Raw genomic sequence first — 141,637 nt, 5'->3', positions numbered from 1 at the left:
ACCAGAAACATCAAATGGCAGAAATACATAAATAAAGAAATTGAACCCACCCTTACAGACAACTAACACCCATTGTCTTGATGTGCTTTGGAGGCAGCAGAGCAACACAGAAGATCTGGCCACGGCTTGAGAAATCCAGTGTGAATATGTTATGGCCACAGGGCTGCAAGCTGAGAAACAGAACCTCAAAAATTACCTGACATTAGAATGTAAGCTTATTCTTAGCCATCTTGACAGTAACTTATTGGGATACCAATGAAAACTTTGTTAAGGGATAAACTAATGTGAATCTGACACTTTTCTAAAATTACTCTGTCCCCTAAATGCCACATGAAGAGTGGCATGGTTACAATGTCTGGCTAGGGCTGGGGAGACAGATTCAAATCTCTCAACCATGAAGCCCACATGGTTGACTTTGGACTTGTCCCCAACTCCCTCAAACCAAACAAACTCCCAGAGTTTTTATAAGATTAGAATTGGAGCAGATAGGAGAAGAGCAATTCACAGGATGGGTGGGAAAAACATGTGATAAGGTAACGAATGAGTCTCCTGCCATGCTCCACAATCCAATGGCAGGACAGCTAAGAAGATAGTTAACAGTTTATTTAACATAACACCTTGAAAATGTTGCTTTCAAAAGCTTTACAAATGGAACATACGTAATGGCCCCTTATACAACAAAAATGTTTTAATTATATACACCTTATACCCATTCACCCAACAGCCATCACTCAGTGCAGCTCTGTTTTTAAACAAGGTTCAAAATATCACCGAAGGAACAGTTTCAAATGCTTCCCTCCAACTGTAGGAATGAATTTTTCAGAAACAGGAATATTGAATTTTCATTGAAATAAATACAGGATTTTAACACTAGGTGGACCAACATTTGATAGGTATTTATCACAATGCAAAAAAGGAAGGCAGTCTTTCCCAACCCAACAAATGTAGCTAAAGTTAGTGCAAGGTAGAACAGGAGTTCCTCTCCCCTCTTAGACACATATTTTTTTTGGGGGGGGGGAGGAGGAGAGAAAGATACTAAAAAGGACTAGGCAAATATCATCAACGTAAGTCATCAGGCCATTGACAAAGGCCTCACAGTCCTGGAGATGCAAGTTCCATTCTCCCATGTGTTGGGAAAGCAACTTTGTTCCATACCACCTTCCCCAAAATTGAGTCACTGTCTAGTTACAGATGATCCTGCAGTGTTTTAAGATGCTGTCCAACTAGTGAGTACACAAATTGTAAAATCCACTGTCCGCATAGCTCCATTCAATTTCTCTTAATATTTTGCAATCAGAACTCCTCATACTGCATATTGTAAATGTCAGTTTGTGCCAAATACATTATGTAATTCCAAATAACAGGTATTACTAATGGGTACACTGTGCATCTTCAAGAATGATAGAAGTTTCTATTTTTAACCTACAAGATCTCTAGAAGATACTCAAACCAATGACGACTTCTGCATTTTAGTGAAGACATGGCAGTTATCCTGCCTGGTGGAAATTTTAGACCTTCATGGCATACACAGATAGGACAGCCAAACACCGCTACTGGCTTAAAACTTGGGCCACATATTTAATTCCTATATGCCTCCTCCATTCATTTTCCCTATAAAAAAATCCTAGAGTATTCTCCCTTGCAAGGATCCATTGCACACAGACCTTAGCATATTGATCTACACATGAAAGACAGGCTATCCATCTTGTCAAACATTCCTTCAAAAAGAATGTATGCTTGACCTTCCACCACTGATTTGGCATATGAACCAGTTGCAATACCTCAGAACCCCTGCCTGACTGGATCTTTCAGAATACAAGCTTGCATTTTACTACCCTTTAGTAAATTATATAAATCGAACTGCTGCAAGGAAGGAACCCTCAGATTATTATAGTTTAGAAGCTTTTTCTACATTAAATATACAGACCTGCTCTTGGTGGGTTGCAACTTTTGCCTAGCCAGTTATGTACAAGACCAGGAAGATTGAGGAGATACTCAATGCATCCAGGCTATTCCAATTCTGTCCTGCTAACACAGGAAGCTATTACGAAGAATCCTTCAAGGTCTGAAATGAACCAGAAAGGATTGCGACTATCTCTCCCTCTTCTTCTCTGGCGATGGGGAGAGGGAAGATGCTCACCAAGAGTGTGTTCATACTAAGTCCCTACCAAGTGTTTAAATTGAGATTGCTCATTTTGTGATAGATGTTATTTAAATTGGCCGGTTTTTCCTTATCTGCAAAACTAAGACATTTTGTTCCACCTGGAACCCCAAACTTCTTTCAAATTATATGCTATGTTCTGTGCTATCAAAAAATGGCTGTCTGCTTTCCGTAGATAAACAAGAGTTCTGGCCCCTATCCCTAACAAGCAGGAAAGAGGGGGTGCGATGTTGATACTCCTCACATGCTGCAAGACAATAACAGTTATCTGCAGCTGGGATCTAATTCTGGCACCAAGGTTCTAGGAGACATAGTTGTGATGTACTGTATATTTGCACAGAGCCAAACATGGAAACTAGAAATGGGTGTCTATGTTTCTGATGAGTATGAAAAAGTGTCCTATGAGCCCTACAAGGGCCTGTAATACAAATCTGTGGAATTAAAGCGGAAGAATTCAAAAAGTTGCTTCCTAAGAAAATAAAGGAGAACATCATCTTAATTAACCAGTCAGAGCATCTGAAAGCACAGAGGGCACTATATTCCCATAAATCGCAGGTAGAGCTGGCTTATCCTCTCAGTTCAGTATGGAGGATGCTCTGGGACTCACTCCTCTCCAACAGGAAGATTATCTTCAATCCGTCTGATAAATTTCATCCTTATTTCAGTGACACCATCCCCTTTTAATGTGTCCTGGACAAATTTGACATCCACGGCCATCTGAACCTGTGATATGGGAGAGAAAAATCACATATTTTTGAGATATTTATCTAGGACAGTTCCCCAAATTGCTTGGCCTCTTTGAATCTTGTTGCAAGGACAGAGGTTAAGTAACTCTACACCATTATTCTACCAAAAGGTTATCCACACCCTTTACTAACCTCACCTAAGACTTACAGCAGCAACAAAACACCTCTCTAGCCCAGAAGGCTCTTACATTCCCCAGTTACATTCCTAGCCAATGTTCTGTTAACAAAGATCGCAAAGTACAGGCAAACTCCCACAGCCCATAGAACTGAAGGGCTGTGGGTTGGAGCTCAGTGTCGGGCAAAAAGATGCCTGCATTGTAAGGAGTTGGCCTAGATGACCCTCATGGTTTCTTCCAACAATATAACTCTATGATTCTATATACATCAGTGGGTGCCATCCTGACAACCCTCTCTTCTGCTTCCAGGCAACTGGAATTTAGTACATACAACTCCATTAATTTAACTCTGAAAACTCTGAATTTGCAGACCAATGGCTACATGTATTATACATGTCTACCAGAAAGTATAGAATATCTTGTTTATTTCATTTATATCCCACCTTTCCTCTAAAGAGCTCAAAGTGGCATTCATAATATATTATTTGTATGAATGAATGAATTGATTTATTTCGGTCACTGACCACAGTGACTGTTATTTGTATAATTATATATTATTATACACACACAATTTATATTCCATGCGTTGTCACAGCACCCTGGTGCAGGCTGCAATCAATAAATGTCAGTTTTAAGTTAAAAACACAATACACAATCATTCACTCTCACCCTGACTGTCTTTATATGGCAGTTCAATAGCTTGAGAATCTAAGTTTTTGTTAAAATAAAAGGATAAAGTAGCAAGGATTGCCAGGAAGAACCAAAACATATAATGCTTAATAAAACATTCTGAAACTAAGATAGCACTGGAATGTATTTTGATTTATCAGGCGATGATGGCATGTGAGTGGCCTTGAACAGCCCTCTATTCCTTCTCATTTGATTATCCTCCATGGTCTATGACACAAGTGATTCTCTCCCTCTTATTGTTCCCAAATAGGTGAATAAATATAGCTGTAAATCTAAATCTGGACTGTAATGAGATACAGAAACCAGCCTCCCCCACCAATTTTCTATGCATTCCATCACTGAGAAAGTATGTCTAACCATTGCTACAATTAGTATTCCCCTTTCCTCACCATTTCCAGGGCTCCTCGCAGCACCCCACACAATAGGTTAGAGTAAATGAGAGATGAATGGTTGTCAGGAAGCTCCACAAAGTCCACCAGTGGGTTGTTTTCCAGGATAAGGGAGAATTCATCACCTGCTGGACTCCAGTTTGTGATGCTCGGGGTGATACCCAAGTACATTTTAAATGCCACCTGCCAAACAAGACAAGCACAAAGGACTAGGCTTACACAGCACAATGTTTAGCATGAAACACTAAAGATCTGGCCAAAGAACCAGAAGTAACATACTTAATGCAAACCTCTTTCTACAGATTAGACCAGGCTTCCCCAACCTTGCACCCTCCAGATGTTTGGGACTATCATTCCGTTCAGACCCAGCCAACATGGTTGTGCTAGCTGTGGCTAATGGAAGGTATAGTTCAAAATATCTGAAGGGCACCAGATTGGGGAAGGCTGCATTAGACAGGTAATTAATGAAAATTTGATCAGATGCAGTAGAAAGCACTTGCCCTTGCCAGATCCAATATATCCTCTCCTGGAAAACAGTGTGGTCCAGCAACATTTGATCCTAGATTGTGTTTTTAGACAGATAAAAGAAAGAAGGCATATGTTGCTGCCATTAAAAGGTTCAGCATGGATGCCATTATGAAACGTGTTATGTGGCAGGAAAATTGTGTCCTTAGACATCTATATCCCCACAATGGAAATCTTATAATAGACTAGTATATTGGAAACAGAGGGGAATAATCAAAGACAGGCATCACCTTAGCTATTACATCTGCAGTTTCTCGGAAGTCATGGCATCTCCCGACATTGGATCGGGCCAGGAAATCTTCAACGAGTCGAACGCCTATGTTGTAGCCCCTGTCAAGGCAGCCAAAGAGCAGCATGCTATAAAACTAACAGTGTAAGAGAGTCCAACTTGAGTCTAACATTATAGGGATAGAAAGTAGAAGGGAGGAAGTATGTTCTCTCCCTTTTCTTCAAAAACTCCAATGAAATAAGATTCATTCTGCCTAGAGATGTAAAAATTCTGGAAATTTTGAAACCATGGGGGGAAACCCATGCCCTCCTCCCTGGGCTTTTTTTTGGGGGGGAAACAAATATCCAGGGGGAAACAGGAAAGAATGTATCTCCCCTGCCTCTGAATTTTCCCAGCTTTTTTCTGGGCCTTCACACCTCTAATTCTGCCAAGTGGATGTCCCACAGAAAGAGATCATCCAGTACCCCTAGCTACTGATATTTTGTGAAGATTCCACTCTGCCTCCACTGATTTACTTACATTTTGTCAAGCTGCTTGTTGACATCTTCATCATTCTCGTAGTCCTTGCACAGCTGAGTGACCAAAGCGCCATAAGTCAGAGTGAAGAGCTCCGAACTCTAGACAAATTCAAAATGCACTTAATTTAGGCCAAGATAGGACAATCTACAGATGTTTAGGGACTGCCACAAAGAACAGTTTGGATTGGCATGGAGAAATGAAATGGGCAAGGAAGCTTCAGCCTCATAGGAACACACTAAGCACTGAATTCTGCTGGTGTCTCCAGCTTCAAATTTAAAACACATTTGTCTTGGGGGTGGGGGCTACTAATGTGATTAGAAGTTTGACAATCTTCAGCTGCTCATCAAAAACAGTTCTTCCATCTTCAGCATTTGTAACGCAACATTCTGCTTAAGAGCTCAAAGGAACAACAAAGCCTCCTTGGTGTTAGGATGGATGTGCAGCAGAGATGTGCATAGCATCAACAAAACAAAGGAAAGAACAAACTATAATGTCTCCCTCATATTTCCCCAAGCATGAAGTAAGTAAAATATACAACCAAATTAAATCCTCTGATTATCGGAATTGTAGTTACACAAATACCTTCCTGTTAAAAAACTGAAACCTGTCAGGACTATTAAAAGGTCTGTGAAGTAAGTGTCAGCTATATAAAGATGGTCTGCTTTAGGTTTTATTAAGGTTTCATTTTATACAGCAAAATGTCTAGTCTCAGATTAAGAAACCTATCACCTACCATGAGATGCATAGATGCGGAAGGTGAAATGAATGGCAAATACCAATACTACAGAATGAAAGCAGCAGGCAAGCAGAAAGGGAGAAAAAAAGAGACAATGTCAGAGTTTAGTGAGACAACACAGATCACACCACGTTCTCACAAGCTCAACACAAAGTCAAAGTGCAGAAGAGAGAGTCAAGTCAAATTTGGAATTAAGGTACGTTAGATGTTATTTAGGATTCAAACATGGTATTTCTACCTAGCAGCAACTGATGAAACCAGCCGTCAAGACATCTCTCAGAAGGCTAAGAGATGCTGGTTTTTGCTTGGTTTTAAAAAGGCAGAAAAGGCCAACCGTCTTGCAACCCAAGATTCATCTTTGAAATCAGAAGGGTCTGTTTTAGAGAGTAACAGGAATTGAAAAGTGAAAATCAGAAGACTCAGCCAGTTCATGTATGGGGAAGGAACTTAACAAGCAAAAAAGAGAATTACAGTAACAGGTTAGCAAACGCATTGGCAAGGCAGCCGAACAGAACAGTTTATGAAGAATGCCTGGCTGCTACCAATCCAAGGTATAGTCATTAAATTATTTAAATTATGAGCATTTCCTAGAGTTGTGGAGTTGGAAGGAACTCCAAGGGTCATCTAGTCCAATCTCCTTCAATGCACCTATCACAAGGTAATAAAAAAAAGAAATTTATGTTGGTGCACATATAAGTTCACCATTTTGGATCAATTGTTCAATAATAATCTTACAAAAAACAAGGACATGAAAGTAAAACAACTTGGAAGTTTATGGTCCAAATCAATGATTTTTTAAAAAATTAATTAATTTTTTAAAAATGGATTTTTTTCTTTAAATCGGATTTTTAAAATAAAATGCTTTTGGAGGAAAACTATATCTAAATATATTTTTCTATTTAACTTACATCACAGTCCAAAGGCTATTCATCAGGAAATAAGGATTTGTTTTAAGTTTTTCATGTGTGCTAAAACTCAGTCTAAGTTTTTTTTTAAAAAATGTTTAATCACATCAGTTAACAAACATGGATACATATGCTATAATGTTATTGTTTTACTTAAATAAATTGTTTAAATTGTTATTAAGGAAATGATTATTTTTCTCCTTCCAATAAAGTACAGCAAAAGTTGTCCAATTATAAACAGTTAACTTATTAAACCTCACAATAATTTCATAATTATCTGTTTATGTATTTTAATAGTATAACAAAATCAGTAATTTTTGATATAACTGTAAAAACTACTCTGAAAATTTATTATTCCAAAAATGAAACCTTCATCTGGTTGTTAATATTAAGATTATACCAGCAAGAATGAATCACTCTGTAAAAAAATTGATTTAAATAAAGTCTTACTGACTACTAATTTAAACCGTCTTACTGACTAGTGATTTAAATCGATTTGATATAAATAAAATCCACCCTAGGTCCAAATGAGCAAAAAACCTCTCCCAACAGCATTATGAAAAGACTACCTGATAAAAACAGACTGCCTAAGTTGTGAAGCTGGTTGCCCACTGCAATTAACTGGAAAACATAGTAAAAAGTTGCAGTTTACACATGCTTCAATGACCCATGCTTTAATCCTGTCAGTGTCATAATCCTATTACTGTTGTGGAGAAAAAGCAGCACTTAGGCCCTAAAGTATACCTAAGGCAGTGATGGCCAAACTTGGCGCTTCAGCTGTTTTCGGACTACAATTCCCATCATCCCTGACCACTGGTCCTGTTAGCTAGGGATGATGGGAGTTGTAGTCCCAAAACAGCTGGAGGGCCAAGTTTTGCCATCACTGATCTAAGGTCAAGAGGGGAGTTAATAAAATAAGTATTGCACCTTAAGCACCTAAGGACAGCAATGGCCACAAATGAAATGTATTAGCATTAAGCAAATTAAAATAGCTTCTGTATGTGTTTGCCAACTATTCACAACTCTAGTAGGGCCACAATCCTGCTACAGTTTTAGAATAGTGGATATTCACAGGGTTAGAGCCTGATGAAAAGGGGGGGAAAGACAAAAAAAATCCAGCAGTGATTCCCCACCCCCCAGAACGTTCTTTTGAGATTTGTCAAAATATCATAATTTAAGGTTTTGTAGCAATATCCCCATTTTTGTTGAACTGCTAACACAGAACCAGGTCAGAAACAGAAATAAGAATGAAACGTGAGAAAGGCACCAAGACCAACACATACACACATACACAAAATATAGCCTGAATTAAAACATTTAGCACACGATACAACAGACACCCCCAAACTTCGGCCCTCCAGATGTTTTGGACTACAATTCCCATCATCCCTGACCACTGATCCTCTTACCTAGGGATCATGGGAGTTGTAGGCCAAAACATCTGGAGGGCCACAGTTTGGGGATGCCTGCGATACAACATATTTGTATATAATCTGAAGCAGCATTCACCAACATGGCATGCTCAAAATGTTTTAGAATGCAACTTTCAACAGCCCCAGTCAGCATGGTCTGCTTATTAACATGAAGAAAATTAGTTTGCAGCACTATCTCACTACAGCTTAAAAATCAGGTAACAATCAGCATGATTGCCCATTCACATAATTTTCAGAGATCCTGCATACACATAAGGGCCACTTCACACAATGAGCATCCTTTATTTCCATCAGGGCTGACAGCAAGGGCTTGTCCACATTTCCACTTGCCCCGTGCCTTAGAAAGCACAGATCCGAACATTTTTCCTGCTTGTCCCATACTTTATAGGCATGGGTTTGAGCAGTTTTGCCTTTGCCCTGCCACGTTCCCATGGAAAAAATGTTTAGTGCTAAATCAAAGCAAACGTCAATCCAGAGAAAACTCGATTGATGTTTGCTCTGAATCAGTGGTAAACAGCAGGTTGCGCTGGGGGGAAGCATTGAAGCAAACGGAAGTGTGGGTGTGCCCTAAGTAAGTTTTGAAGAAGACCAAACTTAGCTCTTCAGCAGAGGGATCCTAAAACTGAAGGATAGGAGACTTCACTTTTGGGGATTATGTACCCTCCAGCAACTAGGTAATGCTACCTATTTCAGGTTCTACTGACTCCTTATCTAGTACAACCCCCTAAAATTAATTTAATGGACCTGCACATAAAGCAAATCACAATACAAACACAAACAATTTAATATCCCAAGTGCCTGACAAACCAACAAGATGATGGGATGGATTACTTGGAGATCTACTCTTTCTCCAAGGAATCCATTACATTTTGTTGGCCAAACTGAAGAATAACTTATGCCACATGGATAAGCTCCACTGCACAGCACTATGAAGAAGCAGCATAGTCCCCCTGTTCACTGTGATCACTGCCACATAGTAGGATCCAAAATGAGCTCTAACTTATACTTAACCACTTTCAGTTCAAGCCTTCCTACACCATGTTCTAGAGGCCTATTCAGCTCCCATTTCTTTGCTCCCATCTACCTAGTGAACTAAGGAACCATGGTCTGCAGCAGAGGGCACTTAGGAGCAGTTGTGTCACCTGTCCAAGTAATCTTGAAATTCCAAAGAGCAACCAAGATATTGGCTGGAGCACTAGCCATGTTTGGTGGAACCTGCCCAAGGGCATTTAAGAATATATTACGACCCATCAGCCTCTAGGGATGGTCCATTTAAACAGCCCCTCCAATCTATAGAGAGAAAAAGAACACCATAGTAAGCCTAAAGCTCTAGCCGAAACAGTATAAGACAAGACAGTTAAAGGAACCCCCCCCCAATATCTTCCTGCCCAGATGAAAGCACCAGGTGGATTATACCGTGTTTCCCCTTTTTTAATACGTAGTCAGAAAGTAAGCCATGGCAGCATTTTTTAGCATTAGTGAAACATAAGACACCCCCCGAAAATAAGGCATACCTCCATGCCGTGTAGAACGAGACCGTCGAGCGCCCCAGCCAGCCAGCGGGACCCAGCCAGCCAGAGGGGCCTGGAACCGGCTGCTGCTGCAGCAGCGAGCGCCTGGAGCGCCCTCGCCAGCAGCCTGGCCTCTCTTTTTTTTGCCTGCCCGAGGCAGCCTGCCGCCCCGCCACCGGAACCGGCGGCTGCAGAGCAGAGCGCTCCGCAGCGCCGGGCAGAGCGCAGCGGCTTGGCCTCTTTTTTTTCTTTTTTGCCTGCCGCCCCGCCACCGAAACCGGCAGCTGCAGAGCGGAGCGCTCCGCAGCGCCGAGCGCTCGGAACGCCCTGCCGCGCCAGGCGGAGCGCAGCGGCCTGGCCTCTTTAATTTTTTTTTTTTGCCGGCTGCCCCGCCACCGGAACCGGCGGCTGCAGAGCGGAGCGCTCCGCAGCGCCGAGCGCTCGGAATGCCCTGTCGCGCCAGGCGGAGCGCAGCGGCCTGGCCTCTTTAATTTTTTTTTTTGCTGGCCGCCCCGCCACCGGAAACGGCGGCTGCAGAGCGGAGCGCTCCGCAGCGCCGAGCGCTCGGAACGCCCTGCAGCGCCAGGCGGAGCGCAGCAGCCTGGCCTCTTTAATCTTTTTTTTTTGCCGGCCGCCCCGCCACCGGAACCGGCGGCTGCAGAGCGCTCCGCAGCGCCGGGCAGAGCGCAGCGGCTTGGCCTCTTTTTTTTTCTTTTTTGCCTGCCGCCCCGCCACCGAAACGGGCAGCTGCAGAGCGGAGCGCTCCGCAGCGCCGAGCGCTCGGAACGCCCTGCAGCGCCAGGCGGAGCACAGCAGCATGGCCTCTTTAATTTATTTATTTTTGCCGGCCGCCCCGCCACCGGAACCGGCGGCTGCAGAGCGGAGCGCTCCGCAGCGCCGATCGCTCGGAGCACCCTGCAGCGCTGGAGGGAGCAGAGCGGCCTGGCCTCTTCTTCTTCCTTTTTTTTTGCCTGCCACCTCGCCACCGGAACCGGCAGCTGCAGAGCGGAGCGCCCAGCAGCACCAGGCGGAGCACTGAGCCAGCAGCCTACTGCCTTGGTGCTTGGAACCGGCTGCTGCAGCAGCACCGCACAGAGCGCCCAGCAGCACCCCGAGCCAGCTGCCTGGCCCCTCCGAGGAGGCCTTAAGGTACAAGACATCCCCTGAAAATAAGACACCGTGGGTTTTTTTGAGTAAAAAAAAGAATAAGACGGTGTCTTAAAAAGGGGGAAACACGGTATGCTGGAACAGCTCAAGAACTGTCATGGCAGTCGTGAAGTCCAGTCACCCCTGATAAGACTGCCTCGGCCTGTGCTTCAAGGTCCTCCAGCACCACCATCTAAGGGGACTTCAACATCTAGTCTCAGCCCACTTCTGTCAGCTCAGATACGGTAGGGAGATGGTTAGTCAGCTCAGACACGGTAGGGAGATGGTTTGTCAGCGGGATGGATGGCAAGCACCAACAGAATCTCTGATCTGTCTCATTTGCTCAAACATTCAAATCCACTGCCAGAAGACTGCCTATGAGATGATGCGGCCTTCAGACTGAAAAAGTGCCCATGACCTACCCATCTTCACAGGAAGTCTAGTAGAGGGAGATGGAATTCTTAGAAATCACAGCAACTCTCCTCCATTAACCCTAAATGGTTGCTACATCAAAAATCCAGGTGGACAAAGCTAAGAAAGTTCAGCTCCACCAAGCTCATCTACCCACATCTCATTAATACAGATCAGTAACCCAGGGATTCTTGTCCATAGTTAAATGAAGGATAGTTTATGCTTTCTCTCTGTCTTCATAACCATTATCTCAGTAATTCTTTCTTTTTTTTTAAATAAATTTTTATTCAATTTCCAATTTAACCAATAAAAGAAAAAACATTTCTTTATACAAAACATTATAAATTTTCATCTAACATTTTACTCTGCCGAGCAACGACTTCCCCCCCTCCCTTCATACGGGTTTCTTGTTGACTACATTTTTGCAGTTCCTTTTTGACTATTTGGTCAATTCGTAGGATTTATTTCAATCCTGCAAGTGTTTTTAAAGATCTACAGTTTTTCTCCATATACTCCACATATTTACTCCAGTCTTTTTGAAACTTTGTCTCCCCCTGGTCGCGGATCTTGCAAGTCATCCTTGCGAGTTCAGCGTAGTCCATCATTTTAATCTGCCACTCCTCAATCGTTGGAAGTTCTTGTAATTTCCATTTTGGGGCTAACAAAGTCCTAGCCGCGGTTGTCGCATACATAAACAATATTTGATCTTCTTTTCTAATCTCTCCTGCCATTATTCCTAATAAAAATGCTTCAGGTTTTTTTGGGAAAGTATATTTAAACATCTTTTTCAACTCATTATATAACATCTCCCAAAATCTTTTTACCTTATCGCATGTCCACCACATATGATAAAATTCACCATCTCTCTCTTTACATTTCCAGCAAGTTTTGTTACTCATTCTATACATTTTAGCTAATTTAACTGGTGTTAAATACCATCTATACATCATCTTATACACATTTTCTTTCAGAGCGGTACATGCTGTAAATCTTAAAGTTTGAGTCCATAATTTCAACCACGCATCATAGTCAATATTATGCCCAAAGTCTTTTGCCCACCTAATCATCGCTTCTTTTGTCAACTCATCTTTCGTAAACCATTCTAATAACATATTATACATTTTTGACAGAAGCTTTGTTTTGCCTTCTAGCACTTCTATTTGAAATTTGGACCTTTTATCCTCAAATCCAATTTTCCTATCTTCCCTAAGAACATCATTTATTTGATGGTATTGTATCCATCCTGTTAAAGCTCCTTTAATTTCTTCATAGGGTCTATCTCAGTAATTCTTTCAACAATCCTATAATGTCGGTAGGTCAGTATTATCCACACACTCTCCATATTTTTATTTTGTGAAGTGCCCTGTAAACTCCAGTGAAGGACAGTATACAAATTTAATGAATAATACTACAGTTGGGGAAGTCAAGAAATAGTGCTTGTCAATAGGTTTATAATCAAGATACTGACTTTACAGGATTAAGGCATAGACAGCCGAAATTAGTAAACTCTTCACTCCATTATCATGCAAATCCTTACACCAACCCTATCAGGTAGGTCAGTAGGATCATTAACCCCATAGTACCAGGACCCAGGTGGCGCTGTGGTTAAGCCACTTAGCCTAGGACTTGCTGATCAGAAGGTTGGCGGTTCAAATCCCTGTGACGGGGTGAGCTCCCGTTGCTTGGTCCCAGCTCCTGCCAACCTAGCAGTTCGAAAGCACATCAGAATGCAAGTAGATAAATAGGAACCGCTACAGCAGGAAGGTAAACGGTGTTTCCATGTGCTGCTCTGGTTTGCCAGAAGCGGCTTTGTCATGCTGGCCACATGACCTGGAAGCTATACGCCGGCTCCCTCGGCCAATAATGCGAAATGAGCGCGCAACCCCAGAGTCGGTCACGACTGGACCTAATGGTCAGGGGTCCCTTTACCTTTACCTACTGATGGGAAGATTAAAAAGCACTATTTGTCTATGACCAGCTCAGTACTGTAATCCATGACTGAGGAGAAATTTGAACAGGGGGCTTCTCAGTTCACAGGGTTTGGCACAGCCCCATGGACCTAATATTTTACGGCCCTGGAAGATTAAGGACAGACAAAAAGAACACAGCCCGTAGTTAAACTATAGAATTCACTCCCCCAAGAGCCAGTGATAGCCATCAGTTTGGATGGCTTCAGAAGACAATTATGAAGGATAAAGGCTATCAATAGCTACTAGCCACTTTTGTATGCTGTTTGAGGGTGTAAAAAAAACCAAAAAACAATCTCCAACTAGTGCATATCCCCAGATGCTTGTAAACATATTTATTAAGAAATCACTACACTGCCCTTGACACAAAAATGTCAGAGGCATTTACAACAAAATAAGGCGATATAAAACATAGTATGAAATAATATTTAAAACATTCAAAATGAAAATTACATAGTTATCAACTTAATTTTAAAGCGATTTGATCCGTTAGCTCCGAAAAGCCTGATAAAAAAGGAGGCTTTCTTTTTTTAACCTGGTGTCTGAATGACATCTAAATGACCAAATTTTGCGGAGGTGATGGGAGGCACAATCAGGTTGCTGCCACTGCCAGGAGGCTGAGGGTCACCAAGAGACTGTGTACTCTCTAGTCTCCCAGACAGAAGAACATGATGGGAAGCGGGGAGACCAGCCTGGCTCCATCCAAGGGAGGGCAAAGCTGCAGCTACTCCAACCCTGACTTTCCTCTTCCCTGTTCATACAGGGGTGTCGCTTTTGCATGGTGGTGTTTACATCGTGAGCCTGCAAGCAGGGCCTCCTCCCTCACATTCAATCTATGCCTACAATTGAAATTGCAGGTGTTATTATAAGGGAATGATGATGATGATGATGATGATGATGATGATGATGATGATGATACCGGTAATACCGTAGCAGCTGCCTGTCTTGGGGTAACTGAAGTGAGCAAACCCGCTCTTTAGGGATAGTTTTATTCGGACTTTATCCTCTTTCGTGCCTTTGACAGAGGTAAGCTAATAAAAGTAGGAATGAAGGAACAATCAACACGGCCCTATTCAGGGTGGGAGGAAAATGCATAAGGCAGAAGTTAAGCCTCTCCGCTAAGCCTCCTAGCTGTCCATGGCGGAGGCGTCTCCCTCCCGTCACTCAGGGCTCCCTTCCTCTTCATAAGACCTGCCGCCGCCCCCTCGATTCCCCGCATCGCCATTACCATTTTCTTGCTTTCCGCGCCCCCGCGGCTGCCCTGCCGCGCCATTCTGCCTCCTCCGCTGTCGTCGGTATCCTCAGCCCGGCGGCTTGCGAAAAACGGGCCGCGGCGGTCGGTACGACAATCCTCAGAGGGGGAAGGAAACCGCCCGGCCTTGACTTTTAAGTCGACGCCGCTCCTCCCACCCTGGGAACAGAACTACAACCCCCAAGGTGCACCGCGCGGACGCCCTGTTCCCGTTTCTCTCGCGCGGCATGCCGGGAAGCTGAGAGCAAAACTATACTGTATTAGACGGATGTGTGTGCAAAGGGCGGTTTGATTCCCTACCCAGCATGCTTTGGAGAAGACGCGGCAGATGACGCTGTACTACAGCTCCCAACATGCTCCTGTAGCCGCTTTGCAAAATGCCATAGAGCCGTGTTCGGTTACCAATATGAAGCGGAGCAGTAGAAAAGCGGGACGCCTAGAGTGGCTCCACATTTCGCAGACGTAAGAAAAGAACTAGAGTAAACCACATTATTTTCTCGATGGGTCATTTGCGGGTTAAATCGGAGAATCAGTGTTTTTGTTCCTGGGGCAGAACAAAGGTCATAGTCATAGACATTAATAGAGAAAGACAAGATTTTAGCTTCCCTGTGATCGAACAGCAGAGTATCCACCTCAGAGCTGTCAACCTTCCCTTTTTTGCGTGAAATTCCCTTATTCCAGCGCCGTTTCCTTGCTGCTGTATCCCTTTGCCGGGTCGCTGCGCTGTGGGAACCACCACTTGAGGCTTCGTTTGGCTGCTGGCTGGGCTTTCAATTCTGCCTTTGGGCCTTTGGCTCGGAACGTACCTGTGCTCGGAATTGGATGGATACTAACATCGAAGGCCCACTCACCCTTGCCGAGGATAAGGTCTGTCTGGAGCGGGGCACATGGGGGGAAAAGAGAAGGAGCGGGTGGTTGACTAAAATGGCGGGCGGCGATCTTGTGGCGGGGGGGGGGGAGGCTGCCACCGCCTCCTCTCTGCATAGCTGCCAAGTTATCCCTTTTTTAAAGGGATTTTCCCTTATGCTGAATAAGCTTCCTCGTGAGAAAAGGGAAAACTTGGCAGCTATGTCTCTCTGTGTGTGGCTGGCTAGTTAATGCAAGCTGAGGGGGGTTTTGAACGTTGGACGTTGTTTTGTTGCACGTGCTGCTGCAAAGCCAGACCGGGGAGCCATCTTAAGTTGAGGCTGCATAGGCCTTGTGGTGCATGTGATTCAGATTCTATTGAGTTGAACCTCTGGTTTCAAAGTTGTCATTTTTTCAGCAATGCCCCCCTAGTGAGCCTTCTTTTGTTCACTTATTTTTCTTTCGAGGCAGTGCACACCTATGTTTGTGGAACTAGTGCAAACCTTTCCAGTCATGTGTTACTCCAGTCAGATCCCATGTATGAATGTGGAGGAGGTAGGCTTGCTGCAGGAGAGCAATCTCTTTGCAAGTTGCATGTGTGGCTACTCTGATGTGTTGCTTTTCTTCTTTTTCAAACAAAGAAAGAGATGGATGGAGGTGGAGAAGACATTTCTTCGAAAAAAGCAAAAAAGTTGTGCAAGTATCTTGAGAAATGGGAAAGCGAATTTAGCTTCGTGAAGAAGAGCAGAGTGGGACACGGTCACGCATTCTGCACAATTTGCAGTTGTAATTTTAGTGTCTCCCACGGGGGAAGGAGCGATGTCACTCAGCATAAAAAATCGGCCAAGCACAAGCGCGGGCTTGAGGCACAGAAACATGCCCCGACAACGTCTGCATTTGTGACTAGGAATACCACAGAGGCTGACCAGGTCATAAAAGCAGAGTTCGCAATGGCCATGCTGTGTGCCAAAAACAACATTTCTTTAACCTTCTGCGACAACTTCAAAAAGTGTGTGGCTGACATGTTCCCGGACTCTGCCATTGCACAAAAATATTCTGTGGGGAAAACCAAAACTACGCAAATCATAAAAGGTAAGTTGATTCAAATTAAGAAAACAATGGTACCTCGGGTTAAGAACTGAGGTACCACTGTAATATTGCTGGCTTATTTTTAGCTAACGTTACTGTGCTCTTACTCAACAGGTGCCATAGCAGCAGAGCTAGATGACGAGTTGGCCAATTCCACCTAGAAACTAAAAGAAGAAGGAAAGAGTTTTCTAGGTCAAGCAAAAATGTGATTTTTGAATAGTTGTTGGGGTTTTTTTAGGAATATATTTTTTATATTTTAAATCCTAAAATACTACAGTATTATTATTGATACCACCACCACAACATCGTGATGATTTCGCCACTCTTAGAAATAACTTCACTTATGTAATGTTACTACTAACTTGTGACTTAAATATTAAATAAATATGAGTGGGTGGTGACAAAGCATTGAGAAGGAAGTGTCCTGCTTATGTTGATTCCCATGTCAAATAGAATCCTTAATTCATTCAATACCAACAACAACCATGAAACAAGGACAGTTTGCTGCCCTTTCATAACACCCAACAGCAGGTGATGACCGCATTCTGTCTAATGTGGAGATGGGAAACCTGTAGCCCTCCAGATATGGCTGGACCACAACTCCCATTACGCCTTGCCATAGTGCATTGCCTTACTCCAGTGGAAACAAGAAATGTGGATCCTATTGTCCTTGCTTACTTTTCCTATCTGTATGATGAGTAGATCATATGGCTTCAATTCCCAACATGGCTCACAAAGTTAAATCTCAGTCTGATCTAACTTCAGTCCAGAGGTGGGAGCTGTTTTCTGCAAAACCTGCCTTGGAGGGAACATAGTCCTAAAGAAAGCAGGCCTATATTAAATATACTAAGGACATTGTAACAACATTTTTTATTATAGGATCTTCTGGACCACTAAAAAGCCACAATGCATTTGCTTTTCTAAATGTCGCATTTGTTTGTTATTTTTTCCCTTTTAAATTTAATTCTTTTAAAAATAGTTAAGAAAAATACTGCGATTTTTTTAAGGGCCAAGAAGAAGCAGAATAATGTTTGTAGTGTATGATACAGTATGTGGTGTGACATCAGTGCAGCTCTGCCAACTAATAATGTGAGCTGAGGAGGAGAGGCAAATCACATTGACCGTTGTTTGTTTGTTTAATTTAACCCTAAGTGAAACTGATATAATGGAAACATACTATTTCACAGTACATAACTTACTTTATGAATTTTGCTGCCTCTGAATGTCTTGATGGCCTTAGGTGGTTTTAAAAGTGGATTAGATGAATAAATAGAGAATAGATCTACCAATGGTTACTCGTCATAAGGTCTTTGTCAAATACCAGTTGATGGGGAGCAGGAGTAAGCTATTGCCTTCATGCTCTGCTTCTGGGCTTTGCTGGGGCATATGATTGACTACTGTAAGAAATAGGATGTTATGGTCATGCTTTGCATGCAGTTGATCCCAGGTTCAATCCTTGACATCTGTCCGAAACTCTGGAAACCACTGCCAGTCAGTAGAGATAGTACTGAGCTAGATGCAGGGCCAGCCATACCATTAGACAAACTGAGTTAGGCGCCTTAGACAGCTTCTTTTGGATGTCATAATAGGGGCAGCAAGTGGTCGGTTGTTTAATTTCTTTTATTGCAGTTGTACTCCCAAGGAGGGTGATAGGCACTTGTGGGGGAGCTCTGCCTTCAGGTGCCAAAATTACTTGACTGGCCTCAGATGTTATGCACCAGAAGCTGGAGGAGGAGGCGTGGAGAACCATTTGCCGCTCTGCCTCAGGCAGCAAAATGTCTTGGGTCTGTCCTGACTAGATGAATTTGTGGGTTAGTGTAAGGCAGCTTCCTGTACTCCTGCCTATTAAATAGGAGCAGTGTCTCCTTTCCCATGAAAGGTGTATCTGTGCCAGTGGGACTTATTTGGGAGGAGCAAAGGATTTTGTAGTGACAGATAAAATAACAGAATTCCTAAACCCAAGTGATACCTCTTTTTTTACACTCCCATACTTTCCCAAGTGGTTGATATTCCTGGGCAATATTCAACAGTGTGCTTTTAAGAGGAGAAACTTCTTTCTTAATATTTAGTGCTGAGTCAAAAAAATAAATCCCAGGATTTCCCCCATCCCCAACCATTCTCCATCACAATGGACGTTAGACTAAGTCCAGTCTTTATTGAGCATTTTTTCTGATTTGTTAAGTTATACAACATTCATTCAAAATTCATTCTGATTTGATTGTGTGATGGTTAATCATCCAGGTTAATTGTTTGTTCATCTCACACTTTCAGTTCTTCCACATCACTTTTCTAATTGCAACATTCCTTTAAAAGGGGGGTGGCGGGATTTATTGCACTAGAGCACTGTAATCCACTTTAATTGCACTAACCTACATTTGTAGTTTGTGCCTGAATCCCTCCTGCAAAAGATGGACAGTCTGAAGGCAACCCTAGAGAGGGGCCTGCTTTGCATAATCACGAGCAAATTTATTACACCTCCTTGCTGCTTTCAAGGAAAGCTATCACAAGCATTTGATGGGTGACATTTGCCATAGTCTTCTGTGACAGCTGTTTGGCATGACAGGGGCACAACTGTCTCCTATAGATAGGAAAGGCAGAGCCGCCTCTATTAATAAAGTGTGGTGGTGTGAGGTTGCAAATTCATCCCATGGCTTTGATAACCCTAGAGCAAGGCCTCGCACCCGAGGGCACGTTTCAGAGCAGAGACAGAAGGTGGGTGCCAGAGGGGCAGAAGGCTGTGCGTTTACTTCATACCACAACCGTCCAAAATCTGCACCCAAGCAAGTTTAATTTTGTGAGCCAGTGTGGTATAGTGGTTAGTGAGTTGGATTGGGGCCTAGGGAGAGCAGGGTTCAAATCCCAACTCAGCCATCCAAATGAATCAATCATACTCATCTCCAAATGCAGCTAGGAGAGAACAATGGAGAGCTGCTGCCACCAGATTGGTAGATCTACTGAGCTAGATGGACTAATGCAGAGCTGCCATTCTGTACAAGGCCGCTTCATGGCAAGAGGGAGATTGGCTTGGCTCCTTCCATCACCTGGTGTCAGCTCAGTTGCTCCTATGCCTGTTTTCCCTCTTCCCTTTCCTTCCCTTTCCTTTTTCCTCCTGTATCATGCCTACTAGATCGTGAATCTGCAGACAGGAACCATCCTATCTTTTAAAATTGTAGATGTTGAGGATAATGATTAGAGGAGGAATTGTTCATAAGACCGTAAAGTCCAAAGTTGGATAATTACCCAACTATCCCACTGCCTTTCTGGGTAACAGAAAAGCTGAGTAGAAAAACTACCCCCCTGGATGAGGGGCCCACCCCAAACGGCACTTCATACCTGCGCTTTAAGCTGTAATTGGTGCTTATACTGAACGGATACTCTTGACTCCCAAATGTTTAACTTGGGGGATTTCTGTTTATCACTGGACTTAACCCAGGATACTTTAGGGCTTTGCAAATCAACAATGGCTCACCTTTTTCTCTTGTGCAGCCAAGGAATGTTCCCTGGTCTTTGAAGAGTGGCAGACGGCCCCAATACCACCCTTAATATAGCCAAGGGGCCTTGCTCTTACATGGGGAAAAATGTTTCTCTGTAATTTATGGGGCATTTAAACTAGGTGGGGTCCTTTTTGTGCTTAACGAAAACAGCATAAGGAGGAAGGAATGCCAAATCAATGCATACCCTCCCCTTCCCCTCCAAAATAAATGAGTGGGATTGAAAACATAATGAGAATTTCCAGAGATGGGGTTGATGGGTGAGTTCCTCCTCTCTGTTAGTTTCCTCTAGGGAAGGGAGAGCTGAAGGGGATAATGGCATCAATGGGGGGGGGTGAACACTAGAGAAAACACAGATGCAACTTAGTTTTTGCTGATGCTGAAAAGAGCATTTAAATATATCTATGTATATCAGATTAGCTTGGTTGGGAATGGATTTTGGATTGGTTTTGTTAGTGTAGTTACATTATCCACACATCACAGCAGCAAGCAAGACTTTGAGCCACTCTGGTCTCATTTCTGTGGTATTTTTTAATCGTCAGTCCAATACAGAGAACTGACAAACAGGTAAAGAAGTACAGTGGTACCTTGGTTTAAGAACAGCTTAGTTTATGAACAACTTGGATTAAGAACACTGCAAACCCAGAAGTAGGTGTTTTGGTTTGTGAACTTTGCCTTGGAATAAGAACATGTTTCGCTTCCTGTTGAGTGTGTTCCATTTATAAATTGAGTCCCCCGCTGCTATGGGAAAGTACGCCTTGGTTTAAGAACATTTTGGTTTAAGAATGGACTTCCTGAACGGATTAAGTTCATAAACCAGGGTACCATTGTACTTTCTTTCCTACGCTTACCCTTTGCTGCTATGCTCAGAAGCTGTGAGGTTAGGAGTTTAAAATATAAACTGCTATTCTTCTCAGAAAACTACAAAAGGATACATTTTTAAATGACCATCACCACAGGTGATGGGTGAACTCTCCTTTGCTCAAACAAAGATGGTCTTGGCTTTGTTCTCTCCCATCTTGTAATGATAGTGCACGAGTGCTGATGGTGGTCCACATGAACCTTGTTGCGTTGTTCCCTGGGAATTAATTGATCTGAGCACCAACGATGAAAGAAAAATTCAACTGCCTCCCCCCTCAAAACATATATGGGAGCGGGATGAGTGGCAGCAACTGAGAGAAGTACGGTAATAAAGAGAATTGACTTATTGTAAACATTACAGAATGTGTCCCTTTCGGCCTCTCTTCGTGGCCTTTTTGACCTTCCTCTGGATACACCCATCGCCAGCCCAGCTCCACACCATCCTTTATTGCTTTTACCTGGCTGGAAAGTGTCCTTGAGCTCTGATAAAGACTTGCATGGTGGATGGAGGGCAAAGAGGGGTGTGTATAAAAAGTAGGCTAGTGAAAGGTAACTTCTACATCCATTGCTGGGAATCAGAAGTGGGGGGCTTGTTTGGCCACTATGAGAACAAGATGCTGGACTAGCAGGGCTCTCCTTACATGATTTCTTGAAAAAAGAAAAATGGATAAGCTGATGAACATATCACACACAAATGTTAATGCAGTGCTAATTCATATATGTATGTCAGGCAGCCCACCTTTAAGTGTAGAGGAGGGAGAAGAGTGATGGCCGAGTCAGTAACTGGTTTCCACACCTGCCATTTCTGCACTGCAGCTGGGCTCACCTCACAGCTGAATGGCGTGCCCTGACCTCTCTCTTTTTGCTCCAGCTGCCTCCATTCCTTTTCTTGTTCTCCCCCATGCAGCCATTTGGAACTATCCAGCTGGAATCTATCAGCCTGAGGACGAATGGTTCTTGGGGCTTTTGTTTTCCTTTTTACGCAGGTGGGAGCCTTTCTTTCTCACCTACAGAAAATGCTGACAGTAAAACTGCAGTTTCCATTGTGGGTGAGGAACAGGCCAAAGCACGTTGACTCTGGTTCCTCTTGGCCAAGCTCAGGCTCCAAGGGTCTCATCAAGTTATGGATATGCCAGAAGTCCTGGCTTCTCATCCAAACAGCTGCGGGGGGGGGGGAAGGGGGGAGGCAGCTAGATCCCCCCAGCAGACCTTTGGAGTTTTCCATGTGCTACGTGTTGGCCATCCATTACTTCATAGCCATTCCTGCTGTCTGGCACAGAGAAAAAGCAGATGGCAAGGAACTGTGGCACTGTCAGATCCGATCAGACCCAGCTGGTGTTTTTAGCCAGAGTTTTTTTGGGGGGTGTGTGTGGATGTGATCTGGATTACATCCCAACCTGCACTGCCCATATCTGCTTTGCGTGCAGAAGGTCTCAAGTTCAGACCCTGACATCTCCAGGTAAGGCTGGGAAAGGAGCACTGCCTGAAACCCAGGAGAACCACTGCCAGTCAGTGTAGACAATGCCTGTCTCTTTTTCTGCATCCGTTTTGTGTTATGGCAGCCATTTGGGGGCTGGTGCCAGCCATGGCACTTTCTCAAAATTCTGAATGTGCCCCCTGGCCTAGGAAAGCTGGTGCCCCCTGCTCAACAGTCTAACATACTATTTCCATATCTTCCATATCAGCCAGCTCTGAGCCTGGAACCTGTCTGGATCACTGCAAGATTCGAGGGTCATGACAAAAATAGCCTCCCATTGGCTTCATTGGGAGCAGGGTGAGGAGGTTAGTCCATGGGCCCAGGGGCAGATCCCCGCTAGACCACATCTAGCCCATGGGCTGGAAGTTCCCCATCCCGGCTCTTACCATTATACTCACTCGGACTCCAATGTTTGGCTGGCAGCAGCTTCCTCTAGCTCCATACCCATGTAGAAGTGAAGCCAGAACAACAATTGCTTGAGATTGTGATCACAGCGACTGTTGTAAAAAACCAAGCAGTCATTCCAGAGGTGTATCCAAATTCAATCCTGTATTTCAGCCAAAATCTATTCATCATAACCAGGGTCACTTTCCAAACTGAGAGTGGAAGCCTGAATGTATAGAAATTATATGTTTAATGTACATGACATAATCCCCCAAGTTGGCAATCACAATTTCAGTTTCCAGAGAAGACTTGGATATTATCCTGCTTGAGTATGAAAGATTATCCTCAAGTCAGTGTTCTTCTGGACCGTGGATTGGCATCTGTGGTGTGCTGGAGTCTGTTAGAGATGATAGTACAAAGTCTTCTAGCAGCAGAGTCTAACCTGGTGAGAAAAAATACTTTGTTTACCCCTTGGAGGCAGAGAGATGGGGGAGGGGGCCCCAGAAGCCCCTTTAATTGAGCATTTATCATGATTTGAATTCATGTTGGTATTGGAGCAGCTACACACGAGTCTACTTTCAGGACACTTTGGTGCAATCTACACACGTATAAAAACCATTCTGAAAATGCTTTTTTTTAAAGCATTTTTTTAAAAAAAAATACATTGAATTTTCCATAAGGCATCTAGTGTCACATTGTATATTGCACTTAAAACACACTTAAAATGTTTTATTTGCAGCTGTATAGCTGATTCCTTTGTGCCTGCAAAAGTGTGGTGGACATACTGCTTTGTTTCCAATCAACGCATCACCTGCAAATTCCTGCTGAAATCCTGTACCTTTTTACACAATAAATGTTCTGGCTTATTTCTGAACCTGCTTTTGTTGTGCTACAGGGTAATTCTTGGGCCTGGAGGCAGCTTCTAGACCAAGCATCTGTTCTGTTGTGGATTTTTCTCCAAATGTCCACACACTACGTTCAGCCTGGATAAGGAGCCGTGTACTGTAATTCAAAATGCTTTAGAGCTGGACAGAAATATTACCCCCGATGACCTCTAAATCAGAGTGATTATGCTAGCCAAAATATTTGTGTTTCAGAGATATTAATGAGCATAGCCACACACACAAACATCTCGCAAAATTTAAAATATGCAAGGGGCCAGTGATCCGGATGAACTATTTTTCAAGATATTTCTCAGGAGGAGGGGGAATGAAGGGCAGAATGGGTTGTTTAAAACGAGGACTCTTGACCACTTAAAGTAGTACTAGCTTATTAACTGTATACCCTTGAATTGACTATTTAATCATCTCCATTTTATATAAATTTCATACTCCCAAAGGCTCAGCAAAAATACATTTTTTAATATATTGAAGGAAATGTGAGAACGTACAACATTTTAAAACTCTGCAACTAGAAAGGGGGAAAGGCAAGGAGGGGACATTACAGAGGTATATAAAATTATGCATAGTATGAAGAAAGTAGATACAGAAATGTATTTCTCTCTCATAATACTAGAACTCCAAGATAACTAATAAGGCTAAACGTTGGAAGATTCAGGACAGATAAAGAAAATACTTCACACAGCATATAGTTAAAAAACTATGGAATTTGCTCCCACAATACGTAGTGATAGCCACCACCTTGGATTGCTCTGAAAGATTAAAAAAAATCACAGAGGGTAAAGCTATCAATAGCTGCTGGCCATGATTGCTATGTTGTGCCTCCACTGTTGGAGGCAGTATTCCTCAGACTGCCAGATGCTGGAAATCACAAGAGGGGACAGTGCTTTTGTACTTGTGTCAAGTTTATGGGTTTCCCAAAGGCATCTGGTTGGCAACTGTTTGAACAAGGAGGCCGGACTAGATGGGTGTCTGAGGTTCTTTATATTAAATAGAAGAAAATGCCATTTTAAAGTTTGTTTTCAAAGAAGGACTTCAGTTTCATTTAATATCCCAAACTTTTGGGGGCCTACAACATTTCCCAGACTTTGGCCCAAGATGAAGTGTCATAAAGACAGGATGTCCAAAATTTGGGGGGGGGGGGACAGAAAGAGGCAAATTGAATAGCACTTTGTAAGAAACAAATTCACCTGGGCAGAGATCCAAGTCAGAAAACATTGTTGCACGCCACCCCAGTCTCTGAGTGGTGCAAGATTCCAGGGGTTCCAAGCGCCTACCCAAGGTTCAGTTTCCTTGGAATGAGGGGATACCAGAGACTGTGGTGTCTTTATGCTATACAGTGGTACCTCGGGTTACAGACGCTTCAGGTTACAGACTCTGCTAACCCAGAAAAAGTACCTCGGGTTAAGAACTTTGCTTCAGGATGAGAACAGAAATCGTGCGGCAGCAGGAGGCCCCATTAGCTAAAGTGATACCTCAGGTTAAGAACATTTCAGGTTAAGAATGGACCTCCAGAACGAATTAAGTTCTTAACCCGAGGTCCCACTGTAAGGTTTATTTACACATATATACAACCTGAGCCTACATTGGAGGAGCTCACAGCGTTAACACCCTAAGAGGGTCTTGATCAGGCATCCCCAAACTGCGGCCCTCCAGATGTTTTGGCCTACAACTCCCATGATTCCTAGCTAAGAGGACCAGTGGTCAGGGATGATGGGAATTGTAGTCCAAAACATCTGGAGGGCCGAAGTCTGGGGATGTCTGGTCTTGATTCTCTCATAACTACAGCCTTGGATTCGAACAGAAATCAGACATGTCTCTCCCTCTCAGGCTTCTGCCTGCAGCATGCTTCTAACTTCTAGTCCTCTCACACACCTCAACTCTGGCTTTTGTCCTTCTAACTACTAGCCAGTTGAGGGAGGAGAGCCCACCCATTTTCCTCTGGTACAGAGCTACTTCCTTCATTAATGACCTGTACCTAGGGGCCGTTACCAATAAGATTGCCTGGCTATCCTAACAATTGAATCCTTGTTGGATCCAGGAATTAGAAGGGACTCAGGCATGCAGCCTAACCCCCCCACCCCCACAACTCACAACAACATAGAGGTGGGAATCAAAACAGCCTTCCCCCACTTCGAAATCTCATCATGCCAAATTCCTTCTTATGCCAGGAGGCCCCCCATAGCTGGAACTCTGAAGCAGGAAGTCCTGGGACTTTGTTATTAGATAGAAGATGACTAGATAAAACACTGAACTCCTCTAAGAGGCTCATACAGCCACAGTTAATGACTTATTTTTCCCCCACCCGACTCCACATTTCCCCTGTGAGCAATTCTATGTGAAACTACACCATGTTAGCAATTCTCATATCAAAAAACACTAGGGGTGTGCACAGGCCCCAGGGTTCACCTTAAAAAAAATCCTATATGTTTGTTCTTTGCTTTGTAGTTTGGGATTTGAGCCATTGTGTCAAAATAAAGCCCCGTGTTCCCTCTTCACTCTTTATGTGGTTCTAAAAACTCTTATAACTTTTTCCCCCATTTGGCAGAAATAGATGAAATTTGCCAGCACAAGAACTCCTCCAGAGTGGATTAAGCCTGCCAAATTGCAGACAAATAAGCTCAGAGACTTTTGTGAGGGGAATTAAAGTGATTTACTTTACTCCATGGTCCATATTAGGTCAATGCTTTTATTAGGCCAAGTAAAACACCAAAATCGATGTTAGTTTCACATTTTTGAGGGGAGCAGGGTTTGTTTCTTGCACTTTCTTTTCCTAAAATAATGAAGGGTGGCTGAGTAGCTTGTATATTTAAAATATATATACTGTATTTGCAGCTTCATGCTGGCTGTCTTGACTTTCCACGTACTTTTTTTAGTGTCGAGAGAGGATGCCCTTCAGTAGGCATTACAGGTGAAAATATACTTAGCCTTGGGTGTGATTGGGAGTTCTGGAGTATTTTTTTCCCTCCCATGCAGAACTGCAGATTATTATTTTTTAAGTTAAATCAAATTTTTAACTTAAAAAAGCCACAAACTCCTCTGCTGCTCTGCTTTAACAAATGAAAATAAATAAAATCACAAGAGCTCTTTAGTGCATCAAAGCCTATTGAACTAGAGCACTGGTTTTTCAACTTTGGGAGGGGTTCATGAGCCCCTCCAAGAATCTGATTAAAGCTATGGACCCCCTCCTTAGAAAAATGTAGATACAAAATATTGCATACATTTTATTTTATTACAGGGGTTGCACCCAGTTTATGGGGGCCTAATCATGGATCCCCTAGGGTTAAAAACTCCTGGACCAGAGTAAAGGAACATAGGCACAGAAGAAAAGTGAGGAATACAGAACAACAGCCACATGAGGCTTTGTGTGGGCACATTGTTGACATTGTGCTTTGATTCCGAAAGGGGAAAAATAACTGTGGTTTGCCTTGTTGTCTAGCCACAACACAGAGTGGTTGCAACCCCCACCCCAGCAAACACTGGTATCCACTGTGTGGGCACTACCCAATGGATCACCCTTCACCAGGCCTTCCCTCACATTAAGTGCCGGCAATTGTTGTTGTTGTTGTTGTTGTTGTTGTTGTTGTTGTATGGGGGAGGGTAATAAATAAGTCTGTTAGGTACTTCTGGAGCTCTAACCAGGAATCCCATGGCAAGTAAGTCTACCAGGACCCACTGACAGGAGGGGACCCATCAGAGGTTCATTCACCCCTTCAGACCCACAGAGAAATCAAATACTGTCTGAAATGTGCATCCTCTTGCTCGGAAATTGGCATGTTTTACAGGTCTCATGTGCACTGACACAAACAAATGAACCTCTTCCATTTGGTCTAGCTTTTCCCCATCTCATTTTGGATCCAGGAGGCTGGGATTCCTCAGACCAGACCCATGTAGACAAGTGACTCTCAAACTATTCATTCAAAGTTTCTTTAGTGACATGTAGAAGGGACCAACCCAGCATTTATGCAACTGGGAATGTGCAGGGATATAGAGAAGTTGTTGTGTTTAAAAAAGAATAAGAGAAAAGGGAGATTAATCACAGTCTGTGTGGGATTCCATGGAATGGAGCCATAAACATTTATTGGAACAAATACGCTCCTAATTACCCTTGTAGGATAGAGCAGTAGATCTTCCCAAAACAGTTTTTAAAAAATGTTTGGGATTCTACTCAGAAAGGGCAGTTTTGGAGAATGAGTTTCGAGCAAGAAAAAAGGGTTAGGCTGTTAAAGGGAAGTCCTACGTCTAGACAAAGCAGATGTGATGGGTGTGTTTTGGAGTGTGAGTAGTGTACCATGCAGCTGCTGGGTAAAATCAACTGTGAGGTCTCTAGGAGGTCTCAGCTGACCTGCCAGGGCTGTTTTAAGGATTAAAGGAATATATGTATGTTAGGTGAGCTAGCCTTAAATGGGGTTTAAACTTGGGCTAATTATGGACCCCCTTTAGCTGGGACCTGGCCTGAAACAGGATATCCTTGCTCCATGTGTGATGTAAGTACAGCATCCCTGGGAGATAGCCATCCAGCCTCTGCTTAAATACCTCCAGGGAAGGAGAACCCCCTTTAGCCATTTGTTAACAGCCCCTTACTATCAACATTCCCCTAATGTTTAGCTTCAATCTGCACCCCTGATGTTTAGGGTTAATGCTTTTAGTCATGGTGCCTGCACCTATTATGAAGGCTAAACACTAATACTAAGTTCTCCCATGCCAATTGTCCCTGCTTTGGGGAAATTTCCTTCCTGCTTTATCATTGAAGCAGGATTTCTTGTGCAGTCATATCCCAGGTGCCAATTTTGGAAACAGAAACTCTTGTTTCTTTCTCTTATCCAGCTGGCTGGCAGAGGGGGGTGGTTGTGGACAGGAGTGCGCTGGAGAAAAGCAGAGAGTTCCAAGCGCAATTGACTTTGGAGTGTACATTCTTGCGGTGTAATTATCTCATCAGAAGTGCAGCTTGACTCAGTGAGCAGAGAGACAAAGCATCTTTAAATGAAGCCAGGCTGTGTTCCAAAAACCTGTAGGGGGGCAAGAGAGGAGGGAGATGGTGGGAGGGTTTAAAAAAATCATAATAATAAAACTTCCTGCAGTTGTCAGGAGGACGTGAGCCAGGGATTGGAGAAGCAATTGACGGGGCTTCCCTGCATGCAGACACAGAGTGCTTGAAAGCTGTCTCCTATCACACTTCTTCAGAGGAAGGTGCAATAGGTCACAGCGTGGGACTGAAGGAGCTCAGATACACAGGAAAGCTTTCTGAGGCAGGACTGGAATATGAGGAGCTGGGGAGCACTGGCATATCTCTTCTTCCCTGTTTGGGCAGGGGTGAATCCAGTGGTTCTAGGACTTGGCCCCCATGTGAAGGGGAAGGATGCTCCTGCAAGGCACCTCCAGCACCAGCTGCAGCATGGCTCCTGCACCTACACTTTCCTGCTGCCAGAGCTTGGGGGCTGTGACTCGCCTGCTGCCGAATACCAGGTTTCCAACTCACTCCAGAGGGATGCTCCCTCCCTAGCCGAGGCCAAGTGGCCAGTAAAGAGGCTTCAGCAACTGGAAAACATCATGGAAAATAACACCCAGTGGTTACAGAAGGTAAGACCAGGGGCTTGGATCTGCAAGGGAATGTCATGTCCTCTTAGTCTGTGCATATACACCATACAGTCAAAGCACAAAGCACCACCCTAAGAATCCTGAGAACTGTAGTTTGTTGAGGGTGCTGGGAATTATAGCTCTGCAAGGGGGTAAACTACATTTTCCAGGATCCTTTGTGTGTGCTTTAAATATATGGTGTATATAATAATAATAATAATAATAATAATAATAATAATAATAATAATAATAATTTATTATTTGTACCCCGCCCATCTGGCCGGGTTCCCCCAGCCACTCTGGGCAGCTTCCAACAAAACATTAAAATACAGAAATCAAACATTAAAAGCTTCCCTAAACAGGGCTGCCTTGAGATTCCTTCTAAAGGTCTGGTAATTGTTGTTCTCTTTGACCTCTGGTGGGAGGGCATTCCACAGGGTGGGTGCCACTACCGAGAAGGCCCTCTGCCTGGTTCCCTGTAACTTGGCTTCTCGTAGTGAGGGAACCGCCAGAAGACCCTCGGCGCTGGACCTCAGTGTATATATTTAGATCAGTGGTATATATTTAGATTAGTGGTTCACAAACTTTTTTTGGCCTTGCCCCACCTAAGCATTTCTAAAATCCTGGTCCCCCCCCCCTCCCGGTGACATATAATTCTTATACTGTAATTCAAAAAGTGAACTCCTATTCATGTGGAGGAAGCCTAAAAGGCCATTAACTGTTAATAACTCATTATGGGATTTCTGGAGAGCCTCCCATGCAGGCACTGACTGGACCCAGACTTCAGGAAGGTTGCAGCATCATACCTCCAGCCCCCTTGTGCAGCAGAATCCAGGGAGATCTGTGTAAGTCATCTGCAGGGATCCACAAAGAACACCGTCAGGTGGGGAGATCTCCTGTACAAGCTCCATTAGCATTAATGAGAGCTGCACAAGAGACTGGGTATGGCTGAGTGTGGAGTGAACATGCACTTAGAGTGTCACAATGTGACTAAAAGACTGAGTTGTGAATTGGAAAATCTCTTTGAATCTTGCCTTTGCCTTGAACTAGGAATGGGTGAATCCGTCAATTTCAGTTTCCCTCAGTTTATCATTTTTTTCACTCTTAAGTTCACTTCTCTACAGTTTGTGATTTTTTTTAAAAGGCTGCATGAATATTCACCAGCATTTTAGTATTTCTCCTAATATGCACATCTTTGTGTGCATTTTTGCCAAATGTATACATTTTTTACGAAACAACTTCCCCTAATATAATGCATTCCTATGCACACTTTACTCTTCAATCATGGATCAGGACCCCCAGGCAGGTCACAAAGCCACACCAGGTGGGTCACAGCAAAGCTGTTGATGCCATGTTGGATTCTAGCTTAGCCTGACCAAAGAAACATGACGTGCATGTCTGGGCCAGGAAACATTCTTCTGATCAGATGCTTTTTGTCAATTTCCACAAGTGCTGCAATGTGGCAAGAGAAAGGCAGAATATCTATCAACTATCTATCTACCTAGCATCTATCTGTCTATCTTTCTGGCCACCCACATTCTCATGCCTTTCTCCTGCCACACTGGGGGGCTAGTTTTCATTTAGTAGTGATGCTAAGGTAACAATATGTATATTGCTCTGTGATTTTCCATTTTAGGGTTAAACAGAATGCATTATTAGCACAATTAAGTCTAAATCAAAAGTATAAATGTGAATGCTTCGCCTACAAAGCAACCTGCTGATCAAGGTACTGGAGCATACTAGGTATTCCCCCCCCCCCCGGTCAGTTGGCAACCCTAATCTAAAACAGTGGCGGATGTGACTCAGGAATATGCAGTAAGATGACCACAGTGACTCCTCTGCTTGTAACCTCAGTCAACATTTTAACAATTAATCAAGAGCAGGCAGTTTCCCCACAGTGAATGTGCATGTGTCTCTGTCATTTTCAAATGATTTTATTGCTGCTCTTGTTCTTAAAATAACAGTGCAACTTGCTTTTCAGCTATGCACATGCAGAACACTGGTGGGGAAGAAGAATGACAGATGCAAAAAGGGGGGAGAGGGGGCAATGTACTTTAGGAGTGCATTGCATATACTGCCCTTTTTTCCAGACTAGCATTTTGATATGCATGTGGACATTTTCATGACTCTGTAATTATTAAATTTTAAATGCACTCTCTTGAAAGTTCTTAGTACAGGCCCAGTAACTAGAAAGGGGCTGTCCAGTGGGTATCCTGAGATACCCATGTGGCAATTGCTCTCCTTGCCAGAATATTATTTCCCTTTGCTTCAGCTCTTTGTGGGCAGCAGGCGGAAGATGCTTTTTTCAGGATGAGACACAGGCTTAGGATGGAAGAGCGGTTACACATGAGCATTCCACATGGAGGTATCTATCAGCTATGGAGACCTGATTGCATGCATTGGGTTGACCCTGAGGTCTAAAACCATCATATTTCTTTAAGAAGGGGACAGGGAAGGGTGAAACGATTCTTGTATGATTCTGTCAGGGCTGGCCCACTCACGAGGCAAGGTGAGGCAACTGCCTTGGGCAGCAGGATTCACAGGGGCAACAGATCCAGCCTCCAAGGAACGCATTGCCTGCTGCTGCAATGGTAGAACCCACAGCTGCAGAGTGTAGTCCTTGGAGGCTGGATCGGCTGTGTCATCAGCAGCCCCCACCCCAATGCCACCTCTACAGCAGCCTCTTGGCAAATAGGAGGTGCTGCCAGCCTCCTCCCACCCCTAGGGTAGGGTACCACCCTCTGGGGTATCCTAGGGACTGCATGCACTTCGCGTGATTCAGAGTGCCCCCCATGGATTTTGAGACTCACTTCAACCATCGGTAAGGTTGATTTGAGTCTTCTCATGTTCCCAATGTAGATCGTTATTCCCCCTTTGTTCATTCACCCCATATTCCCTGGTGTGGGGAGCAGTTTGTGGTTTGCCTCAGGTGCCAAAATGTCTTGGGCCAGCCCTGGATTTTGCTCTGGCGAGACCCCATTGACAAGCGAAAGCTAAGATAGTCTGTGGGACCATTAGCAAATATGGTTCCAGACAGCTCCCTAACTGCACCCCCTCCGCAACCTCTGGCGCCAAGCCTGCTCTCTAATTACAAGTTTTTGGTCAGGCAATCTTGTTTCCAAAGGACTCTGCTTCCTGCCCTGTTTTATTTTGTGACACTCAGAACAATCTGTCCACCCTATAATTCCTGCCCATTAGCCAGCACTGCAGTAACCAGGGATGCAGCCTTTAACGATAGAAATGAGAGAGCTTTGGGGGCCTTATTAGACAATTTGAAGGTTCCTGTTCTCTGGGGTTTATTGGAAAAGTTTTCCTCTTCATCAGGAAATCTTCTAGAATCAGCAGGAGGCTAGAGATGAAACAAATGTATTTGGGGGAGATATTTTGGCGTGAATCACGTACCTTGGCCGTGTTTGTTTCTAAGTTGTGTAGGAGGAGCTGCTTTCACTGGAGATTTATTTTATTTGCTACCTGATAAAAGGAACATGTTGTCATTTTAACATTCATTTTGATGGATCATAGGTTGCCTTTCTGTATACAGTACTGCTCACCCCTTCTCAGTTCAGGCAATATTACTTTACACCTAACACAGCAGTGGCTTGACTCTAGCTCCCATTAGCCTCAGCCAGGACAGTCAGGGATGATGGGAGCTGTAGTCTAACAGCATCTGTTGGGCCACAGCTTCTCTTCTGTAAAGAGGTGGGATCTGGATCAGCATTTCCTCAGGCAATATAAAACCGTACCTATGGAAGGCTCTTGGCTTTCATTCCACCAGCACTGAACTGGGTCTGGAAGCTACCGGTAATAGGAAAAAGTGCAGATGAGCCAAAATTGGAAGGTCCATTGGTCTGCAAAGAGCTCCAAAAGGCTCTCCAAACTAAGGGTTTATCCACACATCTGTTCATCCTGTAAGTTATTCTGTTTGTCCCGTGAATTCTGGTCATGGGTCGAAGAGGTTTCAGTTTTGTCCCTCTGTTTTCCCCGGGAAAACCCCCTGTTTACTGCTGGACCAGAACAAATACCAATCCACAGAAAACCCATTGACATCTGTTACAATTCAGCAGTAGACAGCAAGTTTTCCTGGCAAAAAAACCTCACCAAGATTTCTAGTCTTGTGCCTAGAAATCACATGACAAACTAAAGCGTGGATGAGCCCTAATGAGCAACAAAATGGCAAATTATGTTCAGTGTAGGTGTAAAATGATGCTCATATCTCACCCTTTTAGAACATATGGCATACAATTCTAGTTGCCTGATCTCAAAAGGAGGTAAGGAAGTAGAAGATATACCTAAAATATCAGGGAATTAAGAACATATTTTGTATGAGAGAAGGCTAATGTATTTGGGGTTTTTTTTAATTGCGGGGGAAAGCAACTGAGAGGCAACACAATAGAGGTTGACTGAATTATGAAATAGGTTGTGTGAAGAAAGGGAAGAAGAAGAATAAGAAGTTCGCAATAATAGGAAGTCTAGTGGGGGGGGCGCTCTGGTGGGATGATCATGTTTGTACATGTGTTGGCCAAATCATCTGCATAAACAAAGAGGAAAGAAAAAAATATTATGCAAAGAGCTTCTGAAAGCTGAAAGCCAAATATATATTTCACTGTTTGCAAGGAAACATCTTTTAGTTTTTTAAAAAATCAGACAACCATTGTTGAAAACAAGCCATGGGAAACTGTTTTCATGCTGATGATCTGAAACTGCTGTGCACATAAACATGTGCTGCTTTTGTTTTGACAGAGAGGTTTATAGGGTGGTCATGTTGCCGATTATCAGGAACATAGTTTCCAGGTGCCAAAACGTACTTGTAAATATTGGTTAATATTTTACACAATGATTTGAAGAGTGAAGCTGAACTAGACATGATATGACATTAATTCTGCACACTTATGCAAATACAGTCATACCTCAGTTTAAGTACGCTTCGGTTTGAGTACTTTCAGTTTAAGTACTCCGCAGACCGTCTGGAACGGATTCATCCACTTTCCATTACTTTCAATGGGAAAGTTGCTTCAGGTTAAGTACGCTTCAGGTTAAGTACAGACTTCTGGAACCAATTGTGTACTTAAACCAAGGTACCACTGTAGTAGTAAGTCTGAGTTGGTCCCAGGACTGTGGGGCAAATAAGAAGGGGGGAGTTTGACTCCACACTTCCTTTAGTGCCACATTTATAAGCACAGGTCCGGGCTTTCCAGGTCCAGGTCCAAGTGGTTGCTTTTTTGTCTCAGTGAAAACCCACATTTTACTGCTGAATTGGAGCAAACAGCAGTCAGGCTTTCCATGGGACACTTGCCTGCCCTAAGTCATTGCTAGACAAGTTGCTAGACGAAGCTTCAGGTAAATGAAAGAATAGGGGTGAAAATCAAGAAAATCACAAATATAAGCTTAGAAAATTAAGCCCCACATTTTCAGCTATAAACTAAGGTTGGCATAGATCTTCCATTGGTTTTAGGGAAGAAGAAAGCAACCTAGAGGTTGGTCTGCTTCCATTTTTCGGAAGCCATGGTGCATGTGTGGTGGAGTATTAAGTCCTCCTCCTAAGTACAAACTTTTATGATATCTCCCCCCCCCATAAACAGCTGGAGAACTATATCCAGGATAGCGTGAGAATGGAAACATCTGACAATCACCTCAGTGCTGTGCAGAACCACACAGCTGCCATGTTGGAAATTGGAACCAGCCTTCTGAACCAAACGGCTGAGCAGACTCGCAAGCTCACTGATGTAGAGATGCAGGTAGGCTCGGCTGCTATTTAGGGAAGGCAGAGCAGAGAACTCTGAACCCCCTTTTTCTCCACTTCAGATCACATGCGGTTATTTTTTCAGGAACCCTTGTATTTCTTGCCAACGTGGATTCTACAGGTAAGCAGTTGTTACAATTAAATGGGCCATGGAGGTTGGTCCATTAGGGAAAATGAGGCACTTTCCCACCAAGTTCAGTCTGCCTCCAGCCAGCCCCCCACCTCAATGCCCCCTTACTCGCAACCAGTCCGAAAGGTGACACTGGCTGGCTTCTTCCTCCTCAGTGTTGCCATTGTGAAATTCAGCAAGGTGGATGATGTGGACAAAACCAGAATTAATTGGCTCCCCCTATAATTTGCTCTGGCTCCGCCTACTTTTTGCCTCTCTACTTCCCTCCCTCTTGAGCTGCTTGTTTTCCCCTCTATTCTCACCAACCAGGTTTTTACCCAGACCTCAAGGCTGGAAATCCAAGTGCTGGAAAACTCCCTTTCTACCAACAAGCTTGAGAAACAGCTGCTGCTGCAGACTCAGGAGATCAGCAAACTTCAAGAGAGGAACAGGTCAGAGCTGTGCTTGCTTCATCTAGACAAATCAAGGCAAAGTAATAGAATCCATGCAAGTTTGTGTAATTTTATTCTGGTAGCAGAATTTTTGATGTCTAGCTGTCAGGCCTGGCCATGTCATGAGACACACTGAGCCACTTGTCTCAGGTGGCAGACTGGGATGGGAAGCAGCCTCTGCTGGACTGCCAGAATGAGCATGCCCCTTTGCCACTCACTGCTTGCCACTCAAGCTCCCATGATCAGCAGCTGCTTGACAAGGTACTGTTGAAACCTTGCAAGACTTCTTAGCAGTGTCTGCAGTAAGTATAAGCTGATGGCACTGTGAGGTGGGGTAGCAGGAGGGTCCTAGGTCGCCTCAGGTGAGAAAGAGCAGGCAGGTTCATATGGGAACAGGTGGTTCTTCAGCTATCTTGGTACCAAACCACTGATCATGTATTTTGTATCTTTCGTAGATTGCTAACTACCTTGGGTACCCTTTCTAAGACAGAAAGGGGGGGTATGAGTGTTTTAAAGGAAATAATACAATTAACATTCCCATTATCCTTTCCTTTCCCTAGCTTCCTAGAGAAAAAGGTCCTGGCTATGGAGGGGAAACGTGAGGAAGAGCTTCAAGGCTTCAGGTCTGAGAAACAGGAAATGCAGAGGTTGCTGTCCAAGCAGGTGGACCTCGTTGGGCATCTGGAACAGCGTCTGGGCACTGCCATGGTCAACAACACAGTCCTCCAGAGACAGCAGGCCTCCCTGGCAGAGACTGTGAAGCTCTTGATAGACTTGGTGTCCCAGTGCAACCGTAAGTAACTGTTTTCCCTGAAGGGATTTTTTCCAAGGGCAATACTGCTCTACTTATTCACTGCAGTTTGGGGCTGGTGTCAAGGGCTGCCCAGGTCCACATCCCAGTAGAGAGCCTGTTGATGTGAGCTCCTGAGACCTGCTGCAGTGAGGAGGCAGACTACCTGAAGGTGGGTGGGTGTGGGTGTGTTGCCCAAGGGCACAGCTGAATGCTTCTGCCTGCACTCCTAAGATCCCTGGGAATCATCCACTGCAGACAACCATCTACAAGGAGTAGGCTTCCCATAGGCATCTGGTTGGCCACTGTGAGAGCAGGATACTGAATGAAATGGGCCTTTGGCCTGATCCAGCAGGATTTTTCTTATGTTTTTAACCTTCTGAGTCTAGGCCTACAAAAATGCATGCATGGACATTGCACAGATTGAAGATGGCTATACTGAAAGCACCTCTTTGTCTGACCCTTGCAGACATTTCTCACATCCGCCCAGAAGAGCAGAAGACATTCAAGGACTGTGCAGCTGCATACAAATCAGGGTTCACCACTAGTGGCATCTACACACTGCAGTTCCCCAACACTACGGCCACCGCAAAAGTGAGTGCAGGCATCAGGGCCTAGACATGCTAAGGATGGGGGCCCTGTGGCCCATCGGATGTTGCTGGACTCTCAACTCCCATCAGCATCACCAACAGTCAGGGATTATGGAAGTTGTAGTCCAGCAACATCTAGGAACATCTAGGAAGTGGGTGGTGGATGATTTCCCAAGGTATGTGCAGTTGTTAAGGTATGCTCTTCTACTCCTTTGCACCCATAGATTGACAGTTCCAGGCAAAGATGCAGAGTCCCATTTAGTGTGCACACCCCTCTGAATTCCCTAGAATGTAGAAATCCTCCCTCCCTCCTGAAGCTCACTTTCCCAAAGCACTTTTCTCCACATATCCTCCCTCTTAAAAAACAATAACACAACAACAACAACAACCAACCCCCAGGGCTCTAAAACTGGAAGTGAACCAGCACCTGAGAAACCCACAATCTGTGGGTTCTTTGTCCAGCTCTGAATATAAGGTGTTAATGGATGGTGCAGAATTGGAAGAGTTGTTGTCCCTTAGGGCACAGCTGAGGAACCTCAGGCCCAGCTGCAGCTTCTGGACATTTGTGAAGTTTTCCTTCCATTAATGTACTGCAGTCCTTGCAGGTCCTCTGCGACATGGAGACCAGCGGAGGCGGCTGGACTGTAATCCAGCACCGGACAGATGGTTCTGTCGACTTTCAGCGCACCTGGAAGGAGTATAAACAGGTAAGGAAGCTGGTGGGCAGAGTATTTTCTCTTTTAAGGACCAAAGATGTACTTGAATTTATTCATTTTTTAAAAAGAGTTTTAAATCTAGCAGAGGAAGGTTCACTTAATTGCGTATGCCTGTGGCAGTTGCTGATATGACCCTGCACTCTTTGTTATGTCCCTGACAAAACCTATTCCAGCAACTGCTGCACAGAGAACGAGTCAGACTCTGATGCAGTGAAACCACCTGCACAACTTCTGCAACTATTTTTTTATGTCAGCTCCAATTGTGCAATTAATTTGCATGCCAGATCTGTCTTTTCCCCTTTGAAGTGTCTCCTCCTATTTACTATGCTAATGGCAGCCATCAACATTTCTCATTGTCTTTCAAGTTCTGTTCACTTCTAGACAGCCAGGGGTGTGTGTGGGGGGGGTGTCTGTGTGGGTGTGTTCCAGCATAGTGGGGTAGGTGGTCCTACATCTCAGTGGGACTTGCCTAAGACAGCTTTGTATATAAATTGGTGTTCAAATGGGCCTTCTTCCATTCCTCTTTGAAACTGAAGTGTGACTCTACTACTCCCAGTGAGTGGGTGGGGGCAGCGGTGGAGCAAGCTGATAAGGTGCCTGGGGTGGCATACATGCCCTGTGCCCAGGGGTGGGGGCAGCCGCCCACGGGGTGGGGTGAGCCGAGGCAGGACGCTCTGTGGAGCCTCCCAGGAGTCTGCCTACCTCCTCCCACTCAGCTGCCCTACAGCTGAGGGAGAGGTGGCGGGCAGACTGGGGCAGTGCGGAGCCTGCACGCATAAGCCACCGCATCTCTCCCAGGAAAGACTCATGGTTCGGGCGCACTGCAGGCCCCGCAGTGAGTGCCGCCCAGCATTTTTTCACCCCCCTGAGTGGTGACACCCGGGGCGGACCGCCCCTCACTGCACCCCCCTTCCTCTGCCCCTGGGTGGGCAGTTCAGACAACCGTATACACGTAAAGGATCTCTCATATTAAAATGTTGGGGCCAGCAGGCAGGGATCCATAGAGGGGCCTGAAAGCAGAGTTATTTGGATGATGATGAGTAAAATGAAAGTAATATTAAAAATAGGCTAGCCAACACAAAATGACAAATGAAGATAATAGACAGGACACAAGGATAAGAAAAACCCTTTAACGGATAGAAAATCACATTGTCATTCTCAAAATTTGTAAAAAAATAAAAATAATAAAATAAAAATTCAAAATGGAACAAACAACCCACCCACAAACTCCAGGTCTAAACTATTAAAGTCTAAACTATTAAAAAACCAAAAGAATGAGTGGTCCTTTCAAGCTGAGGCAAGTTGTGAAGGTGAAAACAAATTACAGGAAGATATGATTGCATAAGGTGAACTGAAGAAAAACCTTTGTTTGTTGAGAACACTGGTACAGCATACCCTGGTGGGGCACTTAAGTTTTACAATTAGTTCTTGGGACAAAAAAAAATATGAAATGATTTGCAGAAAAGTCACATTTCTTGTTTTACTAGCAAAGGTCATTTGCGAGTAGAATGAGAAATGAGCCGATTTTGCACTAGGAAATTCTGAAAGTGAGTGAAAGAAAACAGTCCTGCAAGTTCAAACCCTAGTAAGGAGTAGACTAGTTTCTCACAGAAAATGAGAAGACTGGAACCTGTTTTGCTTCACATCTCAGGTTCTACAAATGCCAGAAACTATTTAAAAAGAAGCAGAGGCAGATTGCAAGTGGTGGCTTCTATCATTAGAAACTACCAAATGGAAACTTCTTGTTGGTTTGGAGGAACATTCGGTCCTCTGAATCCCTACCTGCAATTTGAAGTGGTACAGTCCTGACACAGGTTCACCACCTTAGTAGAAGCCAACCAGGTTGGTTACCAGCTGGGATTCCCGCCCCCTCCAATCTCTGCCATACCAGACCAGGCGGGCTCTGTAGCCTCAGCTGAGCCTCAGGTTGTATTTATTTATGTGATTCCATTTGTGAATTGCTTTCCCTAAGCAATTTCAAAGTAAAAGGATGAATAAAAACAGTTAGAAACATTATCTAAGAGGTGAGACAGTCTTCTGTAACTTCTGTGATGTTCTGTATCAGGACTACTAATCTGTGCTTCCTCTGACATTTCTGTGTTTCTCTTGCAGGGCTTTGGGTCCCCACCTGGAGAGTATTGGCTGGGCAATGAATTCATCCACTTGCTCACCACACAAACTTCCTACTACCTTCATGTCAAGCTCCAAGACTGGGAAAACAATGAGGCTTATGCCTTGTATGACCACTTCCATGTAGGCCCTGAGGAGCGTAACTACCGGTGAGGAGCCTATTTCCTTGAGGTGCTAAAATAAGCACCTTATTCAGGCAGAGAACATGCTCCATGGCTGCTGACTGGCCCTAGTCCATGAAGGTCAGTTGAAATTTCAGGCTTGGCACCACCACTAGTCCTACTCGGGAAGTGCTCTGGAAAGGTCCAGCCCTGATTCCTACCGAGCCTGCTGGACTCCCATTTTTTAAAATAAAACACAATTTTAGAAACCTTAGTAAAATAAAAAAAATTCCTTCAGTAGCACCTTAAAGACCAACTAAGTTTTTATTTTGGTATGAGCTTTCGTGTGCATGCACACTTCTTCAGATACAAAGAGAAGTTGCTGAATTGCAACTTATCACCAAGCTCAAAACCATGGAGGGACCTGGTTTGAACAGAGATATCGGATTATTATCTCATTATACATGATAAGCGATCTTCAGCCATCTCAACCCTTGCTTTTTCATGCAAAACCATTTGCAGTCGTTTGCGGTCATCAACCCCCTTCATGGATCACTGCCTTGTCGTGGCGAAGGGGCTTAAATAACTTAGAGAAGTTATGTTTTGACCAAACGTGATCCACCTGGAGAAGGAACTGGCAAGCCACTCCAGTATCCCTGCCAAGAAAACTCTATGGACAAAGACAACAGGCATATAAAAGTTATGACGCTGGAAGATGAGCCCCTCAGGTCGGAAGGCGTCCAACATGCTACTGAGGAAGAGCGGAGGACAAGTACAAGTAGATTCAGAGCTGATGAAGCGGTTGGGCCAAAGCCGAAAGGACGCTCAGTTGCGGATATGCCTGGAAGCGAAAGGAAAGTCCGATGCTGTAAAGAAAAATATTGCATAGGAACCTGGAATGTAAGAACCATGGATAGAGGTAAGCTGGATGTGGTCAAAAATGAGATGGCAAGAATAAATATTGACATCCTGGGCATCAGTGAACTAAAATGGAAGGGAATGGGTGAATTCAGTTCGGGTGACTATCATATCTACTACTGTGGGCAAGAATCCTGTAAAAGAAATGGAGTGGCCCTCATAGTCAACAAAAGAGTGGCAAAAGCTGTAATGGGATGCAATCTCAAAAATGACAGAATGATCTCGATACGAATCCAAGGCAGACCTTTTAACATCACAGTAATCCAAGTTTATGCACCAACTACCGGTGCTGAAGAAAGTGAAATTGACCAGTTCTATGAAGACTTACAACACCTTCTAGAAATGACACCAAAGAAGGATGTTCTTCTCATTACAGGGGATTGGAATGCTAAAGTAGGGGACCAAGAGATAAAAGGAACAACTGGCAAGTTTGGCCTTGGAGTTCAAAATGAAGCAGGGCAAAGGCTAATAGAGTTCTGTCAAGAGAACAAGCTGGTCATCACAAACACTCTTTTCCAACAACACAAGAGACGACTCTACACATGGATATCACCAAATGGGCAGCATCGAAATCAGATTGATTATATTCTCTGCAGCCAAAGATGGAGAAGCTCTATACGGTCAGCAAAAACAAGACCTGGAGCTGACTGTAACTCAGATCATCAGCTTCTTATAGCAAAATTCCAGCTTAAACTGAAGAAAGTAGGAAAAACCACTGGGCCAGTAAGATACAATCTAAATCAAATCCCTTATGAATACACAGTGGAAGTGAGGAACAGGTTTAAGGATTTAGATTTGGTGGACAGAATGCCAGAAGAACTATGGATGGAGGCTCGTAACATTATACAGGAGGCAGCAACGAAAACCATCCCAAGGAAAAGGAAATGCAAGAAAGCAAAATGGCTGTCCAACGAGGCCTTACAAATAGTGGAGGAGAGGAGGCAAGCAAAATGCAAGGGAGATAGGGAAAGATACAGGAAACTGAATGCAGATTTCCAAAAAATAGCAAGGAGAGACAAGAGGGTCTTCTTAAATGAGCAATGCAAAGAAATAGAGGGAAACAATAGAATGGGGAAAACCAGAGATCTGTTCAAGAAAATTGGAGATATGAAAGGAACATTTCGTACAAAGATTACCATAATAAAGGACAAAAGTGGTAAGGACCTAACAGAGGCAGAAGACATCAAGAAGAGGTGGCAAGAATACACAGAGGAATTATACCAGAAAGATATGGAGGTCTCGTACACCTCAGGTAGTGTGGTTGCTGACCTTGAGCCAGACATCTTGGAGAGTGAAGTCAAATGGGCCTTAGAAAGCATTGCTAATAACAAGGCCAGTGGAAGTGATGATATTCCAGTTGAACTATTTAAAATTTTAAAAGATGATGCTGTTAAGGTGCTACACCCAATATGCCAGCAAGTTTGGAAAACTCAGCAATGGCCAGAGGATTGGAGAAGATCAGTCTACATCCCAATTCCAAAGAAGGGGAGTGCCAAAGAATGCTCCAACTACCGCACAATTGCGCTCATTTCACACGCTAGCAAGGTTATGCTTAAAATTCTACAAGGCAGGCTTAGGCAGTATGTGGACCGAGAACTCCCAGAAGTGCAAGCTGGATTTCGAAGGGGCAGAGGAACCAGAGACCAAATAGCAAACATGCGCTGGATTATGGAGAAAGCTAGAGAGTTCCAGAAAAACGTCTACTTCTGCTTCATTGACTATGCAAAAGCCTTTGACTGTGTCAACCACAGCAAACTATGGCAAGTTCTTAAAGAAATGGGAGTGCCTGATCACCTCATCTGTCTCCTGAGAAATCTCTATGTGGGACAAGAAGCTACAGTTAGAACTGGATATGGAACAACTGATTGGTTCAAAATTGGGAAAGGAGTACGACAAGGTTGTATATTGTCTCCCTGCTTATTTAACTTATATGCAGAATTCATCATGCGAAAGGCTGGACTAGATGAATCCCAAGCCGGAATTAAGATTGCCGGAAGAAATATCAACAACCTCAGATATGCAGATGACACAACCTTGATGGCAGAAAGTGAGGAGGAATTAAAGAACCTTTTAATGAGGGTGAAAGAGGAGAGCGCAAAATATGGTCTGAAGCTCAACATCAAAAAAACCAAGATCATGGCCACTGGTCCCATCACCTCCTGGCAAATAGAAGGGGAAGAAATGGAGGCAGTGAGAGATTTTACTTTCTTGGGCTCCTTGATCACTGCAGATGGTGACAGCAGTCACGAAATTAAAAGACGCCTGCTTCTTGGGAGAAAAGCAATGACAAACCTAGACAGCATCTTAAAAAGCAGAGACATCACCTTGCCGACAAAGGTCCGTATAGTTAAAGCTATGGTTTTCCCAGTAGTGATGTATGGAAGTGAGAGCTGGACCATCAAGAAGGCTGATCGCCGAAGAATTGATGCTTTTGAATTATGGTGCTGGAGGAGACTCTTGAGAGTCCCATGGACTGCAAGAAGATCAAACCTATCCATTCTTAAGGAAATCAGCCCTGAGTGCTCACTGGAAGGACAGATCGTGAAGCTGAGGCTCCAATACTTTGGCCACCTCATGAGAAGAGAAGAATCCTTGGAAAAGACCTTGATGTTGGGAAAGATGGAGGGCACTAGGAGAAGAGGACGACAGAGGACGAGATGGTTGGACAGTGTTCTCGAAGCTACGAACATGAGTTTGACCAAACTGCGGGAGGCAGTGCAAGACAGGAGTGCCTGGCGTGCTATGGTCCATGGGGTCACGAAGAGTCGGACACGACTAAACGACTAAACAACAACAAGCGGTCATCAACAGCTATCAGTCAGTCAATCACCCATTTCCACCACCCTTCTGAGTGATCCCCCCTCCCCATCCCCACCCCTCCCCACCCCTTCTCTACATAAGTGCCTGGAAACTTCCATTTCACTGTATCTGAAGAAGTGTGCATGCACACGAAAGCTCATACCAAAATAAAAACTTAGTTGGTCTTTAAGGTGCTACTGAAGGAATTTTTTTTTTATTTTACTTCGATCCAGACCAACACGGCTACCTACCTGTAACCAGAAACCTTAGTGTTATTTCTTGGCGCTAGAACACCAGATTTTGTGTTTCAGCCCTCCAACTAAATAATGTATACACAAATGTGCATATTAGGGGCAAGTGTATTTTATTCAAAACTGTATACAAAGAAAAAAGTTTATATTAGGTGAAATTTGCACTTAGATGCTGATGAGTTTTCATGTGGACTAAAATACTAATAATCTCAAACTGTTAAGGAACTGTAGAGAACTGAATTAATATTGGGGGAAATGAGAAACTGAAACTGTCCCAATTCGCCCATCCCTAGTCACATCTAGTTTGGCCCTTAAACCACAGTTTTAAGAAATAGGTTGGGATAAGGTTTTGAGCACACCTTACTAAATGGTCTGCTCTGGACCAAAAGCATTCAGCTCTGTTAACACTGATTTAGAACTACTGAGAGCTACTGGTAGCCATGCAAGTGCATGACATCAGGTAAGAAAGAGATCTTCCTGGATTGCAGGAAAACTGCATAGTACAGAGATAAACAAAACAAGAAAACCACTTGCTTATGACACTGATGGCACACCCCTACCACATTCAAAACAGACTTTTCGAAATAGACATTTCACCCAAGGCCAAGCAAGCATAAAGGTAAAGGTAAAGGGACCCCTGACCATTAGGTCCAGTCATGACCAACTCTGGGGTTGCGGCGCTCATCTCACGTTATTGGCCGAGGGAGCCGGCATACAGCTTCCAGGTCATGTGGCCAGAGAAGCACAAGCAGAACCAGAGCAGCACAAGGAAACACCGTTTACAATACCTATTTATCTACTTGCACTTTGCCGTGCTTTCAAACTGCTAGGTTGGCAGGAGCTGGGACCGAGCAATGGGAGCTCACCCCGTCGTGGGGATTCGAACTGCTGATCTTCTGATCGGCAAGCCCTAGGCTCTGTGGCATACCTTGTTTCAAATTTCAGAGGAGAGGCAACCGACAGAGGATTGCAGCTGACAATGGTACGTTCCCCCTTTTGCCCCTGCAGGCTTTATGTCGGGAGATACAGTGGCACAGCTGGTCGCACGAGCAGCCTTAGTCCCTCAGGGACAGACTTCAGCACCAAGGACATCGACAACGACCACTGTGCATGCAGGTGTGCACAGATGGCAGGTGGAGGTAATGAGCGGATGGGGAGGGGAAGTGTGTGCTACACAACTCCTATATTGTTGCAAATTCATATGCCTCAGAGCAGGGGTCGCCAATCAGCTTAGGAAGAGTGACTTGGAAGGGCTTTGCTTCAGGGTTTATGGGCAGAGTACCCCAAGGTTCCCTGTTCTTTCTCTTTTTCCTCCTCCCTCTGTCTCCAGGCTGGTGGTTTGATGCTTGTGGACCCTCCAACTTAAATGGCATTTATTACCCGCCCAGCCCTGCCATGAACAGGTACAACGGCATGAAGTGGCACTACTGGAAAGGCCCCAGCCACAGTCTGAAGGTGACCACCATGATGATCCGCCCTGTCGATTTCAGAGAGGAATAAGAGGAGCTCGCCATGTGGCTGAGATGGGCAGGCTCCAGCAAGATCAACTGAAAATCAAATGCAGCGTTGTGTCTCTCTCCAAACTTGTGCAATCTCAACGGGGGAACTATGGGTGGGTGTACTTTCTGGGAGTCAAAGAACATCACTGTACTTCATATTGGCGGCCACAGGGGGCACCTACCACAGAAGAAGCACCAGGCATATCCCAGGTGCACCCTTGACTGTCCTGTGTATATACCGGTAAGGAACTCCTATAAAGTCCAGAATCCTGAGGCTGAAAACGGCTTGACTTTTAACAGGAGGCCTGGGGAGGGTGGGGGGGAGGGTGTGTTTGAGGGGGAGGGTGTGTGTGTGTGAGAGAGAGAGAGAGCATTTATGGCTTGAAAACATTCAGGTGCTGCAGGAGGAGCTGAGCTAGGCTTTCTGGAGTCAGGCAGGAACCTCTTCTGCACTCTCTGTGGCTCCTGGTTTACGCCTCCATGAGCAGGGTAAATTCGGAAAATATGTCCATGTGTACTTAATAATTCAGTTTGGAGGACAATGCACTCACTGTTTTGTGTGCCTTTAACGGTAGGTTTTAACCTTTCTCACAAACTTGCCCCATGTATGGCTGGCAGGTTTCTCAACCATCCCTTAGTGTTCTATGCAAAATGTAATTGACTCTCACTGGCAGATGAAGGCCGAAGCTGAAGCGTTTAGTTTTATCTTATTCCACGCTCAACTCGCTGAGTTACATGTGGGCTATACACATGTATGTAATCTAACAAACAGCTAAGGTAAAGGTAAAGGGACCCCTGACCATTAGGTCCAGTCGTGACCGACTCTGGGGTTGCGCGCTCATCTCGCATTATTGGCCGAGGGAGCCGGCGTATAGCTTGCAGGTCATACATTCAAGTGGATTCTGCAGCCTAAGAAGATAAGAACATAAGAAGGGCTTTGCTGCCTGAGACTGAAGGTCCATCAAGTCCACCAACCTGTTTCATACAGTAGTCACCTCGGGAACCTGGCAGGCAGGGCATGACGGCAGAGGCCCCCTCCTTTTGCTGTATTCCAGCATGTGATCCTCTTGGCTATACTACCTCTGGAGTCATATAGCTATGCTGTTTAGCCATTGATAGCCTTCTCCCTTATGAATCTGTCTCGTCTCCTTTGCCATGAATTTAATTCTGTGTTATGTGAAGAAGTTTGGGGTTTTTCTTGCCTCCCCACAATCTATTCTTGCCACATTTTCCTCATGCAGGCCCAGACAGTACCCAGATGGGGAGGATCACTTGAGAGTTCTGAGTAATCTGCCGCTGCTGATTGGTTTCACTGAATAACTACAACTTATAATATGGGGCAGTGAGCCTTTGGACCTCTAGCTATTGTTGAACTACAATTCCCATCACCCCTGGAGGGTCAAAGTTTTCCTACTCCAGTACTATGCCGGGGGAGATATATTCTCTGTTCACTTTCTTCAAAGCATGCCTAATCTTATAAATATTATGTCCTCTTTTAGAACTCTCCCAACAACAACAACAACAACTATAAGCCCCAAATTCTGCAAACTTTCCTTTTTGGGAAAGAGCCCCAGCTTCGATCTTGATAGCTGTCCTTTTCTGCACCAGTTCTACAACATCTCCTCTACAAAGGAGTGATTAGAATTGTGGCCAAACTACCTTATATCAAACGATTGTGATACTCAGCATTTTATTTTTCCTTCAACTGCCAAAATAAAATTAAAATGTAAGTATGTGCCTGAGAACCATCACCTGCAATTCAGATGAAACAAGATATTGGTGCTAAGGTTTCACCATCAAATGCTGAATAGCTTGCTGCAATAAATCTTGAGATATCTACACCAGTTCAGACTTGTAAATGTTTCTGAAAAGAAAGCCATCCAGCTCAGAGACATTAGAAGCTGAAGAGAACTTCTGGGTATACAGAATGGCCTCCGGTTGAAGGATAATACACATTCTTTTGTAAACTGCTTATGAGTTTTCTGTTAAGTAAGTGGTACCGGTATATAAATTTTGTTAAATGAAATAGAAAAAAAATAAAACTTTTACCCCTCAAAAATTCTCTTGGCACTTCTGTAGTAGAGGAAATGTTGCTAAGAAATCTCTGCACCCTCCACATTCTCACAACTACCATCTTTGCTCCCAGGGTATGAATTAAAAGAACAAGTCATTGTTAAAGACAGAAGCTGATATGTCACACTAAATCAGGGGTGGATAATCCCTAGTTTGGAGGACCTGATCGGAACCCAAGCAAATTTTGCTGCCTTGTCCTCCAGACCCAACCAATTTAGCTCACGGATGCAAAACAAATAATGGTTTGAAGTAGGCACAGTAGCACTGGGGTGAAGGAGAGCCCAGCGTCTCGATAGGGATGCAAATCACCTTCTTTCGAGTCAAAGTAGTAAGATGGGGAGAAAATGAGAACCTGAACATACTGCCGTCACCTCGCTGGACATGTCATTTTGACAGCCTAGCACCCCACCAGCTGCCACTGCCAAAGGCCTATCTAGTCCATCGAGGATGGTGCTAAGGATAAGAGCAGACCATTGAGAAAAATCACTATACTTCTACTGTACAGTGATTCCATCCCCAAAGATTTCCCTTTGTCCAAAGACTCATTATCACCTTGCTGTACAAAGGCCAAATGTTTGGGAAGGAACCACATGTCTGGAATCAAGTTTCAGCTTGATTCAAACTTCAATGTATTGTAGAAGTTTGTTCCTATCTTAATTTCAATGCTTAAAAGAAAGAGATTTATTAGAGCCAGTAAAGAGGGTGGAGGAATATAATGGAGGCCAATAAAAATGCTGTCAGGTTAGAGATTTGGAGGTTCCTTTAATCTTCATCTGGCGACTAGCAGGCTTGGAGAAAGTATATACAGTATACAGTAATGGGGTTTGGTGTTTTGTGGTGGGGGAAATTGAGTTTGCAGTGTGATGCTATGGTGTTAGACTGTATACTCTAGCTTAAAAGAAATATCTCCTTCTAGCTAATCAGTATTTGATTACTAACCTGTTTTTATCCGCAGGTAGATGTATTTTGGGTTGCATTTGCCTAGCTTCTACTCCTCTGAGTAGACCTGTTGAAATTAGTGGGCCTAAATTAGCCATGCCCATTATTTTCAATGGGTCTATTCTGAGTAGAACTTAGTTAGATACACCCTTTCGTTTGGTTCCGTGGCTTCTTTATGACTGTTATCATGATTAATTTGGTATGCTGCCTTAATGTCAAATCGAGGGCAGATATAAATAAATAAATAAATAAAGTAGAATAAAATCAAGGTGGTTGTCTTTTCTTTGAAGGTCTATGTGACGGTGTCTTTTCTGAGGCTCTACGTGCAGGGAAGTGTAAGAATCGTGATGCTGAATCAGAGCAAAGTTCCATCTAGGGCTATAGCCCATCTTTGAGAGGAGCCAGCCAGAGGTCCCTGGGAAGATTACAAGCACAGCGTGATTGTGATGGAATCTCCTATTGTTTGTTCCCAACATCTGGTACTCATATGCACACTGCCTCCCAATATCCCTCGCTATCTTGGCTAAGAAGTTATCCATTCCTTCTTAAAAAGCCACTTACCGGTAATAGGCACCGCAGACTCCTGTGGCAATTAATTGCATAGAACAAAGGGGTGTGTGTGTGTGCCTGCAGCCCTCTCAATGCTGTCAGACTCCAACTCCCATCAGCCCCAGCCAGCAAGGTCAAGGATGCTGGAAGTTGTTGTCCAGCCATATCTGGAATAGGTTCCCCACCCTCCATAGAGTAATTATGCACCGTGTAGTTAGTTGTCTTTCCTTAACCTAGCGTGCTTCTGGACCAGCCTTCCTCAACCTTGAATCCCCAGATGATGTTGGACTGCAACTCCCATCATCCCTGACCACTTGCCTTGCTAGACTATAGAGATAATGGAACTTGCAGTCCAACAACATCTCGGGACCCTATGGTTGAGAAAGGCTGTTCTAGACTGTCACTATTTTGGGATGGGATTCAGTGTGGTTGTGCAATAGTAGGTGATTGGGATGCCTTGTGCAACAAGCCCACTCCTCTCAAATATAAGGATTTCTGCAGCAAGGAAAGTGGTAGGAAAATGCACTAGAAAGTGTGGAATCTAACCTCTGTGCAAACAAACCAGGATAAGTGCTTTGGAATGGGTCATATGAAAACTTCCCTAGCATCTAGCATACGTAAAATCACCATGATTCCATTCCACATCTGGTTTTCCTGATTGAAAAACACTGTTATTGAATTATTATTAATAGGAATGTTATAGTTGTTGTTTTAGAATCCAGCTTTAAAACAACAACAGTACATTGCCAGTTTCTAGTTTATCTGATCATGGAAATAAATTGAAAAAGGCATAATATTAAGACTTTGTGGTATGCCTGAGAGTATAGCAGGCCCAAGACATTTTACTGCCTAATACAGAACAGAAGCTGGAACCCCAAGCTCACCCAAGCTAAGGTGCCTAGCACCACAACTGGCCATGTTATTTTGGCACTCGAGGCAGAAAATCCCACAAGCACCTCTTCTTTGGAGTAAAAATAAAACAATAATATATTTTAAAACTATTAGTTGGCCTTTGTGACACCCAAAACCTGCTGCTTGAGGTAGCTGCCTCACTAACCTGCGTAATGCTGGATCGTGCCTCTTGATCTCCATGACTGAAAATAATATGCATGGAAGTCTCAACTCTTCCTTTGAAAAAAGTTCTATGTGACCATTTCACCTGAAAAAGAATCTTGGGTAACACAGAAACTTGCATTCTGTGGCCTCAATTATGTTATATATGTAAAATATATTTTTTAGGGGGGGAGGGAAATACTAATAAGAGCTTGCAGATAGCGGCCCCATGGCTCCAGGCCGGGTCATCTTCTGGGGGGGAGCTGCCCCCCTGCCCCACGGTGGGTACGCCTATGTTGTGAACATCAGTTGATCCTATGAAATGAATTATTTCCTCACACCTGTGAATTTCCCCTCAGGCATTGATTTGCAAATGGATCATTGAGATCAGGTTTCTTGTTTGGTTTTTGAAACTCAGACTTGTGGTTTATTGTGGAACATGTCCTGCACATTAACAGCGCATTAGTGGTGCCTTTATTTTGCTCCAGTTTGGTGATGCTTCCCCAATGCTACGACAATGTTGCTGTCTGGAGATGCTATAGGTGAGCAGGAATTAACTTATAGATTTGTCACATAAAAAGTTACAGCACTTCATCAGGAAGTTATTGTATATGCATTGTATATGGAAATGAAGCAGGAATCACATGTGACCCTACCTGATAGCATCACAAGCCGAAACCGTCACAAATGGGCAATGAAAACAACGTCTGGAGGGACCCTCATTGGATTTCGGCAAACCAGATTTTTAAAAATTGCGGGGGGGGGGTGTACACGGGCGGCATTTTAATGCCAACGATGTCGTGGGACCATCCCACACACACACACACACACCAAAAAACCCCACAGCCTTGCAGGCACAAGAGCACCGATCCGCTTGGAAGCAGTCCGGGCGATTCCCCGCGAAAGCTGGCCAGGGGCTCGCGCGTTTCCAAGAGCCAGTGAATGAGAAACGCGCGCCCTCCGATGGACAGCCGACGGCGGCAGGCTAAAGCAGCAGCCCGCTGCAGGGAGGGAGGCTGCAAAAGGGAAGGGAGAAGTTTTCCCGTTGCAGCTTGCACCGCTTGGGAACAAGTCCTGCAGCCTCCTGAACTACACACCCGGGCCCACAAAGACGCTTCCCGCAGTTCCGCTTGGTCTTTCAGAGACGCTGGAAGGGGAGGCGCGGATTCAGCGGCGCCCTTCCAAAAGCCCTGTGGCAAAAGACCACAGACAGGGCAGAATAGGAGCAGCCTGTGCCCCACCCTCGGGTTGCGTAGGCTGAAGGAAACCGCCTGGGCCTGATAAGCGTTTTGCAATCTGCCTGCTGAGAAAAAAGGCGCGGGACGGAGGATCTGTGCACAGATACGTCTGCACCCCTAGATTTCGGCTTCCAGGGAGAAGGGGCGGAGAGCGGTAGGCGGCGCAGCGGGTGCTCTTACCAGCGCGATCTTGTCCGCCTTTACTTGGAAGAGGGTCCTCCTCGGATTAAGCTGGGTTTACAGGTAAGCGAGTGGGCCAAGGGCTTTTTAAGATACTCCCCAACCCAATAATTATTGCTTTAAATCCTTAACGAGTGTGATGAAATATCGACTCTTACAGTCTTTTCTTTTTGACATACTGTATAATAATGCTGCGATGGTTCGCCACAAGGGGCTTGTACTGTACAGGGAGTTGTTTTGAGCAAAAACAACGTGTGCATTAGAGGCCACGCTTAGAGCAACCTTGTGTTGAGCTGTCACTAGATCTAGGGCCAGGGACACAGGGTGATTTGAAGTTTCCTTAGTCAAGATTTGTCTACTCCTTTTCCGCTGTAGAGTTTAAATGATTCCACTGGAAGTTGCCTTTGTGCAAAAAGAACAACTCCTTGAACTGTCACGTGATAGGACCATCAAATATATATATATATTGGAAATGAGGTCACTCAAATTTTGGCTTTATGCTACCAAAATTTCTCAGTTGCTGCATTGCCACTGAGTAACCTGTGCTTGCCAAGGAAGAAATTTCTGTGCTGCTGCCATTTGGTAGTAGGCATATATCTTTGCAAGACAGGTTTTTCAGAAGATGAAATTATCTGAGACAACCATCAAACCCTGTGTTGATGTACCTATTGGCAAAATGCAAACTCCACCACCCCACTGGTTCTTGCATAAATGAACTTCATTGTGAACAAAACTATTAAAATAGTTTGTTACATCTAACACTGCTTAGTGACAGTGTAACCATGTGTTTTTAGAAATGCAATCAGGTGGTTGGTGTTCTTACAGTCCCATGAACAAAATTGTGTAAATTTGTTAAGTACTATAAATATGTCAACAAATTCCACATGAATTTAAGTGAATTTTTGCATGGATGCCTCAAGTAACAATTATAATATAGGGAAATTTGCAGTTAAAATGCATAAAACCGATGGCTGCTGAAGACCCTTGGTCATGTGACAATAAACAGATAGGTCACTATACCAAAAAGATTGGGAACCACTGGCATATAAGATTGCAGCCTTCATCTCTTGAGTTTGGGCAGAGTAGGGTTACTGCTCCCCAGAGAACAGGCCCGGTTCTAGGTGCAGTCCCGGTGACGCGGGGCGCTGGGCCGGCAGGGGGGGGGCACTGCACGGCGAAGCCGCGCGGAAGCAGTGCTGCGCGCTGCGAGGGCGGGGGCGCCGGAGTGATCTCAGCGCCAGGGCGCCCGACCTGCTCTAGGCGGCCCTGCCAGAGAACTTTTTTTTACTGCTTTTTCTGGGAGAAGTGTGCCACTTTTAGAAACGTCTTGGTTTCAGAGAATGTAATCCGTAAAATAACATAATGAATGAGCACGGAGCAAGTCACATTGTGCAACTGGAATGGCTTCAGTGCTGATGACATCTAAAATCAAGATGGTGTGTGGGCACACTCATCTGAGAAGTTTTTAATTACTGAGTTAATATATCTATTTGACACACATCAGGGGTGCTCCAACATGCTGTTTGGATGCTTTCAGAGCCATACCCAGACCACAAGGAAAGTGCTCTCCTCTGTTGCAGATTGGGGGGATGTGTCCAAGGTGAGTTCCTTGTACCTGGATTCTGCCAGTCTGAGACAGAGGCAAGGGAGCACAGCAAGAATGGGGAATGTGATACCCTCTAGATTTGCCCCATCAAACTCAAGTCTTCCCTTAGCTGTCAGTTTCCTCATCCTTAGTTTCAGTTTGGCCCTTGTAGAATTCAGCAGGGACAAGGATGGAGACAAAACAAGACTTAGTTGGCTGCACCTGCCATTGGCTCTGACGCCACCTACTGTTGGGTTCCCAGCATTCCACCCTACCAGCCCCAGTGGGCACTCACCACCATTTTGTGTTCTCATCCACAATGCCATTCGAGGAAAGAAGGGGTCCTTCTTTGGAGGGTGTGATTGTTGTCCTTGGGTGGTGCTCATATTTGTTTCCTTTCTCCTCTACCGAAAGTGATGGCCTTGCTCCATATCATCGTCCTACTGCTGGTGGCTGGGCTGTGCATGGGCCAGGACTTCCCTTTCAGGGACCCCACATTGCCTTGGGAGGAGCGGCTGGACGACCTGGTTAACAGGCTGACATTGGATGAGATGATACTGCAGGTACAAGAAAGACTTTTTGACCATTTGACAGAGGTGGCAGAGCAGAACAGGTGTGGAGAGGCCTGGCAAAGGGCATCAAACTGCAGGAAGGGAGGAGGGCTGGTTTGGAATTGTAAGGAACATCAGACTCCTGTTGGATGGACCAAAGGACCATTGAGTCCTGCATCTTCTTTCCCATAATGGCCAACAGATGCTTCCGGGAAGTCCATAAGCCGAACATGAAGGTCCTTCTTAGATCTCATGGCCAATTGCAATGAAATAGCCTGGATAGCTCAGTTGGCTAGAGTGTGGTGCTGATAATGCTAATGTTGCAGGTTCAATCCCTGTATGAGACAGTTGCATATACCTGCATTGCAAAGGGTTGGACTACTAGATGATCCTCATGGTACCTTCCAACTCTACAATCCAACATGATAAAAATCTATAAAACTATGCATAGTGTGGAGCAAATGGGTAAATAAAATGTTTTCCTCTCTCTCTCTTAACACAGACAAAAGGAAGTACTTCTTCACACAACACATAACCATGGAACTCACTCCCACAAGGTGTAGTGTTTAATGGCCGACAACTTAGATGACTTTTTAAAAGGGTTACACAAATTCACAGAGAATAGGGCTATCAGTGGCTCCCTAACCATGTTGGAGGCAGTCCTGAATGCTAGTTGCTGGAAACAGCAGAAGGAAAGAGTCCTGTTGCACTCCGGTCCTGCTTGTGGGTTTCCCAGAGGCATCTGGTTGGCGACTGTGGAACTGAACTAGATGGGCCACCGGCCTGATCCAGGAGGCTCTTCTTATCTTATCGGCCACATCCCCTGGCAGACAGACCCATTATGTAACTGGTGGGATGTAGTAAGGCATGTAATCCTTAACCCAATGGAATGGGCCCTTCAGCTCCTTTGGACTCCACATTTTTATGGAATGTCCTGGGGGGGGGGGTGTAGAGAGAGGCCAGGTGGGCCGCATTTGGCCCCAGGACCTGAGGTTTCCTATCCTTGCGATGCATCTTTACTTGAGAGTAAGTCTAATTGGATTCAGTTGTCTTACCTCTGAGTAAACATGCATGGGAGGGGGCTGTAAATGTTGCAAGCCTTGTTAATTAATTTGGAATAACAACCACCTTATGATTGCCTTAGCATGGACAGAATAGATTCCCTGCTTCTCTCACAAGTGTGGGTTGAAAGGTGGGAGGGAAATCTACCACTGGTTACTTGGTGTTTAGAAGCATTTAATAGGCACTCAGTGGTCTAGCAGGAGTTGCCATCCCAGTGCACAAAGGAATCAGCCCTTTGGGATTCCCTGAGCTGTAAGCCGAATGCCACCTCATTGCAAAACAAAGACCAGATAGGGAAGAGTTCTGAGGGGCTGCCTCATCTGCTGACTGCCGTTGTGGCTCATTTACCCACAGATGGCAAGAGGAGGGGCAAAGGGCAATAACCCAGCGCCGCCCATTAAACGACTGGGCATTGGGCCCTACAGCTGGAATACGGAGTGCCTGCGTGGAGACGTTGAGGCCCCAGGATGGGCAACTGCTTTCCCCCAGGCCCTGGGCTTGGCTGCCTCCTTCAGGTATGGCTGCTGTTGAAAGGTGGGTCTTGGCTGTGGCTTCTCCTAGGTTCCCCTTGATTCCCTTTGAACCTACTCTACTAGTGTCCCATTTTGGCCCCAACAGAGTTGCTGGGTGGGGCTCTGTCCCCTGGGAGGGCCCACTGGGGCTTTGCCTTGTTGAGTGGCAGACAGCCATGAGCCGCCATTTTACATTTCCCAGTGTGCTTTGTAGGAACTTACCCCGTTATACCAATGAAATTAGGCAAGCACCTTTCTGGCATTGTTTCTGGCACCTTATTAAAATGCTTTTGTTTTCCAAGCCTACTCAAATATCCAAAGCTAACGTGAATTTTAACCTGTGATTTTCTTTTGTGATCATTTATATTTTTAACTATTGATCTTATTGATATTTGGAATTACTTTTAGATCAGCTTGTTTTTTAACTTTTGACTTTCATAGATCATTTAATGTATTTTAAAATGTTTTCTGTAAACTGCTTAGAGGTTTTGACATCTGAGCAGTAGAGAAATGTTGTTTTTAAAAATAAAATAAAAATCGCTTTCTGAGGGATTTTTTTGAAATTTAAAATGGCAGTTGCCTAGCATGCGGATGGGGTCTCTTGAGTGCATGAAGGGACGCTTAAAAAAGCAATGAACTGAGGGCTCTTTCATTCCTGGAGCCAATCCTGGCCTCGTTCTCCGTTCACACCATCTCAGCTGCTCCTAAAATTGCTGCCTGAAAATTACAGTTCTAATTACTGTATTAGAAATGGTTGCTGATATAAGAGAAGCAATTCTGCTTGGTTGCCAGCTGTCTCCCCCCCCCCCACCTCCTGAAGTAAGGTTCCTGAATGACACAAAGCCCTGTCAGATGGCAACGTGGCCTCCATTTCTGTCAGTTGCAAGAGGCAGCACCATTTTTTCCACAGAACTGAAGTTTATTTGAAAGAGGAATCACTTATTAAGATGTGTGCACACATTCCCTCGTCACCTCTAGTCATAGCTGCCAAGTTTTCCCTTTTCTCGTGAGGAAGCCTATTCAGCATAAGGGAAAATCCCTTTAAAAAGGGGATAACTTGGCAGCTATGCCTCTAGTAAACGGGTTTTGTATAATTTCAAAAGCCATGTGGATCAGATGCTGAAGAAGGAATAAAGAAATATGGGTGCCTCTTGAAAACCAGATTCAGCCCTCTGAAAAAAATATTTTCTAGCCTCACTGAAGTAGTCAATCTATTCCAAGGCCCTTAAAAAAAATGCTGGTAGGAAGCTGACGTGATTTAAATGCCCCTCCATATAGCCAGTGTGGTGTAATTGGACTAGGAAACGGGATCAAATCCTCACATAGTTCTGAAACTCAGTTGTGAGGACATTTTTGCCTCAAGCATTCAGTCAAACAGGGACCTAAAATGTCTCCTGAAGTGCCTCAGCCCAGACATAGGTTTGCCCCACCCCCCACCCCAGCCTCCGCCTTCAGCTTCAATAGCAACTTGCTAGATCAAAATGGCCTTTTTGACTTCCTCTCCACTGCTGCTTCTCTTTGCTGACAGCCCTGAGCTCATCTACCGCGTGGCCAATGCCACGGCCACTGAGGTGCGTGCCAAGCACAACTACTTCATCTCCGTTGGTAACTATGATGACCACACTGGCCTGAGCTGCTTCAGCCCCATGTTAAACATTATGAGGCACCCACTGTGGGGCAGAAACCAGGTATGAATGGTTTAGGAAACGGGGACTCCGCAGCTGGGAGAGCGGGGTCAAGGGAGGATACAGAGGGGTGGGCAGACCTGTCCTTTTCAGTTTCTCATTTTCTACATCAGTTTGTGATTTCCCTTCTAAAAAGTCCTCGCAGTGATTCATCAACATTTTCGTGTGGATTTATCCTAATACGAACATTTTTGTAAAGCAACTTCCCCCAGTACAATGCCTTTTTGTATGCTGTTTTCACCAATACAAGCATTTCTATGCACACTTTACACTAGTTTGTGCATGTTTGTACACATTTCTTGGCTGGAAAACTGCACTTCAAAATTCAGAAAAGAACGAATTTCAAAGGATGGCTGTGTTTTGGTTCTTTTCTTGTTTCAGAAAGTGCAAATTAAGTAGGGCTGCCTTTAAATGAAAACTGAATCTCATTTATTCCCCATCCATAGTGGTGCCTAAAGTGGGCAATAAGAGCCAAATATGGATTATTGGGGAACACATGATCTGTTTCTGGTCAAAGGTGTTACTCCTATTACCAAGCTTGGAGTATTGGGATGGTTGCTATTTTTTCCTATATATTTTCATATTCTATTTATTATTTACTTAATTTTGTAAGAATAAAAATGCAGGAATATGAGAAAACATGATTCTTAACCCTAAAGAAGGAATTTTTAAAAAATGCAAGAAAAAAAATATTTTTGCTTATTATTATTTATCAGAACCTCTGTACTGCTCAGCAAAAAACTTCCCCAAGTGATGTACAGTTTAAGGAAATGCAAGAGACAAGAAATATAGAAAAATGCTGCTTGTTTAAAAATATTTTACCAAAATTCCTGTACAGTGGTACCTCGGGTTACAAACACCTTGGGTTACAAACACTTCAGGTTACAAACTCCGCTAACCCAGAAATAGTACCTCAGGTTAAGAACTTTGCTTCAGGATGAGAACAGAAATCGTGTGGCAGCGGCAGCGGGAGGCCCCATTAGCTAAAGTGGTACCTTAGGTTAAGAACAGTTTCAGGTTAAGAACGGACCTCAGGAACAAATTAAGTTCATAACCAGAGGTACCACTGTACTGCTTAAAGTATAGATACCAAGCTGTGTATCTATATACATCTGTGGCTAAGATGTAATGCTGTTGGCATTTATCTAATTTCAAAAGGGAGGGAATGACTGTGGCTCTTGTCAGAAGTACCAGACAGCAGGTTCCTTTGTGGTGATGAAAGGTGTGGACACCAGGAACTGAGAGGAGGAGGAGGGATGTGTCACAGAGAACGGGCATGACCCAAGTCTGTCTGTCTGTCTATTCTTCAGGAGACTTACGGAGAGGATCCATTCCTGACCAGGGAGCTGGGTGTGGCTTTTGTGACAGGGCTGCAGGGCGACCACCCCCGCTATGTCAAGGCCAGTGCTGGCTGCAAGCACTTTTCCGTCCATGGGGGCCCCGAGAACATCCCTGAGTCCCGTTTCTCCTTTGATGCCAAGGTCAGTGTGACTGGCAGGTAGGGAGGTGGGAGGTGGCAAGGTCTGAATGGAGGAGGCTTCCTTTTCCTGTGTGCTGGCTCCCTCTCTCCCTCTCCCTGCTTCCGTCATCATCATTATCATTTATTTGTATGCCACCTTTCCACAGTAAACTATGCTCAAGGCAGCTCACAACATGAAGTTACATACAGTGGGACTGCCACTTATGCACAGTTTATTTACATGATTGTGGCCTTAGGCTCACAGCTGAAAAATAATTAAATGGAATGAGGAGAAAACCTGCTACAGAAGGAGTTTGTAGAGCTCTACACCTTGTTTTCCAGCCTCTGGGAAGGATGTATGAGGCTCTGGGACTCTCCCAGGACCCTCGTACAACCTTCCCAAAGGCCGGTAAGTAAGGCAGAGGACAAGACCCACTCTGGACAGATAGGGATGGTTAATTTGGTGGGTGGGTGGTTCTGGGGGTTTCCTGCCTTTTGCACATGGACCCCTGGAACAGAACCCTCACATAAGTGGTGGGCTCACTGCAACTCACTAAGTTATAACAAAATTGAGATAATCAATTGGTTAATGAAAGCATCTCATTAAGAAATATTCAATTCAATTAAGCAACCCCCTTTTAATTAATAATAAGAATCATAGAGTTGGAAGGGACCACCACTGAAATTAAATCTTGGCTCCAAAATCTTGAATCCCTTAAACCTCCCTTCCAAACTGTTGCTGTTTTGTGGGTGGGATTCAATCACATACCAGCAAATTTGGGTTATGCAATAAAAGTTGATTTGGTGCTCTTGCACAACAAACAGCAGTGGGGTCCGTTCCCCCACTGCTGCCCCTGAGCCCCATAGCTATTCCCCTCTGCTGGTGGGCAAAGCTATGTGTTACATGCAGATTGCTCTGCACTCCCTAAGTTATCCTGCTTCCCTCTGATACAGTAAAGGGTGTTGTTGTGCTGCCATTGTTCAATTAAGATTCAGCAGCCAGTCTTGTTGACTTCTCTACATAGAATGGGGAGAGTGACGCCATCTTGTTCTTTACTTCAGGCGGCAAAATGTATTGGGCTGACCCTATTTCTAGGTGTCCTGGAATTTTGCCAACAATGCTTGGGGTGGTGGTGGTGGTATGCCAGGAGGGAGTGACATCTGTGCTCTGTACCAGGTGGAGGAGCGTGACTGGCGCATGACCTTCCTGCCTCAGTTTGAGGCCTGCGTACGGGCTGGAACCTTCAGCTTCATGTGCAGCTATAACAGGTATGTCTGGGTTCTCTCCCTAACTTTTGGATGGCAATGGGACATTAAGCTTCAATCCGGATCCCAGTTAACCTGAGAGTGAGCCCCCATTGAATTCAGTAGGATGTACTTCTGAGTAGACGTCGTTAGGCTTGTGGCCCCCAAGGTTTCTCCCAAGTGAATGTGGCTGAAAAAGTTTCCCACCCCTGTGCTAAAATTATGTTGTTTGTCATTAGAGCAGGGGGCATACCAGCAATGTTTGCAATGCTTTTGAGCCTGATAGTTTTCTTTCTGGCCTCTGCCAGGATTAATGGAATCCCCGCCTGCGCTAACAAGAATCTGCTAACAGACATCCTGCGTGGAGAATGGGGCTTCCAGGGATATGTGGTGAGCGATGAGGGAGCTGTGGAGCTGTTATGGCTTGGTCACAACTATACCCACAGCTTGCTGGAGTCTGCCATAGGTGAGCACTGACGCAGCATTGATGTCCAGCTCTCAGCCCAGAGTGGGCAGCTCCCCATAACGAGGACGGGGTGAGAAATTAGATCAGGCTTGCACTTTAATGAGAACACGACCAATTTTGTAGTTCTTGGACCAATAACATGAATCAAAACACAATTATCTTTCAGAACCCACAGTAGTCTTAATTTTGCAACACAGTTCTCCAATCAAACAGTTGGCATCTGTCTGTCTTGGGAGCCAATGGAGGAGTATTGTGTACATAATGGATTATATTAGGGGAATGTGTGATAAAAGTCTATAAGTGAAAATAATGTACACAGAAATGATTTATATCAGGACGTGGCTTGCAAAATGGTGTACGCTACTCAAAGCTGCATACCAGAATGGGTATATCTTACTAGAAATTAGAAACTTTAGTCTTAATGTTAGAAAGGGCACAAAACAATATATTATGTATTACTGTGATTAATATTTTTGTCCCATTCTTATGCTTGTAACGCATCCAGAGGGGCTTATGTTTTAAAAGGATACAATGCAGTTAAGTTCAGCCAAGGAAAAGTTGTGTCTCTGAACTCTTGGACTATAATGATCCCATTCCTCTACCTCTCATGCTGCAGTTTCTGTGAATGCTGGATGCAACCTGGAAGTTTCATACGGGATGGTGAACAATTCTTTCACGTTTATAGGCCAGGCTGTTGCCAAAGGCAACATCTCCTTGGAAGTAAGTGGTTCCACCCAAGAGGAACAAGGAGTGGGAAAGAGTGGGTCATTGGATGTAGTGTAGTTTGGGGGGTTCACTGGATGCAGTTATTAGTGACCATCCTATTGCAGCTCACGCATGCCAAAATGTGAAATCATCCTATTTCCTAAAGAATATCCTGCAGATAGACAATGGCACCTGAGGAGCATATTCCCTGTGTGAACATTTTAGTTATTTAGTTAAGATATTTAAATATTGTGTCTCAAGTAATTTCTATAAAAGTAATACAAAATGCAAAACAGATTAAAACATCGGAAAATAGAAAAATTAGAACAGCATCCATAATGCCTCCTCAAAAGACCCTTACCTCTTGCTCCAGAGAGACCTGGTGCTTGCTGGATGTTTTAGACTAAGCTCCCATCAGCCCCAACCAGCATGGCCAATGGTTAGGGATGATGGGAGTTGTATTCCAAAACACCTGGAGGGCACAAGCTTGGCTGTTCCAGAGAGTAGGATAGACACCAGCAGGTTCAAATTTTGAGAAACGGGTTTCCTGAGAGTACAAGGTGTTCAATAGTGGGACAGTGTATTAGAAGGAAGTAGACTCTCTGTTATTAATAGTTTTTTTTTAAAGCAGACTACCTTTTAGGGATGCTGTAACAAGGGTGTTGTTCTAGATGCCCTTTGAGATCCCTACAACATTTTTAGCAGTCTGTGGTTTGAGGCTTTTCCTCCCCTTATACACATTCTGCTTCTGTTCCACTCCTAACTCTGAGACTGCCAATACATAACAAAGAGGAAATGATAGTAAATAATGACGTTAATACAATACATGATATAGCTACTAATATTTCCTCTGTCCCTGATCTCAGTAGTATCTGAAGCAGAGAATATAGCCACACCAAAAAGATAGCTCAAACGTACTAATTCACCAATCAGTTTCTTTAATGAACTTGTAAAATACAATCCTAGCAACTGTCTTCACAGCAGGATTAATTTGTGTATTTTATTAATAGCCTCAATCAAATGTTCCTTTGCAGTAATCTGAAATAAATCCATCTGGTCCATTTACTTACTACATATTTGATGTTTTCTAATGGCTTGATTTTCCTCAGTATTTTGCTTCTCTCCATGTGTAATTGCAGTAGGCTTAAAACCTTTTGGGATCTTAAGAGCTGTGTACGTTTCTGTAATATTCTACAAGGTCTTCAGTTATATATGACATCGAGGAAGGGGAGGTGAGCGAGGCTTTGCTGACACAGTTTCACAGAACAAGTGGGGCGTTTCCCTACCCTTTCCCTGGAAGTCTGTGGGAGTGAAGATCTTTCACCCATCTCCATTCTTCCATTACACTGCTGCTTCACTAGCCAACTCTGTGCCTTTCCACCCTCCTACTATCTCCTGCAGACAATCAGGGCCAGTGTCCGCCCACTTTTCCGCACCCGCTTGCGCCTGGGTGAGTTTGACCCGCCAACCATGAACCCCTACAATGCCCTGGGACTGGAGGATGTGCAGACGGAGGCCCACCGCCAGCTGGCTCTTGAAGCTGCCATTCAGTCCTTTGTCCTGCTAAAAAACCAGCGTGGGATGCTACCTCTTAAGGCCCCAGATGTGTTAAGGAAGAACTTTGCAGTAAGTATTCACCATGGAGTGGTGTGATGGGGAGGGCATCTCATCCCTTGCTCATTCTCCATAAAGTTGCATTGCCTCTGGCAACACTGGAACAGGGCAGACTGCAATAGAGAAACTAAATGCAGAACCCAGTAGTGAAAGATTGAACTATTGATTTCTGTGCTTTGCGTGCATTAAAGTTTCTGTTTCAAAACCTGCCATCTCCAGCTGAAGGGTGGAGAGAGACCCTTGTCCCAAGTCCTTGAGGAATTGCTGCCAGTCCTGTGCTCAGTGGACCCAAGTGCAACTGCACTGTCCCCACTTGTGATTTCCAGCAATTGGCTGGAATGGCAGTGACCAATTTCTGTTTTCCACATTAGGCCTCAACCCCTACATGTTGATACACAACAAGTGCCCATTATTTGCATGTTCCGGGAGCAATTTTTTGTTCCAACAGACTTTCCCAGCTGGATAAATGGGTGTTTTCCATGAGTGTCTACCTTGTGTGGTTTTAGTTCGGTTTTAAATCCATTTACGCTCTCTCCCGCGCGCTGTCTCTCTCTCTCTCTCTCTCTCTCTCTCTCTCTCTGTGTGTGTGTGTGTGTGTGTGTGTGTGTGTGTTTAATTATCTTCAATGTATGCCTCCTTGAAACTGTTGCTTGGAAGGTGATGAATAACTTAATAATGTTGCATGGCCCCTGGTCCTCCCACTCTCTGGATCGTCTGAATCCCATTGTGGCCCCTAATTTCTTCTTGGCAGGTGGTTGGGCCCTTTGCCGACAACCCTAGGGTTCTCTTTGGGAACTACGCTCCAGTCCCAGAGCCTCAGTACATCTATACACCCAGGTAAGTCCTGAAGAAACATCTTCTCTCCTCCCCCCAATCCATCCTTGGAAGGCATTCCTGGTAGGATGCTGGACTAGCTGTATCTTCATTTAAATCCAATCTGCACCCTAGGGTTGGCCTTACTTTTTGCATGCAGAGTAGGGCTACCTTGCCAGACAGATTCTGCAACAGATGACAATAAATTACGATAGTTTTCAAAAGGGACTGAAGTCCTTCAGGCTGAGGACATGCTGGATGCCAGACCCATAACTGCCCTTTAAGTAGGGCTGTCTCATACACACATCCTTGTTTGATGCAAGATCAAGGAGAGAGTAGTTGCTGTTCCAGAGCTCAGAATGGCTCATTGCATTTCTCATCCCATCCTTGAGGCTCTGACTTGCTTAGTTTTGCCAGTAGAACCACATCATGTGCATTTCAGAGTCAGAACCTCTCTCTGGAAATGAAGCTTTGAGCGCCTTAGTCCCAGGAAATCTGCATTCCTACACCCAGCACTCTGCTTTCCCCCTCCCACACCGGGCATTTATTTTCCATTTCCATTCACTTCCCTCTTCTGCTTTTGCTTCAAAACAAGAACAAAACCCCTAGTGCCAAGGCCAGCTCTTGGAAGCCAAACACTCTATTGAAAAGAAGCAAATACACTCTCATTGATGCAGTGAGTTGTGGCCACAGGATTTGGGTGTGCATGGTCCAAAAATCCAAGAAGCCACTGCCACCCCATGATGCCAGACACAGCCCACCACCCTGTATGGTGCCCTGCTGGGTCTCCATAACCCGTTGGATGGGGCTAAGTTCCAGGCAGATCCCACTACGTGGCTGGTTTGGCTTTGCAGTCCATGCAGGCCAAATCCAGATATTTTTTGGCAGAGAACAAATACATTTCCAGTGTTTGCCCTTAAGAAACTGAGAGCTGTTCTCATCTCTGCCTGGTGCAGGAGAGGCCTGGCAACAATTGCAGCGAATGTCACCTTTGCCGCCGGATGTACCTTTCCTACGTGCAGCTCCTATACGCCAGCCCAAGTGAAGGCTGCGGTAGAAGCAGCAGACATCGTGGTTGTGTGCCTAGGTACAGGTAAGCCCCACATCTGGTGAAGAAAGAGGGTAAGAACAGCACCATGCTTTTCCCTACAGTGCAATGTTCACTTCACATGTTAAGTAGTAAGACCCAGGAGACCATCTGCTTGCTGCATGCTGCAGCACTGCAAGCACTGATTCTTTAGTTTTAATTCTCTCTGTCTATCACAGGGTGAGAAATCCATGTGCATTTTCATATACAGTACATATGAATGCATCCATGCCCACATACCTTGTGGTTATTTTCTTCTGTGCAGTCAAGTACATATAAAGCCCCTTCCATGCCTTAGTCATGTAAAGAGGTCTCCCCAAGTTCAAGGACTGCACAGATCACCCTGCTCCTGACCACACAGCTTCCTTGAACCAACCTCTGTGGGCATCTGCAAAGGGAAACCTTTTTGCAATCAACCTTTTTGCAAGATACCGGTAACAACCTGTGCATTTGGAGTTGAATGGCAGGGAAAGCCGCGTGCACAGATGTCTATGCATGTGCAGGCTTCCCCATCTATGTGTGCACAGTGCACAAACTCAGGTGGGTGGGATTCTGGGGAAACTTCAGCCAGCGGCAGGGCCAGCCTTGTGGGTTCACAATCATTGGTTCTCATGGAGCTCCCTTGAGGCATTAATCATGACAGCAGGGAGCACAGATGTCATGGTCAGTGGTGATGGGAGCTGTGGTCCACCAGCATGCAGAGGACCATAGATTCCTCATCCATAGCAAAGACCTCAAGCCACTCCATCAGTGGAGCCTGGCTTCTCAGTAAGACAGATGGACATCTTCAGTTGCTTTTAGAGAGTGGTACTTTGCCATTTCTCAAAATTTTAGAAAGGAGATTTTCAGAGAGGAGCCTCCTTGGTTTGTTTAGAATGAAGACAAGAGGGAAGGGAGTGGGCGTTTAACATGTTTAACATGCCTTCTAACTCCCTCTGCCCAGGAATTGATCTGGAGGCAGAAAACAAAGACCGGAAGGACTTGGCCTTGCCTGGCCACCAGCTGGAACTCCTTCAGGATGCTATGGCCTGGGGTGAGCTTGATGTTTTGCCCTGGGGGAGACTACATGAAGAAGGGGAATGCCAAGGGCACTTGGTTGCACCAAGCACTGTAGAAAGTGGAGCCTGCAGGTAACCCACAGCAAGCAGCCAATCCAAACTCTTCTGTGGCTCATGGGCAGTTGTGAAATTGAGGTGTTTGGTGGGGGGGGGGGCTCCCTTGGCAATTGTTTTGATTTACCCTTAGGAAGCTTCCAATGTTGAGTCAGGCATTGGTCCATCAAGCTCAGTGTTGTCCACATCAAGGGTTACGTTCCTTCTGGGATAATCAGTTGGGGGCTACATGCTGGCAGTGGGCAGGGTCAAAGGCAGCAGTGGGTGAGGCCCATAGCCAAATGAGGACAGGACACGCGCCATTTCCATCTCCTTACTGCCTTCTTCTCTCCTCCTTCCTTCCCAACCAGCAGGCTCTGGGGCAGGGAGGAATTGCTCTCACAGAGGTCCCAACCGATAACTTGCAGAAGGCTTTTGAAAGTAGGCCGTATGTACCCTGAGGGCTATTGATGCTCCCTGTTGGCTGCTCCCAGAGAGCTTCCTGGCTGAATAAGGATTTGAACCTTAGACTTGAAGTTCTACACTCTCCAGAGTGTTGGGTTATGACTCCTTAAGAAATGTTTGCATGCATGGCATTGATTTGGCCTGTTTATTAATTGCTTGAGGCTTTGATTTCAGCTGCTGGACGTCCAGTGATTCTGCTGCTATTCAACGCAGGCCCACTTGACGTGAGCTGGGCCAAGGCACAGGACAGAGTGGGAGCGATCTTAGCCTGTTTCTACCCAGCTCAGGTCACCGGCCTGGCTCTTGCCAAGGTGTTGGTGGGAGCTAAAGGGGCAAATCCTGCTGGCCGACTCCCTGCTACGTGGCCTGCAGGCATGCACCAGGTAAGACTAGGATGCCCAGAAATTTGTAGGTAAGACAATCCCTGCCCCCACAGACTTGCAGTTTAACAGACATGACATACAAGGAAAAAGGGGTGGGGAGGGAGGAGGGGGAAGCAAGCTCAGGCACCAGTTCTTAAAGCAGGAATGGTTTTTTGGCCCCATGGGCTAGATCCATATCAGTATCAGCCATGCATTATGACATCACATGATAGACAGGTGGGTTGTCCCACTCACCTGTCAAAATCTCTTGTGGGGTTCCCACCCACCCACCAGCCAGCTGGCTTGTGGGTGCTTGGGAACCACAGCACAAGGGGCCTTGCTAGACTTGTGCTCAACACTTTGGGAAGCACAGAGCATTGGGATGGCAAAGCACTTTTTTGTCCTGTCCTCTGGAGAAAGGAAAGAAGGCTGCGTTTTATAGGCTAAATTTGCCATGCACATGTTCCCCGAGCAAAATTGAACCCTCACTTGTCAGCCTACAAGTGGGGTTTACATTCTGCTGTGTTAGCTGCAAGTGTGTATTCCTTCCTGGCATCCAATGAAATATGGGCATGTTTTAAGGGTGTACATGAACCTGAGCCTTGCAAGCAGGAACTGAACAGGAAAAGCAATTAGCATTGTGGATTTTTGAGGACATGTTTGCTAAGACCCTTTACAGGCACCATGGAAATTACTGGCAAGCACACTGGTGTCCACAGGTGCTGCATTGGCGACCCCTGAGCTAAGATATATTCCTTGCTATTGGTTGTACCTTGTGCATTTCCCACCATGTGCCTCCTCATTCAGATTGGCTTGACCCATGGGCTTCTTCCCATCCTGTTCACTCATTTGTGGCTGTTACCACAGGTTCCACCAATGGAGAATTACACGATGGTTGGACGGACGTACCGCTATTATGGGGACGAGGCTCCGCTGTACCCCTTTGGCTATGGGCTCTCGTTTACCACCTTTCAATACAGTGACCTGGTGCTAGATTCCAATGTTGTGTCCATTTGCAGTAACCTCAGCATCTCTGCAGTGGTGAAGAATGTGGGCTCCAGGGATGGTGAAGAGGTGAGGCAGCATGTGTGTATTTGCCCACAAACTGGGATAGCAGGGAGAAGAGGGAAGAATTCAACTATTGTCATAGCGCTATGACAATCATTCCATTAGTACAAGCTTTTTCAGATGGAAAAATCCCCACTCCAGTTAAAAAAGCAAGTTTCTAGCCCTTACGGCTGTGAAGATATGCTTGAAGTGTGTGATCATGGAAGCCAGGGAGATTTCTGAGCGTGAGCCTGAAATTGGTTCCTGTTCCCTGCCCCAAGTGCGCTTGCAGCTCCTTACTGAATCGCAGGAGCCAGGAAGTGCCTTCAGACACTTTGGTTTGATGAGATTGGGATGGATCTCCTGAGCTCAGTGTTGCTCTTCCTTATGATAAGCAGACATAGAATAAACCATGTCAAAATGCATCATTTTATATAGGCCATGTATTTCAGATCTGGAACTAGTGGGTAAGGTTTTGGGAGAAGGTGTTTTGGTGTCCTTGTCTCCGGGTAGATGGGGCATTATTCCCATGCACCTGCCTTTTGTAGTTTGCAGTTCCAAACAATGCTGCTGCCTCCACCACCAACACATGCATGGCTGGAAACTCCTAGAGTGTGGTGTAGTGGTTAAGAGTGGTAGACTCGTAATCTGGGGAGCCGGGTTCGCGTCTCCACTCCTCCACATGCAGCTGCTGGGTGACCTTGGGCTAGTCACACTTCTCTGAAGTCTCTCAGCCCCACCTCCCACCTACCTCACAGGGTGTCTGTTGTGGGGGAGGAAGGGAAAGGAGAATGTTAGCCGCTTTGAGACTCCTTCGGGTAGTGATAAAGCGGAATATCAAATCCAAACTCTTCTTCTTCTTCTTCTAGAAGAAAGAGCCTTGGGGTTTTCTCCTCCTAACAGTTCTTTCCTTCTGCAGGTGGTGCAGCTCTACCTTCGCTGGGGAGGGGCATCTGTGCCAGTGCCACGCTGGCAGCTGGTTGGCTTCCGCCGGGTTCCAGTGTCTGTGGGACGTGCCGTGAAAGTACCCTTCCAGTTAGACTTCAGCCAGAGAGCCATCTGGGCTGGGGAGTGGCGCCTGGAGCCTGGCACTTTCACCCTTTTTGTTGGGGGGCAGCAGCCCTTCCAGGAAACCCGGGCCCCTTCTAACATCCTGCAAGCTGATTTTACAGTCTCCGGGAAGGCCTGCCGCACCATCCAATGCTAGTCGTTGGAACTGATGAGGGAGGAGCCCCCTGAAAGGCAAAAGGGCATCTCACTTGGTCAGGCCATGTATATATGAGATGAGTTTCTGCATTAAGAAAAATGTGTAGGAGGAGGGAGAGACTGTGAGGCCCTATGAACATTGGGAGTGGGTAATATACCTTGTTTTTGTGGCCTGTGTGGCAAGAACTGTTTTCAGTGGAGCACTGGTGAGGCCGGGGCTGATCTGGAGAAGAAGGTTCTGGGATAACAGATGGTTATTCTCTGAAAGGTTGAGAACAGTTTGCTTTTTAAAGTCATTGATCATGTCTTCAGCTAGCTTTGCTAAAACTGAATAGGCAATAAAGGGCTCAAATAGCAGCAAGCGGAGGCTGCTTGAAAGATTCTTGTTTTGTTCCGATCTCATGTGTCATAGGCACCTGGAGGTGGGGTTTGGGGCACTTACATCCATTGGGACTGGTAGGGCAGAAAGCAGGAAAGCCAACAGTTTTTCTTCTTTTCTTCTTTGGCGATCACTCATAACCGAGTAAGATTGTCTTCCATGAACACAGTCTTAGCGGTGTGTCTGTAGGTGACTGTGGAGGCCAATTCTGGATCCACACGTCCTTCCAGAGTTTCTGGGCAGGAGTTGATAATGGTGAAGGTTTGCCAAATGTGCCTTTCTCTTAGCTTGTTTCTCCCTTTCGTCTTGAGTTTGAGTGTCTTCCAGAGCTACTTATAGGCAGAGCCAGGTAATTTTAGTTTTGTCCCCATCCTCCTCCCTGCTGAGTTCTGCAAGGGCAACAGACTAAGGAGGAGGAAGCTGACAGGCAGTGCCAACCCTTGAGCTGGGTGCAGGTAAGAAGAGGGGCAAGTGGGCAGACTGTGGGGCAATGCAGGGCCGTCTCGAGCAGGTCAGGCACCCTGGCGCCGTGGTGCGGAGATTGCTCTGGCGACCCCCCCCGCCCCGTTTCTTGCTGCGGCTGGTGGGCTTCCACGCAGCTCTGCTGCACGGCGCCCCCCTGCCGGCCCCGCGCCCTGGCGCCCCGCGCCACCCAGCCTACCCCTAGAGCCGGCCCTGGGGCAATGCCTCTTTCACCCTAACTGAGCAGCCTCCATTGAGAGGTGGGCCATGTCTCTACTTTTAGTCTGCCCAGGGAACTGTCCCCATCCCTCTCTCCTTATCACTTACAGAGAATGCTCAACATCCTCATCCAGCCACAACCCCCAGGATTCTTTTGCTGAAGCCATGGCAGTTAAAACAGTGTTAAAAAGTTATTCCCACATAAATTGACTGTTGCACATATGAGGCTGCCGTATTTGATGTCAGGCCACAGGTTTCACTGGGGAGCATCAATTCTCAGTCTCTTACCTGATATCCTTTAAACTGGAGGCAGTGGAGGTTGAACCTGGAATCGTCAGCATAGAAAGCAGATGCTCTGCCAATCAGCTGTGGTGGCTCTTCCCTTCTGCCAGGCATCTGTTTAAAAATGGTGTGTGTCAGAGCACAGTTGACCTGTACCATGCCACTTCATGTGTTTTCTTAGTTCTTCTCTCAACCATCAGCACTTTGCTAATTTTGTCCAAGGTAATCAAGAGCTTTTGATTGGGTTGGGGCTGATAGCAGCCCCCACTTCTCCCCTTTCTCTTCCACTGTGAAATATCATTGCAGTGTGACCATGAGTCCACCAGATGGAGGCTTTGCACATGTTTCCACCGCCTTTCCACTTTTCATGAGGTTATGAGACTGGCTAGCTGTTCTGCTTTCTGGAGGAACACGTGGTGTATGTTTGTCTAGAAACAATTCCTCATCCCTACAATGTCTATGGCCAGTTTCCATCTTCATCTACAAATTCCTTTTGCCTCTGGAGTTCACAGTTGGGAGAGGTGGGGGGCTAAGGGCTTCCCCAGACTGGTGGTTTTTTCTTTCTTTTATTGCAGGTGTCATGGATCCAATAGTAGTGGTGGATTTACACTGGACCACCCACACACCATTCAGCTTTATTGGTTGTTCTGCGATACTTCCCCAGTTACTACGTTGTTGCTGTTTGGAGGGGTACTGTTCACTACAGTGCAACAAGTGGGACAGCACACATACCACCCAAACATTTGCAGGGTGCTGTGATGGGGAAAGAAGCAATATAACTGGCCCAAAACCTTTGTAGACGCAAGCTGCATTGTGTAACTGGGAACTGCAAACTGGGAATTAGTTATAACTGCCCTGATACCATCCTGAGCACAAATCATGCATGCACAATAAAAGGGTTGGCCAGAAGGGATTTAATTTTATCTATCCTAGAGGGACCAGATTTGGCCTAGGGGCTAGCAATTGCTGACACCTGGCCTAAAGGGTGGTGAACTGGCTTTCCCAGTTCTGATGGTTAAGTGAGGCTGGGGGACCAAGTTGGTGACTTAGACCAGGAATCAAGTCCAGCTAGATTGCCTTTTTAGCTGCCCAAATTAAGACCAAAAACTGGCTTGAGCATATACAGTACAACAATTAAGGCAGCAATCTTCTTTACGCCTTTACTAGGTGATGGCAGATATTGATTGTTAGAAAGAGGGGAATTGTGAGAACTTGAGAGGTTCTCAAATGTTTGGGACAATGTTGACTATCCAAGCCGGCAGATTCATGCATCTTTTTGTTTCATTACATTGCTGGATTCTTGGGGTCCTTTTCCAATGAATATTAAACCATCGTTTGGTTCCTCAAAGGGAGAGGGTGAGTAGGAGGGCAACATCTATCTTCAAGCCCAAGAGGTGAAACTACTTCTGCCAATAAATAATACAATGTTTTGTTCTTCGGACACTGAACCAGCCAAACTGCACAAGCTAGTGAAATGGAAAAGCAATGGTATTTTTAAGGGTGTCCGTGAAGCAGTGTGGAATTCAGTAGGGGGTACCCCTAGACTCCCTTGGTGAGCCAGGGATGACTGATGCATTGCTCCAGAAGGATGGGTGTACTTCTAAGGGCTGATTCCCCTTATCTAAGGTATGCAGGTGTGAAGTAGCTTGGAAGTAGGATCATGCCAGATGCCTTCCTGGAGAGAAACTGCTACAGGAAGAGTTACAGGTAGGTAGCCGTGTTGGTCTGAGTTGAAGCAAAAATAAAAAAAATTCCTTCAGTAGCACCTTAAAGACCAACTAAGTTTATATTTTGGTATGAGCTTTCGTGTGCATGCACACTTCCTCAGATACCGGAAGAGTGATGTCACATGAAAGTGTAGCAAGCTACGGTGTGTGTGCGTGTGTGTTGGCATGTTTTTGTAAAGGTTCCTGGGAGGTGATTCAACATGCCACATTGCACACACATCAGGTCACCAATGTCAGGGCTAGAGGGCAGGCTTCTCTCTCTCTCTCTCCCTCTCCCTCTCCCTCTCCCTCTCCCTCTCCCTCTCTCCCTCTCTCCCTGTGTTTTCACAGGGTCACCATTGGGGTGGATGGTGTTGTTGACAAATTTCAGGATCCAGTCTGCCTACCGCCTGCATAGTCACACATTCTGGATTCTGTTCCTTGGAAAGAAAGACTACAAGAGAGAGAAGCCTTTGTATCTCTTGTATTGCTGTTGCCAGTCCTCTTCAGGAGTCTTGCAGGAGCCGGAAGCTGCTAAGACCATCTGCTCAAGGGGACCTACAAGATTCAAGAAGCAATCTACAGTATTTGAAAAAAGTTCACAGAGGTCCAGGGTCACAGGGGGTCAGAGATCTACTATTTTTGCAGGTCATCCAGTGAGCTTGATGCCTGAGCGGGGATTTGAACTCTTGTCTCCCAGGTCCTAGTCCAACCCTCTCACCACTAAACCACACTGGCTTCTCCACTACTAATGTGTACAAATATAAATGTGAATTTAAAACAAACAAACATGAAAGTGCTACAGACGGAGGGGAGATTAATTAAGGTTGCCAATGATAGGGTTTTTTTACTGGACCAGCTCCAATGTAATTAACAGCATCCTTCCAGGCAGAAATGTAGCATCCAGCTTTTCCTGGCACAGTAGCAAGAAAGAGATGGGAAAAGCTTGCCCTCATATATTCCTGGCTGCCACGGCTATCATCAACCACTGCCTGTGGTGTGTCGGGATGTTGACTGGAAGTGTAGCCAGTCGGCAAGGTTTATATAATGACCGGAAAATCAATCAATATAGCTTTTCTGTAGATTGAGTTCCTGCCCTGCCTCCGCTCAGAAGCGGTTGCCCTTCTGGGACTTATGGAAAAATCTATGAGTTAATTATGATAGAGCCCCAGGACATCACGTGAGATGCAAGCTGTTCTTCTCTCACCTCTGAAGTATAGGGACCAGGCAAGGTCAGCCTTGAGATGTGGGCAATGAACATGCTGAGCTTATGGGAACAACTGGGCAGAATTATGTGGGCAGCTGGGTGCTTTGCCCAGCGAGGGCCACTGTGCCTTTAAGGATGGCACAGAGGAAAATTACACCAAAAGGGGAATCTCTTGTCACTGCAGGAGTGTGGTAGAGAATATTCTCCTAATGAAATTCTAACTTTAGGGGCTGACATGAAAACTCAAATGTAGTGCCTCAATACATTATTTGAGCAGTGGTTGAACTTCATTTAACAACAGTTTAAAACGCAAACAACAACAACAACAACACCCCAAACACACACTATCTCCAATGTGAAATGATAAGTAATGTTGGCCAGGTTGCCAAAAGCTGCACACAAGAAGGAGATACAGTATTGGCATGCTGGGGAATTACACACACACACACACCCCGGTAATCTAGTCCAACCCCTGCAATGCAGGAATCACAGCTAAAGCATCCACAACAGATAGCCATTCAACCTCTGCTTAAAAGAAAGAGAGTCCACAACTTCCCAAGGAAAACTGTTTCACTGTTGAACAGCTCTGACCATCAAAAGTTCTTCTTGATGTTTAGTTGGAATCTCCTTTCTTGTAATTTGAACCGATTGCTCTCTGAAGCAGGAAAAAACAAGCTCATTCCATCTTCCATGTGACAGCCCTTCAGATATCTGAATATGGCTATCATTAGTTTTGGTATAATAGGCATGCACTTCAAGCACATAAAGAGAGTTGTGTGAAAAATATTTACTGTATTGTGCTTGTACCTAAGGCAGATGAGTTGGTTGAGCTGTGCTGAAAGCTTGGAATGTTTATTTGCTCAGGGAACAAAGCTGTCTGCGGTCCAGCTTCTGTGAGGGGAGGAATCTTGCTGGCATTAAAAAGTCACCTAGCAAATGGCTGATGACTGGGAGGAGGTCTAGGGAGGGAATATAATATACACAGGAGGTAAGCAGGTTGAGAAAGAATGCAAGGAAAGGAGGATGGGGAAATGATGGAGGAGGCGAGGAATTGAGCTGGGGGGGGGGTCTCAAAAGTACGATGAGGAGAAATTGGACGCTATGCAGACAGGAAAATGGTCGTGCCGGAAGGGCTGGTGGAGAGACAGGATGGCTACATGAAGTGAGTCGGCCTAAACAGTATGTGGTGGCCTAATAGGCAAGGAGTTGGGGAAATAATGGGTGATGGACATGAAGAGTTAAGGAGGAAGAGAGACTGAAGCAAAGCTAGAAAGCAAGCCTAGGCTCATGAACTATTTCAAGGAAGCAAATGGTCAGGTAAGAGGAAGAGACACGGTGGCTCAGTGGTACAGCACATGCTTTGCATGCAGAAGGTCGCAGGTTCAATCCCCGGCATTTCCTCCAGGTAGGGGCTGGGAAAGACTCTGCCCACTATTGGCTGTGGGCTTCTAAATTGAGTACATTTTGTGATGCTGAGCTTCTCCTCTGGGCTCACAATGGAGCAATCACAATCATTGCAGTGCAACATGGTGACAAATTGCTGAACCCGCCAGCACAAACGGACTGCTTGAAAATGCCTTTTGATTTCAGTGGCTGAAATTTTCAGTCTCCCCCAAGTTTGTGCAGGTTTGTCTCATTCACCTCTGCCATGTGCTTCTGGAATAGGGCTGTCTCTCTGTTGGGCGAGTCAGGTTTCACCCTGACCTGCTTCCCTGCCTACAACATTCTCCTGGCGCTGAGTCAGGCAGGGAGATGGGACTGGATAGAGTTTCACAGGAAACCTTTGCTTCTTCTGCAGTGATGCACTGCTGGAGGAGAAGTAGGATCAGGGTAAGCTGGCCACACTTCAGAGTGCAGCCACAATTACCATATGTGGTAGACAGAAATTCAATAGGTGCACACAGAAATATGCTGTTAATGGCATGAGTTCCAGGTCTGGGACTTTTGCCTCTTGTGTAGGTTTTATTTTTTAATTTAAAGCACAGAAGCCCAGCTAAAACAAAGAGTGGGGTAATACAGAAAAATGTAGCATCTGAACAGCCTCTGCTTAGAACTTTCTGTTTCAGGAGTTCCTGTGCTCAGAGAAACAAGCCAGGCACTTTCCCATCCTACCTTCAAAACATGGATGGGTGGAGGATGGATCTCACGTAGATTAGGTTGCCACATTTTATTGGCCTTGCCTCTGGGCCTTTAACAGGAGCTTGATGCACACACACCAAGCTTCGGTTGCTTAAATTTCTGTGTGTCAGCTTGCTGTCGAAGGCACAGGAATACAGCCAATTTTTTTTTTTAAAAAATGGCAATTCCTGCCCCTTGCACATTGCCAGAGAGCTCCTTGAAGTTGCAATTCTCCATCCTGAAAGCCAGAGACTCAGGTTGGAGGAGTGAACCACTGCCAGTTAGGAAAAGGTGACCTGCACACCTGTACAGAAGGCAGCAGCTGCTATTCCTGGTGGCAGATGCAATGGCACAGGTGGTGCTAAGAGAGGTTGACTTGCCAGGGACTAAGCTCTCTAAGGAAGAAGCAGGAATGAAGTGTGAATCGGGAGACGATTTCAGAAAGGTCTAGTTTAGAGATCTGTGATGTGGAAGAGTTGCTTTCAAATCCACTAAAGAGTCACCTTCCCTTCTGGGCAAATTCCCGGGGGCCGTGTTCCCAGGGTGGGCAGGGCCAGAGGCAAATGTGGGCAGAGCAGCAAACATGAATTTTACTTTTGTACAGTAGGCTAGTTTCTCTCCGTGCTCTCGCATCCCTCTCTGCCCACCATCCAAACAAGCAAGAACCATTGTCAGAATTGAAGAAAACATTCCAGCCAGGCATAATCCCTTCAGGAGGATGCAAAGTAAGTGAGTTGCTGGGGAGGGTGTGTGGCCTGGAAGGAGTCCCGAAGGCCAGGGAGCATGCCTGGAGGACCCCATTTGGCCCTTGGGCCTGACTCCCCTCACCCCTGCTTTAACTGCGGCCAAACACACTGACATAGAATAATAGAACTGAGGAGTTGGAAGGGACCATGAGGATCGTCCAGCCCACCCCCTGCAATGCAGGAATATTTCACCCAACATGGAAGCAGGCAAGCCTTTCTGCATCACTGCACCTCCCTGGCAGGGAAAACGTCAACAGTTAAATGTTTGCAGGTGTTCAGCTGCTGTTAAAAGACACAGGCCCAGTTAAAAACCCAGGCAATTCTAGGAACATTGGAGTTTGGCCTTGCTGCTGGGAACAGCTCATAGGGGGAACCGATGTTATTGGACTACAGCCTCCCATCATTCCTGACCCTTGACCATACTGGCTGGGGCTGATGGGAGCTGGAGTCCAACAACTGGAAGGCACCACATTGGCTGCCCCACCCAAAGGCCCCATTTAACACCCTCACCTATTGAGCCGCTCCTGAAGTTGGTGTGTGTCATGCAAATGACGTGGTGTCCCTTCCTCTCTCTCTCTCTGCTGTAGCTAATAGGAAACCCCTTGAGTGTGCCAACTCATCGGTGCCCAGCCATACCTTTTGTCTGAATCATGCTCAAGCACCTACGCTTCCAGAGAGCAGGGATCAGGAAACCTGCCTGGCTAGTGTGTTTGGGAAAGATTCCAGTCAGCTGGATGTGCTTGTTGCTCAGCGGCAGCTTCTACAGTGGGAATTAGGCACTTTAAAAAAAAGTCTTCTTTTGCCCTGAGCTCTCGAGGGCAGAAGACGCACCACTTTCTTCCAGCAGAGCTTCAGCACATCAGTAAAGGCGCTTGACCTTATTCTCATGCTGGGGAGAGTGTGCTTCCTGCAGGCCATCCCTCCAATCTCCTCTTCCCCACAAGTATTATCCAACCTCTTTAATCCCATCCCAGAGGTGTTGTCCCCAGATAGCTTCCTCCTCCTCAGTTACACAGGGCCTAGTACTAAACTGCCCAGATTGGATTTTGAATTGCACTCCAGGAAGATCAATTTCTTCCTTGTGTGTTTCTGCCTCTCTGTTGCTAATGCTCTTCCATTACCATGTCCTACAGGCAGGCCCCTACAAACAATCATGGAATGGGAAGGAATCCCCACAGTTTTCCAATCCTCTTCATGGCCCCAAAGTAGGACCTCTTCAAGCAGATGTCTTTCCATTCGTGGCATCCCACCCCCTGCCTCTGCTTTAACCACAGCCTCCTCTTGCCAGCTTATTCAGCTACTGTACTCCTCTGTAACTAGACAATAATCTATTGTTTTTATAGTCTGAAGCAGGCGTAGGCAAACTCAGCCCTCCAGATGTTTTGGGACTACATCTCTCATCATTCCTAGGTAACAGGACCAGTGGTCAGGGATGATAGGAGTTATAGTCCCAAAACATCTGGAGGGCCGAGTTTACCTATGCCTGGTCTGAAGGCAGGGAAGGAGGAATATTAAAGGCTTACTTACAGAGAGCCAGTGTGGTGTAGTGGTTAAGAGCGGTAGACTTGTAATCTGGGGAACCGGGTTCGCGTCTCCGCACCCCCACATGCAGCTGCTGGGTGACCTTGGGCTAGTCACACTTCTTTCAAGTCTCTCAGCCCCACTCACCTCACAGAGTGTTTGTTGTGGGGGAGGAAGGGAAAGGAGAATGTTAACCGCTTTGAGACTCCTTCGGGTAGTGATAAAGCGGGATATCAAATCCAAACTCTTCTTACTCAAATTTCTGGGCAAAGTCTGCAGCAGGGATGGGATGTAAGGGTGTTCTCCTGTTCCTATACTTCAGGTCTGTGGAAACTAGGACTCTTCAGATATTTGTGGACTACAACTCCCATCAGCCCCTTTGGGTCCCTTCCAACTCTATTCTATGAGGACTGGTCACGCTGCCTGAGCGGATGAGCATCCTGGAGGGCCACAGGGTCCCCTGTTCTGCTTTTCTCGAATCAGCCTCAGACTTTGTGAGGGAGAGAGTTGCTGTGGCAGCCAGGGATGCTTCTATCCATGACTACTGCCATGTTTCAATGGTATTGATAGCAAGCCAGCTGCCTCAGACAAGAGACACTTGCAATCTCTATCTGCAGATCTCAGGACTGAAACAGGGACCTTCTGCATACAAAGGAAGTGCTCTTCTGCCATTGATCTACTGCCCTCCCTGTAGCAGTAGCTCATATGCGGCAGTGGAAGTGCTGGTCACATCCAAAAGCATACAGTTTCTTTATCACAGACCTACAATACTCAGCACCCTTACTCTTAAAGTGGCACAGATGTGATCACCATCTCCCCTTTTGTCTAATGCTACCAACACAAAATTATAACCAGTGATGGTGCATTTAGCTAATGTTAGATTCTGGACTTAATGGTCTTAGGGGGTGCGGGCGGTGCTTTTTAGATGGCAATGTGCATTACTGTCACATCAAAATGTAGGAGAGTCAACCCTGGTGCATCTTGAGGTCTTCCTGCACATTCTGCTGAGTGGGGCCCTGGATTTCTTGATCACATCCTGTGATGATTTCACTGCTAATTATTATGTTCACTAATCCTGAAGAACTGCCACACCCCAGTTCTATATGCATTGGCATCCCTACAGCATCTATAAAATGTACTAAAAACAAGTGGTGGGAGTGTTAAGGTGTATAGTTTTGTTACAATTCACTAACTGCACTTTATTTTGTTACAAGTTTGATTTTTGTTTTTATTTTATCTAATCCATAGTATATTTAACGGCAAAGGGTGCTACTTTTCCAGAAGGGTCAGGTGCAAACTAAGGGGGAACTCAGCAATTTATTTGGAAAGCTGGTTCAATTCTGACCTGAAAGCACACTCTGCACATGCTCATGGCTCCTGTTCATTCACTTTCTTTATGTGGCTGCCATCAGTGAAAAATAATAACATGTATGTTGTTGTTTAGTCATTTAGTCTTGTCCGACTCTTCGTGACCCAATGGACCATAGCACGCCAGGCACTCCTGTCTTCCACTGCCTTCCACAGTTTGGTCAAACTCATGTTCGTAGCTTCGAGAACACTGTCCAACCATCTCGTCCTCTGTCGTCCCCTTCTCCTAGTGCCCTCCATCTTTCCCAACATCAAGGTCTTTTCCAAGGATTCTTCTCTTCTCATGAGGTGGCCAAAGTATTGGAGCCTCAGCTTCACGATCTGTCCTTCCAGCTTCACGATCTGTCCTTTCTTATACAATAACATGTATAAGAAAAGTAATAAAAATGTGAAATGACATATTATTGATACTGTAGAACGTACATGCTTTCCTTACCCACTGGTTATACAAGTTATGCTGGATGAATCTGTATTTTGCTATACTGAAAGCTAATAAAAATATGGGGGGGGGTTATGTGGCAGGTAAAATTTGGTGTCCCAACAAATCTGGAGAGGTCCTGTGTTCACTAATTCCTTTGTTAAAAGCAAAGAAACAAAACAAAAACTTCATTTCTCAGACAAATGACACTAGGCCTTGAACAGTGTTTGGATGGATCAGGTCCATCACAAGCACTTGCCTTTGGATAATGTTTAAAAGAAGAAGAAGAATGCTTCCCTCTGGGGAAGACAACTCTGCATATGCTTTGAAACACCTGGTTCAAAGTCGCCCCCCCCCAATAGCTGCGAAGTTATCCCTTTTTTAAAGGGATTTTCCCTTATGCTGAATAGGCTTCCTCGCGAGAAAAGGGAAAACTTGGTAGCTATGCCCCCCCCCGTAATTTTTTAGCAGAACAGCTGACAGCCCTACTCACCAGATCAGGATGAGGAGAGCATGACAAATTGATGGGGGGGGGTGCACACGCGGCCAGGCCCAGCAGTGGCATTGAAGACCTACGGCTGGGGGTCCTCACAAGAACAGTTAAAGACACCCCCCCCCCGTCTAATGCCTGTTCATACTTTACTGTTATGACGGGTAAAGGAAGTGAAGTGGTGAGTGCCGCCCCTCACATCTGCCCTGGAAATTCCCCCAAACAGGCTTCATCTTACATCCTCTCTCTTCTCTCCCCCCCCACCAACTTTTCCCCCTTTTGCTAAATGAGTCACCCTTTCAGAGTCTCAACATGTTCACGGCCGCGACCATGAGGCGGAAGCAAAGAGGGGTGCGTGCGTTTGGCAATCTGGGTTTCCCAAAGCTGCTCTGCTAGTTTCGGTGTCCAAGCGCTTTGAAACGTTGTCCAAATAATTTCGGCTCCTCAAGTGTATGTGACTTTGTACTCTAGTCGGGCTGAAGTGAGCATGACGTGAGTGTAAAACAAGGCTTCCACCCCCTCCCTTCTGTCTCCCCGGTCATGGTAGCTCCCAGCTTCAGAGGCCAGACTAGGCAGAGGCTGTACAATAGTTGGAACTCTCTTTGCAATATCAGCTGCTGCTATTGCTGCTTTTGCTGCAACTGGACAAGGGGGGGACGGAGTTGATTTATGCTGGCGGTGTTTTAAAATATATATTTTAATATATATATATATACCTTGATTTGCTTACAATCTCCCCGGCTGCAAAATATTGCCCCCCCCCCGCTTTCAAATTCCAGCAGCAGTGAGTGGGGAAATTAGAAGGATTTTTTTATTTGAAGGAGGGGGGGCTTCCTCCCCAAAACTGTTCCATTCGGAGAAGATAATTTTATGAGTCTCTTTGCGGGAAGCAAGTTTGTTGGATATTCTCTCTTCACCCTCCACACGCCCGGAAACTGTGGTGGGAAGCTGGAATCATCTTGAAGAAGGAGGAGGCGGAGGAGGAATGAAAAAAAGAGGAAGGGCTTGATTTATTTTTGTTTCTAATAGGATTATATGTTTTATTTCTGCATTACTTTAGAAATTAGAGGATCGGGAGGGAGGGATTAATAAGAAGCCGGAGAGAAAGACAAGGTGGGGGAGGGAAATCACACCCACCCTATCCATCATCTCCTCAAAAAAAAAACACCAAAAAAACCCAGAAGCCACCATGGAAAAGAAGGAAGAGGCAGCAACGGCCTTTTCGGTGAAGCAACAGCCGGATGATATCCGAGGTAAATATTTGCTCTGCTAAGAAGTCATTTTTAGAGGATGATGTTGCAAATTGTTGAAAGGGCGGCGGAGCGGGGCGGGGGCAGAGGAGGAAAAAGACAACAGACTTTGAATCTGTGTCCGGATTTCCACCCAGATCTGCGAGTGGGGACAGAAAAGGGGGTCCGGGGTGTCAGTTTGCTGCATCAACTTGTAGAACATTTGTTCTCTTAATTGTTCTCCCCTCTTTCCAAAAACATGAACTCATCGCCTGGCTATTTTGTCTGTGCGGCTGGCTGTGCCTGATGGACATGTTGCTACAGAGGCCTTTTTTGAGGGGGGGGGGAGTCGGGGATGCTGGATGGATGTGAATAAGGATACAGTATTGATTCTTTAACTAGGATTCCTTAACCCCCATGCAGGGAAGGGGGCATTTTGGGAGGGGGCCGGTTGGAGGCCACGCTGCTGTGATATTGAGGCGGGGGGGTGCCCAGCCTTCCACAGGTCACTGATGTGGGGTTTATAAATAACCCTCTGTCCGAAGCCCTCACCCAACCCCGGATTGGCATTCCTCCCGACAGCTGCCTTTGGGAGGCGACCAAACCCTCGAGGAGACCACCTGCCCCTTTCTTCTGACTTTGTGAGTGGGGGAGGTCAACCCCTGGTTGCTGTTGAGAAAAAGAAAAAGAAAAAAGAAAAGCCGATCCAAGTTCAGCCTAGCCGAATTTGAAGGTGTCCAGGACCAGGACCCCGGGGTGGCAACAGAAAGGGCTCCGTCTGGGCCTAGTTCTGCTCTTGCATGTGCGACTGGGGTTTTTGTGAGAGGGTGGACTCGGAGGGAAAGGGGGCAGGGCCCAGCCCCACAATGGATTAAACTTCCCTGCCATTTGGAGGGAAAAGTTGGGGGCTGACTCTCCAATTAAAGGGTCATTTTTTGTCCCCGGCAAATGTTTTGAGATGGAACTCTTGGTCCTCTGCCAGTGAAGTTTGTCGGAATCTTAGCATCTTGCCAGTTGTGTGTGTGTGTGTGTGTGTGTGTGTGTGTGTGTGCAGTCAAATAGAGAGAGATAGTCTTTGCCGTTTTCCCGCTAGACACCAAATATCTGCTTGCCTGCAAGGGCAACATCCTGTCTCTGTTGTACAGCCTTGAAATTTTTGCCGGCACACATGTGGGTGGGCTGTGTTGGCCAGAATTTGGACAGGACGTTTTGTGTGCTTGTGTGAGTATGTGTTTACTTCATTTGTAGAGAATTTGCTTTCTGGGTTTCTTTTTGGAGTTCTGCTTTGTTTTTTGTCCAGAACTCTTTAAAGGCCTGCTTTCTGAAATCATGTGCAGCTTGGGGCTTAAAGTTCCTTTGAAAACTTCAGGGCTTGGCCATTTCCTTTGTCCTCGGTTTCGGAGACAGGCTTTAGAAGATGACAGCAAATAAGCAGGGGCCAGTGTTAAGGATCTCACGAATCAATATGTTCGCCTTGCAACTTACTTTGAACTGCTAAGGTTTGAAGTTCTTGGTTATGCCTTTTGTCAGAAGCTTGTGGGGCTACTAATATCCCCCCCCCCTCCCCGTGGGATGGAAGATTGAGCTAAAGTGGAACCATCTCTTCTCGACTGGCAAACTTTGGTTTCGTTCTCTGAATGTTGGGAAAGTGAGGTGGTTACTTTGGTGTAGTTACGCAGTGGGGAATCTTGCCAAGTGAAATGTAGGTTGGAAGTAACAAGGGGGCTGTTCTGAAGGCCATGGAATTGGCAAATGCTGGGTTAAGTAGGGAGGGGTGTGGCTGACTTCTGAGGCCTCTATAGCATGCCTGGGATCTGGCCAGATGAAGCAGTGTCTGTGAGTTGCCTTATTTTGGATTTTGCTGACTCCTGCCAAGTAACTGGTGACTTGAGTGCAAGGAAGAAACAACCAACAAGAAAGAGGAGTGGCAAAATCAGTGGGCTATGTGGGACTTCCTATCACCACTCACTGCCAGTGATGGTGTTGAGTGTGTTATAGGCAGCGAGTGGTGCATTTACTGGAAAGCACTGGAGGTTTTACATGGGGAAGTAGGAAGGCCTGGGTAAGGGAAGGTGGTTGCTAGGTTTTGGGGCTGGGGTAGCCCAGAGGTGATGCAGAAAGAGCCAAAGGCACAGGCAATTGCCTGATACTGAGTCAGACCATTGGTTTATCTAGCTCAGTATTATTGTCTACATTGACTGGCAGTGGCTTCCCAAGGTTTCAGGCTGGGTTCTCTCTTGGCCCTCCCTGGAGATACCAGGGATTGAACCTGGGACCTTCTGCATGCAAAGCAGATGCTCTGAGAATGCAGATGTGTGGAAATCATTTTGAACAAAATCCCAGTTTTTGGATCTAGGCCAGGCATCCCCAAACTGTGGCCCTCCAGATGTTTTGGCCTACAACTCCCATGATCCCTAGCTAACAGGACCAGTGGTCAGGGGTGATGGGAATTGTAGTCCAAAACACCTGGAGGGCCGAAGTCTGGGGATGCCTGATCTAAGCCAACAGACTTGACTGGGTGAGGTTGGATTCATTTTTTTAAAAAGGTTTGGAAAGGCCTGGCCCAAATTTCCAGGCTTCTAATGTGTGTACTTAGGGAGAAGCAATGGGAAGTAGCTCCCTATTTCTGAGGTATGGAGGTGGAAGAAGAAGCCACTCCCACCCCCCAAATTGCTACTTTCCATAGAAACCTCACAGAGGATCTGGAGCCAGACTTAACTGCACACTGTGGGATTTAAAATGTCTAGAAACATGCAGGAAAAGGCTGGGATATGAACAGTATAAAAGCAGCAAGGAAATGTGGCCTGCTGGTGCTCCCCCCCTTCCCTCTCTCCTAAGAGGCTGCTTGACAGGAGGCCCCCTTGGTGCTAATTTGATTCTCTCTCAAGTGCCTGGAGATCATTTCTATGCCCTTGGAGAGACCTCTCAGTTGTTTGCACCATTCCAAGCTATGGGGCAGGCTTGCTGCATTCTGGGCCTGAATTGTGTGCATGTGTGTGAGCCATGCAGGATCTTGCTGCTATAGTATGACTTGTAGTTGTCTTAAGCAATGTGGGCTGTGTGTTGGTGATGGATGGTATATGAAGGGAAGCTCATTGCCTCCAATATCCTGCAGCGTGATCATGGAGTCATGCTTGTTGACACGCCGAGGATCACACTTTCCTCTGCCTGCTCCTTACCAGTACGTTGTTTCCTATGCAGCAGCTTATCCTCCATGGATCTGAAAGCCAAAGCGATGCTTAAAGATAGGATTTGTTGTTGTTGTTGTTTAGTCTTTAGTCGTGTCCAACTCTTTTATGACCCCATGGACCAGAGCATGCCAGGCACTCACTCCTGTCTTCCCCTGCCTCCCGCAGTTTGGTCAGACTCATGTTGGTGGCTTTGAGAACACTGTCCAACCATTTCATCCTCTGTTGTCCCCTTCTCCTTATGCCCTCCATCTTTCCCAACATCAGGGTCTTTTCCAGGGAGTCTTCTCTTCTCATGAGGTGGCCAAAATATTGGAGCCTCAGCTTCAGGATCTGTCCTTCCAGTGAGCACTCAGAGCTGATTTCCTTAAGAATGGATAGGTTTGATCTTCTTGCAGTCCATGGGACTCTCAAGAGTCTCCTCCAGCACCATAATTCAAAAGCATCAATTCTTCGGCGATCAGCCTTCTTTATAAAGATAGGATAGAAAACTATAATTGCCCTACAGTAGGTTTTCAACAGTTCAGAGTACATCTCAGCATCTGTAGTGTATGAAATGGAGGATTGTGTACCGCGTCCGCGTGATACATTTTAATGTTTGTGCGCAGGCTTCTCTATGCATGCACACTAGGGATGAGATAGCTCAGTGGCAGAGCTTCTGCTTTGCACAGAGACGGTCCCAGGTTCAATCCCTGGCATCTTCAGGTACTATTGGGAAAAACTCCAGTAGAACTGTTGCCAAGTCATTGCAGACAATACTTCTGTGGTTCAACCGTAGAGCACATGCTTTATATACCGAAGTTCCCAAGTTCAGGCCCCAGCATCTGAACCTTTGTCTGAAACGATGCAAAGCTGCCACTAGACCAGGGGTAGTGAACTATTTTCAGCCTGAGGACCACATTCTCTCCTGGGCTACCTCCTGGGTGCCACATGTGAGCCCAGAGGCAAAAAATGGATGGAACAGATAATGTAAATCAGTGTTTCCCAAACTGAGGCCTCTCCAGCTGTTTTGGAACTACAATTCCCATCATTCCTGACCACCGGTCCTGCTAGCTAGGGATGATGGGAGTTGTAGTCCAAAAACAGCTGGATAAATACTGATGTAAATGTCGCAAACCCCTCTCAATTCTCCATCCATGCATTCAAAGACATTCCAGCTGGGCAGAAAAACACTAGCAGGGGCTGATGAGGCATGTGGCCTTCGGGAGAATTTTGAGGGCCAGGTGGAGAGACCTGAAGGGCCACATTTGCCCCCTAGGTCTGAGGCTCCCCATCCCTGGTGCAGAAACTGTGGCCTGGCAGAGTCTGTATTAGGTTTGTAGGTCTCTCTCTCTCTCTCTCTCTCTCTCTCTCTCTCTCTCTCTCTGCCAAACTAGATGAGATGCCATTAACAGAACTATCAATTGCATGAATGACTTTTAAAAAGCAAGCAGCAAACATTGAGCTGGGGGTGAAATCTAATCTGGACTGCAGCAGGGGCCAAAGGGTTAAAGCCCCCACCCCATCCCACAAGTGAGCTTCAATCAGGATCTGGACCCCACAGCTGCAATGTGCTCGCTAAAAGGCCATTTGTGAAATTGCTTGTTGGCATAGCATCTCATCCGTGTTGCTGCTTATCAGTTCCCCCTATTTTGTGTGAGTTGTGGCTCCAGCCCCTTACGCAGCCACAAACCATGATTGGCATTGCCTGTTTTAATGCATTGAAGACGTTAATACTTTCAAAACTGAATTGTTTATCAGGAATGTTGTATGATGTTTTGAATTGATCTCACCTCCCTTGACAAGTCGGCCTGGGTGAATTTTTTCATGCTTCACATTTTTAGCTCAGTGCCCAAGTTAGACAACCAGCCTTTGCTCTAGTCTCAGCCTGGCCTCTGGCTGCTTGCTTTTCTCTGCCTTTTCTCTCCCCATTAATTGCAGGTTGTGCGGCCTACTGATGCCCACCAACCTGTTCTTCCAAACAGACATTCACCTGCTTTAGGCCCTGATCCTTGGACACAGGGTCAGGCTTGGATCAGGTTTTCAAATCTACTTTTTGCCACAGACCTGGAAGCAAGCCCTATCTTTTGCTGTCAGTTCCTGCTGCTGCAAAACCCAAAAACATATTGATCCCCCTCGCCATATTAGAAGATTAGCAAAAGTAAATACAAGGCAAACAGAGACTGCTGGTGGGGGATGGGGAGACTGAAGTGTGGGACAAGACATTTCCCATGATAGGCTTCCCTACATAAAGCAGGGGTGGAGAACCTGTGGCCCCAGGTGTTGTTGGACTGCATCCACGGTCACCCATGCTGACTGAGACTGGTGGGAGCTGGAGTCCACCCCCAGCTGGAGGGCCACAGGCTTCCCACCCATCTTGGAAAAGATTATTCCACAGGCCTGAGGATGAGCAGTCTGGCATTGCAGAGCGAGCGAGTCTTGTGGGCCTCTTGGTTGGGGCTTGTATTCAGCAGCACCCCAGCCAAATAGGTGCTTTATTCCCACCCTTCCCCAGCTGAACCAACTCGTTTATTGCTCCTTGATTTCCAGCTCAGGGCTGCAGTCATATGGTGGTGTGCATGTGCAAGGATTAGAACTGCCGAAGACCTACAGTCCTTCCTCCAGCCTAGCAAGATGTTCCCACCTGTAGCCCTAGTGCACTACAAACCATCCATCCAGACTTTCCATTAGATTAGGGAGTTAGGAAGCTGTGTTAGGTAGAGTCAAACCATTGGCTCACCTTACTCCACCAGTAGCTGATGTCTGTGTGGAAGGAATTTGAGTTCAGGCCATTTCTGGTGCTCAAAATAGCTTCCTGGGCTCAGAATTCTTGAACGCTAAACATTTGTTTTTTTGCAGCTGGCTCCAGTATGTGGATCTCGGGATTCTAGTAAGAAACACACAGAACAGACTCCACAAGCCTGAACTTCAGAAGAGCTTTTCTTCTGGGTCAGGCCAAATCCTAGCCCAGCATCCTGCTCCTGTAGTGACCAAACTGATTCCAATGGGCAGCTCACAAAGGGAACCCGGAAGCAAAAGCTCTCCCCCCACCTGTGATACCTAGCAATTGGAAGTCTAAGGCAGTGGAGATAGAACATGGCCATTGATATCCTTACCCTCTGTGCATTTCTCCAGTCCTCTTTTGAATCCACCCAAGCTGCTAGAAAACACTGCATTTGTCCCCCTGCAGTACTGGGGTAGATGGAGCAATAGCCTGACCAGATATGTGGCAGCTTGGAGTATTGCTGAGCGGTCCTGGTCACTGCAGTCCCACCAACCCCAAACCTTTTCTGCTGCTGTCCTGCAATCGTTCTGGTAGGGAACAAGTGACCAGGCCCCAAATGTACACTCAGCGTGATCGCTGAATAATCAAGTTTGCCCTGAGGCTGGCTTTGCATTCGCTTCATGAGCTCCACCCAGCAGCTCTGGCTGGAAAAGACATGGCTAAGCATGGCTTGGTGGCCCCTTGTGTGGGGTGGAGGAATGAAAAGATGAATAAGCCCCTCCCACCTGGAAGTCCCTCTTGCAGACATGGCTGAGTCACCCCTAACCCGAGATTGCTGCGTCAGATGGTTGAATTAATGAATTAATTGATCAAACTTTCTTTTGTCGAGCAACCAAAGCTCTGTTAGCTCTCCTAGCTGCCCGTTTCTCAGGCTGATGAAAAATTCAGAGCCTCCCATTGTTTAGAATGAAGCAGGACATTCCTTTCCTTTCCTGTTTCGATGATCTGCAGATGGGGGAGGCTCAGGCAGTTGTGGAATCTGTGCACAGTGCGCAGGGTATGCCTAGGCAGCCAAGCAGTGTTCCCAGGAGTGCTGTTGCAAGGAAGCCCCAAAGCAGCGGGGAAGGGCCACAACTCAGTGGCAAAGCGCTTTCTGTGCACACAAGAGGTCTCAGATTCAATCTCGGGCATCTCTAGGTAGGGCTGTGAAAGATTCTGGTAGAAGTGCTTTGGGAGAAAGGAACTATTTAGTGGCCTGGTTCACACAACACTGAACTATGGTTTGTTTCACTTGACTGTGGTTTGTTTGAACGTGCAAACCCAGCTCAGTAGACTAACTATGGCTTGTTTCCTGCCAACAAACCATGACGTGAAACCATGATTTGTTGTCGGCTTGCAAACTGCGGCTTGTTTTAACTATTGTTTGGTGTACGACTGAACCCAACTGGCACCTTAACTATGGTCTCTTTGGCGACCCCTCACCAGAGGTGCTTCAGGCTACAGAGGCATGTGACAGGAGCTGATGGAAAACAAGCTAAGTGTCGGAATAAGCCATGGATTCTTTGGTCATCTGTGAGCTGGCTTGGCGTTTGTTGAACAAACCCATGGCTAAAACAAACCATTGCCTTATGTTACTGCTAGGTAGCCATGTTTGTCTGCTGTAGTTGAAACAAAATAAAAAAAATTCCTTCCAGTAGCACCTTTGTTGTTGTTGTTTAGTCGTTTAGTTGTGTCCGACTCTTAAGAGACCAACTAAGTTTGTCATTGGTATAAGCTTTCGTGTGCATGTACACTTCTTCAGATAAGTTCATACCAATGACAAACTTAGTTGGTCTCTACGGTGCTACTGGAAGGAGTTTTTTTACATTGCCTTATGTGTGAATGCAGCCAGTGTATGACTTGACTTGCTTGATATTGCCTAATACATCTAACTATTTGGTCTGCAGGCCTCTTTCTGAGCACCTCTGAAGCCCAGTTGGGGACATGTTGGAGCTGGTGGAGGCTGGGGAGTAAGGGACTCATCCGCAAAGTTCCACTGTATTTCGGAGGTGCTCAGAAAGCAGTGAGGTTCTCATTGCTTTCTAGATTGTTCTAAAGCTCAGTGCAGCCATGGGGGCGAGCCTTCTCCCCAGCTCCACCCTCCAGTTCAAAGGGCGGGGGTTGCCACTGGCAACTTGGTGTGCATGTTTATGGAGCCCCTGTTCCAACATGATTCTGCACACAAAGTGTTCCCCCCTTCCTTCATTCACCATTTGCACTTTGGGGATCATGGCTGGATTTCTGCAAGAAAGGGCACAGATGCTGTGACAATTGCCTACACCCCAGATTTTTCTGAGCAGTGTGTGCATTCGTAGGCACCCTATAGCAGCCCCTGCTGTCGTTTTCCAAGGTGTTCTTCTAAATCTGCCCAACCCTTTCCCATAGCCAAGAAGTAGCAGGTGCCCTGGCGCTGGGCTCCCTGGGCTCCCTATGTCTTTCAGCTTGGATAAAGCTGCATCGTGACGGAGCACTTGTGATTGGGAGTGACGGGCCTTGCAGGGCATCTCAGGTTCCCTAGCTGGCTTTCCTTCATGTATATTTTAACCCAAGTGTAAGCCAACGCCTGGCTCCCACCCCAGAGCCAAACACAGCCCCTTAGTCCCTGCCAAGCCACAGGTAGGGAATGGCTCCAGCCCTCCGCTATCCTTTCTTGATGTCTCTCCAGGGTATGTGTGCGCGCATGTATAGAAAAGCACACTCCATGTGCGCACATAGGCCATCTATCCACAAAGGATGCTTCAGCGGCCCGGCAATTTCAGACTCAGCCTGAGTTTTGTACAGGGTCCCCTCAGGGATTTCTCCCTTTCTTAAAACCACTCTCTTCTAAGTTTATTTTCTTCTAAGCAATCTACATTCTCTCTCACCCTGCAGAAAGAGTTATTTTGACTGCTTACGTGCAGAGAGGTGCTGTCATCTGGAAACACGCTTTTCCTTGTGCTTTTGCCATGGACCGGAAATCTTGGGGGAGGGAGACATCCTCCTTCTCTCCCCCCCCCCCCAAACCCCGCAAATAACAGTACACCTCTGAGCCAGCTGATCTAAAGGCAATTTGCAGAAGTTGGTTTGGGACAAACAAAAAGAAGTCCTTTCTTTCACACAGTGAATTAATGTATGAAGCTCCCTACTCTTCAGGTGAGGCAATGGCCACTCGCTGCCATGGCTGGAGGAAAAGTAAATCAACACAGCAGCTGAGTGAAAGGCTTAACTTTCATGTTTCCTGCAAAAGGTCCCATGTTTAATCCCAGCATTTCCAGGAAGGCTAGAAAAGACCACCACTTCCTGAAACCCAAGAGAGCTTCTGCCTGTCAGTGTTGACCAGGAAATGGGTTACCTCCAGATGTTGGACTACAACTCCCACCAAACCTGACTGTTGGTTGTGCTGCCTGGGGCTGATGGGAGTTTGAGTCCTGCAAAACTGGAAGGCTACAGTTCCCCCATCCCTGGTATAGATAGTACTAAGTTAGATGAACTAACAGTCTGACTTGAGGAAGGGCTATAGCTCAGTGGCAGAGCACATGCCTTGCATCCAGTAGGTCCCTGGTTCAATCCCTGGCACATCCACTTAGGTCAGGGAAAGACTCCTATCTGAAACTCTGGAGAGCTGCTGCCAGTTAGTGCTGATGCTCTGACTTGCTATAATGCAGCTTCCAAACTTCGTGGTCAGAGGCAGTATACCTCTGATTAAAAGAAGCTGGGAATGCCATCATCTTTATAGTGTGTTAGTGAATTTCCAGAGGCACCTGGCTGGCTGATGTTGGAAGCAAGATGTTGGACTTAGACAGACTCTGGTCTGATCCAGCAGTTCTTATGTTCCTTGAGAGCCTGTAGGTTGATAAATCCTCCGTTTGCCCCTTAATGCCAGGTAGGACTAGCAAATTTGATTCCTCGGACACATGACTTCTTCAGGCTTGCTAGATAAAGTTTGGCGGAGATTCATCATCTTATTAAGAGTCATCATTCCTTGTGCTCAAATATGCAGTTGTTCATTGGGGTCCTTGAGGGATTTAAAACAATTAATCCTTTCCCCATATGTGACAGAGGAGAAAATAGCAATTGGTGTTAAGAAAATCTGAACTCTCTTCAATGCTTCTAGTCATTTTTGTATTGCGTTTTGCCTTGTGGTCATTTAACAATGAGAAAAGCAGATGTTACTTTTTAGCATCTATTCTCTTTCTTTGGTGCACTTGACTCTTTTCAGCCTTTGGGACACCCAACCTTTTTACCCTGCTTTCCAAAGCCTGGAAAGAAAATGTTGATCCTTTTTGACTAGGGCTGCCATTTCAATTTTCCCTCTGGTTCTGTCAAACACTGAAGCTTTATGGCGTAAGGAAAAAGAAAATTCTTTAATGGTTAAATGTTACATTGCTGTTTTCAGCTATGAACCATCTCAAATACCGTAGTTTTAGCCTGGTATTTTTTAAAGAAAAGAATATCACCATAGAGACTTTTATAATAACCTATATCCCACCCTTGTAATTAAGCCCTAGCCTGGTAAGCCACACATGACATGGGATTCCACTACATGTGAGGGAGTGAGCTGGCGGAGGAAGGCTAGAGAACACTGACCACCCCCTGTACGCAGCGTAGAAACCAAGCTGTTGTGGGAGGGACAGACCTCTCTGCCCCATCTTTACCAGCTTGCAGCAGACTAGTAATTTATTTTTATTTTTTATTTTTGGCCTTCTGGTAAATTTTGTCAGCTTATTTACAAAGCTATTCTATCCTGTTTCTGAACTTGGCCAATCTGCAGATGGATAATGGAAAACGGAAACTAGTGGATCAGGAGCTCATGCTGACATACATTGTTCTCCCCACCTCAGCCCTGCAAGGTAGGTTAGGCTGAGCTTGGTGGCTGAATTGGGATTTGAATTGTGGTCTTCCAGCACTCTAACCACAACACCACACTCTCAGCTCACCACACTTACAGGCAAATAGATGACTGGGGGGAATCACTTCTGATTTTCTACCCCAGGGGTAGTCAATATGGGGCCCTCCAGATGTTGACAGTCTAATTAGAACTTCCACCACCAGCCATGCTAGCTGTGTCTGACAGCACCTGTAGCTGAGTGATATCTGGAGGGCACTGTGTTGGATACCCGTGTTCTAGCCCCCTGGTTCTCCACGTGGCTCCTGCTTGCTTGCTTCTGCTTACGGCTCCTTCCTTTCCCTTCAGTAAAAATGAGAACCAGAGCTGAGTACACACCGTACAGACCTGCAGTTCCCAGCACCTTTAACAAACTGCAGTAGTTCTTTTTTCTTTTCTTTTTGCTGGGCTGGCATGTGGTTTAAATATGTGGTGTTTATGCAGCCCAAGGCAGGGTGGGTATTACGGCATTTGTGGCACACTGGGCAATGTGGGGGAAATGGCTGACCTCACTCCCCAGTGGTCCCTTTTAACCTGTCCTATCTGAGCATCTGGTTTGTTGACACCCCTACCACCTGGGTTTTCTTCCTTTCCCTCCTGTGTTATATACACAGGATCATATCCTCGCACTTCAGATTTGCTTCATTTATCACATTTATATCCCACCTTTCCTCCAAATAGCTCAAGGTGGCATACATGGTTCTCTTCCTCCCCATCTTAGCCTCACCACAACCCTTATGTGGTAGGTTTGGCTAAGAGGCAATGACTGCCCAAGGGCAATCAGTGAGTTTCACTGCTGAGCAGGGATTTGAACCTGGGTCTCCCAGCTCCTAGTCCCAACTTTCCTACTACCAGCTGTCATTTACTTTATTTGGCCACATCAGGTTTGGTCGCTAGTGTGGGGCTGACTTTAGCCCTCTTGACATGTTACTCATGTGTAGGTAATATCCTTGCTGATGGTGGAGTGAGGATGTGTTTTTTCACCCACACTATGGTTAGGTCTGCTTCTCATAAGAACTATGCATTGTGCTGAGGAATTCAAAGGTGTGAATATGTATGTCCTCATTTGTAAGGGACACCTCTGTCCACTCTTTCTGTGAATGTTGTACCAAAGGGTGGCGGTTATTCCAGGTTTCTTAGTCCAGTTTAAAAATGTGATGATGTGCCTCTGACAGGACTCCTGTCACATACAAGACAAAGCCTGATTCATACACACATGTTAATTTCTTGCAGCCTCAAAAGATCATTGGCTTTTGTGAATGCACTATAGTGCAGGCTTCCTCAAACTCTGCCCTCCAGATGTTTTGAGACTACAATTCCCATCCTCCCTGACCACGGGTCCTGCTAGCTAGGGATCATGGGAGTTGTAGGCCAAAAACATCTGGAGGGCCGAGTTTGAGGAAGCCTGCTACTGTGGATCAAACACAATGAGCAAACCTCTCCCACAGCCTTACGTCACAACAAACACCAATATGTTTCTCAACAGGGTAAGCTCACACATTAACCTACTAGTCCTCAAGGTTGTGGGGCATTAGGAGAGCACATTGTTGTGAGCTTTAAATGCATTGAAGGCCAACCTGCTCTCTTGAATCCAGTTTGGTCAGGGTAGCTTTGCAAATACATCCACAAAAGTGACACCAGTCATTTTCCAGCAACCAAATATCCCTCCTGATAATGAGATCTACATAGTGAAATGCTGATTCTGGGTGTGGTCAGTGACAGCAGAGCCGGGAAGTTGCTTCCTGAATATTGGAAACAATTGCTTTGATTTTTCTTGCTTTGGCCTCTCCCAAACTGGAAGAAAGCCCCAGGAAGCCATTTCCTGATTCCCTTCTAGCTAGCTGATCCTAGATTGACACTGATATGACATCCCTGCCCCCAGCCCCAAAGGTACAGGAGTTCTTTCCCCTTGCCCTCCTGTCTTTGCACAAGGCCGTACATCCCAGGGAACGGCGCTGCCACAGCTTGTATGCCCAGAGAGACTGCACACCTCATTAAACACACAGAGACACAAATACTTCCTGCAGATTAACTCGCAATTGTACCTTTTTACACCTGGCTGAGAACACCTGTCATTGTGATCAAGCAGCCATGCCTTAAGGGAGGGCACTAAAAGGAGCTTCTCTAAAGGTAACCAGCCAGGCTTATAGTTCCTGATTTGCACTGTTGGGTGCAGCATCAGTGCCCCCCCCTTTGGAAAGTCCCCAGTTCGAATCTTGCCTTAACAAATTCAGCCTAAGTTTACAGAGTATGTGGCTTCGGCGGACATAGGTTCCTTAACTCAGAGCTTGCTAATTAATGTGAATGTTTAGAGCGGTATCTACTGGTTGTGGTCAACTCACTTTTATTCAGCTCACACCCATTGAAATTAATGGACCTAAGTTAGTCATGGCCATTCGTTTCAATGGGTCTTTTCAATCAAAGTTGAACCCTGTATACACCTTTTTTCTGACTGGTGGGCTAGGGTTGCTGAAAGGTTTTCCCCACCCACTGCAACTCCCTTTCCCCAACCATCTTTCTCACAGCTGGATTTATGTCTCATATGCATTGCGAGAGGCAGGGGGAACTACCAGGAAGTTTGCAGTAGGAAAACCAGCAGGGAGAGGAAGGGTTAAGCACCCTCTGGCCAGCTGCATTTCCCCCTAAAAATGACCCTTTACAAAGTCACAATATTCAGCAGACACAGGGCGGAGAGTAACGGGTCATTTTTTCCTCTGCTGATGAGTTTGAAATGTTGAAAGAGTAAAACTGGCCTCCCTTGCAGGGGACTTGTTCTCTTCACAAAAACCCCTTCTTCAGCTCTGCCATTCATAGCCAGGCAGAGCATTTTCACTCTTGTTTACCACCTTGTCCCTCACCCAGCTGCACACCTAGGCAAGGGCATTTGGTTCAGGGCCCTACCTTGTGGCAGAAAGGATGGGAGCTCAGGAAAGCCTTTGGACAAGGCAGGGCAGGGTTGCTAAATTGGCCTACTTGGCAGGGAAGGCAGAACGTGGGGGGGGAGGCTTAAAAGGACAGGGTTTGTTTTGTCTGGAGATATGAAGGCAAGGCCTGATAACATGTATTGCTTGAATGTTGGGGAACTTGTTATCAGGATCCTTGAGAAGAATTGAGTCTCCAGGTCCACCTAAGAGGCAGGGGAGAGAACCACAGATTCACAAAGTCATTTTAGAGCAGTGTTTCCCGAACTTGGGTCTCCAGCTGTTTTTGGACTACAACTCCCATCATCCCTAGCTAGCTGGTCAGGGATCATTTGCACACTAGGCTAGCCTTTTCACACTCACAAAGCCCTCTCTGTCCCCCAACCAGGCAAGCAACAGGCTTATCAGGGTTCAAAGACATATTCTAGCCAGGCAAAAACACTCAAGGAAGTGAGGGGTGTGGCTGGGGAGAGTCCCAAGGGCCGGATAGGAAGGTCAGAAGCGCCACATTTCTCTCCAGGGCCTGAGACGCCCTGCCACTCGTCTAAGTCAGTTGTTCCCCAGTTGTCTCCACTGTTGCTGCACTTCATGCTGTGGAAGGCACCCAGTTCTCCCTTTCAGGGTGTAATGGAGACCGAAGGATGTTTTATCAGGCTATTTCTGTTCTTCAGGAAAGGAATGGCTCTTTCAGAACAGTCCAAGTACAGTCGCATTTGTTTCCCAACAATCTGGGAACCGTCTCACTCTGTTTTCTAGTTGCAAACTAAAATTGGACTGAACACAAACTCTCTCATGGGAAGTGCAAACTTGATATTCTTGAGGCTTTTCCAGAGTAATGGTGGTTGCTGGGGCCTTTGAATTCAGCCCACTGGAAAAGTGCTGCATTTTAAGTGATATGAAAGACTTGCCCAGCAGTGTTTGATCTACGATGTCTCATTCACACATGTGAGCCTGTTGTTGAGCAAGGACTTGTGAACAGGTCGTAAGAACAGAGCATAAGAAGGGGGAACACAGAAAGCCTACCAGATAAGGGTTATTTGCATTGAGTGGCAGCTCTCCAGGGTTTGGGGCATCAGGCCTTTCCCAGCCCTATCTAGAGATGCCAGGGATTGAACTCAGGTTCCCATTGTCCCCAGCCAGCATAGCCAGTGTTCAGGGGAGATGGGAGTTGTAGTCCACAAACTGCATGCTCCTAAGGTGACCTTTGCATGGGACATGGGCCTGAGGGCTGACGTCTAGGGTGGAAAATCACAATAGTAGTCTATCAGAGCCTATCTTGGGAAGAGTTAAAAACAGCTAATCTGATCTGTGTGCCAAAGGTGGGGTTTGCACCGCTTGACATTTCTTCCCGTCTAGCACCTTCAAGGCCCTGTCTGTAGACACATATGGCAAAGTTGGCAAGCTGGTGTCAAGGGCTTGGTAATGTTAGCAAGCTCAGCTTGAAATATGCATTTAAAGATCCCTTTCCTCCTTTCCTGATCGTTTCTTCTTTTGATTTTGTCTCTGTCTCCCCCTCCTCTTAACAAAAATGTGGCTGAATGCACCATCAAGATTGCCTCTCCATTCCTGGGCAGGGATAGTCTGATCGTTGTAGTCCGTGCATTGATAACTTCAAGGCTGGATTACTGTACAGTGGTAACTCTACTTACGAACCTGATCCGTTTCGGGGTGCCGTTCACACCCAGAAAAGTCCGTAAGTAGAGCACTGCTACTGTACGTGCATGAAGTGTGCAGATCACTTCTGCGCGCGCACGCCCGGCGAAACCCGGAAGTATACAATTATGGGTTTGCCGCATTCGCAGCCCGAAAATCCGCAACATGAAGCGAACGCAACCAGAGGTATGGCTATAATTTGCATTATGCAGGGCTGCCCTTGAGCCTGATATGGAAGTTCCAGCTGGTGCAGAATGCAGTGGCCAGATTGCTAAAGGGGGCACCTGGTCGACAACATGCGACACAATTGTTAGAGCATCTGCACTGCATCTACTACCAAGCCAGGTTCAAGGCAGTGTTAGAAACTCAGATATATGAATTAGCTCTTTGTCAAATGACACCTGTGACCTGGGAGATCATGGTTCAAATCCCCACTGAGTCATGAAGCTCACTAAGTGACCTTGGGTCAGTAACAACCTCTCAACCTACCACACAGGGTGATTGCGGGGATTAACTGCGGGTGGGGGTAAACCATGTACTCCTTGGATAAATATGTGGGAAAGAAATGCCCACATTAACCTTTTCTGCTTACTTGTTTAAGAAGCTGGAGGGGCCAGCCAGTTGTAGATGTTAGTCACCAACCCGGCATCCAGAGATCTCCACGTGGTTGTAGTTGGACACGCACCAGTCGCAAAATGCACCTGGTGCCTGCCTAATTTCTAACACTGGTTCAGTGGTGTTCTTTTTTAATTTGCAAGTGTTGGGTACTTAAGCTCTTGCCCTGATAATCATCTGATGGAATGTTGCTGGAATGTTCCCGGAGTTGGGGAGGCTCATTTGACAACATGGAACTGTGCCTTTAAGTGTCACCGCCCATTCCTGTGGAATATTCTGCCAACAGAGAGTCAGCAGGCGCCTTCTGTTTCAACTTCTATGCCTGCAGAAAACTTTTCTATTCCACCAGGCTTATGCAGGCAGTTAAGAATACATCTTTCCACAACAGTTAGCTCATTCCTTTTTTTAAAAAAAAACCCACAAAAAACTTTCTTTATATGGTTTTATGTACAGTTGTTGTGAACCTGTTTGATCTTTTCTATATGAATTAGTGGTGTGCAAATACTTTTATGAATAAAGAAGCTAAGAAAGTCAGCTTCTAGTCAAGCGTCTGTCTTGCTGAGTGGCACAATGCAACTCCCTTGTGCAAGCCAGCGAACGGGAGTTGCATCAGAATGCAGACATCCTCTGGCACTGTGCCTCTTCCCTTCACAGCAGCTAGCATGGGAGACGCTTTCTTGTGGCTTGCATCTGGGCACACCTCTTGCATCTCTTTTCTCGAAGCACCCACCCTGGCCCCATTGGTGCAGCAGGGTGGGGTGCAGCAATGGAAAGGATCTCCCGGGACGCACAGCAGAATCCAGCCCTGCTAAGCCTTCTTGAAAGCACCCATCCATTTGCCCCACATGTGCCTCTGTGGGCTGGAGCCAAGGAGGCAGGGCAGGGACTGCCTGCTCTTGCAGCTGTGGCTTTGCAAACCCCATACTTAAGCTCTCCGAGGCTCCCTTCAGTGATGGGGTCCGCTGGCTCTTCCACCCTGTAATTGGTGACCAGGCAGAGAGAAAAATGCAGCCTGCAATCCTGTGTAAAGAAGCTTAGCTGCCTTCACTACTTGTGTGTTGGGGAGTCCTTGAGACAAGCTGCCCTGGCTGCCACCACTGATGGTGGTAAAATATATATATATATATCCTGATATCACTTCCTCCCCACATTCTCATCCCCTAATTACAGAAGGATGCAACTGGGTGGGTGATTGTTGAACCCAGTTGTCTGCCCTGCTCCTGATATCCTGCACCAAAATCCTATCTGATGCCTGCCAGGGTTTTCCTGGCGCCACGTAGACAAGATCATGTGTTGGGGCATCCTCCAAGTTAACTAATGCAGAGTCGGGACCAACTCCAGTGCCTCCAGTGACTGATATGGATTAGGATCCGACCCCCCTCAACCATAAGGATGCCTGGGAAAAGCAGCAATGCCCCTTGGTCTTCGAACATAGACCATGCGAAGATGACATTGCAGCATCTTCTTGGCAGTGTTTTTGTGTTGGAGCTGCCCTTGGGAAAGAAAGGATTCAAATCTCTTTTCCCTGAATGCTGTGGTTGCAATGAATATTGGGTACACACCCCAATATTAATGGTGTGGTTCTAAGGGCCCCTCCCAACATCCTTTTTTATTGTGTGTTTATGATTATTTGCGCTCATTATGGTATGGGGTGGTCATATGCAACCTCACTTTCAATACTGTTTGCGCCTGCATAATTTTCAGGTTGGGCACGCTGCTTTGTTTCCAGGTAGGGCATGTTCTGTAACTTCTTGCTAAAACCCTCTGAATTTTATACCAGCAAAGTTCTGGTTTGTGTGGTCCCAGTAAGCCATATAGTAAGCCATATAGTTTAGCTCACCACATTGTGCAAACTAGACCAGAGTAATCCAAGAACAACCATGGCATATTTTCATTTACAGACTATAGTTAAGGCACCAGGCTGGGTTTGCATACAATGCTAAATCAAGGTTTATTAACTTAGATTTATTTAAACGCAGCAGGGCTTATATTTGGCACTGTTTAAATTTGGTGCCAATTGCAAACTCGCACTTTCATCAGTGATTAACTCCAGTTGGGAGCTCCCAAGTGGCACTCATAACAGCAGGGCTTCCTTTGCGTGCCAGGTTTTTAAGCTGCTGAATTGCAAAGCCACACTTGCAAAAGAACAATCAGGAACACACTCAGAAATTCCTGTTGTTCCTTTGCAACTGCGGCTTCTCTTGCCCCACACCTGATGTCATTCTTTGCCTGAATGGCAAGCCTTATTTAATGCAAATCACCAAGATAACATTTTTTTGTCATTGGGAAATATGTAAATACTGTACATAAAATAAACAAAATGCATTTGCCAGCTTAGGAAATTTAGCAAGTGTTGCTGTCATCCATATGCTTTCAAGATCCACATCTCCAAACAGCTCGATTTGTCTCCTTTGATTCTCACCAGCCCCGGCTGTCAGCGTTGCTTTTTGAAGAATCCTAAAGAGTGAGTAGTTTTCTGCTTTGAAAACTCTTCGCTTCCTCCAGTAGTTCCCAGATGCTTTTAACTCTGCTCTGCAGAGCTAAGGTGTTTTGGTGTTGCTCATTCTGTCTCGCTCCCCGCACCCCGCCGAAAAGGGGGGGGGGCTTGATCGAAGCATGCTCAGCCTTTTGTGGGTAAACATTCAGAGGAAGAGGGTTTCCCAATTCAGGCCTACTGCGTCCGCCACCTGTTGCAGGGCACCTGCTGTTGCATTTCAAGGAATATGTAGAATTATGCTCAGTTGCATTCCATTAAAGTATCAAAATTCAATTTGCTGCCGTCTGTTTTGCAGTCTGTTCTGCCGTTGGTGGCAGAAGCTGCTGAACGTTTACATAGTTGGAGCTAGGGTTGTCAGATGCTGGGTACAAACAACTTGGGTGTAGGTGGGTGCTATGGTCACATCCTGTTTGTGAGCTTCCAAAGGCTTACCTGTCAGGGGTTCTTGCGACTACTCCAGAGTAACGACGCTCCGCATGCTTGTCTTTAAACAGTTTTTATTAGTGCAGTCTATTTACAGTGAGACAGGTGTGTAAAACATGTCTGCTCATTCCGATGCAGAATCCGGCACTGCCCCCCCAGGTGATCTTCTCCAACATAGGAGTCTCGGGACAGTGAATCTCCTCCCTTTCTTTCTCCTGCGTAATTCCGGAACCAGAGGAAAGGGTCTACGCTCCATGCTTTCCTTTTCCCCCTTTCCCCCCTCTTTCCTCCCTCCTGTGTAGCCGGGGCTCTCCCATGCTGCTGGAGCCCTGGCCCTCTCTCTCCACTTCCTGACTAGCCTCCTCAGAGCCCTCGCTTCCATCACTGCTTGGGGAGGAGCTACTTCTGATGCAAGGGGGGAGGTTCTCTGTACTTTCTCCCCCTTACATTACCTGACTTCTGTGGCCTGGAAACAGACCCCTTGACTAGATAGATGCTGATCAGATTCTGTAGGCATTTCTTAAACCCGACCTCTTGTATACAAGGCGGATCTCTAGCATGAGAGGTAGTGGGATGTCAACATACCACCACTCAGAAAATTGCCTCGAGTTGTTACGGCCACGAGGGTTGCGTGGGGTGAAAGTGCCTATTTTAAGCGTCTAATCTTTATTTCAGAAGCAGTCTGATGGAGAACCAGCAACCTCCCGACTGCAGTGGTTTAACTGAGTGCCACTAAATTTGGAGTCTTGAATGTTCCCTGGCTTCGCCACACAAGTGTTGATCTGATTATCTGGCCTGGAACATGTCATCGGGAGAACCTGTGAGTGGTCATAAGAACACAAGAAGAGGAGCCTGGCTGCTGGGTCAGGCCAAAGCTCTATCTGATGCAGAGCCAGCAGTAATGCTTAACCATTTGATAGGGTGGCAGGGGGGCTTTGAGCAGCAGCGATCCTTGCATGCGGGCAGGAATGTTACAAAAAGTCTATGAAATGTTGGAAGGTGTGTTACGTGGACCCCACTGCTGGGATCTCATGTGGTGACTTGGTTCACACACACCCACATCGTGCATTTCAAGCACATGCCTTCCTGCAAAGAATGCTGGGAGTTGTAGTTTAAGGGAATTGCAGCTCTGTATGTTCCCAGGATTCTTTGGGGGAGCCTTGTGCTTTAAATGTGGATGTGACTGTGTGTTTATATTGATAACAGTGTCTGTGTGTGTTTAGATTGCTTTGGGGCTCAGGCTTAGTAAAAAGAAAAAGGTGGGGGGGGTGCGGAAAACAGTTGATTCAATTAGCCACGCGTTCTTGAGTTACTTGACAGCCTTATGTAATTTTTGTCATAACAGCAATTTTCAAAGCAAAGCCCTCCCTGATGCCAAATGTTTCTCTGCCCTGCTGCAACCTTTTTTATGTTATCCTCCACTACATCAAGCAATTCCACCCTCCTCCCACCTGCCTCACTCTCTCCCCGCCTGCCCCCCCCCCCACTTCGGGCCTTTCCCATCTTGCTCATTTGGCCTCGGTTTGACGTGTGCGTGTGTGTGCGCGTGGGCATACAGAAAAACTGTGAGCATCTTTCCTTCCCCGCTGTAAACTGGAAAGAATCACGGGTGTGGAACAAAAACTGAAAGAAGGGAGATCTTGTGACCAATTTGAAAGCACTCCTAGCTTCAAAGTCCTGCAGGCTACCCAGAGTTACATCTTTCCATTAGCAGATGCCATCGTGTATGGACAGAAAGTGCAACCCCCACCCCTTTAAAACCGACCTGCCAGTGGTGGAAGGGAACCTTGCACCCGGAACCTGTCCACACTTGTTGAAATATACTTTTTAACTGAATGCTGTTTGGTGGAAAAATAGCTGGAGGAGATTGCTCAACTTTTGCATCTCTTTTTCTAAGTGTGTGTGTGGTCAGACTGGAAGAACTCTGCTCTCTGCCTCTGGCCTTTTAAAGTCAATAGAAAGTAACTCTACATTGCTTTGCCCGGAGTCTTGCTGGAACTTGGATGCTAAATTGGCGTTTGCACTGAGACTGTGTCCATCATACTCCCATTTCCTGCACACTGACTGCGTTTCCAGTGCTAGGTGGGTTTTTAATGCATGATCACAGGACATATGTATCCTGTAGTTCGTTACAAAAAACTATTGTTTGTTGTAATGCTTCTCAAAGAAGCTTCACTCTGATTGGAGTCCTTAAGCCTTGGGATCCTTAAGCCAGTTGCTATCCTCTCTGGCCAAGATGTAAACACCTTTGCATAGGTTAGAGATATCCCCTCCCATGCTCCCTGTGTGTGAACAGCTGATGTGAACAGCTAGGGGGGGGGGAAAGCTGGGGAAAATGCCTTCACAGGCGTCTCTAAGGCGGTAATGTGAACACACCCTGAGATGGGGATTAAGAGTCATTTGTGAACACACCAGAGATTAGCAAATGTGCAAACTATTTCCTTTTTAAATGTAGTAGTTCTTTAATCTTTTTGAGAGCATGCTTCTAGTCCTCATGTTAATAATAATAATAATAATAATAATAATAATAATAATAATAATTTATTTATACCCCGCCCATCTGGCTGGGTTTCCCCAGCCACTCTGGGCGGCTTCCAACAGAAACATTAAAATACACTAATTTCTTAAACATTAAAAGCCTCCCTAAACAGGGCTGCCTTCAGATGTCTTCTAAAAATCTGGTAACTGTTTTCCTTTTTGACATCTGATGGGAGGGCTGGCGCCACCACCGAGAAGGCCCTCTGCCTGGTTCCCTGCAACTTAGCTTCTCGCAATGAGGGAACCGCCAGAAGGCCCTCGGAACTGGACCTCAGTGTCCGGGCAGAACGATAGGGGTGGAGACGCTCCTTTTTGTTCACACAAAAACCAGCATGGACACTCTACAGCAAAAGAGTCAGAGAAAACATTTGGCTTACATCAGACTTCCATTGGCCAGAGGATATAATAATCTTAGTAGTTCAATACGGGCCCCAGGCATTTACTGTGCCCCTCCCCATATTGTTACCCCTCCCCCCTTTTAAAAATAAGTAATTAATCCGCTACTTTATGCAAACCAGTTTTGTCTGCTGGATTTCTCTACTCATCCCTTCTGCACTGTGAAGCTTCTAATGTTACCAAGCCCATGCCTGCCTTCATTCTGCAAGCCCCATGGAGCCTTCTGGTATAAACAGCAAATACAGTGGTACCTCGGTTTACGAACTTAATCTGTTCCGGAAGTCCGTTCTTAAACCAAAACCATTCTTAAACCGAGGCACACGTTCCCTAATGAGGTCTATCGCCGCCGGTGCCCTTCCACCGTTGGGATTCCGTTCTTAGACCAAGGTAAAGTTCGCAAACTGGGACACTACTTCAGGTTTTGCGGAGTTTGTAAACCAAATAGTTCGTAAACAGGGCTGTTCTTAAACCGAGGTACCACTGTACTGTTATTGCTTAATTCTAGATTAGAGCCTTTAGCCCTACTTATGCAGTGCTTTCCCACAATTTTGTGGAAGTGAAATTAGAAGTTCGACATAAGCATATAGTGCTAGATTATACTGCAATGCTGTTCCCCATGGCCAAGACCCCTTCTATAATATTACTCATAAGCAAGTTCCATTCAGCAAATGTCCTTTCTAATGTTAATTAAAAGTTTCCTGTATTCAGTTTTTATTTGATGTTTTTATTTTTTCACGTTGAGCATGGCAATAAGATTAGTGGCAGATTTATTTCCCCTTAAATGTTGTCTCAAAATTGCCCACCCCATGTCAGTTTCTTTTTCCGCAAGGGGAGAAAGCTTTAATTCCCATTTTTATAGTTAAATAGTTCCCCTTCCTTGGGAAGAGAAATGGACTCTGGGAGGCTGTATTAAAAAGGCTATTCATGGCAGGCAATTAATAGGACATTCCTCACTAGTTTTACTGCCACACTGAATGCAAAGCAATAAATTACCTGAGACTGCAAACAGGAAGTGTTTAATTAAAGCTATAGTAGCCATTAAGAGTCATCATCACTTGTCAGCGCAAAACAAAATTGTGCAGCAGCTGTGTTTTACTACCCCAAAATTGCCACAAATCTGGCCTGAGGGGAGACTACAACAGAACACCACAAAACTGGCTGACAGTAACATTAACTGGGAACTCCGTAAAAAGTGAGTAAAAAAGGGTGGCAATTCTAGGAGGAAGTATTAGCTCAGAAGCAATCTGCCTTCCTCCCTCCTCTCCAAAACCCACTATTTTTGCAATCTGAATAGGTTGTGCTAAGGTAGCTGAGTGGTGACGTTTCCCCCTCCAGCTGCTTAATTAGGGCAAGATGCAGAATTTAAGGCAAGTGCTTCATTGGCCAGGTGCACCAACAGTGTCTGCTGTGATCAGGTTTTGGAACCTTGTACCAAAGTCACATGCTGTGTTTTCCGAAAATGGTAGTTACTTACAAAGAATATTCCTGTTTGAGCTTGCAAACTGACTCTACTATGGTCTTGCCATCAATGTGTCCTCATGCAGCAGGTGCCAAAGAAGGAAGGAGATCCGTACATCTCTGAGTCTGTCTCTCTCTGTGTGTGTACATGCTCAGTCTTTGCCAGTGTTCTGGCTATATGAACAAAGAACAGGATATTGGTGAATCTGGAGCTGGAAGTTCTTACAAGAGCCTACAGTTACAGACAGTGGTGTAGGTACAGACCTACTAAACTGTCTTATAATGAGTTAGGCGTTTCTTCATCTGTGCTGACTGGCGGCGAGTCTCCAGAATTTCAGAAAGGAATCCCTCCCAGCCTTCTCTGGAGATGCTGGGGATTGAACCTGGGACTTTCTGCATGGAGAGCATGTGCTCTGCGACTGAACTATGGCCCTTCCCCAGAGTAGGGCAGAGATGGGATAAAGCACAGCCACTTATTTCACAGCAAGAACAATGATGTCATCTCCCAGGGAACTATTTGCCAATCCTCTGAATGCCAAATATTGGGGCTGGGGTGGGGACATAGCCAACGAAATACATCAGAATAAAATTAAGGAAGAGTTGTGGTTCGCTGACAGAGCATCTGTCAGTGTGCCTGCTCATCCCACCCCCCCAACTCACCAGTTTGAGTGGCGAGGACAGCAAAAAGTGGGGGTGGGGACTGGAAAGCTCAGCATAGTAGTGGGGATGCAAATTGCTAATGGGAGGGGAGGAGGCAAGGATCAAATGAGGAGCAGGGTTGTGTGTGTGTATGAGAGAGAGAGAGAGCGCGTGTGTGCATGTGGAATGGTCACACCCACTGCTAGGGGTGAGGGAGAAATCCGATTCAGTTTACATTTGAAGGCATTTACATTTAGCTAATTTGCACTCCTGAAACAACATGCAAACTGAAACACCACTGTCCTTCATAACTCTGATTTTTCTGTGCAGTTCTGTAGCCAAATAAAGTGTACAAAAATGCATATACTGAGGTAAAGTATGCACAAAATGCATATATTCTTGGAAATAAGATATATTGGGGAGATTGCTTTGCAAAAAATGTATTTTGGGGGAAATTGCAAACAAATATTTGGAGATATTCACATTCGAATGCTGGTGAATTTTCTTTGGGACTTGAGAATAATAATCCGGAACTCAAGTGGAAGTGTGGAGAACTGAACTCTTAAGATTTGAAAATAAGAAACGGAGAGAAACAAAAATGGACAGATCGGACCGTCCCTTCCTTCACTGCTGACATGTGGCCCCCAGAGCATTAGCTGATGGGATATGTGGCCCTTGGGCCAAAAAAAAGTCCACTACCCGTGGCGTAGAGACGATACCAATGGCTGGACTCTGTATAAACGCTTTCCTATAATTACCGGTAGCAGCTTGGAAAAGAAAGGCTGTTGCACAGTGGCAGAAGGCCATCAGAGAAGGGCCAAGTCCGTCCTCTCTCGACAGAGACGTGGCTGCAGAAACAGCTGTCTTCAGCAGACCCTGCCAAATGTCATTCGGAAGTTTCTGGGAAGAGTCACAGTGGGCTTTCTTTTTGCAGTCCTGCTTCTTTCCCCCACTTCTTCAGGCATCAGTGACGTTTCCCCAAGACCTGCCCCCCAAATCACCTGGATACTCTGCAGCAGCTGTGGCATGGGCCTTAATTAACATGGATTGGAAGAACGGCTTTGTTAGTCAAAACATTAATTATGATAGCGCTGGAAAGCCCACACCACCACCCCTGTTTGGCATTCCTGGGTGGCATGATTAAACTGATTTGGCTGTGGAAGAGGAGCAGAATGAAAAGGAAACTTGTTAATGCCATTTGGAATAAACTTGCAGCGCTGTTTGGAATCAATTTCTCAAACGCTGCGAGGTTTAGTTGTCTCCAGATCTCCTTGCCAACCGCCATCCCTTCCGTATTTACCACTCGGTTGTTCTCCGCCGCTGCCCCCCCCCCATTTCCACCTCCCTCTCTCTTTACTTTCTGTCTGCTGAGGTCCCTTTGTCTCGTGCATGGAAATGCACCATCCATCATTACCCAACAGAGCGAGATTCTGTTAACTGTGCAACTTGTAGCTGCTAATTACACAATGCAGAGATGGTTAAAGGTTTAAAGGAATGGCGGGGGGGGGATTGGGGATAGCAGAAAATGTACAGCATTTTCTGTTGGCTGCATGATTCTTGCCAGAGAGGAAGGTGGTGGGGCCAGAGTTCAGAGGCAGAACACAAGCTTCGTGAGCAGACGGTCCCTGGTTCAATCCTGCGCACCTCGAGTCTTAAGAAGGGAACAGTGGGCAGGTGATGAGCAAGACCAGGAGGGCTCCCATCAGGGAGTCCACTCAGCTCTGCTCCTAAGACACTGCTTACATCTTCTTCATGCAGGGCATGAAGGTGTTGTGGAGTTGGTCCCCACAGGAGGCAGTGATGGCAACCAACCTATATGGCTCTAAAAGAGGATCACTGGAGAAATTGGAGTTCTTGGTGAAGTCCAGAAATAAACAGTAAATTGCAAGAACTCGGGCCAGGAGGAAGATGAATTTCAAGTAAATCTTCAAAAGGTTTTATTTATGTAATGATGAATTCAAATAGGAATTCAATTATAAAAATAAATTCCAGTGTAAAAATCCCAGGACAAGGCCCTGTTTCGACAATTCTTCATCAGCAACGTTTTAATGGTCAGAGTGTACCAAGTATGTTTGCCTTATTTTTATTTGCCTATCATACTGGAATTGATTCCTATTTGAATTCATCATTACATAAATAAAACCTTTTGAAGATTTACTTGAAATTCATCTTCCTCCTGGCCCGAGTTCTTGCAATTTGCTGTTTATTTCTAAAAGAGGATCAGGCAAAGTGCATGGAATGTCGGGGGTGTTTCGTGGCTGGGGCAACTGTCAGATGGGCTTTATTTTATTAGCATGTTTTTATCTTATGCTGGTCTGTGACCGTAATAAAGTTTGGTGATGGTACCTCTCTGAGGCCCGAGGCCCAAGAAAGCCCCCTCTATTGAAGGCTGCACTATAGTGGGCTTCATGGGACTGATAGAATGAGGCTCCCTAAGGTGTTTCTGTGTGACGCTTTGCTACTGCTCCCATTATAAATAATATTTATTTATTTATTTATACCCCGCCCATCTGGCTGGGTTTCCCCAGCCACTGTGGGCGGCTTCCAGCAAAATATTAAAATACAATAGTCTGTCAAACATTAAAAGCTTCCCTAAATAGGGCTGCCTTCAGATGTCTTCTAAAAGTCTGGTAGTTGTTCTTCTTTTTGACATCTGGTGGGAGGGCGTTTTACATGGCGGGTGCCACTACCGAGAAGGCCCTCTGCCTGGTTCCCAGTAACATGGCTTCTCGCAGTGAGGGAACTGCCAGAATGCCTTCAGCACTGGACCTCAGTGTCCGGGCAGAACGATAGGGTGGAGACGCTCCTTTAGGTATACTGGACCGAGGCCGTTTAGGGCTTTAAAGGTCAGCACCAACAATTTGAATTGTGCTCAGAAACTTACTGGGAGCCAATGTAGGTCTTTCAAGACCGGTATTATGTGGTCTTGGCGGCCGCTCCCAGTCAGCAACGTACATGAGAATTCTACAGAATTCAGGAAATGTAAAGTCAGCACCCAAAGAGCCTACGAAGGCAGTGTTAGAAACTCAGCTATATAAGCTAGGTACCAAATGGCACTTTAAACCTGGGTTACAGCTGCCACAGTGGAATGTCTATTCTTCAGGGGGTTGTGCTAGATGGCCATTGGGGTCCCTTCCAATGCTACAATTCTGCGATTCTATGATCTCAACTACATTGCTTGACTATAGCTTGCACTTGCCCCAGTATGCAAGAAGGAGAAACACACATAAAGTGCAAATGGAAATGGTATTAACTATGGACTAAGGCAGAGGTTTTTAAACTGGCTTGATGGAGATATCTGTCACCAGCCTGGCACCCAGAAGTCTCCACGTACTGTAGTTGCAATTGGACTCGTGTCAGTACTAAAATGCGCCTGGCACCCAGGGAATTTCTAACACCGACTAAGGGCCAAATGATAGGGCTGACACCAAAGTACAGTGGTACCTCTGGTTACGAACTTAATTTGTTCTGGAACTCTCTTCTTAACCTGAAACTGTTCTTAACCTGAGGTACCACTTTAGCTAATGGGGCCTCCCGCTGCCTCCGCACAATTTCTGTTCTCATCCTGAAGCAAAGTTTTTAACCTGAGGTACTACTTCCAGGTTAGCGGTGTTTGTAACCCGAGGTACCACTGTATCTGGCCTGTTGAGATATAAAGCTGGGTGTGGCTGTGTTTCAGTTTTACACATGTAATGATTTTGGGGGGGGGATGAGTTCAACACAGTTCCCCCCCCTACCTTGCTGGGTTGCTTTCATTCGTTTTCTCCCACCCCAGTTGCCTGTACTGCAGGGATAAAAAGTGTGTGAATTCTGTTACACACACTTGGGATGTATATCACTTTGGAATAAGGAATTGAAGATTGAAGTTACAGGCTTCATTGAGACATGCATTTTGTGTTGGGTCCAAAGAAACAAAGGGAAGTGATGTCCTACAGAAGGTGTTCTGTGACAGAGTTCCAGCATAAGGGGAAGTATAAGAGAATGGGCAGAGTTGCTTGCAGAAAGTGAGGCTAGTCGAGTTGCAGGGGTGAACCTCAGAAGAGCCTGGATGCTGAATCAGACCAGAGGCCCGTCTAGCTCAGCATCCATTCCTCACAGTGGCCAATCAGATGTCCCTATGTGCAGCGTTTCTCGAACTTTGGACCCCAGCTGTTGTTGGACTACAACTCCCGCCATCCCTAGTTAGCAGGGCTGATGGTGAGGGATGATGTGAACTGTAGTCCCAACAACAGCTGGGGACCCACATTTGAGAAACAGAGTGCAACAGCAAGTCTTTCCACTTGCTCAAGGAGAAGGGATGCATCCAGATTGAAGAGCAGAGAGGATATATGTGAGGCAAGGACCCTCTTGCCTTAAAGGAGGATTCTCTGCAGGCAGCCACTCCAGGCTGTTTACAGCCAGAGTGAGGATGGAGAGGGTTGTGACACAGAGATGCAAGGGACAAAGGTGACTCAGATCAGGAATTCCTGCAAGCTGAGAAACATGTTTAGCAAATTATCCCTGCTATGAAGCTCTGCAAGAAGAAGGCAGAAAACAGCAGTATAACAACTTAGTCACCGGTGAGTCCAGGCCGGGAGAATGCTCATTCCAAGAGCCCAGCATGGCAAATGACTTCTGAATATGAAAATAACTATCCAAGGCTAGGAGTTTGTATTAGCTGCTGTTCTTTTCCTTTTTTTAACGGTCCATGTGGGCCTTCCAGATGTTTTGGGCTATGAGCCCCAGCCAGCACATCTGGAGGACCCTAGATTGGAGAAGGCTTCTTTATTTTGCCATTTCCCTTAAGCTTTTACATGACCTCCCACGGATGTCAAGAATTGATCCTGGCGTTGTGTTTAGTGTAGCTTTGAGGGGGCTTCGATCTGATGGAAGAGCTTCTCTGAGTCGGAACACTTGCAAACCCCCACTTTTCCCGTTCAAAAATAGAGTAATGGCTTGATGCAGGACAGTATTTGGTTTCCACTTGTTGCTCACCCCAGGCCTTTTTGTTGCCACTGTGTCCCCTCCCTTCCCCAGGACTTTTATCTCCCTTGAATCTTGACCGCTAGCAGGCTGGCCTCACCCCACCCTCTCCCCTGCCTCTTCTTCATGCCTTCCATCCTGCAGGAGTCTGCAAGGAGCCTTCTTCAGCACAAGGCGGGACGAGCATTTATAGCCTTCTTTTGTGGCCTCTGCCAGGTCTCACGCTGGACATTCTTGCTCCATTACTTAATTGTTGTCTGCGAAGGACTCTGTTGCTACAAGGGAGAGCTCTCTCTCTCTCTCTCTCTCTCTCTCTCTCTCTCTCTCTGTGTGTGTGTGTGTGTGTGTGTGTGTGTGTGTGTGTGTGTGTTGGGGATGGCGGTGAATTATGTAACTGGAAGCAGGAGGGAATTGTTGACTCTTTGGGCTGGTCCAGGTCGAGTGCACCAGGGGGCGGAGGGTGGGCGTGAGTTTCTCCCCCTACATGATCCAGCTAATAGAAAGTGTCAAATATTTGTAGAACCTGAGATAAGAGGCACTATTATTCTCATTAGTATTTTTTTCTTTTGCAAGAAACTATCCTGCTCCCCCACTTTTCAGTGCTTTCTTTTGCACATGCACGCACACACAGGCACCCTGGAAAAATTCCTGCGGGTGCCTGTGCTCCAAGCAGGGTGGGTGGGTAGAAGAATGGGGGCCCACAGCTCCTTTGAAGTCCTCCATCTTCATTTAACAATTAGAGGAGGGAAGCTTGGAAACAGCCGCCTCAGGAAATCTTACAGAAGCAAAAAGTGAACTGCACTTGATGTCAGGAGAGGGATTTGTGTTTTGTGTTTGGCCTGCTGTGCAGATGTTAGAGGCACAGGGACCCTATCAGGTGGGGTGGGGTGGGGTGGGGTGGGGTGGGGTGGGGACAACCACCCTAAAGGTGGCAACGATACTTTGCTGCTTCATCTGAGTATGCCAGTTTCCGGGCCTGTGCCTAGCTGTGATTGCTGTTTACTGTACTTTAAATGAGCTGTGCCTGGCACCCCTTCCTCAAGCTGTGGGGGGAGGGAGGGATCGCTTGCCTGAGAAGTATTCGGAGGGCGTCTCCTCATAAGCCTTCTTGCCTCCTTCTGTCTTACAGCCCCGGAAGGGACCCTCCCGGAAGCAACCCCGCTCCCCCTCAGTGAACGGACTAGCCATTCGCCTGCCACGGCGCCCCTCATGAGGGAGACAGAAACACACCCAAGTGACCAGCCTCTTCCTCCCCTCCCACCAGAAGCCGCCCCTCTGCCGCCTGCTGCTTCTCCCACAGGGGCAACGCTGCCTGCTCAAAATGGTCCCCCAGGTGTCAAGACTGCCACGGTGCCCCCTGTGGAAGCGAAACCTTCCCTTCAGACTAACCAGGCGGGCCCACTGCCTGCCACGACGCTCCTGGCTGTGGAGGCCCTGCCCCCTAAGAATGGCCGCCCCCCGCCGATAGGTGCCCAGGCATCGCCTCCCACAGAAGAAGAACATCGCCAGGAAAGCACCCAACAACCAGCGCCCAAGAGCGAACAGCCTTCCCCTGCCCAGGGGCCATCCAGACCCCGGACCAAACAAGGTATGTTTGGGGCATGTCAGGGGGTGGGGGCGGAACTCAAAGCTGATCGGAAATTTGCTGGGTGAGAATCTTTTTCACCACATCATTTTCCTGAACTGTTCTTGTGGAAATACAGAAGATAAGTTTGCAGCTTCTCTGTTTGAAACACACACACACAGACACACACACACACAGACAGACAGACAGACAGACAGACACACACACACACACACAGCAGCCAGGGGTTTGTCATTATGGTGGGTTGGGTCTGCAGAAATAGAGAACCTCTGGCCTGTGGGCTTCATTAGGAATCCTAGGCCTCCCCCATTTGGAGTCTTGTATAACAGGGGCCACATGCTCCCCATCTCTGTCCCATGTGAGTGTTTTTTATTCTTTATTTAAAATGCTTTCATTTCACCTTTCAGTACAAAATTTTCTGGACAGCTTGCACTAAAAATCACAGCAATATAATAAAACAATTTAAAAAAGACTTGTGGTAAGAAATACAATAAGGCAACAGGAGAAAGGATTCCCTCTCATAATGCTAAAACTTGTGGACGTCTGAGGATTGTTGGAAGATTCAAGTCAGAAAAAAGAAAGTACTTTTTCACGCAGCACCTAGTTAAATTATGGAACTCACTGCTGCAAGGGGGGAAGTGATGGCCACCAAAGTGGGTGGCTCTAAGAGAGGAATGAATAAATTCAATGGCTACTAGCCAGGATGGTTATGCTCTGCCTTCATGGTCAGTGGCAGTAATGCTTCTGAATACCAGTTGCTGTAAACCACCGGATGGGAGAGGGCTCTTGTGCTCAAGTCCTGCTCGCAGGCTTCCCTCGGGCATCTGGTTGGCTGCTGCGGGAACCGGATGCTGGGCTAGATGGACCCTTGGCCTGATCCAGCAGGCTCTTATTCTCATATGTTCTTAGTAAACTGGAGAAAGTGTCATATTTAGCAGCAGGCCGCCACAAGTTCTGTGCAGGCGTGTGAGCTGGCTGGGAGAGGAGAGGCAGGTTGCTCCATTTTTGCCCTAGCTATGGAGGAAGGAAAATCTCTTCTTCCGTAAATCTCTTCTTGTGCAACCAGCCTGGAAATGCAGCAGGCTAGAGGAGCAGGAGATGGATTCCTCTGTCTCTTCTCCTTCTCCTCCATTTGACTTGGTAGAAGGCAACATTTCATTCTGGCCTGAGTATGAGAGATGAGTAGCTTACACTTCCGTGCTGCCCAGGGAGAAGAGGGCTTCCACTCCCCTGAGTCCATCATGGAAATAGCTAGTACAAACATTTGCAAGCTAGTAGTTTTTTTGCTTATTTATGTGTCTGGCTTGATAGCCTTCTTCTTCTCCTGCTCCTCCTCCATGGGGTATATCACCACAAGCCATCTAGAGTTGGCTCCCTGAATTGGTGCTAGAGAAGGACGCATGATGGCTGGCAGAGTCACATTACCATCTGCAGCAGTTCTCTTCCTTCTTTTCAGATTTTTGGTCCTACTTGGAGCTTCAGTATTCCCTGTTCATATTATTTGCTGTGTGATTTTACTTTTCCTTACTTGTCTTCCTCCTCCTCCCCACCCTGCTGTTTTACTTCTCTAAAAATATAAACATTGTTAGTTTGTTTTTGTTTCTCCTTTGTTTAATAATAATAATACGGTAATAATAATAATGCCAGTGATGCCACTAGTGTGACCCTTCAGATCCAAGTGGGACACAGTAGTCTAGAAAGACTGGTGCAGACATGAAGAGGATTTGATCAACGTTGGGGTTGCAGGGGGTAGGGTGGACTTGCACATGACTTTTCTAACTGGCCTAACCTCTTCCTTCTCTTCCTCAGATATCCAGAAGGCGCAAGCCAGGCACAAACTCGCTCGAGAGCGACGGGAAGAACGAGCCAAACATCTAGGTAAGAAGCAAGCATGTGTTTGTGGGGCAGAGGAAGCTTCAGGCCCTCCCCAGGCAATGAAGCATGCAGATCTGCTGGGATTCTTGCCCAGGACCCTTTGGTCTATCTATCTATTTCACACTGACTGATGGCCATGAAGGAAAGCCACTTCTTCCACAGCTGGCACACAAAGTAGACTGCCAAAAGAAGCACAGATTGCTTTTTTGCTTCCTCTGCCAGTCAGTCCACCTGATAGACTGCAGAGTGGGTTTTGTTTTTTTACCTGCTAAGAGACTAGTAGCCCGGATTTCCTTGGTGTCCGTGGAAGAGGGGATTTTCCTTCCTCTTCTGCCAGTACAGAAGTGCAGGCCGCTAACTTCTTAGCAGGCTGGTACAAACATAATGAGAATGCGGGAAAAGAATTGCCAGATAACTAAATTTTCACAGAATAGATAGCTATCTCTCCACCCTTCTTTCCTGTGGATTTAGTTACATGAATTAAAACCTTAACATGCATTTACTTGCATGCAATTTGCCTAATCAGTTGTGTTCCCCACTTCCCACAGGATTACTGTCATGTAAGCAGCAGAGCAAGCAGAAGCTTCTTAACCCTGACCAGTAACCTCTTACACCGGCCCAGCCCCACCCTATACCCATTCCCCCATGTTTGTAGCTGACCTTTTGCAGCACAGTATGTAGGCTCCCTGTGCAATTTAGAGCCCTGATCCTCCAGGACTCTAAATCACCCAGAGAGCACCTCCGAATGAACAGGGCAGGCTCCCTGTGGCAGATGTTCAGCCCCTGACACGTGGATGGCTGCAGGAGCAGCAACAGGAACATGCAGTAGTGGGGTGAGGGTGTTGATCTTTATACCTGCACACTCCCGCAACAGTAATTCTGCGTGTGCGGAGTCTGGGAGAACACAACTTTGCATGGCTCTTGTATTTTGAGAAAATTCATCTCTCATGTGTACTGAATCGTGAGTGGGAGAGAAATCTTCACACTCCTTCTTTCCTTCCTTCCTTCCTTCGTTCCGTTGGGCCAGCAAGTCTAGACAAACACACAAACTTCAGCCAGTTATGCACCCCCCTTCTGCCCCCGTCATGTGCATCTGTGAGATGTGTTGTAGGTAATGTCTTGGCAAAGAAGATTCCTTTCCCATGCAGTAGACCTCTAGTCATTAATTTTGCTGGGTGCTGCTCTCTGTTCTGCGGCCTCTCTCCTGCTTTCCCTCTGCACCACACTGCCCACACCATCACTCCCCCTCCTAATACTTTTGCCGCTCCAGTCTAAATCACTTTCCACCCTCATTCCCCCATTGTTTGGCCTGAATGTGTTTTTCAGGCCAGCTTCCCATTCCCTTTGTTTACTGCATTCCCCCCCCCCCCCCGCTCTCTGCTAGTATCCTGATCCACTTTGTTGTTTAGGGTCTTCCACCCCACCCTCCCCAGCTTGCTGTCACCAGCTGTGGGCTTCATCCATGAAGCTAGGGGTTCAGTTACTGCAATCCACTCCCTGTTTGAGTGAATTCCTGCAGGATTTCCCCTTATTCCTTCCAACTCTCCTGCCAACCCAGCTTTCCATTGCAGATAGATCCTATTTTTATTTACTGTAGTTAAAATATTTGTGCCCTGCCTTTCAAAGTTTGCTTCGAGGCAGTTTGAAAGCATTCTGCATGCAAAATGCATAAAAACAATTAAACGATAACCTTAAGTCAAAATCAGTTTATTTATATACTACGTCCCACAAAATACAACTGTTCTCTAAAGTGGTTCGCATTTTTAAAGCATCTAAATACGGCAGAGTAATAATTGCATAATAAAAAATAGAATTATCACTACGATAACGTAACAACATAACACTAAACAAATCAACAATTAACTGTATATTTAACATCCATCAAAATTAAAGTGACCATAAAGTTCACGGGTTGATAAAGTAAAAATACCCAATAACTTCACATCCAGAAGTAGCCCCAAAGCATTAGCAATGAGCAACTCCTCTCCTTCGTTGTTTATGCCTCAACCCCAAAGACCAGAAACCCCTCTCAATAGTTCTTATGGAAGCAGCTGCTTTATGAAGGCTCCCAGTGCTGGAGGATGGAACAAGGCAGGTGGAAGCAGCCATCTATCCCCTCACCTAACTTTAAAAGTGCAGGCATTCTCCTTCTTTACACTACAACCTCCTCTCACCTTCTCCCCCCCCCACCAAAAAAATAAATAAATCCCTAATGAAAAGGCAGGCCTAGTTATCACGAGCATCAGTCGGCCTCTTTCTGGACTGTTCCCAGGCCTGGCATCAGCACAGAAGCAAATGCCAGGGGCCTGTTGTAGCTAGTGCCAGCTCCCGCTTTCTAATGTTTATTATTATTTTTTAATGGTCCAGCACTGCGAAGTGATGCACTGGGGAGTGTTGTAACCACTGGTCTCCTCCTTAGCCCCAGCGACTCAGGGCCTTACCCCTGAGGTGCAAGACGAGGGTGGGACCCAGAAGCACTGGGGATGAGGAAGATGATGGCGGCAGTAATGGATGTAGTTAAAGGGGAAGGGCCACAGCCCAGTGGCAGAGCATCTGCTTTGAATGGAGAAGGCCCTAGGCTCAAGCGCTGGCATCTCCAGGTAGGGCTGGAAAGCCCGGTCTGAGAGCCTCTGCTGTCACATTGAACTAAATGTGCCAATAGCCTGACTCAGTACAGTGGTACCTCGGTTGAAGAACAGTCCTGTTTACGAACGATTTGGTTTACAAACTCCGTAAAACCAGAAGTAGTATTCCGGTTTGCAAACACCGGCAACGGAAGGGCACCGGCGACGGAAGGCCTCATTAGGGAAAGCGCGCCTCAGATTCGGTTTAAGAACAGACTTCAGGAACAGATTAAGTTCATAAACCGAGGTACCACTGTATAAGGCATCTTAATTGTTTGGTGAAGGGTCATAGTTCTTGGAGAGCATCTGCATTGTGTGCAGAAAGTCCCAAGTTTGATCCACGGCGTTTCCAGGCAGAGACTAGTCTAACCTTCCCACTGATGCACCACCTAAAATGCTTGGGTTTGTGTGTAAGCATGAGGGCCCAGCATCAATATCTGATATCCTAGCGCTCACCAGAGCCCATCAGAGCTAACATCTGCCCTCCATGGCTGCTGACTGGATCTGCAACCTGCCATCTAAATTTCCCACAACAGTCTGCCATTATCAGAGTTCAGTGACTCTTTCCAGCCAGGCTAATTGGGGGGGGGCATGGCCTGTGGGGAGAGGACGTGGCTGGGGAAGAGGTGTGGCCTGGGGAAAGTCCAAACTGTCAGGCAAATGGAGGCCTCGAGGGTGTGGCATTTGGCCCACCTCTGCCTTGGGGCTGATGGGAGTTGCAGTACAAAACACCTAGAGGGAGCCAGGTTGGAAAGAACTGTTCTGTTGTATTCTGTCTCAGAATTTTTATCCCTCCACATCCAGCCTGCTTATATGTTCCCTAGGTGGCGAGCTAAAAGTGATAATAATATACATTCATTAAAACAGTTTTTAAAAGCTGAACAAGAGGCCATATCGTTTTAGACAAATATATGGAGGAGAAGGTCTGTTAGTTAGTGACTATTATGCATGATGGCTAAGTGGGGCCTCCAGCTGCAGAGGCAGCCTACCTCTGAATACCAGGTGCAAATGGTGGGGGAGGCTGTTGCCTTCATGCTGGGTTTGCAAGATTCCTGGAAGGATCTGGCTATAAGCAGGAAGGTGGCAGAGTGTTTGTTTCAGATATATATTCAGATTGCAAGACTTCCACAAAATACTCTCCTTCTTTTTGCCTAAGGGACTTGTTGGATGAAATGTAAACCACACCGTTTCCTTGTAATGTAATATGTCCCAGGAGTGAGGAAGGGTGTGTGTGTGTGTGTGTGTGTGTAGGCAGGGCTGGCTCTGGCTATGCACTATATTGCTTTATCTCATCTGTCTGCTTTCCTCCCTCTTTATTCCTTGGTCTTCGCCCCAGTAGCTGCCAAGCGGGTCCTGTGGCTGGAGAAGGAGGAGAAGGCTCGGGTGCTGCGTGAAAAGCAACTGGAGGAGCGGAGGCGTCGACTGGAGGAGCAGCGGGTTCGTGCCGAGAAGCGGCGAGCTGTGCTGGAGGAACGCCAGCGTCAAAAGCTGGAGAAGAACAAGGTGGGCTTGGGGTGGCTTGGGAGCAGGAAGGGAGGCAGGCAGAGGGGAGGAGAGCCAGTGACAAGGCACATGAAGAGGCAAGCTGCGGGTTGCAGTGCAACTGCCAGGCAGCAGGAAATGGAATTGCATAGGACAGGGGTAGCTATTAACCTGTGGTTCTCTACAAATGCATGTTGAACTACAGCTTTCTTCCAAAATAATAATGATACAAAACCAATACAGTAGACGCTCGGGTTGTGAATGTGATCCGTGCAGGAGGCACGTTTGCAACCTGCAGCGTTTGCAACCCGCGCCTGCACATGCGCAGGTTGCAATTCGGCGCTTCTGTGCATGCGCAAAGCATGATTTAGCACTTACGCGCATGTGCTGAAACCCGGAAGTAACCCGATCTGGTACTTCCGGGTTTGGCGCGGAGCACAACCTGAAGCGGCTGTATCCCGAGGTATGACTGTAGTATGATAATAATACAGAGAAACAGTGTTTTCTAAGTAATAAAATCCAGCAGCATTAAGCAGCAAAATATCTCTGTTATAATTCTATTCTCCAGAGATCTGAATTAATTATTTTGACACCTTCAAAGCCTTTTAGTGGTCTGTGGTTTGGAGAGGGACTTTTCAGTGGGTGGGGGGCACATTGCTTATGAAATACCTTTTCCAAAAAGGTAAACCAGGCAACTTCATATCCACCTAGAGATCTTGGGGAAGGGTTTTTGTCTCCTCCATCCAAACCCTCACCTCCAAGGCTCTGAAATGGCAGCTGAAGGTTTCGTGTCTCTCACAGAACGTAGAAAGCTGCCTTATCTTGAGTCAGGCCATTGGTCCATCTTGCGCAGCAGTATTGCCTACACAGGCTGGCAGAGGCTTTCCCAGGATTCAGGTGCTAGTCAGATGCTATGGAGATGCCAGGGATTGAACCAGGGACCTTCTGCACACAACAGCACCCCCTGCCCCATAGATGATACAAGGCTTGTTTTTACAGGATAGGCCTTGTACAGTCAAAGCAATGGTCCACCTAGCTTAGTACTGTCTATGCTGACTGGCAGCAGCTCTCTAGGGATTCAGACAGAGGCTCCATCCTTCCTGACTCCTCCCCTTTCCCCTTCTTCATCAGGAGCGTTATGAAGCTGCCATCCAGCGCTCAACAAAGAAAACCTGGGCTGAAATCCGGCAGCACCGGTGGTCATGGGCTGGTGCCCTGCACCATGGTTCCCCTGCTCACAAGGATGGTGAGTGGAGACACCTGGCACATGTGCATCTTTGTGTGGGCACAGACATCCATCCACTGGGGTGGGGAGCCAATAAATAAGTGCATGTAGGCTAACCAGAGTGAGCTTAATAGGATCACTAATGGTAGCATGGGGGGAGTGGGGCTCAGTGCTTTTGCACATGCATGCGCTTGACCAAGAAGGGGCCTTTGCATGCTGATTTGTAATTAGATTGATTGCAAACCAGCCCTTCTTGCATGGGGGCAGCTGGCCTTTTCTTTGCAGCTTGCTAGCCAGTGGATGCTCTGGCGTGGTAACTGGTGTTGGATGCGCTGGTGTGGTGACTCCCCTTCCTTGCCTCCGTGCTATTCAGAACCTCCCACATCTGTTTCCTCACTTGTTTGCATTTTCTGGACATCAGGTTTTTCTGGACAACGCAGGTCGTCTTGGGGCTGGGCACTGAGGCACGTGATGCTATTGGCTCAATTGATTTAGTCCACAGGCACTGGCAGCACAAGCTTAGGTGCAAGGCTTTTTTGTAATTCAGGGCACAAACATATAAGGGCGCAGTATCTGCAGTGGAATATTCCATCCCAAGAAGCTAAGATTTGTGATTGAAGATGGTTTTGAGCGCTTATGATTGTAGAGAAGAGCTTGCGAGAGAGTATGCAGTTTGTTATGCAGGCTTAGCAGGGCTCCCTGCAGACAGCGGACAAGACAATAATCAAAGCTTGCGTGGTCACTTGTGGTGAGTAACGATTCCCTCCAGGCAATCAGATGGGGAAGCTTGCTAAAATCAGTTTTTATTTTCTTCCAGGCCTTGAGTGATTAGCATAGCTGTATCTGGACAGGCAAGCCAGTGAAAATGTTTGTGGACTAGTAATATTATTGCAGTGCTCAGTTTGGTTTTGAACTCTGAAGTCCTGAGTGGGCTGGGACTAAACCTCTTCCTCCTAATTAGCATTATAAGCACTTTAGAGTGTTCGAAGCACTTTACATGTATTATGGTTTTGGAATCCTTATAGCAGCCTTGTAAGGTAGGTCTGTTGGCCATGACAGCTGTTAAATGGAACCCCCATGATCAGGGGCAGTATACCTCTGAGTACCAGAGTCTGGAAACAGACCTTAGGGGAGAGGGCTGTTGCATTCATGCCTGCTTGTGGGCTTCTTGGAGGCACCTGATTCGTCGCTGTGGTAAACAGGATGCTGGACTTGAATTATCTTTGGCTTGATCCAGTGGGGCTTGCTTTACTTTCTTATGTAGCTCAGTGTTACTGTCCTAGCTGGGAGAGAGGAAGTGGCTTGCCTAAAGTCAGCTCAGTGAGTTTATTGCAAGGGCAAAATTCAATCTGGGCACTTCCTGACAAACAACTCAGTCTCCTCTCCTCTCAAGAGAGATCCTCTTCCTATAGAAGCCCTCAGATCAGGAACTGGGGTCCCTCCTCCCAAGTCCTATATTTTTACTTCGTTATAGGGCAACGGTTGTGGCCTCCTCTGTTTGGTTCCACCACTAAGAATCTTTATTTCATGAATGGAACCTCAAACAATGCAAACTTTTAAAAACAATTCCATATGCAACCATGTGCATGGAGTTGTTCTTAAATGTTTGCTGCTTTGTTTTATATATAGAACTGTTTTTAACTGATGTGATACATTTCTTGTTTTACCGTTGTTAACTGTTTCTGTGTGTGTTATAGTATATTTTATTGTTGTAACCCACTCTGTGACCTTTTGGTGAAGGACGGGTAATAAATCTCATAAATAAGTTCTCAAACACTTCGGCTTTTCAGAAAGACCCAAACCATCTAATATTTCAACAGGCATTGGGCTGCTTATGAGTCTCACTTGAGGTTTTATGTATATGTGGATTAATGTAGTGTATTTATTTAATTGGATTCCTTTCCTTTTTATAGTTTTGGTATCACAGAGTATGTTTCAAATTTTATTAGCTGTGTTCGGTTTTGAGGTAGGACAGGTCACTTGTCCAAATAAATAACTAAATACCTTTCTGAAATGATAGGTACTAGGGTTCATGCCTGCTGAGAAACTAGCCCTTCAACCTGGATGTTCTTACCCTTAGTCCTCGATGGACTGAGGTTGGTTGATGGGTGGTTACAATGGTGGCAGAAGGACGCTCTATACATGTTTTAAGTACCTCTTTTAACATTATTTATTTGCTTGTTTGTGACTTTTGTGGAGGAGCAGGGGATCAGTACCCTGTCTCCCCTACTCCAAGACCACAACCGTTATGGCTCATGGTGACCGGCTAAGAGCTTGATCATCTGCATGTCTTTTCCAGTGGATTGTAATGACTTCTCATTGTGCCCTGGTTGTAATCTACACCTAGTGCTGTTTGGTTGTGTGACTACAGGACAGCTCTTCTTCCAAGGCAGGAGGCATACCTTCTCCAAATTGCAGTTTGTTATGACAAGTGCGACCTGCTTCTCCTTCTGAGACAACCTTCCCCTCCTTCTGAGACAACCTTCCCACTTTAGGGACCCACAGGCTGCTAGTTTGCAACTCCCATCCTTCCTTGCCATTGGTTGTGCTGGCTGGGGCTGGTATATTGTCCAAGAGGATCTGAGACTCCAAGGTTGGGGAACCTGATCTTAGAGGAATGCTTCCATCTAGAGCTCCAGCCAGTCTGAAATGTGAGCTTTGTTCTCACCGGGGAGGACTGCATTTTGCAAAAAGAGGACAAATCACATATTTTCCTTCCTCTGTTTTCCCCTGCTAGAGCTAGAAGGGTTTGAGTCAGCATCTTAGGCATTTTACAGCTCTGGGATACTCATTGTAAGCTGTTAAGGTAGGTGTGGGGAACCCTTGGCCCCCTAAATTTTGCTAAACTATAATTTCCACAATCCCTAGCCATGTGTGCTGGAGCTGAGGGGAGTCGTAGTTCAGCAGAATCTGGAGGGCCACAGGTTCTCCATCCCTGCTAACAGAGGAGTGAGAGGGGGGGAAACAAGTCATTGTGGAACTTTCTCTCATGGGGCTGCATCATAATTCCTTCAAGCAAACTATGCAACAAACTTAATATTTTACTAGCATGAGGTACAACTATCTCACATTCATATATACCCAGATACTCTTTTATTTCCCACTATCTCCTATCAAATTGCTGAGGGCCTGTCCAAATGCCATAGAAATCTTTGTCTGTCAGAAATTTGCCTCAGGGTTTACCTCAGAAAATGCAACCAACTGGGGCACCTGCAGCTCCAGGGCTTTGCCATCTCTCTCTGTGGACTCTTAAAAATGGTACTAGATTTAAACAAAAGTTGTTGGACCTCAGTTAATCTTATCCATTAATTTCAGGTATGACTAACATTGCATCTGACCCTATATGTTTTGGCATCAGGCTTACACCAGTTCTGTCCTTCCCCAGAATCAATGAAAGGCCTACTGAGTGGCAGGTAACTTGGTTGCCATGGCAGTGAACATGGGCTGGTGGGCTTCTGATGGTAGTGGCAGGAGTGGAAGGCCAGGCAAAAACTAACTCCCAGTATCTACTGAACTATTATAACATCTTCATAGTAGGGGTACGAACAACTGCTAAATATTGAGAAGGAAGATCCAGCTATCTTTTGAGGTGTATGGTTACCTATTCAGGCCTGAACTTCAGCATTGTTGCTTCAGAATGGAGATTCCTTCCTTGGAAAACCACAAATCTTGCCATTTTGATTCGAAGCGTCTTGATTGTTTTCAGCCCAGTTTGTTGTTTGGTGTCTGAGCCTAAAGAGGGACACACTTGTGGTTGGGCACAGCTATTTACTGTACCACAGTCTGGCCTCCATCTTGTATTCACTGTGATAATGGAAATGTTTCATAACAGCATTCAGGGATGCCAGGAACCTGGTATTTAAAATCTGCTACTAAGGTCCCACCCTATATGTACTAATCATGGCAGCTTGATGGGACCTGATTTCTATAAAAGTGCAGCAGGAGCAGGCTATAAATCGGTGCCTGCACTTCCTGCTTTGGATGTAGAAGGAAAGGGTACTAGGCTCTTTATATCTTACCAAACAGGGTGTTTTTGTGTCACAAAACCCAGGACGTACTGCTTTCCTGGAGCTGTATACTCTCAGACAGTGAATGTGCCAACCCTCCTTGTGTCAGGCTGAGCTGTGCCTTGGCATGCCATTGAACAAGGTGTGGTTGTGCTGTGGATCAGCATGTGAACAGGTGGTGCTGGTCTTGTACCCTTGCAGACATGACACAAGATGGTGCAAGCTGGCGATCCAAGCACCACACTCCGAAACCCCTCCACCAAATGTCTCCGTTCCTTTCCTGCTCCTTCCACTGCATGACCTTTTGCCCTCTGCCGCTGCATGCTAGCATGTCCGTCACTTCCCACCCCCACCGCCCTTAACACCCGTGTGTCTTTTCCCTCTCGTAGGTGCGGGCAGGTGCTCCCTCTCTGCCGTAAATCTCCCCAAACATGTGGACTCTATAATCAACAAGCGCCTCTCCAAATCTTCTGCCACTCTCTGGAACTCGCCCAGTAGAAGTAAGAGACCCCTTGGGGCACCCAGCAGTGCCAGGGTGAGGGAGGGCAAGGGCGATACTGATTTAAAACCTGTATCCATTCCTATCCCATTGGCCAAGGGCTGGCGAACACGTTTAAAGCAATTAGTATTATTATTTTAAGATACCTATAACACCACAAGAGTTTGGGTAGCAATTCTGCCCAAGCACAGAAGTACAGAATTTGGTATTCAGCAAAGAATTCAGCATTGTAAGGACCTCAGCTCTAATCCTTTTTTAAATGCAAGTTTCTAGCCCTCCTTTGTGAACATGGCTCCTGAACGGCAGGGTATGCAATAGGGAAAGTAAACGGGTAGATCTGGGTGATAGGCAGAGTGATAGAGACCCTGTTGTGCCCACATATCTGCAGTGTGTAGAGGAGGAGGAGGAGAGATTGTGGGTGAACATTAGGAGAAAGATGATGACAGTAATAAGAGCCATTTGACAATGGAACCGACAGTCTAGATAAAATAGAGCTGGTGGGCTGTCCCTCGGTGGCAGTCTTCAAGGAGAGCTTGGACCAAGTCATGTGCCGGGAAGGCTCTCATTCTGGACTTCCTGCAACCAACTCTGATTCTGAGGAAACAAACCACTCCCCTTATACCACTCCCCCAAATAATCATGGGAACTGTAGTTTGTTAAGGGCGCTGAGAGTTGTTAGGATATCCCTATTCCTCCCAAGGAGCTACAGTTCCCAGAGTGGTTTAACAAACTATTGCTTTTCCCAGAGAACACAGAGTAAGTGCCTTGGTGCTAGGCTCCATGCAAGACGATGGGGCACAAGGCAGCCAGGTGCTGGATTTGGGCTGGGAGAGGTTCTGAGTAGGCAACATGCTCAGCTGTACCTCTTCTGCAACATTAGGTTGCACCTTTTAACTGGCAATATTACTGTAATGTGCTGCTTTCACAGCCCAGCCCCTATGCTGCATTACTAACACTGGTCTACTCTCCAAGGTTGTTCTAAACTGTTCTTACTCTTCACTTCAGCCTAACTTCAACCTGCAATATTAACACTGGACTACATTGTAAAGGCTGTTACTTGAACACTTGCTTTTCAGCTATATTCTTGCCGTATTAGTCGCTCCTTTCCTATTTCCTATAGCTAATCCTAGGTTTGACGCCAGATAATATAACCAGCCCTGGTCTGAGTGATCCTTCCTTCCTGCCTGTCTGCCTTCCATTTTTTTAAAGTAAAAAATAGATACAGATACCACCAAATATACCAAAATCATTGAAAACAAAACAAACAAACAAAAATCATTGAAAACAAATAAATACTATAACAGCAGCATTTAAAAGAAATGCGATAAGAATAGCAATATTCAAAATCAACCAATTGGTTGGATAATAGTAAATCAGTTAAAATCCTGCCCTTTGAAAGGCAAGCAAGGATGGAGCCAGGCAGGTGTTCATGGGGAGAGTGTTCCACAATCTAGGTGTTCCTGCATCAGGGATGGAGACCCTGTGGCCCTCCAGGTGTAGGATGTCCAGCTATCATGGTCGATGGCCACAAAATCTAGGTCAGATTGGCGGGGAAGTGGTTAAAGATGGAAGAAGCCAGAATTGAGGATGAGTAATATGGATGGAGGTGGAGATGCTAACCAGGTGTTGGGACATCTGTGGCATTGAGCCATCCAGACTCTTGCTTGCTGGCGAGGGGAACAGTTAAGAAACTTGGTTTTCATATAGTGCTTTCTGGGTATTCAAAATGGTTCATGCATACTATCACAGTTTCCTTACAAGACGCTTGTCCCCATATTTCAGATCAGGTGGGTTGGCCTGAGGTTAAGAAATTAGGGCTTTTCAATAGCCTACCTGATTAGCTTGTGGCACAGAAGTGCTGCCTGGGGCTGATGGAATTTGTAGTCCAAAACATCTGGAGGGCAATGGGTTGGAGAAGGCTTGTCTATTTTATCCCAGTAATGCCAAGTGTGAGTGCCACTGGCTCCCCAAGGGTCTCAGCTAGAGGTTGGGCAGTTACTTGAGCCTTTCCACCCCAATGAACTTTTAGCTGCCATCTGCACAGTGGCATCCTTGGAATAATTGGCCGTGGTCAATGTCAGGAGATGTCAGGAATGAGTCCATGCAAAACAAGCATACGTGACCACTAGTGCCCTCTGCAGAAGAACCTCTCCAACACACACACACACACACACACACACAGAGAGAGAGAGAGAGAGAGAGAGAGAGAGAGAGAGAGAGAGAGAGAGAGAGAGAGAGAGAGCTGACTTGCCACTGATCTTGGACACAGTGCTGAGATATACTTGCTCCACTTACTGCTCTTTCTACGCCCTTCTCTCTTTCTCTCTGTGCTGCAAAGGATAGTATTTTCCCCCCTAGATGTTTTGTTTCCTAGTTGCTTAGTGATGATTAAAAATACCCTGGCCATCTGAACAAGATTCCGGAAAAGGCTAAGTGAACAGCAGAGTGAGGAGAGGCCTGTGTCTGAGTCAAGAGGGACCTGCAAAGAGAACCATTAGCCTCAGAGGGATTGTCCATGTGGAATGTAGGGTAGGGTGTGGTCCCCCCCCCCCCAGTGGAGAAGGGGCTTTTCCCAGAGAAGAGCAGCATCCCATTCAAGGCTTTGAAAAATATATTTGTGTTATTTGTTACTCCTCTCTACCCCAACCCCAAAATTCCTCTGTTTCAAGTGATCGTTGAGACGTGTCTCAATTTTATCTGATTTAATATAATCCTTTTTTAAAAAACAACAACACATGTTATACTGTAAGCTTGGTACAGGAAGCAATTCCTACAATATCTGATAACACAAAGATGAAATACCCCACACAAAAAGTTATGTGGTATTATTTAAAGTGAATTAAAATCTACCTAACTGTGACCATTGAAAATAAGATTTTCTTTCTGGAATATGCTTGCATCCTGTTGCGGGATATGTCATGCCCATGCTTAAGCTATATACCTTTTGCTTCCTCCCCCTCTTTGATACTGCAAACATCACATTTGTCAATATTGTGACTTGCTGCCTACTGGCTCAATCCATACACTGAAGACTTGTATCAGGTGCTCCTGGTCCAAATCTTAATACGTGTCAATATCGTTTGCCAAATTGTCTGCCTTGCCCAGAAAGTCAACTTGTCACTGCAGAAAGTCAACACATAGTCAATGCAGAGTCCTTTTACTCCAGAGGGGAGGGGGGTTTGCCTTTGGTTAGTTTCTCAACCAAGTGGGCCTAAGTACAAGCCCTGCATCTGGCAGACACCTTTCTTGCCTTCTGAACTGTTCCTCTGCAACCAGCCCTCCATATTGCTTAGGAGACAAAATGCCTTATACTGTACTAGGTAGCCCCTGGCCTACTTTTGAGGAGAAAGTGGTTCCGGAGTTTGTGCCCTGTTTGGAAGTCAGCGGGAAGCAAACAACGAAATGGCGCCAAGACTCCCCTCAACTGAGAGCTGGAGCCTGAAGCTGGGCCTTGCAGAGTTGTTGAAACTGGAACTAGCAGGTCTTGGCCTAACTCGGAGCATTTTGTCTCCCTTTCCCCCACCAGATCGTAGCCTACCGCTCAGCCCCTGGGAGAGCAGCATTGTGGACCGACTCATGACACCAACACTGTCTTTCTTGGCACGCAGCCGGAGTGCGGTGACACTTGCCGGCAACGGCAAAGACCAGGGTAAGTGGGAGCAGATGAGGGAACTGAAATGATATTGAGGGGGAGGATTTGTCCCATCTCTGGTTCAACACTATCGCGACCGGGTGGGGATGGGTTGTTTTTTACCAGGGTAGAAGAGCAAATGGCACCACTCACCCGCCCACCCACCCTCCAAGTCAAGGTGATTTGTACCCTCAAGACCAACCAAGCCATTCTCTCAACACTGGCAGAAACAAGAACAAAGACAGTGATAAATTACATAATTTAATGATATTTGTGACACCTAAAATCCGCTGCCTGAGGCAGCTGCCTCACTCTGCCTAATGGTAGAGCTGGCCTTGATGCAGCACCTTTGCTGTTCTGCTAAACCCCTCTGTAAGTCCCACACTTTGAATCCTCCACCCTCTTCTTATAAGCATGTAACCCCCCTCCCCTTCACCCCATTTAATTGGTGGGAGAAAGAGGCACCCTTTTACTACTAACCATTGTGCCAATGAGTATGAAAGACAACTAGCATTTCATTTGTTTCCACCCAGCTCTCATCTGTATTCATTTACAAAACTTGTATCCCAACTTCCCTTTAAAAAAAAAGAAGAAAAAAAGAAGCAACCTCCAGGTGGCTTACAATCTGAAAGCAGGAACAGAACATCATTAATTAAAACAAAATAAAATCAGTGCTACAGTGTAGCAAGGATAAAACAGTAGCATAATGAAGAGTATCAGCCAGGTGAATTTAGCATGATTCATCAGTATTTCTAAAGCAGCTGTATTAGTACTTCATATTTCAGAATGAGATATTTTAGAAGCAAAATTAAGGAATGCTGATTATGCTTAGCTTGCCCTGTTTTCAGAACATTGGACTCAGCTACATTAGTAAAGAAACAGTGATTTGAATGCACTATAAACATGCAACACCAGATAGCGCCAGAGAGCAGGAAATTTTGAAACATGATTTTCCAGAAAGGTTTTTTTTCTTTTGTTATAACGATCTAATTTCTGACTTATTTATAGGGTGTCCATCCCCCCCACCCCATAGGTCTAGATCCACCCATTGTCTGTAAAGGTTGTGACTGGGAACAAAGTAGTATCTCTGTATTGTTAGATTTCATTTACAGACTTCTATTTGCAAATAGTTTTATCTTTCAGTGGGACAGCACCTGTGCTTTGGAACTCCCTGCCTATTGACACTAGGCAGGTGCCCACATTCTATTGATTTAGATGCCTGCTGAAAACTTATTTTTATTTCAGCAGCCCTACCCAGGCATACAATTTACTTATCTGTGTTTGTTTTGTGTGTGCATGCGTATATGTTTTTTGGTATCAGCTGTTCTTTATCTACAAATGTATTATGTATTTCTCTTAGTGCATTTTGTGATTAAGCAGTTTATAAATCTTTCTAAATAAATAAAATACTCTTGGGCCTTCTTGTGCTCTGCTCTCTGGCTGGCCTATTGACAACTCCTCTCTCTCCTGTCCCAGCAGTACCCGTGTGCCCCCGCTCAGCCTCTGCCAGCCCCCTCAGCCCCTGCAACAACCAGCGCCTGCATCATCGCTGCTCAGAGCGACGGCGGCCGGCAACCAGCAGCCCTGATGTGACACCCCGGCGCAAGGCTGAGGCCTCCCCTGTGAGTGACTGTGTGCTCTTTCTCTCTCCCCACCCCCATTCCCACCACTGATGAGCCACCTATGCCCATGCCTGTGACATAGGATGCTCTTTGAACATTTTGTATTTGAGCCTGACTATCGTTGTTTTTGTTGGTGCTTCTACCAATCGCCCACCCCCTCTACCCTGCCTCACATCCTCAGAAAAAGAAGGAGAAGAAGGATAAAGATCGGGAAAACGCCCAAGAGAAAAACGCCCTAGCTCTTCGCAAACGCAAGTCTATGCCGTCATGCCAGCCTCGCCAGCCGCACACACCTGAGAACAGGTAGGAGGAGCTCCTAGGGGTGTGTGTGCGGTTCTGCTACTGCATCTTCACTTGAGATTTGACAGATCTTAGTTTAGCACTGCCAAGCAGGGCTCTCTGCATCAGCCTTTGCAGCAGGGCTGTTCCCTACCTATCCTCAGGAACAACAGGACAGTAGTCGTGGTTACCTTTTATTAGGCACGGGGAACCTCAGGCTCAGGAGCCAAAAGCTGCCCTCCAGACCCCTCTGTCTGGCCCTTGAGACTATTCTCCAACTCTCCTCCTCCTCAGGCCACACTGCTGACTAGCCATGGTCTACACTCCCCTTCTGCTGGGCTTGACTTTATTCTTGACATGTAACAATGGCTCTTGCTTGCTTGGATGAATGGACAGTATAGGCCTCTTGACATTTTTGGGTGGCCTACTAGAATCACACCCATTGTCCCACCGCCACCTGGAAGGCAACCCGTGAGGGAATGTGGCCACCAAGCTAAAAAAGCTCCCCCAGTTCTGCTATTAGGCTGTGGCAACATACTGAGTGAACTAGGAATAAGTGCGCATTTGCCCTCACTGGTTCTTGGTAATTTGGGCCTAGCCTGGTATCAGGTCAGCAGGACAGTGCTGGTTGGCTGGTAAGTTGCAGCAGCTTTTCCTTTCCCATCTGACTCCCATCCTGTATGTATTTGTGTTCCAGCAGCCCAGGCCCCAAGCCCAGGCCTGCATCTCCAGCTGTTGCCAAGCAACGCCCAGCCTCACCTAGCACAGGCCCTGGTTCTCCACATCGGGCAGGCCTGAATCGCAGCGCTCAGTCCTCGCCCAAAGTGCGGCCTCGCAGGGAGCACGAAGGGCAGCCAAAGGTCCGTGAACGGAAGGATGAGCAGAAGGAACGAGGGTCAGCCTCCCCAGCTCCAAGTGAGACCCCCAAGGTCACAGGGAGCAGCGAAACAGCGCAAGGTGGGGCCTTATGGGCTGGAGTGTAGTGCAAACCTTGTGTGTCTCCAGGAGAATGGCCTCCAGTATGCTGTAAAATGTCTTAGTGCTCCAGAGCGATATCCTGGTCTCCATTGTGGAGGGGTTTTAAGTGAAGGTTTTCTCCTCTTCTTAGGGAGGTGTTCTAACCACATATTGGTATTCTGCTGACATTTGAAAAGACACTGGCATTTCCTTGGTCCCTTGAACAAATCCTGTTTCAATTGCTGTGTTGTTTTAAATAAGATTGATTTATGGCATATCTTAATTGCTGTTTTTATTGTTTATTATGAATGTTTTTATAGCAAGTAAAATTTATATCTTGCCCTTCCTCCAAAGGAGCTCAGAGTGGCAAATATGTCAGTACTAAAACAATACAATTAAAACTTCTAAAAAGTGTTTAAAGAGCCTTCTAAAACCAGGTGAAAACTCCTGAAAACCATCACCTCCTCTCCAAACTAATAAATTCAGGGTTGCCAGGGACAGGTCTTTCAGCCACCCAATGCCTGAGTAAACAGGAATGTTTTTAAATTCCTCCTAAAAGGAGGCAGACAACCTGGGAAGCACCACCAAGAAGGCCCTGTGTTGCATTTCACTGCCAGCTGGGCAGCTTCCCAGTGGGGGCACCACCAACAATTATTGCAATGTTTTAATGGGATTGTTTCATTGTGTGTTTTAATTATGAATGTTTCTGTTTTTAGTTATTGTGTAACTAATACACAAAATTTCATGCTTTCTAAACTGCCTGGAAGGCTACTCTGCCACTAAGCAGTGCATAAATTAAAATTCAGTGAAGATGACAATGTGTTTGGGGCTCTGCAGATGCTGCCACTCCCTCTGGGGCTGCGAGTCCAGTGCCAGCTCCTCCTCCTCCAACTCCAGGCAAACCCATGGCAGGCACCACAGACCGAGAGGAAGCTGCCCGGCTCTTGGCTGAGAAACGGCGCCAGGCACGGGAGCAGCGGGAACGAGAGGAGCAAGAGCGCAGGGAGCAGGAGGAGCAGAAGCGGTGAGTCCCTGGGTTGAGATTGATCAGCCATTTAGACATTCAGGTTTCTAGACCTTATGATGTGTGTTGTGCAGGTGGAGCATAAACATAAAGCTGGTGAAATCCTAGAATCCCAGATGAAGCTGAGGCATAAGAGGCATTAAGCCCCCCACTTCCCTTGGAGGCAATGTTTTGCTGGCATGTTGTCCCCACAACCCACCTGTCTTTTGGTCTCCATGTTGTTGCCTCTTCCCTTTCCACCAAATTCTTGTGCAAAGTTTTCAGTTTCTTTTGAGGGGGAATTGGAAGCAGAATAAATAAATGCAAACATCTCCATTAGGCTGCAAGATGTGGGCTTTGTTGGCAAATCATTTAGGAGTTTTCAGCAGAGAATTTGGATTCATGTTGTGCACATGCAACAGGTTGAGTGAGGGCTTGGTTTAGCTTTATTAAATTTGTTCATTGGCATCCTACAACCAAAAGAAGCTCCAAAACAACTTGCAGAAAGAGAAACAAAACATTCAAGTACAAGCAATGGCAGTGTATCCTGTAAAATAATACAAATATACTAAAAGTGTCCCTCCAATTAGAAGCAAATACAGCCACACCTCTCCAAAACAAATGTCAACACCACAAAATAGCAACTGAAAGCCAAAATCATTATTGTTCTCCAGATAGGGTAAAGGTAAAGGGACCCCTGACCATTAGGTCCAGTCATGACCGACTCTGGGCTTGCGCGCTCATCTCGTATTATTGGCCAAGGGAGCCGGCGTATAGCTTCCAGGTCATGTGGCCAGCATGACAAAGCCACTTCTGGCAAACCAGAGCAGCACATGGAAACGCCGTTTACCTTCCCGCTGTAGCGGTTCCTATTTATCTACTTGCATTTTTGACGTGCTTTCGAACTGCTAGGTTGGCAGGAGCTGGGACCAAGCAACGGGAGCTCACCCCGTCACAGGGATTCGAACCGCCGACCTTCTGATCAGCAAGCCCTAGGCTCAGTGGTTTAGCCCACAGCGCCACCTGGGTCCCACGTTCTCCAGATGCCTGTGATTAAATAAATATGTGCCAGGCAAACCTCCCTGGGGAGAGCATTCCATAATTGGGGCAAGGGGTGGGGCTTTGACAGAAAAGGCTTGTTCTCTTATTGCCACCCTCCATCTCTTGAAGGGGGCACACTGAGAATCCTGAGGGATGTTTCACTCGTGTTTAGCTTGCAAACCTGTTTTCAGGCCCTTGAATGATAATAAGGCAGTGCATTTGACCACGTGTATATTCCATCATTGTCCAGATCTCTGGAATTAGGGCAACATCTTCCCAGAGCAGGGGATGTGGCTTCCAGGCAGCCCAGTCTTAGCATAATATCAGATCCCATTTGCTGAAGGGCAGAACACCTGCTTTTCATACAGATCTCAGGTTCAATATCCGGTATCCCTAGGTAAGGCTGGGAGAGACCTCATCTGAAATCCTGGAGAGCCACTATCCATCAGTGTAAAGCAGGGCCAGCCCACCCATGAGGCAAAGTGAAGCAACTGCCTTAGGCAGCAGGATCCAGAAAGGCAGCAGATACCAATGTGGATCTTTCTCCCCACCCTCCTTGTTTCTGATGTATATCTTCACTCACCCCTTTTTCCCTGGCAGGGAGGAAGGTGCCATTTTGTGGTTCGCCTCAGGTGTCAAAATGTCTTGGGCCAGCCCTGGTGTAAACAATATACTAAGCTAAGTGGACCAGTGGCCAGACTCCATATAAGGCAACTTCCTATGTTCTCCCCATGGAAGTGGGAGGGTGGATGGGCCCGAAGCAGCTGTTGTAATGGTGGTGTTTGGTACCCTTAGGCGCCTAGCAGAGGAGCGGGCTCAGCAGGATGCCAAAGAACGGCTACAGCAACAGGCTGAGCTCGCCAGGTTGGAGGAAGAGCGGCAGCGGCAGGAGGAGCAGCGAGCCCAGCAGGAGGAGCGCGAGGCCCAGGATCGGGCCCGAGCTGAGCAGGAAGAGCAAGAACGGCTGCAGAAACAAGTGTGTTTGCTGGGTTTTTTTTTTGTTGCTTCTCAGGGGCTGCAAGAAACAATATAAAGCAGTTCTAAACAGTTTTAAAAACTTACAGTTAAAAAAATTACCTCAAGGTAGGGATGGGAGAGACCCTGTCTGAAGTCCCGAAGAGCCACTGCCTGTCAGTGTAAGCCAATGGTCCGGTCTACAGTAGAGCAGGGCTGGCCCTATCATTGGGGAAACTAAGATGGCCGCCTCAGGTGGTAAATGCTGGAGGGCAGGCAGGGGTTGGCAAGATGTTGGAGAGCAAGGCATCATGTGGCCTATGCTGCACCTCCTATGCTAGGTAGGCCACAGACTGCTATGGGGCACTTTGATAGTTTAAACCTAAATTTTATGGTCTGTGCTTGAATCCCTCCAGCAAAATAACACCATGCTAAAGGCAACCCAAGACTCAAGTGCCAGTCTGGTCATACTTGGTACATGAAATTGTGTGTGGACATTTTTGCCTCAGATGACAGAATGTCTTGGACTGGGGCTGTAATGCAGGGTTGGTGTGCTTTTCAAGGGAGAGGGCGCTTTCAGGCACTTTGGGGCATTTTAGGGAATTAGACAGGATGGAGAAGTACTGCCATCTAGTGGTAGCAAACATTTTCTTGGATGGAAATTACGTTTTGATTCCATATGAATTTGGGGGGGTGGGTCCCTGCAATTTCTCTCTTTGATTACTGTGTTGAGCCCCATGTCCCTGGCAAGCAAATTAGGATAGGCACAATTGAAGTGCACACACTTGCTGGGATTTAACTAGCAAATTCAGGTTGCATGATTTGTTTTGACGCTCTTGCACAACGAAACCTGCTTCCACAGAAAAACCAGACTTTTGCGATAAGGAAAGTAACAGAAAACTGCACTGGAAAGTGTAGGATAACAGTTGATAAATGCTATGCTGTATAACCTCCCTGCAAACAAATCAGGATAAATACTCAATAAATAGCCAACATCGTCTAACCTCCCCACAAACTTCATGCAAACAAATTGGGGTGAGTGCTTAACCAGAATTTTCAGCGCTGGTTCAATATATAGTGGGTGCCTTCCGTCCCCCTGGAGTTACGATACTGCTACTGTGCAAAGCAGATATGTTAATGCTTCCTAATTTTAAAACCTCATGCAGTAATTTTTTATGTTTTAATTTTTATAGGTCATGTTCTGTGCTTTCAGTCTTGTTCTAATCCCCTGGTGTACATTGTAAAGGCCTTTGGCTATATACAATAAATAGATTGGCATTCCTTTCACTCTGGAGTTAGACCAGGAATGTCCCCAGTTGCCCCCTTTCCAGATGTTCCCATCACCTCTTGCTTAGTGGCTGGGCAGGTAACTTCACCCAAATGTATGAACTTCTCCTCCTGTTGGCTGCAGAGGGAGGAAGCAGAGGCCCGTGCACGCGAGGAGGCCGAGCGCCAGCGGGTGGAGCGTGAAAAGCATTTCCAGCGGGAAGAACAAGAGCGGCTGGAGCGGAAGAAGGTGGGTGTGCCTTTCTCTGCAGGGGTGTGTGTGGGGTAGCTGAACAGCCCAGATTGGCTGGATAGGCGGAAGAAAGAGAGAAGGCAGCCGGTCCTGCACTATTGCAAAATGCAAAGTGATCACTTGTACACTACAAGCAAAGGCTTACACTGCTTGTATATTGAAGCTTCCTCCCACTCCCAGTTGGCACCCGTGGCTGGCAAATGTTTGAACAGGGACAATGTCTGACAACCTTCTTCCTCTTTCTGTCTGCAGCGGTTGGAAGAGATCATGAAGAGGACACGAAAAGCAGATGGAGCTGATGCCAAGGTGAGTCATTCTCCAGAAAACAGGTCAGGGATGGTGTCTTTTTATTTAATTTATGTCTTGCCGTTCTTCCATCATGGACCCCAAGGCTGCATACGTGTGGTTCTCACAAGGTCTCCCATCCAAGCACTGACCAGACCTTGACCTGCTTAACTTCAGCAAAGCCTCAGGTGTCTTCATGCTCCATGCCTGGCTTGCCCTTAAGCAGGTGGTGAGCCACTGTTTGCTGGGTCAAGGGACTTTGGTACCTGAAGCAGAGCATGCAGTTGGCAGCCCTCATTATTAATGATACACCAACTGCTCTTGCACAACACCTCTGTGTGTTTCTATGGTACTTTTGCAGGAGGGCTTTTTGGATCTGACCTCAGTGCAACCCATAATCTGCCATCTCATGGTCAGACACTCTCTGGGCCCTTGAGCTCTTCATCCCAGGGACCTTTGCAGGACCTCCTGGAAGGCAAGGCGGGCCTACTTCTACCCCAGGAAACAAAACAGGCCAAGCTTAACTTCTCCAGTGTGCTTGTTCCAGACCTGCTTTCTCCGTGGCCTCTGGGACAGGATGACAGTACAGTAGTCAATCAATCAGATTTATTTGGTCATCACAAAAATACAAAGCCAGTGTGGGCTGTAGGCAGGGCAGGTCCTCAGAGTACCCCATTGTAATCTATTGGACATGACTAACTTAGTTCCATTTATTTCAGTGGGTCTACTCAAGAGTTAAATTTAGTTAGAAGTACATTTCACTAGAACAGTGGTTCCCAAGAGGTGGTTCGCGGACCCCCAGGGGTCCGCAAGCTATGCCAGAGGGGTCCGCAAGATGCTATTAGAATAAAAAAATATATTAAATATATTTCGTATGATAACAGATTTTTTGTTTTGGCCGCTTCCTGCATGAGCAGAGTCTAGCGCAAAACTAGAATTAGATAGAGGCAGTAGTTCTGCTGTATGCCGTTAGGTGGCGCTTTACAAACACTACTGTTTTGCAAAGAGGCAGCGCACACATTCTACTAACGCTCACCTCCCTAAGATGCTTTGCGTGCGTCGGCTTCATTTGTGCGCTACTGCGCAGGTACCCTGTTGTCTCCATTCCCCTCCCTCCTCCCTGGCCCGCGCTGCCTCCCTGGCGCGCGCTGCGGTCGGATTTCAGAGTGAAAGTTTCAAGTTTGGAACCTAATATTTCAGAAATAATGGACTCAAAGGACAGATTTAACTCATCTCATTAAGAACTGAAAATTAAAACTAACTGTATACTGATGGAGTACTCTGTTGTAACTGTAAAAAACGTATAAATATAAAATATAAAAAGACTCTTAATTTGGCTCTCACTTTTTAATTTTAGGATTAGGAATTAATGGGGGTCCTTGTCACAATAGCGGCTCGATGAGGGGTCCTCGAGAAAATTTTGTTGGGAACCCCTGCACTAGAAGTTTATTTTAGCATTGTTGGTCTCCAGCACGCAGGACCTGCCCCCCACCCCACCCCACCCCGGATCCATGTTGTACAGTGAAATTGCATCTGGTCCTTTGAGCTGCTAAAACAACACAGGAGCCTTATATGTAGTGTATTTATCCCTATCCATGAACAAATACAGTAACAGATTTTCTCCCTCTTATTGCCTGGAGAATCAAGCAAATTTAACTGTTGGCATTTGTTTTTGCAGAAGAAAGACAACAAGAAACTTGTGAATGGAAAGGAAGGGAAACAAGAGGGCGAGGCAGACACAGGTGAGAACTATCCCTTGTACCGGATGCTCTGCTAATTCTAAAAGTGCACGATCACAGGCTGGTTTTGGAATCTGGCCCCCTGCAGTTCTGAATCCAGGTCCTAACTCCACAATAGTGCCCACTCTCTAGTCAGCTATGTTTTGTCCATGTTGTGTCCATAACAAATAGTCAAGGACAAGGAGGAGAGGGAGCTGCAGTCACAGGTAGCAAAGACCTGACTTGCAAGCATCTGGACATAGACAGTGACATGGGCTTGACCAGGAAGAGGGCGTAACTTGACCAAAGAAGTCTTTGTAGCACTTCCAAGCAATTGAAAGGTTTTTGTAGCAAACGAGTTGTTGCCTGTGTTGAAGCCTGAGGCCACCTCAGAGGGCTGCATGGCTGAGGTCTCTGTCCCTGGATTCAAAGGCCTCTTGCGGCCCATAACAACCTCTTTCCCTACATTCCCAGATGGAGAAAAGCGCCCTGGAAGCCTTCCCAAGGAAGAGGAGCTGCCCGAGATGCAGGCGTCAAGTCCAGCCAGTCATAAGGGGCCAGCCCTTGAGGGGACCCAGCACAGGTACCACCTACAGCAGAAGTCACATGTTCTTAGCTCAAGTTGGTGCCAGTTCCTCTGTTACAGGAGCAGCATAGTTGCTACTTCCCTGAGATCCTTCCTACACCAAAATGAAAGAATGTGTACATGGCAGGCCAGGGGGAGAAGGGATCTCGTGTGCGAAGGACCACCAGGGGCAGAAGCATCTATAGTGCTACTCTTCCCCAGGGATTCCTGTCCTTCTTCCTCATGGTTGTGTGACCTGTGGCGTTTGTGGGAAGCAGAATAAACCAAGCAACAGAGAGGGATTTAAAACACATTGCCAGGAGATGGTTTATTATAGCCGTGCCCAAGATGTTTTGGGCTACAATTCTCATCAGCAGGCTGATGAGAATTGCAATCCAAAACAACTGGAGGGCACTAGGTTGGGAAAGGGTGGTTTATTGTAACACAGACACCAAGCCCAACGTTCCTTGGATCACCAGAACCTTTATCTGGGGTAACTTGCTTTAAGACTAGATGCTCTCACATGGTCGTGCCTAGGAAATTTCAGGGGGGGGGCAAAAGCATTTGTAAGAGTTGTGCTTTTCCCATGGTGCAGTGTCTGCATATTCTGCCCACTACTGAATACATTATTCAGAATACACAATTCTGAATACTTTCCTTTAAGAAAAAAACAGGTTACTAGTCCTTATGGTTGCAGATAGGCCAAAAAATAAGTGGACAGTGCTTGGTGTAATCTCAGAACCTTGTGTGTGTGTGTGTGTGTGTGCGCGCGCCTGCCTTACCAGGAGCAGAGCAGATTATGCAGTGTATGCAACTTGAGGAGGGCTTGATCATGATTGCAATTTTCCACTCTCTGTGGTACAGGATTTTCTTCTTTTTTTGTTGTACACTGCCACCTGCCCACCTTGCTTTCTTCTTCTTCCCTGTTTGAGACAGGCCTTTGCTTGCCACATCTCCGTTTGACACCCTCTCCTCTCTTTTGGTTGCAGCTGTCCTGTGGCTCCTGCCCTGTCCTTGGTAAACGGCCTGCAGCCCAGCAAGCACGAGAACGGCTTTTCCTCCCCCAAGGAGCCCAGCGGACGGGAGCACTCGGTGAGCCCCGGGCTGAGCATGGCTGGCGAGCCCATCCTGCCTTTTTCCAACAAGGAGCCCTTCCTCAGCAAGGCGGTAGCCAAGCCCCCACAGATCACAGGTGAGAGGCTGCCCCTTCTTTGTCCCCCCTCTCGATCACCAGCAAAGTTCAGGAGCTTTAAGCAAGTCAAAGGGCGTGCATCATATGCAAAAAACTGGCCCAACAAATCCCCTGAATAGAGGCAGTAGCAGGCAGGCAAATGGTCTGGAAGTCAGTGCAGAGGATGTGAACTTTTATTGGGATCAAACGGTCTTTAAGGTGCCATGGGCCCAAGTTGTTCAGGGCTTTGTGAATTAGCACATAACCGTTGAACCTGGCCTAGTGGTAAACATGGTCCATCTAACGCAGCATTGCCTCTTACACTGATTCCAGAAGCCCAGGCTTCTTGATGCTTTTGAAAAGCCGTAATCAGTTCCTAAATGGCAGGAGCTAAGCAGATGTTTTTGGCCGATTCTTTTTTGGAGGGAGGAGGCAGGCTAGAAGATCCTTTGCAGCTCTTCCAAGTCGCTCTGATCCCCTTTTAACTTCTTTGTCTCCTGCAGAAGTTCTGTAAAGCAGCGACATCACCCTCCCCCACCCCAAAGGATGGGTGCAAACAAGGTGCCAACTCCAGGCTAGCTCTAACCAGAAGATCAGCCCAAGGCTCCCCACCCTGCAAGGATCGAGGAGGTGTCAGGAGCCAGGCTGGGGGCGGCCCAGCCCCACGGACTCTTCTCTTTTCTCTTACTGTTCTCATTTTATGATTATGATTATTTTTTTTAATATGCACCTTATCAGACTGACCCTCAACCCATAGCTCATCCCAGACGATATAATCACATAGTTATTTAACTGGCTGGGTACAAAGGATGTTAATAATGTACATAAACTTCAGTGTTAGCATGGGATTACGCAAGCAGTTACCTCTGTGGTATCACTGCCCCAAAACATGTATTCATGGGAGATGCCTTTGGTGGGTTACTTTTTTTAAAATGTGGGCTGAGTCATGGCAGGGGAGATTGGATCCCTTGTACACGGTTGGGGTCTGTGTGCAAGAGTGAGTGTGTGAGTGTGTGTGTGTCTGCCTGTTACATCCAATGGAAAGCGTCTAGATTTCTAATTTAAACTCTCACTATTGGTCCCAGCCAGAATACCTGCAGGATTGTGTGTGTGTGTGTGTGTGTGTGTGTGTGTGTGTGTGTGCACCCTTAGCCACTCAACAACTGCTGTTGTCCTACACACTGTGCTTTTTTTGGGTGCTGCTGTTTCTGTGTGTGTATGTGTTTCGTGCGTGTGATGGCTGGGGCTGTGTTTTGCTCAGTCATTGTGACAGTATTATGCATCTGAACAACCTTTTGTGGACAATAAAATGGAGAAATGGCAGGTGACATCTTTTCTTTGGGCTGAATGTTTACAGGCTGTGCTGGGTTTGCCCGCTGGAAGGACTGGGACAGTAAGCAACCTCATGCCACCTCAAGGATGGTTTACTCCTACAGTTTACAGTGGTTTGGAGCTATGGGACAGGAGCCAGGCAATTCAGTAATTCAATAGTAATTCAGACCCTGAAGACAGGTAAAGAGAAGCAGATGGAATAGTATGCACACAGCCTTAGTAACTTTGATGCTCTGATGGTCAGTTTAGACACTTACCAGAATCAAGTTTCCTGAACAGTATCACTTCAGGATGAAGAGGAGAAGGAAGTGGAACTTTTCTGGAGTTTTCGGGGGGGGGGGTGTTACTAAATATACAAAAAGATACAGTGGTGCCTTGCGCAACGAAAAACTCGCAAGACGAAAGCGTTTTGCGATGTTTTTGGTGACTCGCAAGACGAAGTTTTCTATGGTCGCGACTCGCAAGACGAAATTATCGCAAGATGAAGCGCCTCGCGGAACAAATTACTTTCGTCACCACTGTACTAGTCTCCTCCAAAGTTTGGTCAAGAATCTGAATCTAGGATGGTGCTATGCAGAGGAAATCTCTCAATTGCTGGGCTGACCAGCAAGCACACCGAGTGCATCCCCATCTGCACGCCTTATTTTCTCTTCTATAACTGAACGGCTGCCATTAATTCCTGAGGAACAATGTATAATAATAGAATGCACTGGAGGAGAATGGTTCCTCCACTGCCAGGAGCATCATGGGGTCGGGGGAGAGAGAGCAATGCCTCCTCCTCAAGCGTAAGGCAATGTACAGTAAATAAATTGCATTAGACACACGAACCACAAACCTAACAATAAGCAGCACAAGAAAACCCAGACGACCACCAACTGACTAAAAACCCATCAGAAGCTTGCTAGAGGAGAGGGAGATGCCACTTGCATGAGAGCCTGGCAGAGAGCCAGCAGGATCCCTACAAAGAAATACCTAAGGAGAAGAAGCCGCTAAAGTTTCACCTTTTCCTCCACACCTTCCAGAGGAATCAAAACCTGATAAGCCCAAGTGGCTGAAACGGGGTGGTGCAGTGGAAATTGTGTGCATGCAGCGTGGGAGTCGGGGAGAGCCCCCCTCCCACACCTGTTGCCATTGGCAGAGGCTGCTGTCTATTGATGGCCCTGCCGTCCCCTCCTGGGGACTTCTTAATATAGGGTTGCCAAAATCTCAAAAATGGTTTTGAGCTATTTTTAGGAAATTTGCCAAAAATTTACACTTCCAACATGGGTTGCCATACATCAGGATTTTCCTGGACATTTCAGTGATTTTCCACCCGGGCACTGTTTTCAACTGCCAAATCCCGCTATGTCCAGGAAATTGCAGACATATGTCAACCCTACTTAATAGAGCTTTCCTGCACTAGCACAAAGAGCATCTGCAGGTGGGAGAAGTTGGGATAGGGAAGCTGGAATCCTGATTTTAGTTCTGCAAGCGGCCTTGTGAGCTCAGTTTGCAAGGTTCTTGTTACTGTTAGAGAAGTGAAGAGGATGGTTTCAAAGAAATTTTTTTCCTCCTCTTTTTTATAACCCTAGTCAGGGTGAGGGGTGCAATTTCTCCAGCAGGCCACATCATATTTGCATTGCCTGCCGGCTGAAACTCTTGATGCAGTGCTGAATGTGAGGTGGTTTCACCATTGGTGGTTCTGGATGTTCCCATTTCTCTGCATTGATTGTTTGGAGCACCAGCTGAGCTCTTCAAATGAGCTCTCATCTCTTCTCCATCCCGGGTGGTTTCAGACCTTGAGATCTAATTGATACCTGGAAATACCCAAGTAGTTTCCGTGCTGGGGAGAAAAGCTGCAATGGTAACAGTTCTACAAGTTTGGGTTCAACATCTAGATGAAATTGGCTTCTGTTTTTCAAGCAGGAAAAAAAAGGTTTGCATTTTGAGCAGCAGCTGGAGACAGCAACCTTAAAAGAATAATCCTAAACATGAATTGGAAACCAGTGTGACTTGCTTGGGAGCAAATGTATTTCGGAGCAAGGTTCTAGTGTGAAATACAGAGATGGTTCCTCTCATGAGTCCCAGCCAGTAGGGCCAGTTCTCGTCAGGAGCGATGGGAAGGCTACAGATTACACATCCTGACTCAATCCATTTTGGCTCTTGCATCCCTATGCAGGTCACTGAAGTGAGAGGCCACTGAATCTCTTGATTTGTAATTAACTCATCCTTTCTAGGCTTGCTTTGAGTTACTTTCTAGAGGTAGATGCTGGCATCTCCAAAGGTTGGTTGGTGCCTGTACACTTGATGCTATGCTGCCTTGCGCATGTGTCTAGCGCCCCCTTGGGGACTACTAAATTTTGACACACGTGGAAGATTAGAAAGATTAAAGACTGTGAAGAAGCAAAGTGAGATCTCCTTTTAAAATTCCTTCCTCCAGCTAAAAATGCAGCAGGTGTTTCCTTTTAAGGATTTTGCTGCCCACCCTTGTATTTTTTATTTTGTGGCTTGAGTGGGTCAGGGACAGTGTGGTATTCTCCGCCTCCCCAAACCCTTCTCCAGGGTAACTTGCTTTATCACAGGGATGGGGAGCCAACTGTAGCCCTGCAGATGGTGCTAGACTTCAATTCCCGGCATTCCTGTCTGGTTGCCATGCTGGATGGAGCTGTTAAGAGTTGGGTCCCAACAGCCTCCTATCTGCTCTGTAGGTTGTTCATATGTACTGTGTTGGTCCTGTGGGGAATCTCGCTCAGCCCCCTCCTTAGTGTGTGAGGTGCTCAAAAACTGGCAGGTATTTCAA

General features: G+C 46.1%; 4 protein-coding genes and 2 long non-coding RNA genes across 26 annotated transcripts; 4 read left to right on the top strand and 2 right to left on the bottom strand.

Moving 5' to 3' along the window:
- Positions 1 to 588: 588 nt before the first annotated feature.
- Positions 589 to 14,918, bottom strand: TRAPPC3 (trafficking protein particle complex subunit 3). The gene is made up of 5 exons (XM_035120143.3): positions 14,713 to 14,918; positions 5,376 to 5,473; positions 4,858 to 4,957; positions 4,103 to 4,285; positions 589 to 2,884 (listed from the first exon to the last, which is right to left on the bottom strand). Exons 1-5 carry the CDS (start codon positions 14,755 to 14,757, stop codon positions 2,765 to 2,767), a joined length of 546 nt encoding a protein of 181 aa, XP_034976034.1. The 5' UTR covers positions 14,758 to 14,918; the 3' UTR covers positions 589 to 2,764.
- A 72-nt stretch (positions 14,919 to 14,990) lies between these two features.
- LOC132592314 (uncharacterized) lies at positions 14,991 to 17,079 on the top strand. The gene is made up of 3 exons (XR_009557749.2): positions 14,991 to 15,603; positions 16,224 to 16,674; positions 16,786 to 17,079. It is a non-coding gene; the product is annotated as an uncharacterized LOC132592314 (long non-coding RNA).
- Positions 17,080 to 23,073: 5,994 nt separating this feature from the next.
- Positions 23,074 to 45,732, top strand: LOC118087021 (angiopoietin-2-like). 3 transcript variants are annotated; one of them, XM_088672279.1, is made up of 11 exons: positions 23,074 to 23,329; positions 23,780 to 23,858; positions 29,095 to 29,363; positions 34,940 to 35,095; positions 35,540 to 35,661; positions 36,222 to 36,454; positions 36,921 to 37,045; positions 37,647 to 37,748; positions 39,870 to 40,036; positions 44,965 to 45,095; positions 45,287 to 45,696. In XM_088672279.1, exons 1-11 carry the CDS (start codon positions 23,216 to 23,218, stop codon positions 45,454 to 45,456), a joined length of 1,668 nt encoding a protein of 555 aa, XP_088528405.1. In that variant the 5' UTR covers positions 23,074 to 23,215; the 3' UTR covers positions 45,457 to 45,696. The 3 variants fall into 3 exon arrangements, with proteins under 3 accessions (XP_088528405.1, XP_034975131.2, XP_034975130.2); XM_035119240.3 differs by lacking the exons at positions 23,074 to 23,329; positions 23,780 to 23,858 and having other exon boundaries at positions 28,870 to 29,363; positions 45,287 to 45,732; XM_035119239.3 differs by lacking the exons at positions 23,074 to 23,329; positions 23,780 to 23,858 and having other exon boundaries at positions 28,904 to 29,363; positions 37,638 to 37,748.
- A 5,303-nt stretch (positions 45,733 to 51,035) lies between these two features.
- Positions 51,036 to 68,824, top strand: LOC118087022 (uncharacterized). The gene is made up of 15 exons (XM_035119244.3): positions 51,036 to 51,550; positions 53,487 to 53,635; positions 55,040 to 55,200; positions 56,726 to 56,885; positions 58,193 to 58,363; positions 59,519 to 59,610; positions 59,895 to 60,052; positions 60,669 to 60,772; positions 62,159 to 62,383; positions 63,123 to 63,208; positions 64,141 to 64,277; positions 65,215 to 65,304; positions 66,002 to 66,210; positions 67,057 to 67,263; positions 68,156 to 68,824. The coding sequence occupies exons 2-15, from the start codon at positions 53,489 to 53,491 to the stop codon at positions 68,441 to 68,443; spliced, it is 2,235 nt and encodes a 744-aa protein (XP_034975135.1). The 5' UTR covers positions 51,036 to 51,550; positions 53,487 to 53,488; the 3' UTR covers positions 68,444 to 68,824.
- A 9,456-nt stretch (positions 68,825 to 78,280) lies between these two features.
- Positions 78,281 to 79,809, bottom strand: LOC148685356 (uncharacterized). The gene is made up of 2 exons (XR_015950600.1): positions 79,362 to 79,809; positions 78,281 to 78,801 (listed from the first exon to the last, which is right to left on the bottom strand). It is a non-coding gene; the product is annotated as an uncharacterized LOC148685356 (long non-coding RNA).
- Positions 79,810 to 79,928: 119 nt separating this feature from the next.
- On the top strand, positions 79,929 to 138,854 carry MAP7D1 (MAP7 domain containing 1). 19 transcript variants are annotated; one of them, XM_088672273.1, is made up of 19 exons: positions 79,951 to 80,611; positions 100,167 to 100,311; positions 110,614 to 111,072; positions 112,879 to 112,947; positions 116,908 to 117,071; positions 118,182 to 118,296; positions 122,672 to 122,782; positions 126,308 to 126,430; positions 127,889 to 128,034; positions 128,216 to 128,337; positions 129,011 to 129,270; positions 130,108 to 130,294; positions 132,110 to 132,290; positions 133,680 to 133,784; positions 134,040 to 134,093; positions 135,751 to 135,814; positions 136,265 to 136,373; positions 137,345 to 137,547; positions 138,030 to 138,854. In XM_088672273.1, the coding sequence occupies exons 3-19, from the start codon at positions 110,694 to 110,696 to the stop codon at positions 138,038 to 138,040; spliced, it is 2,403 nt and encodes an 800-aa protein (XP_088528399.1). In that variant the 5' UTR covers positions 79,951 to 80,611; positions 100,167 to 100,311; positions 110,614 to 110,693; the 3' UTR covers positions 138,041 to 138,854. The 19 variants fall into 19 exon arrangements, with proteins under 19 accessions (XP_088528392.1, XP_088528399.1, XP_088528397.1 ...); XM_088672275.1 differs by having other exon boundaries at positions 80,319 to 80,611; positions 127,892 to 128,034; XM_060275829.2 differs by having other exon boundaries at positions 80,474 to 80,611; positions 116,905 to 117,071.
- The last annotated feature ends 2,783 nt before the right edge of the window (positions 138,855 to 141,637 follow it).

This window comes from Zootoca vivipara, chromosome 6 (assembly GCF_965207765.1).
Source record: "Zootoca vivipara chromosome 6, rZooViv2.hap1.1, whole genome shotgun sequence".
In the NCBI taxonomy this organism is placed as follows: domain Eukaryota; kingdom Metazoa; phylum Chordata; class Lepidosauria; order Squamata; family Lacertidae; genus Zootoca; species Zootoca vivipara.
This window is presented reverse-complemented; position numbering and strand designations above follow the sequence as displayed.

What these genes read in the sequence shown, in the direction of transcription:
- TRAPPC3 (XM_035120143.3), bottom strand. Translation starts at nt 14,757, where the DNA reads ATGGCGCGGCAGGGCAGCCGCGGGGGCGCGGAAAGCAAGAAAATG. An exon ending in AACAAGCAGCTTGACAAAAT is followed by an intron (nt 4,958 to 5,375) that starts GTAAGTAAATCA and finishes CTGCCTTGACAG; the next exon opens with GGGCTACAACATAGGCGTTC. An exon ending in TGCGAGGAGCCCTGGAAATG is followed by an intron (nt 2,885 to 4,102) that starts GTGAGGAAAGGG and finishes CCCATATCACAG; the next exon opens with GTTCAGATGGCCGTGGATGT.
- LOC118087022 (XM_035119244.3), top strand. Translation starts at nt 53,489, where the DNA reads ATGGCCTTGCTCCATATCATCGTCCTACTGCTGGTGGCTGGGCTGTGC. An exon ending in TGGATGAGATGATACTGCAG is followed by an intron (nt 53,636 to 55,039) that starts GTACAAGAAAGA and finishes ATTTACCCACAG; the next exon opens with ATGGCAAGAGGAGGGGCAAA. An exon ending in TGTTAAGGAAGAACTTTGCA is followed by an intron (nt 62,384 to 63,122) that starts GTAAGTATTCAC and finishes TCTTCTTGGCAG; the next exon opens with GTGGTTGGGCCCTTTGCCGA.
- MAP7D1 (XM_035117767.3), top strand. Translation starts at nt 80,548, where the DNA reads ATGGAAAAGAAGGAAGAGGCAGCAACGGCCTTTTCGGTGAAGCAACAG. An exon ending in AGCGGCTGGAGCGGAAGAAG is followed by an intron (nt 133,785 to 134,039) that starts GTGGGTGTGCCT and finishes TTCTGTCTGCAG; the next exon opens with CGGTTGGAAGAGATCATGAA. An exon ending in CAGATGGAGCTGATGCCAAG is followed by an intron (nt 134,094 to 135,750) that starts GTGAGTCATTCT and finishes TTGTTTTTGCAG; the next exon opens with AAGAAAGACAACAAGAAACT.
- LOC118087021 (XM_088672279.1), top strand. Translation starts at nt 23,216, where the DNA reads ATGAAAGATTATCCTCAAGTCAGTGTTCTTCTGGACCGTGGATTGGCA. An exon ending in AAACTTCAAGAGAGGAACAG is followed by an intron (nt 35,662 to 36,221) that starts GTCAGAGCTGTG and finishes TCCTTTCCCTAG; the next exon opens with CTTCCTAGAGAAAAAGGTCC. An exon ending in TGCACAGATGGCAGGTGGAG is followed by an intron (nt 45,096 to 45,286) that starts GTAATGAGCGGA and finishes CTCTGTCTCCAG; the next exon opens with GCTGGTGGTTTGATGCTTGT.